This window comes from Phyllobates terribilis, unplaced genomic scaffold, assembly GCF_046119375.1.
Source record: "Phyllobates terribilis strain yellow unplaced genomic scaffold, ASM4611937v1 Scaffold_2__4_contigs__length_985480577, whole genome shotgun sequence".
Classification (NCBI taxonomy): Eukaryota; Metazoa; Chordata; class Amphibia; order Anura; family Dendrobatidae; genus Phyllobates; species Phyllobates terribilis.
The window spans coordinates 952291154-952435332 of record NW_027362762.1 but is presented as its reverse complement, the minus strand read 5'-3'; the positions used below and the strand labels follow the sequence as shown (position 1 = coordinate 952435332).

Genomic DNA, 144179 nt, shown 5'->3' with positions numbered 1-144179 from the left:
GAATAATGTGCTCCATGCTGCTTCTTTATTTATTTTACTTACTTTACATACTGCCATTAATTACACCGCACTTTACAGACATCATCATCACTGTCCCCATTGAGGCTCAAAATTCTAAGTTACCTATCAGTATGTCTTTGGAGTGTGGGAGGAAACAGGTGCAAACAACATAAAAAACTCCTTGCAGATGTTATCCTCAGTGAAATTTGAACTCAGGATCACAGCATTGCAAAACAACAGTAGTCACTACTAAACCACCATGCTCATTTCTAGTAAGTGTTTTATCTCACAGCATTGTTGTGGTCACACCTACTCTACCCAGGACTGCTACATAATGTCCTCTATACTTCATTTCTTTCAAGTAAATGTATTATCTCACCTCAGTGCTGGATTTGCAGTTACAATGTTCAGTAATTTTGTATAATGTCCTCTATGCTGCTTCTTTCTAGTAAAATTTTTTTCTCACCTCCGTGATGGATTCACAGTTAAAAAGCTGAGTACTTTTGCATAATGTCCTCAACATTGATTTTTTTTTTTTTACTAGTGTTTTATCTCATTCCACTGCTAGATTTACAGCTCTACAAAACCAAAGTGCGCACTCCTGAGTCACCATGCTTCTTTCTAGTAAGTGTTTTATCTCACCCCACTGTTGCATTCACAGCTACACTGCTCAATACTGCTGTATAATATCCTCTATGCTGCTTCTTTTAAGTAAATGTTTTATCTCGCACTAGTGCTGGATTCACAGTTAAAAAGCTGAGTACATCTGTATAATGTTCTCCATCCTGCTTCTTTCTAGTAAGTGTTTTATCTGACTCCACATCTAGATTCACAGATCTGCTAAACCACGGTGCTCACTACTGAGTCACTGTGCTTCTCTGTAGTAACTGTTTTAACACAGCCCAGTCTTGTATTCACAGGTACACCACTCAGTGCTGCTGTATAATGTCCTTTTATGTTGCTTCTTTCAAGTAAATGTTTTATCTCACCCCAGTGCCGGATGCACAGTTATACGGCTTGGTACTAATGTATAATGTCCTCCATGCTGCTTCTTTCTAGTAAGTGTTTTATCTCACGCAAGTGCTGGATTCACAGTTACACTGCTCGGTACTAATGTATAATGTACTCCATGCTGCTTCTTTCTAGTAAGTGTTTTATCTCACACAAATGCTGGATTCACAGTTACACTGCTCGGTACTAATGTATAATGTTCTCCATGCTGCTTCTTTCTAGTAAGTGTTTTATCTCACCCAAGTGCTGGATTCACAGTTACACTGCTCGGTACTAATGTATACTGCCCTCCATTCTGCTTCTTTCTACTAAGTGTTTTATCTCACTTTACAGCCTGATTCACAGTTACACTGCAAAATAGTGCAGTATAATGCAATCCTTTCTGTTGCTGCTACTTCTGAACCTGTGCTATATAAAGACATGAGAGCAGGGTTTCCTCATATCTGCGTGTGCTGTGTATGGGAGACAGAGCCATTAGTCTTCCCTCACTGGCAGAGATACAACAGAAAATTAGAGACAGCAGATGGTGAAAAATGGAGGATACTAGTCAAATAATAGTCAGAAATTGTGTTAATAATAACATTATAATTACTTTTTATGTCAGTTTTTATATAATAAAAGTTATAAAACAGAAAAACACTTTTCGGAGGTGCTCAAAAGTTTGCAGCTTCTTGAAGTGCAAAATGAGTCGTGTCTATAAAGGGTTAATGAATGGACTGAAACGCGGCACTGCTCAGTCACAAAGAATGCTGAATTGTGCAAAAGGCTAAATGCGTCTCATATCTCATAGAGAATCCGGCAATATAAATGTCTCCTATTCACAGATCCATGACAAATAATACAGCTCTAATCACTCGCTTAAAGGGGATGGCGATCTGACTCATACAACCATGTGAAGGTCGTACATAAAGGAGAGGTGGCTCCACAGCAAATCTGCACATCCTACTATGCTGTGGACAGGAGAGGCCACAGCACTTGGCATTGGTGGACCTTTGATTGAAGCAAATATTATGATTCTTTAGGGGCCAATGATGAGAAGTGACCCAGAAATGAACTGCTTCTCCTACTCCCCGCAGTTTCCGTTTGCATCCGATATAGGAACAGATCACTACACAGAGATTTTTACACCTCCCTTTAAGAGTAATATTAACTAGATAAATCCATAAAAGAGAGCTCCCCCTAGTGGTGGCTGCAGACAGAATCTTATCATGTATCTCTGTATATAGAGAGCTCCCCCTAGTGTTGGCTGCAGACAGAATCTTATCATGTATCTCTGTATACAGGGAGCTCCTCCTAGTGGTGGCTGCAGACAGAATCTTATCATATATCTCTGTATACAGGGAGCTCCTCCTAGTGGTGGCTGGAGACAGAATCTTATCATGTATCTCTGTATACAGGGAGCTCCCCCTAGTGGTGGCTGCAGACAGAATATTATCATGTATCTCTGTATACAGGGTTCTCCCCCTAGTGGTGGCTGCAGACAGAATCTCATCATGTATCTCTGTATACAGGGAGCTCCCCCTAGTGGTGGCTGGAGACAGAATCTTATCCTGTATCTCTCTATACAGGGAGCTCCCCCTAGCGGTGACTGCAGACAGAATCTTATCATGTATCTCTGTATACAGGGAGCTCCCCCTAGAGGTGGCTGTAGACAGAATCTTATCATGTATCTCTGTATACAGGGAGCTCCCCCTACAGGTGGCTGTAGACAGAATCTTATCATGTATCTCTGTATACAGGGAGCTCCCCCTAGTGGTGGCTGCAGACAGAATCTTATCATGTATCTCTGTATACAGGGAGCTCCCCCTAGTGGTGGCTGCAGACAGAATCTTATCATGTATCTCTGTATACAGGGAGCTCCCTCTAGTAGTGGCTGCAGACAGAATCTCATCATGTATCTCTGTATACAGGGAGCTCCCCCTAGTGGTGGCTGCAGACAGGATCTTATCATGTATCTCTGTATACAGGGATCTCCCCCTAGTGGTGGCTGCAGACAGGATCTTATCATGTATCTCTGTATACAGGGAGCTCCCCCTAGTGGTGGCTGCAGACAGAATCTTATCATGTATCTCTGTATACAGGGAGCTCCCCCTAGTGGTGGCTGCAGACAGAATCTTATCCTGTATCTCTGTATACAGGGAGCTCCCCTAGTGGTGGCTGCAGACATAATCTTATCATGTATCTCTGTATACAGGGAGCTCCCCTAGTGGTGGCTGCAGACAGAATCTTATCATGTATCTCTGTATACAGGGAGCTCCCCCTAGTGGTGGCTGCAGACAGAATCTTATCATGTATCGCTGTATACAGGGAGCTCCCCCTAGTGGTGGCTGGAGACAGAATATTATCATGTATCGCTGTATACAGGGAGCTCCCCCTAGTGGTGGCTGCAGACAGAATCTTATGTATCGCTGTATACAGGGAGCTCCCCCTAGTGGTGGCTGCAGACAGAATCTTATCATGTATCGCTGTATACAGGGAGCTCCCCCTAGTGGTGGCTGCAGACAGAATCTTATCGTGTATCTCTGGCGTTTTCACTGGGAGGAAGTTTTGGCAAGTGGTCATATGATTACTATATAAATCACTGGCAGGGATTAAATAGGGTTTTCCAGCAAAAACCTAATCCCTAGCCATAAAGACTCACCATTTCTATTCCATACAAAGTTTCATTTTTCTATTTACAGTAATGGGGGCAGTGATGCAGAAGCAACAATCTTCATACCTTATATATCTCAAGTATGTGATTTCACAATTTTGGATAGTTTTCTCTTCATACCAAGATGAGGCCAATGACACCAGCAATGATTATTACAACCAGAGATTAGAGACCAGATGTTTCTGATATCAACATAAAACCCACAAATCTTCACTAACTGATGAAAAAAAATGCATAAAACAGGAGTTTACAAAATGAAATGGGAGTCACTACATTTTTTATTTCGTAAATAGATAGAAGTCGTCTAAATATATTAGTCATCATTGACATTGCCCTACAATCACATGAGCATAGAGACTGGAATCTAACCACTAAAATACTGTCAGTGCTACGAGATATAAATAATACTACACGTAACTACTATAATACTGTCCATATATACAAGAATATAACTACTATAATACTGCCCCTATGTACAAGAATATAACTACTATAATACTGCCCCCTATGTACAAGAATATAACTACCATAATACTGCTCCTATGTACAAGAATATAACTACTATAATACTGTCCCTATATACAAGAATATAACTACTATAATACTGCCCCTATGTACAAGAATATAACTACTATAATACTGCTCCCTATGAACAAGAATATAACTACTATAATACTGCTCCTATGTACAAGAATATAACTACTATAATACTGCCCCCTATGTACAAGAATATAACTACTATAATACTGTCCCTATGTACAAGAATATAACAACTATAATACTGCCCCCTATATACAAGAATATAACTACTATAATACTGCCCCTATGTACAAGAATATAACTACTATAATACTGTCCATATATACAAGAATATAACTACTATAATACTGCCCCCTATGTACAAGAATATAACTACTACAATACTGCTCCCTATGAACAAGAATATAACTACTATAATACTGATCCTATGTACAAGAATATAACTGCCATAATACTGCCCCCTATGTACAATAATATAACTACTATAATACTGCTCCTATGTACAAGAATTATTATTATTTATTATTATAGCGCCATTTATTCCATGGTGCTTTACATGTGAAGGCAGGGCCGGCGTCAGCACCCGGCGCACCCGGGCAAGTGCCGGGGCCCTGAGCAGGCAGAGGGGCCCACTGGCGGTCACGCGCCCCGCTGGGCTATGGGCGGAGGAGAGCGGTGTCAGCGCCCGCCCTTCTCCGCCGCTTGCTCAGGGCCCCGGCAGCCGGATACTTACCTCTCCCCGTGCCTCCGCAGATCCGCTGTCTTCCTGGTGCGCGCTCCCTGTGACGTCTTTACACCGCGCCCTCCCCTGAGCCGTCACAGGGAGCGCTGAGCGGGAAGACGCCGACAACGCTGGAGTCCGGACCCGAGCAGCGGACAGCAGGTAGCAGGTGAGGAGGAGGGAGGTGAGTATTTGATTATATTTTTTTAATGTATGGAGGCATGGGGCATTATAAAGAGGGGGGGTGGCATCCTGCATGGGGCATTATAAAGAGGGGGGGTGACATCCTTCATGGGGCATTATAAAGAGGGGGGGTGGCATCCTGCATGGGGCATTATAAAGGGGGGGTGGCATCCTGCATGGGGCATTATAAAGAGGGGGGGTGGCATCCGGCATGGGGCAGTATAAAGAGAGGGGGTGACATCCTGCATGGGGCATTATAAGGTGGGGAACAGCCTGCATGGGGCATTATAAAGGGGGGGGGACAGCCTGCATAGTGCATTATGTGGGGGGAAAAGCCTGCATGGAGCATTATAAAGAGAGGGGTGTTGACATCCTGCATGGGGCATTATAAAGGGGGGGGGGTGACATCCTGCATGGGGCATTATAAAGGGGGGGGTGACATCCTGCATGGGGCATTATAAAGATAGGGGGTGACATCCTGCATGGGGCATTATAAGGGGGGGGGGACAGCCTGCATAGTGCATTATGTGGGGGGAACAGCCTGCATGGAGCATTATAAGGGGGGGGCAGCCTGTATGGGGCATTATGTGGGGGGTAACAGCCTGCATGGAGCATTAAAAGGGGGGGGACAGCCTGTATGGGGCATTATGTGGGGGGTAACAGCCTGCATGGAGCATTAAAAGGGGGGGGACAGCCTGTATGGGGCATTATGTGGGGGGTAACAGCCTGCATGGAGCATTATAAGGGGGGGACAGCCTGTATGGGGCATTATGTGGGGGGTAACAGCCTGCATGCAGCATTATATGGGGGCCAGTATCCTGTATAGAGCGTTATATGGGGGCCAGTATCCTGTATGGAGTTTTATAAGGGGACCAGTATCCTGTATGGAGCGTTATATGGGGGCCAGTATCCTGTATGGAGCTTTATAAGGGGACCAGTATCCTGTATGGAGCGTTATATGGGGGCCAGTATTCTGTATGGAGCCTTATATGGGGGCCAATATTCCGTATGGAGCCTTATATGGAGGTCAGTATTCCGTATGGAGCCTTATATGGAGGCCAGTATTCCGTATGGAGCCTTATATGGGGGCCAGTATTCTGTATGCAGCCTTATATGGGGACCAGTATTCCGTATGGAGCCTTATATGGGGGCCAGTATTCCGTATGGGGCATTATATTGGGGCCAGTATTCCGTATGGGGCCTTATATGGGGGCCAGTATTCCGTATGGAGCCTTATATGGGGGCCAGTATTCCGTATGGAGCCTTATATGGGGGCCAGTATTCCGTATGGAGCCTTATATGGGGACCAGTATTCCGTATGGAGCCTTATATGGGGGCCAGTATTCCGTATGGAGCCTTATATGGGGGCCAGTATTCCGTATGGAGCCTTATATGGGGGCCAGTATTCCGTATGGAGCCTTATATGGGGGCCAGTATTCCGTATGGAGCCTTATATGGGGGCCAGTATTCCGTATGGAGCCTTATATGGGGGCCTGTATTCCATATGGGGCCTTATATGGGGGCCAGTATTCCTTATGAGGCCTTATATGGGGGCCAGTATTCCGTATGAAGCATTATATGGGGGCCAGTATTCCGTATGAGGCCTTATATGGGGGCCAGTATTCCGTATGGAGCCTTATATGGGGGCCAGTATTCTGTGTGGAGCGATTCATCGGTTTCTGAGCTATTGTGGAATTTACAGTAGATATCACTCATGTAATGTAAGAAGTGAAATCTTTGCATTGTACTATATATATATTTATTTCTCCGCCGTATCTGTGCATCATGAATCCTGGTATGTGTTAAAGGGGCCGACTGAGACTCTTTTGCCCGGGGCCCAGAAAAACCTGGAGCCGGCCCTGTGTGAAGGGGTATACATATGAGAACAATTACAATAATCTTGAACACAATGTGATGGCGACTGGTATAGGAAGAGCGAGGACCCTGCCCGTGAGGGCTCACAGTCTACAAGGGATGGGTGAGTATACAATAGGTGAGGGTAGGGCTGGTCGTGGCGAGGTATGGTGGAGTGGTGGTTACTGCAGGTTGTAGGCTTGTCGGAAGAGGTGGGTCTTCAGGCTCTTTTTGAAGGTTTCCACGGTCGACGAGAGTCTGATATGTTGGGGTAGAGAGTTCCAGAGTAGGGGGGATGCACGGGTGAAATCTTGTATGCGATTGTGGGAAGAGGAGATAAGAGGGGAGTAGAGCAGGAGATCTTGTGAGGATCGGAGGTTGCGTGAAGGTATGTACCGGGAGACTAGGTCAGAGACATATGGAGGAGACAGGTTGTGAATGGCTTTGTATGCCATGGTTAGGGTTTTGAACTGGAGTCTCTGGGCAATGGGGAGCCAGTGAAGGGATTGACAGAGGGGAGAGGCCGGGGAATAGCGGGGGGACAGGTGGATTAGTTGGGCTGCAGAGTTTAGGATGGATTGAAGGGGTGCGAGAGTGTTGGAAGGGAGGCCACAAAGCAGGAGGTTGCAGTAGTCAAGGCGGGACATGTTGAGGGCGTGCACTAGGGTTTTTGCAGATTCATGGTTGAGGAATGTGCGGAATCGGGAGATATTTTTGAGTTGGAGTCAGCAGGAAGTGGAAAGGGCTTGGATATGTGGTTTGAAGGAGAGTTCAGAGTCCAGGGTTACCCCAAGGCAGCGAGCTTGAAGACTGGGGAGAGTGGACAGCCATTGACTATGATGGATAGGTCAGTTGGGGGGGGTTGAATGAGATGGCGGAAAGATGATGAATTCTGTTTTGGCCATGTTAAGTTTTAGAAATCTAGCAGATTTCTACAAGAATCTACAAGAATATAACTACTATAATACTGCCCCCTATGTACAAGAATATAACTACTATAATACTGCTCCTATGTACAAGAATATAACTACTATAATACTGGTACTATATACAAGAATATAGCTACTATAACACTGCCCCTATGTACAAGAATATAACTACTATAATACTGCTCCTATGTACAAGAATATAACTACTATAATAATGCCCCCTATAGACAAGAATATAACTACTATAATACTGCCTCCTATGTTCAAGAATATAACTACTGTAATAATGCCCCCTATGTACAGGACTATAACTACTATAATACTGCTCCTATGTACAAGAATATAACTACTATAATACTGGTACTATATACAGGAATATAGCTATTATAATACTGCCCCCTATGTACAAGAATATAACCACTATAATACTGCTCCTATGTACAAGAATACAACTACTATAATACAGCCCCTATGTACAAGAATACAACTACTATAATACTGCTCCTATGTACAAGAATATAACTACTATAATACTGCCCCCTATATACAAGAATATAACTGCTATAATACTGCCCCTATGTACAAGAATACAACTACTATAATACTGCCCCTATGTACAAGAATATAACTACTGTAATAATGCCCCCTATGTACAGGACTATAACTACTATAATACTGCTCCTATGTACAAGAATATAACTACTATAATACTGGTACTATATACAGGAATATAGCTATTATAATACTGCCCCCTATGTACAAGAATATAACCACTATAATACTGCTCCTATGTACAAGAATACAACTACTATAATACAGCCCCTATGTACAAGAATACAACTACTATAATACTGCTCCTATGTACAAGAATATAACTACTATAATACTGCCCCCTATATACAAGAATATAACTGCTATAATACTGCCCCTATGTACAAGAATACAACTACTATAATACTGCCCCTATGTACAAGAATACAACTACTATAATACTGCCCCTATGTACAAGAATATAACTACTATAATACTGCCCCCTATATACAAGAATATAACTGCTATAATACTGCCCTTATGTACGAGAATATAACTACTATAATACTGCTCCTATGTACAAGAATATAACTACTATAATACTGCCGCTATGTTCGAGAATATAACTACTATTATGCTGCTCTTATGTACAAGAATATAACTACTATAATACTGCTCCTATGTACAAGAATATAACTACTATAATACTGCCCCTATGTACAAGAATATAACTACTATAATACTGCTGCTATGTACGAGAATATAGCTTCTATAATACTGCTCCTATGTACGAGAATATAACTTCTATAATACTGCCCCCTATGTACAAGAATATAACTACTATAATACTGCCCCCTATGTACAAGAATATAACTACTATAATACTGCCGCTATGTTCGAGAATATAACTACTATTATGCTGCTCTTATGTACAAGAATATAACTACTATAATACTGCTCCTATGTACAAGAATATAACTACTATAATACTGCTCCTATATACAAGAATATAACTACTATAATACTGCCCCTATATACAAGGATTTACTATAATACTGCCTCTATATACAAGGATTTACAGTCGGTGTCAGTGCTCAGACCATACACACATACACATTGCTGCAGAGGTTACAGGGGTGGGGGATCTGCCTGTCAGTACTCAGACCATAAGCCGCACACTGCATCACATTGGTTGCATGGCTGTGATCCCAGAAGGAGCCTCTGCTAAAGATGATGCACAAGAAAGCCCACAAAGAGTTTGCCGAAAACAAGCAGATCAAGCACATGGATTACTGGAACCATGTCCTGTGGTCTGGTGACACCAAGATAAGCTTATTTGGTTCAGATGGTGTCAATTGTGTGTGGAGGAAACCAGGTGAGGAGTACAAAGACAAGTGTGTCCTGCCTACAGTCTGGCATGGTGGTGGGAGTGTCATGGTTTGGGGCTGCATGAGTGCTGCCGCCTGTGGGGAGCTACAGGTCATTGAGGGAACCATGAATGCCAACATGAACCGTGGCATACTGAAGCAGAGCACGATCCCCTCCCTCCGGAAACTGGGCCGCAGGACAGTATTCCAACATAACGACCCCAATATGCACCTCCAGGACGACCACTAGTACATGTCTCCAGACCTAAATCCTATTGCGTATCTGTGGGGCATCCTCAGTCGTTAGATGAATGAGTGCAAGATCTCTAACATCCACCAGCTCTGTGATGTCGTCATGGAGGAGAGAAGAGGATTCCAGTGGCCACGGGTGACGCTCTAGTGACCTCCATGCCCAAGAGAGTTCAGGCCGTGTTTGAAAACAATGGCGGCGCCGGCCACACAAAATATTAACACTTAGGGCACAATTTGATCATTTTCACTTAGGGGTGTACTGACTTATGTTGCCAGCAGTTTAGAATTTAATGGCTGTGTGTTGAGTTATTTAGAGGACACACCAACTTTACACTGTTACACAAGCTGTACACTGACTTACATTATATCAAAGTGTCATATCTCCAGTGTTGTCACATGGAAAGATAGAATAAAATATTTAAAAAATATTTACAATAAATGCAGAATCTATATACACTGCTCAAAAAAATAAAGGGAGCACTCAAATAACTTATCCTAGATCTGAATGAATGAAATCTTCTCATTGAATACTTTGTTCTGTATAAAGTTGAATGTGCTGACAACAAAATCACACAAAAATCATCAATGGAAATCACATTTATTAACCAATGGAGGCCTGGACTTGGAGTCACCCCCAAAATTAAAGTCGAAAAACACACTACAGGCTGATCCAACTTTGATGTAATGTCCTTAAAACAAGTCTAAGTGAGGCTCAGTATTGTGTGTGGCCTCCACGTGCCTCTATGACCTCCCTACAACGCCTGGGCATGCTCCTGATGAGGCTGAGTATTGTGTGTGGCCTCCACGTGCCTGTATGACCTCCCTACAACGCCTGGGCATGCTCCTGATGAGGCTGAGTATTGTGTGTGGCCTCCACGTGCCTGTATGACCTCCCTACAACGCCTGGGCATGCTCCTGATGAGGCTGAGTATTGTGTGTGGCCTCCACGTGCCTGTATGAACTCCCTACAATGCCTGGGCATGCTCCTGATGAGGTTGCGGATGGTCTCCTCTGGGATCTCCTCCCAGACCTGGACTAAAGCATCCGCCAACTCCTGGACAGTCTGTGGTGCAACGTGACGTTGGTGGATAGAGCGAGACATGATGTCCCAGATGTGCTCAATGGGATTCAGGTCTGGAGAACGGGCGGGCCAGTTCATAGCTTCAATGCCTTCATCTTGCAGGAACTGCTGACACACTCCAGCCACATGAGGTCTGGCATTGTCCTGCATTAGGAGGAACCCAGGGCCAACCGCACCAGCATATGGTCTCACAAGGGGTCTGAGGATCTCATCTCGGTACCTAATGGCAGTCAGGCTACCTCTGGCGAGCACATGGAGGGCTGTGCGGCCCTCCAAGGAAATGCCACCCCACACCATTACTGACCCACTGCCAAACCGGTCATGCTGAAGCATGTTGCAGGCAGCAGATCGCTCTCCACGGCGTCTCTAGACTCTGTCACGTCTGTCACATGTGCTCAGTATGAACCTGCTTTCATCTGTGAAGAGCACAGGGCGCCAGTGGCGACTTTGACAATCCTGGTGTTCTGTGGCAAATGCCAAGCGTCCTGCACGGTGTTGGGCTGTGAGCACAACCCCCATCTGTGGACGTCGGGCCCTCATATCACCCTCATGGAGTCGGTTTCTAACCATTTGTGCAGATACATGCACATTTGTGGCCTGCTGGAGGTCATTTTGCAGGGCTCTGGCAGTGCTCCTCCTGTTCCTCCTTGCACAAAGGCGGAGGTAGCGGTCCTGCTGCTAGGATGTGTTATTTGAGTGTTCCCTTTATTTTTTTGAGCAGTGTATAGTACAGACCAAATGTTTGGACACACCTTCTCATTTAAAGATTTTTCTGTATTTTCATGACTATGAAAATTGTACATTCACACTGAAGGCATCAAAACTATGAATTAACACATGTGGAATTATATACTTAACAAACAAGTGTGAAACAACTGAAAATATGTCTTATATTCTAGGTTCTTCAAAGTAGCCACCTTTTGCTTTGATGACTGCGTTGCACACTCTTGGCATTCTCTTGATGAGCTTCAAGAGGTAGTCACCGGAAATGGTCTTCCAACAATCTTGAAGGAGTTCCCAGAGATGCTTAGCACTTGTTGGCCCTTTTGCCTTCACTCTGCGGTCCAGCTCACCCCAAACCATCTCGATTGGGTTCAGGTCTGGTGACTGTGGAGGCCAGGTCATCTGGCGTAGCACCCCATCACTCTCCTTCTTGGTCAAATAGCCCTTACACAGCCTGCAGGTGTGTTTGGGGTCATTGTCCTGTTGAAAAATAAATGATGGTCCAACTAAACGCAAACCGGATGGAATAGCATGCCGCTGCAAGATGCTGTGGTAGCCATGCTGGTTCAGTATGCCTTCAATTTTGAATAAATCCCCAACAGTGTCACCAGCAAAGCACCCCCACACCATCACACCTCCTCCTCCATGCTTCACGGTGGGAACCAGGCATGTAGAGTCCATCCGTTCACCTTTTCTGCGTCGCACAAAGACACGGTGGTTGGAACCAAAGATCTCAAATTTGGACTCATCAGACCAAAGCACAGGTTTCCACTGGTCTAATGTCCATTCCTTGTGTTCTTTAGCCCAAACAAGTCTCTTCTGCTTGTTGCCTGCCCTTAGCAGTGGTTTCCTAGCAGCTATTTTACCATGAAGGCCTGCTGCACAAAGTCTCCTCTTAACAGTTGTTGTAGAGATGTGTCTGCTGCTAGAACTCTGTGTGGCATTGACCTGGTCTCTAATCTGAGCTGCTGTTAACCTGCGATTTCTGAGGCTGGTGACTCAGATAAACTTATCCTTAGAAGCAGAGGTGACTCTTGGTCTTCCTTTCCTGGGGCGGTCCTCGTGTGAGCCAGTTTCTTTGTAGCGCTTGATGGTTTTTGCAACTGCACTTGGGGACACTTTCAAAGTTTTCCCAATTTTTCGCACTGACTGACCTTCATTTCTTAAAGTAATGATGGCCACTCGTTTTTCTTTACTTAGCTGATTTTTTCTTGCCATAATACAAATTCTAACAGTCTATTCAATAGGACTATCGGCTGTGTATCCACCAGACTTCTGCACAACACAACTGATGGTCCCAACCCCATTTATAAGGCAAGAAATCCCACTTATTAAACCTGACAGGGCACACCTGTGAAGTGAAGACCATTTCCGGTGACTACCTCTTGAAGCTCATCAAGAGAATGCCAAGAGTGTGCAAAGCAGTCATCAAAGCAAAAGGTGGCTACTTTGAAGAACCTAGAATATAAGACATATTTTCAGTTGTTTCACACTTTTTTGTTAAGTATATAATTCCACATGTGTTAATTCATAGTTTTGATGCCTTCAGTGTGAATGCACAATTTTCATAGTCATGAAAATACAGAAAAATCTTTAAATGAGGTGTGTCCAAACTTTTGGTCTGTACTGTATATATCAGTCATTGTACAGAAGAAGGAGGAGGTGAGCTGTGACATCACCTATTGTGTGTGGTGAATGCTGTGTTATCTACTGTATATAGAGGTGTTATCAGTCATGGTACAGGAGGAGGAGGTGAGCTGTGACATCACCTATTGTGAATGGTGGATCCTGTGTTATCAACTGTATATAGAGGTGTTATCAGTCCTTGTACAGGAGGAGGAACTGAGCTGTTACATCACCTATGGTGGACTGATGCTGTCATCAGCTGTATACAGAGGTTGTTACCGGTCATTGGAATCCAGTCTCTAATGATAATGAGATTTCTGAAGAGTCTTCCAAACAGAACTGGAATCATTAAACTAATATTAGGACTAATATTACTTTTTTAGATAGTGATATAAAAAAACAAAAACAACATTTAAAATAAGAACATGCTGTAAACCGTCAGTCATGTTTTAATTACACATTTCGTTTTAGGCCAATTTTTCATCAAATTTCCTAAATGATATAAACTTTAGTGTGGGATGTCAGGAAGCTAAACTCTTCTTTTTACGCTTTTTACTGAACTGTAAACATTGGAGTTGGAGCTTCGCTCGTCCAGTCATGAGTTCTGCTGTTTGAAATGAAGGATGAACCACCTACATTTATGAATGGATCACCCATTATTCATGAAGCCTATAAATTACTGAACACTCCGGAACCCTCTGGAGATTGTTAGAAATCGCCTGCCTGTATGTTTCTTCTAGTCTCACCTTGAATCCTAGAAACTTCTAAGTTGGAGTGAGACCAGTCTACCAACCCATAAAAAGAGAGCAACTGGCAGTGACTACTAAGAAAAAAAGTATAAAAATGCTAATAACCTTTATTCAATAAGCGGGGCAGCAATCCACACACAACTCGTCATGTGAACAGCGTGCACTAATATCATGGTGCGATGTAGCAGTGGAATATCATGAATATTGAGAATGCATGGATGATGTGGATACAATATTCTCTGTTGGCCTCTTCCCATTTCCTCTTTTTCCTTTCTTCTTTCTTCAAATATAAGAAACACGTAGATTTTTTTAATTTTAGTCACTAAAGGGAAACAATTATCAGAAAATGACTTATGTTTACATCAGGTTTTTGTATTGTCTTTATTTTTATTTTTTTTTCTTTATGACAATATTTTTTTCCCCACATCCTTCCCAACATAAGACATAATAGTACGTCCTGTGTCAAGGCGCTGTGTATGGAGTTGGCCAGAATTTTGTTTTTTCTTTTTTTCTTAGCCGCCGCAATTCCACCAAAACATGCAATAAGAGGCAATCGAAACATTGTATCACTGAGCTGTGATATAATTTATTGTGAATGATGGATACTGTGTTATCTACAGTATATAGAGGTGTTATCAGTCATTGTACAAGAGGAGGAGGAGGAGGAGGAGGTGAGCTGTGACATCATCTATTGTGAATGTTGCATCCTGTGTTATCTACTGTATATAGAGGTGTTATCAGTCATTGTACATGAGGAGGAGGTGAGCTGTGATATCACCTATTGAGTGGTGGATCCTGTGTTATCTACTGTATAGAGGTGTTATCAGTCATTGAACAGGAGGGGGAGGAGGTGAGCTGTGACATCACCTATTGTAAATTGTGGATCCTGTGTTATCAGCTGTGTTTAGAGCAGTTATCGGCAGAGTTATAGGTAGGGGTTCAGCACAGAGAAGGGGGGAAACGCATATGAGTGCGCGCCTAACCTTGGTAACCAAGTTTACAACTACGGTAGCGCACCCTAATCATAGTGGGTATAGGGGAACCTCAGCAGATGATTGCGCTGTTATTAAAAAAAAAATCACAATGCAAACACCAACCCTGATATTATCACCATACAGTGACTTAGTGGCAGATACCAGTCCTGCCGAACACAGCAGACACTACAGTACAGTTATAAATGGTGACTTACATTTAAGGTTCTTTCTGATGGAGTCGTTTACTTTTCCCATATGTTCCATATGGCCAAGGCCGACATGATTAATTTTTCCAGCAACGGCTTGTCTGCAGAGATTACAACAAAGAAATATTTGACTTCTCACATTTCCAGCACCGTAAAGTGAATGGTGTCATTCACAACTACAACTCATTCTGCAAAAAAAAGCAAGTAATCGTACGTCCATCATCAGAAAAATAGAAAAAGTTATGGCCCCTGGGACCTTAGAAGAAGGGGGACGTTTCGCTGGATCTTTCCATTTAATAAGAATAACTCCTCAAATTGCAGCTATTCAACAGATTATGGATCAGTTTTAGTTTTTTCCAAAAATTTTTTCTGTGTCCACTGGTAATAAAGATGCTAATTTTCCCTTCAGCCAAGTGGGTATATACCCCACAACTTCTCTATAGGCTTTTTCCCTTCTATGACACTGATCAATCAAATCATGGCTGCATCATAAAGGAAAAAAAGCAAACGTCCACATGGAACGCCACAGGTACAGAGTGGCTCAGCATTTTTGCCAACGCTGCTGCTCTCCTATGCTCAGGCTCTCCAGTGCTCAGGCTCTTCAGCACTGCTGCTTTCCTGTGCTCACGATCTCCAGCACTGCTGTACTCCTGTGTTCAGGCTCTCCAGCGCGGCTGCTCTCCTGTGCTCCAGCTCTCCAGTGCTGCTGCTCTCCTGTGCTCAGGCTCTGCAGTGCTGCTGCTTTCCTGTGCCCAGGCTCTGCACTGCTGCTGCACTCCTGTGCTCAGGCTCTCCAGCACTGCTGCTCTCCTGTGCTCAGGCTCTCCAGCATTGCTGTTCTCTCGTGCTCAGGCTCTCCAGCGCTACTGCTCTCCTGTGCTCGGGCTCTCCAGCACTGCTGCTCTTCTGTGCTCAGGCTCTCCAGCACTGCTTCTCTCCTGTGCTCAGGCTCTCCAGCACTGCTTCTCTCCTGTGCTCAGGCTCTCCAGCACTGCTGCTCTCCTGTGCTCAGGCTCTCCAGCACTGCTGCTCTCCTGTGCTCAGGCTCTCCACTGCTGCTGCACCCCTGTGCTCAGGCTCCCCAGTGCTGCTGCTCTCCTGTGCTCAGGCTCTCCAGCATTTATGTTCTCCTGTGCTCAGGCTTTCCAGCATTGCTGTTCTCTCGTGCTCAGGCTCTCCAGCGCTACTGCTCTCCTGTGCTCGGGCTCTCCAGCATTACTGTTCTCTTGCGCTCAGGCTCTCCAGCACTGCTGCTCTCCCGTGCTCAGGTTCTCCAGCACTGCTGCTCTCCCGGGCTCAGGCTATCCAGCATTGCTGTTCTCCTGGGCTCAGGCTATCCAACATTGCTGCTCTCCCGTGCTCAGGCTCTCCAGCACTGCTGCTCTCCCGTGCTCAGGTTCTCCAGCACTGCTGCTCTCCCGGGCTCAGGCTATCCAGCATTGCTGTTCTCCTGTGCTCAGGCTATCCAGCACTGCTGCTCTCTTGTGCTCAGGCTCTCCAGCATTGCTGTTCTGTTGTGCTCAGACTCTCCAGCACTGTTGCTCTCCTGTGCTCAGGCTCTCCATCACTGCTGCTCTTCTGTGCTCAGGCTCTCCATCACTGCTGCTCTTACGGTGCTCAGGCTCTCCAGCACTGCTGTTCTCTCGTGCTTAGGCTCTCCAACGCTACTCCTCTCCTGTACTCTGTCTCTCCAGCACTGCTGCTCTTCTGTGCTCAGGCTCTCCAGCACTGCTGCTCTCCTGTGCTCAGGCTATCCAGCACTACAGCTCTCCTGTGTTCGGGCTCTCCAACGCTACTTCTCTCCTGTACTCTGTCTCTCCAGCACTGCTGTTCTTCTGTGCTCAGGCTCTCCAGCACTGCTGCTCTCCTGTGCTCAGGCTCTCCAGCGCTACAGCTCTCCTGTGTTCGGGCTCTCCAGCACTGCTGCTCTTCTGTGCTCAGACTCTCCAACACTGCTGCTCTCCTGTGCTCAGGCTATCCAGCACTGCTGCTCTCCTGTGCTCAGGCTCTCCAGCATTGCTGTTCTGTTGTGCTCAGACTCTCCAGCACTGCTGCTCTCCTGTGCTCAGGTTCTCCATCACTGCTGCTCTTCTGTGCTCAGGCTCTCCAGCACTGCTGTTCTCTCGTGCTCAGGCTCTCCAACGCTACTTCTCTCCTGTGCTCAGGCTATCCAGCACTGCTGCTCTCCTGTGCTCAGGCTCTCCAGCATTGCTGTTCTGTTGTGCTCTGACTCTCCAGCACTGCAGCTCTCCTGTGCTCAGGCTCTCCAGCACTACTGCTCTCCTGAGCTCAGGCTCTCCAGCATTGCTGTTCTCTCATGCTCAAGCTCTCCAGCAATGCTGCTCTCCTGTGCTCAGGCTATCCAGCGCTGCTGTTCTCCTGTGCACAGGCTCTCCAGCACTGCTGCTCTCCTGTGCTCGGGCTCTCCAGCACTGCTGCTCTTCTGTGCTCAGACTCTCCAGCACTGCTGCTCTCCTGTTTCAGGCTCTCCAGCACTGCTTCTCTCCTGTGCTCAGGCTCTCCAGCACTGCTGCACTCCTTTGCTCAGGCTCCCCAGTGCTGCTGCTCTCCTGTGCTTAGGCTCTCCAGCACTTCTGTTCTCCTGTGCTCAGGCTCTCCAGCACTGCTGTTCTCCTGTGCTCAGGCACTCCAGCACTGCTGCTCTCCTGTGCTCAGGCTCTCCAGCATTGATGTTCTCTCGTGCTCAGGCACTCCAGCACTGCTGCTCTCCTGTGCTCAGGCTCTCCAGCGCTACTGCTCTCCTGTACTCAGGCTCTCCAGCACTGCAGCTCTCCTGTGCTCAGGCTCTCCAGCACTACTGCTCTCCTGTGCTCAGGCTCTCCAGCATTGCTGTTCTCTCATGCTCAAGCTCTCCAGCAATGCTGCTCTCCTGTGCTCAGGCTATCCAGCGCTGCTGTTCTCCTGTGCTCAGGCTCTCCAGCACTGCTGCTCTCCTGTGCTCGGGCTCTCCAGCACTGCTGCTCTTCTGTGCTCAGGCTCTCCAGCACTGCTGCTCTCCTGTTTCAGGCTCTCCAGCACTGCTTCTCTCCTGTGCTCAGGCTCTCCAGCACTGCTGCACTCCTTTGCTCAGGCTCCCCAGTGCTGCTGCTCTCCTGTGCTTAGGCTCTCCAGCACTTCTGCTCTCCTGTGCTCAGGCTCTCCAGCACTGCTGCTCTTCTGTGCTCAGGCTCTCCAGCACTGCTGTTCTCCTGTGCTCAGTCACTCCAGCACTGCTGCTCTCCTGTGCTCAGGCTCTCCAGCATTGATGTTCTCTGGTGCTCAGGCTCTCCAGCACTGCTGCTCTCCTGTGCTCAGGCTCTCCAGCATTGATGTTCTCTCGTGCTCAGGCACTCCAGCACTGCTGCTCTCCTGTGCTCAGGCTCTCCAGCGCTACTGCTCTCCTGTGCTCCCATGACCACTCCATCCAGTCAGCAGCCACTGATTGCAAAGGTCATGTGACTTCCCGTTAGAAGACAAAAAAGTGAGGATACCGACGGGGAACAGTGTACAGATATAGTCGGATAGATGAATATGGTTTATTTTATTTGTACTATTGTCTCCTTTTCAAAATAAAAAGAATGGACGACTCTTTAATGTTTTTTTTTCTCTTTTGGAACAGAATTTTTACTCCCTTTTGGACACGAGATTATCTGGAAGACAAGAGACTCATCCTTAGAGACCAACAAAGCTATCAAATGCTGGCAAGTCTGCCCAGAAAAACTCGCCCTTCTCCACGACCCGCAGCTTTATCTGCTTGGGGGTATTGAGAATATCTGGGGGATTCATGACGGCGCAGCTGTAGGTGCTGTTGTCCTTGAAGGTAATCTTATCGATCTTGATAGACACGTCCTTATTATTGATGTCTCCAGCCCAGGTCACCCGATCTTTAAAACGTGGCGGAACACCGGGGAACTCCTTCCCGCCGATGAAGTAGAAAATGTAAAGAAGAAAAAAAGAACAGGTGATCAAAGGGACAGAAATATCTAAATCAAAGTCGACAGGTTTTTTTGTCCATTTTCATCCCAAACCAAATAGCTTCAATGGGTCTTCTAGAAGAATTTTGCTGCTTTCCAGTTGACTCTCAGATTCTAACCTGAGACTTAAGCCCCCGTCTCACATAGTGAGATCGCTGCTGTGTCACGGTTTTGGTGACGCAACAGCGACCTCACCAGCGATGTCGCTATGTGTGACACTTTGCAAAGATCAGGCCCCTGTGAGGTCGCTGATCGCTGCAAAGTGTCCTGGACCATTTTTTGGTCGTTGCCCTCCCGCTGGTCAGCACACATCGCTGTGTGTGACCAGCAGGAGCAGCGATCAGGCTGGTAACCATGATAAACATCGGGTTACTAGGGGCACACGCGCACCTAGTAACCCGTTGTTTATCATGGTTACGAGCCTCCTAAAGTGAGCGGTAACCTCCCGCTCACTGTAGCAGAGTGGTAACCATGATAAACAACGGGTTACTAGGTGCGCGTGTGCCCCTAGTAACCCAATGTTTACTATGGTTACCAGCCTGCTCCTGCTTCAGCAGGCTGGTAACCAGGAGCAGGACATCGTGGAAAGATTCTTTCCACGATGTCGCTGCTCCCCTGATCGTTGGTGAGCCTGCCTGTTTGACAGCTCACCAGCGACCACATAGCGACGCAGCAACGATCCCTGACAGGTCGTATCGTTGTCGGGATCGTTGCAGCGTCGCTAAGTGTGACGGGGCTCTTAAAAGAATGTGTACAGTCAAGCTGCAGTTTTGCCAGCGCATCTCCTCTTACTACGACGCCCCCTGAAGTGAAGCCTTCAGGGGGGAATCTTTATTGATCGCTATTGCCAGGGCTAATGATCAAGGCCGTGAGTGCTACTGGTTGTGGCATCAGAAGGTGTGGTGGTGTGATATGGTATGTGGGTATCATTTTGTGTATATTTATATTTTGCTGATTTTCATTGTGTTCTCTTGTTGCTCTGTGTCCCTCTAATGTTGACTTCGCTTGTAGGTTGAGTTGATATTGGTTAATTGATGAATAGCTGTTATTTATCATCTGATATCAGCTCCCACAGCTTATTGTACTGTTATCTTTACACAGGGTCAGTGAATAATACTGTTTGCTAATGACATATTGAACCAGGCCAGCTTGTTGATTTTGTAAAGGAATGGAAGGACCAACAATGCCACCTTCCCCCCTGATCTGTGAATGAGGAGAGGGACTTTTAGGCTGTGTGCCCACGATGCGTTTTTTAAGCGTTTCCGCAGCGGCAAAAATGCTGCAGAAACGCTTAAAAAACGCATTGTAGAAGGCCTGCGATGTCCCCCAATGATAATCCGCATGTGCTGTGCACATGCTGCAGAAATTTCCGCTGCGGATTATAATTGCGGGAAAGAACGCAGCACTACCAATTATTTTGCGGAAGCACTGCGTTTTCGCCGCCATTGACTTGCATTAGAACGCGCCAATTCCGCAAGACTGCATCTGTACTGGCGTAATTGGCGCGTTCTAATGTGCGGATGGTACCCGGGTGTGGAGGAGAGGAGTCTCCTCCACACCCAGGTACCATTAAAAAAGCTGTAAAAAAAGAATAAAATAAAAAATAAATGTATACTTACCTTCCGGCGGCCCACGCTGCGCTCCTCCTTTCTTCCCGGCACTTCGCGATGGAATGAAGGACCTGCGCTGACGTCAGAGTCATGTGACGGGTCACGCGACGCTGACGTCAGCAGGTCCTTCAGTGTACCGCTGCCGGCAGCCGGGACGGTGAAGCAAGCCAGCGCGGGCCATCGGAGGGTAAGTATACATTTTTATTTTTTCACATTCTCTCGGGTCACACTATGTAAATCCATGCCGGTTGCATGGATTTACATAGTGTGACCAAGTTGACAAGCACTTTCCAAGTGATGCTAAAATCGCCTGGAAAGCGCTTGTCAACCCGCATGTGGAAATGCAAGTGAAGAACGCTTCACATCCGCATGTCCCTGGCAGGAAAACGCATGTACAATCCGCATGCGTTTTTTTCTGCCAGGGAGATGCAGAAACGCTCAGGAAAAAATCCTGAGCATTTCTGCATCGTGGGCACATAGCCTTAAATATCACAGCCAGGAGAGACACTGGTTAGATCTTGTGTGGGATGAACACAGCACCTCAGAGGGAAAGAGAAGCATCTGGACTATTTTAGACTATTTTATCCTCTGTCTGCTGGATTGTTGGACTCTCATCTCCTGGGAAATTTATCCTGTTACTGAACTTCACTCGTGTTCTGGACTAATTTATCTTCTGTGTGGTGGATTGTTTATGGACCTTTCAGTTTTGCCTATAATAAAGGTCTTGGAATTGTTCAATCTTCTCGATCTCTGTTGATTGTGTGATGTTGGAAAAGGACCCCGTGACAACTGGTGGCAGCGGTGGGATCAACAGAGCGTAACCACATGGAGAGCCACCCACAGAGTGAGTACAGAAATTGGACTGTATCCAGTTTACAGGAGAGAGACAGAGACCTGGGCCTGAACTACCAGGGACTGACTACAGAAGCCTTAATTGATCTAGCCAGGCCACCTCCTCCCAGATGTCTGAAGGAGATGGGGATCCCCAGCCCAAAAAGCCAGTGGTTGGTTTGGTACGAAGAAGAGATGGCGATTCTGGGCCCAGGAGTCTCTCAGGAGTATAAGGAGGAAGCTGCTCGCCGAGCACAGCAGAGACAAGAAGCAATGGAGTTCGAAAGAGGGAGTAATGCAATGTGGAGTGTAAACCCAACGATCCGGGAGCCTGTACGGATCACCCGGACGGACTTTAAGCCATTTGATGACGCTTCCGGAGATGTGGAGGAGTTCTTCAAGGACTTTGAGCAGCAGTGTGCTGTGATGGAGATGCCCCACTCTGGCTGGATGCACATTGTTAGTGGGACTCCTGAATGGAAGCATGGCGGAGGCTTACCGAACCATTGACTTACAGCAGAATCAGGATTATAACATTGTAAAGCGGACTATTCTTGATTACCATGCTATCACCCCAGACTCATATAGGACTCAGTTCCGAGACCTCCCATGCACCACGGGGGGATCGTTTAGGATGTATGCACTTAAGATGTCCCAGGCATGTCGGAGATGGCTGAAAACAGAAAACACCTTCACTGTGGAAGACGTTAAACAGGTGTTCTTTATAGAACAATTTCTTGCCAAGTGCCCCTCAGAAATACGGGAATGGGTCCGGGAGCGCATGCCGTGCACCTTTGATAGAGCTGCAGCCCTGTCTGATGAGGCTCTTACTATCCGACCGCAATGGAGGAGGCTTCTGGACAATACACAGCCTGCTCCCGTGCTCAGGCCCCCTCTGGTTATATTTGCCTCTCCACCCAGCTGCAGGCCGATGACAACCATGTCTCACAATCCCGGGCCTCAACAGTTCCGACCACGACCTGGGGGAATCAGAGAGAGGAGATGGTATGAGTGCGGGCAACCTGGGCACCTGCAATCCAGCTGTCCCTCAAGGATACGGAGGGAGCCCCATGGACCTCCACCTCATCCGGTGCATCTTGTGCACTCCATCCCACCTGAGGAAAAGTTATCACCATCCCCACTGGAGAGGATCCCACTAACCCGACCGGAAGACGAAGAGGCATGTGTGGTACAAGGACAAGAGTCCCAGACTATACGGGACCCCTCAGCGACCATGAACCAGCATCTGCAGTCGGTCTGGGTAGAGGCTGTGGAGGCTGCAGGGTTCCATGACTCCGGAGCCTCAGTCACATTGATCAAAGAACATTTAGTACCCGACCAATGTATTGTTCCTGGCAGCCGTATGTTAGTGAACATAGCCGGAGGAGAATCCCTGAACATTCGGAGGGCCCGATTACATTTAGACTGGGGTCGCAGTCGTGGACTTGTGGATGTAGTAGTGCGGCACCTACCAGTAGATGTGTTGCTGGGAAACAACCTAGGAGCAGGGTTGTTATGCCACTGGGCCAATGTCGTAACCCACAGCCCAGGACCGGTTCACCCTGCATCAACCAAGAGGGAACGGAGCATTCTTAACCTGCAGACTGACCCCCCATCTGTGGTGAGTAATGCACAAAATGCAATGACTGGTACCATGAAGGAATGTGAACGGGATGTAAATGGCATCAGGGAGGAGGCCCAGGGACTTTGAGACACTGGGTCTATATTCACCATGGTCAGCCCAGATATTGTCTCCCCAGAACACTATTTACCGGGCCACCAAGTGACCATCCCTCCAACTGGGGGTCAGCACTCGGGGATTGGACACAATGGATACAAGTTTGGCTCTCGCCGGGTACGTGTGGAGCTTCCCAGGACAAATCGGGAATCAGAGAAAGGATATCGGGGACCCCGAGGGAGATATAGACCCCTGTCCCAGTGAAATAAATACAGAGTCCTTGTCTCAGGGCTTCTGCCATCGGCAGGATCTGAAAGATCATATGAGGGAAGCTGGAGATGTCTACTATGTTGGTGTGCACCAGGGTGGAATGAGGGCTGTGGAGTTTATTCATAAGGATGACATGGAATATGCTTTGAGGCAACTGGATGATACAAAGTTTCGTTCTAATAAAGGTGAGACCTCCTACATTCATGTCAGTGCTGAAAAAGGAGGAGGAGTGTGAGGAGATGGCCTTAGTGGAGTTTGGCTTTACAACCCTACAGCTTCTCCAACCAATACAAACGGGGGAAGCCAACACCAGAACGTCGATGGACTGTCCCGACAAGAAGAACCATAAACTCCCTCAGGCTGACCTACCCCTGCCACTGGACAAGGAACTATCAACAATTGAGCCATGTGGACTAAAGTGAGCAGGCCAGAGGTCTGTGGAGACCTCATGGCACGCTCACTTATTATGAGGAAGGAGAGGTTGTGATGGTTGTGGCATCAGAAGGTGTGGTGGTGTGATATGGTATGTGGGTATCATTTTGTGTATATTTATATTTTACTGATTTTCATAGTGTTCTCTTGTTGCTCTGTGTCCCTCTAATGTTGACTTCTCTTGTAGGTTGAGTTGATATTTGTTAATTGATGAATAGCTGTTATTTATCATCTGATATCAGCTCCCACAGCTTATTGTACTGTTATCTTTGCACAGGGTCAGTGAATAATACTGTTTGCTAATATGCTAATGACATATTGAACCAGGCCAGCTTGTTGATTTTGTAAAGCAATGGAAGGACCAACAATGCCACCTTCCCCCCTGACCTGTGAATGAGGAGAGGGACTTTTAAATATCACAGCCAGGAGAGACCCTGGTGAGATCTTGTGTGAACACAGCACCTCAGAGAGAAAGAGAACCATCTGGACTATTTTATCCTCTGTCTGCTGGATTGTTGGACTCTCATCTCCCGGTACATTTATCCCGTTACTGAACTTCACTCGTGTTCTGGATTATTTTATCTTCTGTGTAGTGGATTGTATATGGATTTTCATTTTTGCCTATAATAAAGATCTTGGAATTGTTCAATCTTCTCTTGCTCTGTTGATTGTGTGATGTTGGAGAAGGACCCCGTAAGGGTTAAAGGATTTTTTATCCCCTACCAAATCCATTTACCCCCTAGTCATATCATGGGTAATAAATATATTATTGCAAGTGCCCCTGTGTCGATTTAGCAATGACTTCCTCCCCAGTTTTCAGGTTTGGTGGGGGTCTCAACGGTCGACTCCCCCAGTAGTCACACACTTGTCACCTATTCTGTGGATAGGTGATAAATGTCTTTAGTGGGACTTCTCCTTTAAACAGTCGGGATCAGAATATTCTCCGATCAGGGATCTGCAAGGAAACCATCTGACAGAATGTCCATGGTTCAATTCTAGAATAAGAAAAAAGGTTATTTATATCTTAATAAAAAAATAGTCAAATAACTATATTTTTATATAAATGAATAAAATAAAAGTGAATAAAAATAGAAAAAAAAATTAAAGGCAAAATTGATATTAAGGTTTAAACTTTGTCAACTGTGCAAAAGGCTAAAACAAAGTGAATATTTCTGAAAGTGAATGAGAATCACCGATACAGAGAACCGCAGCCATCGGCCCGAACATCCGCACCAGAACCGCAGCCATCAGCCCGAACATCCGCACCAGAACCGCAGCCATCAGCCCGAGCATCCGCACCAGAACCGCAGCCATCAGCCCAAACATCCGCACCAGAACCGAAGCCATCAGCCCGAACATCCGCACCAGAACCGCAGCTATCAGCCCGAACATCCGCACCAGAACCGCAGCCATCAGCCCGAACATCCGCACCAGAACCGCAGCCATCAGCCCGAACATCCGCACCAGAACCGCAGCCATCAGCCCGAACATCCGCACCAGAACCGCAGCCATCAGCTCGAGCATCCGCACCAGAACCGCAGCCATCAGCCCGAACATCCGCACCAGAACCGCAGCCATCGGTCCGAGCATCCGCACCAGAACCGCAGCCATCAGCCCGAACATCCACACCAGAACCGCAGCCATCGGCCCGAACATCCGCACCAGAACCGCAGCCATCGGCCCGAGCATCCGCACCAGAACCGCAGCCATCAGCCCCAACATCCGCACCAGAACCGCAGCCATCGGCCCGAGCATCCGCACCAGAACCGCAGCCATCGGCCCGAACATCCGCACCAGAACCGCAGCCATCGGCCCGAGCATCCGCACCAGAACCGCAGCCATCGGCCCGAGCATCCGCACCAGAACTGCAGCCATCGGCCCGAACATCCGCACCAGAACCGCAGCCATCGGCCCGAACATCCGCACCAGAACCGCAGCCATCAGCCCGAACATCCGCACCAAAACCGCAGCCATCAGCCCGAACATCCGCACCAGAACCGCAGCCATCAGCCAGAACATCCGCACCAGAACCGCAGCCATCAGCCCGAACATCCGCACCAAAACCGCAGCCATCAGCCCGAACATCCGCACCAGAACCGCAGCCATCACCTCCAGAGCGCAACTTCACTATGAGACCATGACGAGTCCGTGAACTGCTAAGGATGAATATTCACTCACGATTGGTCGGAACGCCTCGCTTCTACTTTGCACACACGAATCTTATTGGCTGACAGCGATGTCCATCGCAAACCAGAAACCAAGAGCTCAATCTGATTGGTTCATACGAGAAGATCATGATAATCGGATGTTTTTTAGGGTTTGGCACAGAGGAAAGATTGTGGAGCCTCCGGGAGATTTGTCCTGAACAGCAGCAATGAGGAAAAGAAGAGGAGAAAGAGGAGGAAATACGTGTGACACTGCTGGGAGCGACACAGGGCGAGCAGCTGCACTGAGTCAGCACCTTGGCTCGTTGGTCTAGGGGTATGATTCTCGCTTAGGGTGCGAGAGGTCCCGGGTTCAAATCCCGGACGAGCCCAGTTTTTGTTTTGTTTTTTATTAATAAATATGAAAACATTTAAAATGGAAATGAGAAATATAAAATGAAGCAAATATAAAAAGCATGTGTTACTTCTATTGAGAAATAGAAAAACTTTTTAAATATATATATACATTTTGTACTTATTGTTTCCTTTATTTTACTTTTTATTATTATTATTATTACATTTATATTTTTAGTTTTTATTAATGTCATATTTATTATTATTTTTGTTCTTGTTATTATTCCTACTGTTATTACTATTATTAGTGTTATTTTTATGATTTATTATTATTACTACTACTGTTATTGTTACTATTATTATAGTCATTATTATTACTGTTATTATTACTATTAGTTATTTTTATTATTAAATATTATTACTGTTATTACTACTGTTGTTATTACTAGTTATTACTACCATTATTAGTGTTTTTATTATTAATTATTATTATTACTACTCTTATTATCACTATTATTATTACTGCTACTGATATTACTACTATTATTAGTGTTATTTTTATTATTAATTATTACTACTACTGTTATTGTTATTTTGTTTATTAATTATTATTACTACTATTACTATTGTTATTTTGTTTATTAATTATTACTGTTATTACTACTAATATTATTATTATTTCTTAGTGTTAATGTTATTACTATTATTTTTATGATTTATGACTACTGTCATTACTATTATTATTATTATTACTGTTATTGTTATTATTATTACCATTGTTCTCTCAAATATAAAAAAAAGTAAATAAATAGAAATAAATAGCATAATAATAATACTTATTCCATGTTTAGCAGGGCATGCCCATTCTACACAATTAATATGCCATAAATGTGTCGCTCCCCCCTCTATGAATCTCATATATTCAGATAACGGGAGCAATTTGATCATTAACGTAGGCAGCGCTCTCCATGGATTTCAATGGAGAGATGGACGTGCTTTTTCTGTAGCCTCCATAGACTGCAATGACTCCCTCACCATTGTAGTCTATGGGAAGCACTGCCTCTATGAATCAATAAACCATGTCAGGAGACCCCCATTCTTGTGATTGATGAGGGTCCGACTCCTACCAAGGGTTGCCAGCTCCTGGGACAAGGCCAGCAATTTGCAGCCCTAACCCACGGACCGTTCCCTGAGTCTCTTTCCCCAGTTCATTACTGAACCCCTGATCCCACAAGAACATATATTGTTTTTTTTTTTTTAAGAAAATATTCATCTAATTATAGTTTTCCCTTTAACCCTCAATTTTTTCTGCTTTTTTTTTTGCTGAAATCTGACATAAAATTATAAAAAAATAAAAAATTTTCCTTGTTATACAATTTTTTTTAATTACATTTTACATGTTATTATTGCATTACATTAGTTCTAACCCTAGTCCTAACCCTGGTTCTAGCTAGCTCCGATCACTGCTGATTGAGGCAGGTCCTGGCACCTTTGGGAGCGGGCTCAGCTCCTGAGCCCGTTCCGCACACATCGAGCCTCTCCATAATGGATAAAGTGTTAAAAAAGGTGTTTTTTTTTTTTTTTTTAAAAAAAGACAACCGCTTTAAGTATCCAGAGTGGCGGGTAGTTACAGACTGCACTTCTGTCTGGAGAACCCGGGATTCCATTGATTTTAATAAGAACAGTGTAATACCTTATTTCTTCTGTGGGGGGAGCTGCAGTGTAATTGAGGACTTGCATCTGATCTCCGCTGCCATTGCTGCAAGTTCTAGCACTTATTTTTATAGAAAAAAGGGACTTTCCAGGTACTACAAGCCTTTTAAAGAGGTTGTGCTACCAAAAAGTCAGACTCGCAGTGATCCCTTTAAGCATGATCCCCTTTAAAATAATGAAGGCAGCCATGTTGGGTGTCTCTATCGGTTTAGTTTCCCATGAATAATTGGCAGCAGGCTGGGACACGCTCCACAATAATGACTCGTTCTTCCCGCGTCCCAGTTGGATCTTACAGGAAGGATTATCGGATACAATGTTCCAATAAGAGAGGGAGACAGCAGAATCAACACAAGGGCCCGATACATTGTTTCTGCCATCTTTTGCCTAGTCTTTGGTGTTTTTACCATTTTTGATTTGAACCAATTCTTCTTTTATTTTGAGCCTTTTTGAACTCTATTTTATATGTATTCACTTGGTTTTTTTTTAGGCTCAACATAATGGGCGTGAGTTTTGTGCAAACTTTTTACTCAAATGTATACCAGTCCCCCCCCACCTCCTTCCTGGAGTTCTTTTACATACCCTTAAAAGTTTTGCGACATTTTTGCAGAACATCCGTGCAATCACGTGCTCTGCAGTCATTGCATCTGTCTCATTACATCCCATGCAATAACTTTCCAACATATTGTAGATACATATTGTATATACCCACGTATACAATCATCGGTCATCACGGGAACATATTAAAATTCTTCCTAAAAGACGAAAATAAGGAAATTGCGCCCTGGACAGAAACTGTGATGATTATTGCCATGAAATAATGTTACAATCAAACAAATATTTGACCTCTAAACGGCCTTGAAAACCCCTCCTGTTTCTCGTCATTTTTGTAATGTGCGGCCAACGACTGAAACTGCAGAGAAAACATCATTGTGATCAACACAACTGGCTCCACCGCCCCCAAATCTTCACTGTCCGCTTCAAAAATGCAGGAAACCGAGAGCCGGGACAAGAGAACGAGGGAGGTTTTCTTATACAGTGGTGGCCAAAAGTATTGGCACCCCTGCAATTCTGTCAGATAATACTCAGTTTCTTCCTGAAAATGATTGCAATCACAAATTCTTTGGTATTATTATCTTCATTTAATTTGTCTTCAATGAAAAAACACAAAAAGAATTGGCCTAAAGCCAAATTGGATACAATTCCACACCAAACCTAAAAACGGGGGTGGACAAAAGTATTGGCACTGTTTGAAAAATCATGTGATGCTTCTCTAATTCGTGTAATTAACAGCACCTGTAACTTACCTGTGGCACCTAACAGGTGTTGGCAATAACTAAATCACACTTGCAGCCAATTAACATGGATTAAAGTTGACTCAACCTCTGTCCTGTGTCCTTGTGTGACCACATTGAGCATGGAGAAAAGAAAGAAGACCAAAGAACTGTCTGAGGACTTGAGAAACCAAATTGTGAGGAAGCATGAGCAATCTCAAGGCTACAAGTCCATCTCCAAAGACCTGAATGTTCCTGTGTCTTCCGTGCGCAGTGTCATCAAGAAGTTTAACCCCTTTACCCCCGAGGGTGGTTTGCACGTTAATGACCAGGCCAATTTTTACAATTCTGACCACTGTCACTTTATGAGGTAATTACTCTGGAACGCTTCAACGGATTCCCCTGATTCTGAGATTGTTTTTTCGTGACATATTGTACTTCATGATTGTGGTAAAATTTCTTCGATATCACTTGCGTTTATTTGTGAAAAAAACGGAAATTTGGCAAAAATTTTGAAAATTTAGCAATTATCAAAATTTGAATTTTTATGCCCCTAAATCAGAGCGATATGTCACACAAAATACTTAATAAATAACATTTCCCACATGTCTACTTTACATCAGCACAATTTTGGAACCAAATCTTTTTTTGTTAAGGAGCTATAAGGGTTAAAAGTTGAGTTGACCAGCGATTTCTCATTTTTCCAACAAAATTTACAAAACCATTTTTTTTAGGGACCACATCACATTTGAAGTCACTTTGAGAGGTCTTTATGACAGAAAATACCCAAAAGTGACACCATTCTAAAAACTGCACCCCTCAAGGTGCTCAAAACCACATTCAAAAACTTTATTAACCCTTCAGGTGCTTCACAGGAATTTTTGGAATGTGGAAGAAAAAAATGAACATTTAACTTTTTTCACAAAAATGTTACTTTAGACCCAATTTTTTTTATTTTCACAGGGGTAACAAGAAAAAATGGACCCCAAAATTTGTTGTGCAATTTCCCATGGGCACGCATATACCCCATATGTGGGGAAAAAACACTGTTTGGGCGCACGGCAGGGCTCGGAAGGGAAGGAGCGCCATTTGACTTTTTGATTGTAAAATTTGCTTGAATAATTAGCGGACGCCATGTCGGGTTTGGAGAGCCCCTGATGTGCCTAAACAATGGAAACCCCCCACAAGTGACCCCATTTTGGAAACTAGACCCTCCAAGGCACCTATCTAGATGCATAGTGAGCACTTGGAACCCCCAGGTGCTTCACAAATTGATTCGTAAAAATTAAAAAGTGGAAAAAAAACACTTTCATTTTTATGAATCAATTTGTGAAGCACCTGGGGGGTTCCAAGTGCTCACTATGCATCTAGATAGGTGCCTTGGGTGGTCTAGTTTCCAAAATGGGGTCACTTGTGGGGGAGCTCCAGTGTTTAGACACACAGGGGCTCTCCAAACGCGACATGGTTCCAATTTGTTAGCGGACACCATGTTGCATTTGGAGAGCTCCTGTGTGCCTAAACATTGGAGCTCCCCCACAGGTGACCCCATTTTGGAAACTAGACCACCCAAGGCACCTATCTAGATGCCACCACTGTAGATATCTGAGAAAACTCTATTGGAGTGCAATATATTAGGCTGAGTGCACACGATGCGTTTTTTTCCACCACGGAAACGCATTAAAGCCGCTTGTTAATGCGTTTGCCGTATATAGCAATGGTAATCCGCATGTGCTGTGCACATGATGCAGAAATTTCCACTACGGATTACCATTGGTGCAAAAACCGCAGCAGGACCATTTCTAGCGCGATTCTGCCGCAAATTCGCACCCATTGACTTGAACTGAATCGCAGCAAACCCGCATGTATAATATCTATACAAGCGGATTTGCTGCATTTCAATGAGAATCAATAGGCACAAAATCGCGCCGGAATCACGCTGCGGGTGGTACCCGGGTCGGGAGAGAAGGCTGCTACTCCTCTCATCCAACTGCTGCTCTGGCTGATAACAGCGAGAGCAGCATGGATGGGAGGAGCAGCAGTCTGCACTTCTCAGCCCGCGTGACCGCAGTAGTAAAAAATAGAATAAAAAAGTAAAAATAAAAGAAAAAAACTTTATACTCACCTGTCCGGCGGCCCCCTGGTGTACTCCTGGTCCCCGGCGGCGATGCTCTGTCCTCGGCAGCTAGCGGTACACTGCAGGGCGCGGGCTTTCGCCTGGCAGTGTACTGCCAGGACCTGCTGTGACGTCACTGATCATCTGATCGTCACGCGACCATCAGCTGATCGGTGACGTCAGCAATCAGCTGATGGTCACGTGACCATCAGCTGATTGCTGACGCCGGTAATCAGCTGATCGGTCTCATGACCGATCAGCTGATGCTCGCCGTGGGAACATTCGCAAGAATGTTCCCACGGTGGTAAACTCACCGGGGCTCATCAGCTGATCTTCAGCTGATGAACCCCAGTGACCTCCTGCAGCCTGTATACTGACAGGGGGTGATTTTACACCCCTGTCAGTATACAGTGCTGTATTCTACAGCTGTGACATCAGTGATTTCTGATTTCACAGCTGTAGAAGTGACACAGATCGTCATGGGACACTCGGCGGTGATCGTGGACTGCGGCGTTGACGGCGGACAAGTGAGGATATGGTTGTTTGTTATTTTACGTTTTTTACAGGAGATCGATGGCTTCGCAGAGGGGTGCAATAAACATTTTTAAAAAACCGTGTGTTTTTTATTTCATTAAAATACTTTATTCTGCCTGTGTTTTTATTGAAAAAGCGCCGTTCACTGTACTACGCGGTTAGTAATGGGGGTGTCTTATAGTCTTATAGACGCCCTCCATTACTAACCTGGGCTTCACGTCAGCCGCCAATACAAGGCTGACGTGAAACCCAACCCCATTACCCCAATCGCCACCGCTACACGGCAGTGGGAAGAGCAAGGCTAAGCTCCAGATTTGGTGCATCTTATGGATGCGCCATTTCTGGGACTGCTGAGGGGTGATCGTAATAGCCAGGAGACGGCCAGGATCCATGGCCCCTTCTATGGCTATTAATATCAGCCTGCAGCTGTCTAGTTTAGCCTTTGCTGGTTAGATTTTATTGAGGGACCCCATGTCAATTTTTTTCTGGGGTCCCTCTGTAATCTAGCCAGTAAAGGCTAAACAAACAGCTGTGGGTTGATATTAATAGCCAGGGAACATTGTTGGCTAATGGCCCCTTCCGCGGCTACTAATATCAGCCCCCAGAGGTCGGCTTTCCCTCTGCTGGTTATAAAAATGACGCGGGAGCCCACACCATTTTGCTTTTTAATTTTAGGCGCTGTGCCCATAATTCAGACGTAGCACCACTTTGGACGCAAATTTTTGCTGCGTCCAAAACGTTGATTTCTATTGAATGCAGGTAAATCCACATGTGTTCACTGAACCATGCATATTTACCACATTATATACTTTCTAGTGGTCAAATTTCTGTTGCGGAGACTAGCGACTCTGCAAGAGAATTTGACATGCTGCAGTCCTGAAAGACGCGCTGCATGTCAGTGTCCATGGGTGATCCGCAGCCTCAGATGCACGCATAGTGGACATGGGATTTCTAGAGATCCCATCCACTATGCTGTAACAACTGGACGCTGCTGGTTTGACGCTGTATAAACACGCAGCTTCAAACCTGCAGCGGCTCCTGACCGTGGCCACGTACCCAAACTCACCGGCAGCATGTCAATTTCTGTAGTGGACACGCTAGTCTCCACTGCAGATTTTGACCGATTGAAATGTCATTATATGGGGTGGATTCACATGTACTGACAACAAAAGTGCGGCATTAGAACACAGCGTTTTGGACACAACATAAATACGTTGTGTCCAAAGCACTGCTGAGTGCTTATTAGGGGATGTAGCGGCTAACGAACCAGCTGTGAGATGTTATTTAATGGCCAGGGACCATGTTTGCCTAATGGCACCTTACCAGGCTAAAATTAGCAGCTCACAGCAGCCGCATAAATTACGTGAATATAAATGCTAATGAAGATTGGGTGAATGGGACTAGCTGACACTCAGCTCTTTTGTTTGGTGATGTCAAGGTGTCAATCGGACATTTTCATGCCCAAACTTTAATTAAAGTAAAGAAACACACAGACACAGCGTAAACACTTTATTTGAAAAACAACAGACTCATTCTTTAATCATTTAAATCAACCAATATACTCACCCCAGTTTTTATGGTAATCCAAGGGCTTAAGCAATGTCCCACCAACTTTATTTAGCTCCAAAAATCATTCATTGATATGCAAAAATGCTTCACAAAACGCAAAAAAAACGCATGTAAATCCGCATGCGTTTTTTTCTGCCAGGGAGAGGCAAAAAATGCTCAGGAAATTTCAGCTTCAAATCTTGAACGTGTGCACATACCCTTACTCCTGTGTCATGTAACAATGTAAAGTAAAGCTGAGCCTTAAAGAAGACTTGTCGTCCGGTCAAAAGTGGCCTGTATTTTGAATGTTCCGTTTTTATCTTTTTAAAATTTGCCATATGGTTCCTGAGATATTGACATTTTCATTTAGTGCATCTAATATGCTATTTTTTTTCAATATACTCATTTTTATTGTCTTTACAAGTGGGCGTTCCTTAATCTTGGTAATTATGCAGAGCAGCATAAAGACACATCCCCAGATAATCCACTTTATAAAGACCAGAAAAATTAGCATATTGGATACTCAGTTATATCCTGTATTATACCCCAGAGCTGCACTCACTATTCTGCTGGTGCAGTCACTGTGTACATACATTACATTACTGATCCTGAGTTATATCCTGAATTATATTCCAGAGCTGCACTCACTATTCTGCTGGTGCAGTCACTGTGTACATACATTACATTACTGATCCTGAGTTACCTCCTGTATTATACTCCAGTGCTGCACTCACTATTCTGCTGGTGCAGTCACTGTGTACATACATTACATTACTGATCCTGAGTTACATCCTGTATTATACTCCAGAACTGCGCTCACTATTCTGCTGGTGCAGTCACTCTGTACATACATTACATTACTGATCCTGAGTTACATCCTGTATTATACTCCAGAGCTGCACTCACTATTCTGCTGGTGCAGTCACTGTGTACATACATTACATTACTGATCCTGAGTTACATCCTGTATTATACTCCAGAGCTGCACTCACTATTCTGCTGGTGCAGTCACTGTGTACATACATTACATTACTGATCCTGTACTGATCCTGAGTTACATGCTGTATTATACCCCAGAGCTGCACTCAGTATTCTGCTGGTGGGGTCACTGTGTACATACATTACATTACTGATCCTGAGTTACCTCCTGTATTATACTCCAGAGCTGCACTCACTATTCTGCTGGTGCAGTCACTGTGTACATACATTACATTACTGATCCTGAGTTACCTCCTGTATTATACTCCAGAGCTGCACTCACTATTCTGCTGGTGCAGTCACTGTGTACATACATTACATTACTGATCCTGAGTTACATCCTGTATTATACTCCAGAGCTGCACTCAGTATTCTGCTTGTGGAGTCACTGTGTACATACATTACATTACTGATCCTGAGTTACCTCCTGTATTATACTCCAGAGCTGCACTCACTATTCTGCTGGTGCAGTCACTGTGTACATACATTACATTACTGATCCTGAGTTACATCCTGTATTATACTCCAGAGCTGCACTCACTATTCTGCTGGTTCAGTCACTGTGTACATACATTACATTACTGATCCTGAGTTACATCCTGTATTATACTCCAGAGCTGCACTCACTATTCTCCTGGTGCAGTCACTGTGTACATACATTACATTACTGATCCTGAGTTACATCCTGTATTATACTCCAGAGCTGCACTCACTATTCTGCTGGTGGAGTCACTGTGTACATACATTACATTACTGATCCTGAGTTACATCCTGTATTATACTCCAGAGCTGCACTCAGTATTCTGCTTGTGGAGTCACTGTGTACATACATTACATTACTGATCCTGAGTTACCTCCTGTATTATACTCCAGAGCTGCACTCACTATTCTGCTGGTGCAGTCACTGTGTACATACATTACATTACTGATCCTGAGTTACATCCTGTATTATACTCCAGAGCTGCACTCACTATTCTGCTGGTTCAGTCACTGTGTACATACATTACATTACTGATCCTGAGTTACATCCTGTATTATACTCCAGAGCTGCACTCACTATTCTCCTGGTGCAGTCACTGTGTACATACATTACATTACTGATCCTGAGTTACATCCTGTATTATACTCCAGAGCTGCACTCACTATTCTGCTGGTGCAGTCACTGTGTACATACATTACATTACTACCAAGGAATGATGGTAACAGGTATGTATATGCACATATGTATATGCACAAAGTTAGTTACATAGTTAATTACAATGCAATTTTGAAGGTCGGATCTATAGCAATGTAATGCACAAAATTAAATCAGTAGCAAAGAGATAAAGATGCATTATAGTCAGACATACCCAAAAATAAAAAGTGTCACCGCATCGACCTCCGCCTCAGACCCCGGTGCTTGCTGGAGGCCTGTGTTCCTGCCATCCTGGTCCTCCTCCAAAGGTCAGGTACAGGCCAAGCTTCATAGGATACCGCGGTTTACACTTTATAGTGTAAGTAGAACAAGCGGTCGGACAATCATAGATTCAAGGCCATAAGGGAACTACAAAGTAAAAATTCAAACCATCTTTTTTTTTCTCCAATGAATTATCCTGTATGGTAAAATGCTATAACGAAAAAAAAATTATAGACTCCATAATTGTGATTTTTCAGTCACAGCAACTCCTTAAAAAATGCAATAAAAATGTAAGAAAACATTGTATGCAGTCCAAATCGGCATCAATAAAACCATCATCTCAGGGCTCAGAACACAAACCCTCACACAGCTCTATTGACGGAAAAATAAAAATGTTACGAGTCTCGGACACAAATCCTCATTTTTGTTTTTTATTTATTTTCTTTATAAACTTTTGAATTTTTTTTTCACCATCTTAAAAATAAATAAAAAAAATGATACAAGTTTGGTATCGCCGTAATCGTAGTGACCTGGAAACTCAGGTTACAGGGTCAGTTTTACTCCCACAATGAACACCGTAAAAAACAAAACCCAAAAAATTAATGGCGTTATTGCATTTCTCTTTTACCTTTTCATCTCGCCTCAAATATTTTTCTTGTTTTTCATTGGTGTCGTTCAAAACTACAACTTGTCCTGTGAAAACAAAGCTCTCATTAGTCTATGTTGACGGACAAATGGCTTTTTGAAGAAGGGAAGGAAAAAAATGCAAATGTAAAACCAAAATTTCACTTCTTAAAGGGTTAAAATCCAATAAAATAAAACACCTGACCGGTGACCACTCCACAGCCCCTCACATGCTGTATGGCAGTGCTGGAGACAATGCACACCCAGGAGTCCAGGGACAGCCGACAGAACCACGGACAGAACCACAGCCGTGGTAGGAACGACCGATATCATTGCCCCTGAGCTCGGGCTCTCCTGTTCACCACCTATGATTGTAGCTATGAAAAGAGCAGTGTTTGATTATTTCAGGTTGCAAGAAGAATGGGGAGGTATTTTACTGCAGGATGTTCGTAGTGAAACATACTATATATTGCTGGAGATCATGTCGTAATCAGTATGGCAGTGTATCATTATGGCAGTGTGATGCATCATTATGCCAGTGTGATGTATCAGTATGGCAGTGTGATGTATCAGTATGGCAGTGTATCATTATAGCTGTGTGATGTATCAGTATGGCAGTATGATGTATCATTATGGCAGTGTGATGTATCAGTATGGCAGTGTATCATTATGGCAGTGTGATGTATCAGTATGGCAGTGTATCATTATGGCAGTGTGATGTATCAGTATGGCAGTGTATCATTATAGCAGTGTGATGTATCAGTATGGCAGTGTATCATTATGGCAGTGTGATGTATCAGTATGGCAGTGTGATGTATCATTATGGCAGTATGATGTATCTGTATGGCAGTGTATCGGTATGGCAGTGTGATGTATCAGTATGGCAGTGTGATGTATCAGTATGGCAGTGTATCAGTATGGCAGTGTGATGTATCAGTATGGCAGTGTGATGTATCAGTGTGGCAGTGTGATGTATCAGTATGGCAGTGTATCAGTATGGCAGTGTGATGTATCAGTATGGCAGTGTGATGTATCAGTATGGCAGTGTATCATTATAGCAGTGTGATGTATCAGTATGGCAGTATGATGTATCATTATGGCAGTGTGATGTATCAGTATGGCAGTGTATCATTATAGCAGTGTGATGTATCAGTATGGCAGTGTATCATTATGGCAGTGTGATGTATCAGTATGGCAGTGTGATGTATCATTATGGCAGTATGATGTATCTGTATGGCAGTATGTATCGGTATGGCAGTGTGATGTATCAGTATGGCAGTGTGATGTATCAGTATGGCAGTGTATCAGTATGGCAGTGTGATGTATCAGTATGGCAGTGTGATGTATCAGTGTGGCAGTGTATCAGTATGGCAGTGTGATGTATCAGTATGGCAGTGTATCAGTATGGCAGTGTGACGTATCAGTATGGCAGTATGATGTATCTGTATGGCAGTGTGATGTATCAGTATGGCAGTGTATCAGTATGGCAGTGTGATGTATCAGTATGGCAGTGTATCAGTATGGCAGTGTGACGTATCAGTATGGCAGTATGATGTATCTGTATGGCAGTGTGATGTATCAGTATGGCAGTGTATCAGTATGGCAGTGTGATGTATCAGTATGGCAGTGTATCAGTATGGCAGTGTGATGTATCAGTGTGGCAGTGTATCAGTATGGCAGTGTGATGTATCAGTATGGCAGTGTGATGTATCAGTATGGCAGTGTATCAGTATGGCAGTGTGACGTATCAGTATGGCAGTATGATGTATCAGTATGGCAGTATGTATCGGTATGGCAGTATGTATCGGTATGGCAGTGTGTATCAGTATGGCAGTGTGTATCAGTATGATAGTATGATGTATCTGTATGGCAGTGTGATGTATCAGTATGGGAGAATGTATCAGTATGGCAGTATGATGTATCAGTAAGGGAGAATGTATCAGTATGGCAGTGTGATGTATCAGAATGGCAGTGTGATGTATCAGTATGGCAGTGTGATGTATCAGTATGGCAGTGTGATGTATCTGTATGGCAGAGTGTATCAGTATGGCAGTGTGATGTATCTGTATGGCAGTGTGTATCAGTATCAGAGAATGTATCAATATGGCAGTGTGATGTATCAACATGGCAATGTGTATCAGTATCAGAGAATGTATCAATATGGCAGTGTGATGTATCAATATGGCAGTGTGATGTATCAGTATGAGAGAATGTATCAGTATGGCAGTGTGTATCAGTATCAGAGAATGTATCAATATGGCAGTGTGATGTATCAGTATGGCAGTGTGATGTATCAACATGGCAGTGTGTATCAGTATGAGAGAATGTATCAGTATGGCAGTGTGATGTATCAGTATGGCAGTGTGTATCAGTATCAGAGAATGTATCAATATGGCAGTGTGATGTATCAACATGGCAGTGTGTATCAGTATGAGAGAATGTATCAGTATGGCAGTGTGATGTATCAGTATGGCAGTGTGTATCAGTATCAGAGAATGTATCAATATGGCAGTGTGATGTATCAATATGGCAGTGTGATGTATCAGTATGGCAGTGTGATTTATCAGTATGGCAGTGTGATGTATCAGTATGGCAGTATGATGTATCAGTATGGCAGTATGATGTATCAGTATGGCAGTATGATGTATCAGTATGGCAGTGTGATGTATCAGTATGGCAGTATGATGTATCAGTATGGCAGTGTGATGTATCAGTATGGCAGTGTGATCTATCAGTATGGCAGTGTGATGTATCAGTATGGCAGTATGATGTATCAGTATGGCAGTGTGATGTATCAGTATGGCAGTATGATGTATCAGTATGGCAGTGTGATGTATCAGTATGGCAGTGTGATGTATCAGTATGGCAGTGTGATGTATCAACATGGCAGTGTGATGTATCAGTATGGCAGTGTGATGTATCAATATGGCAGTGTGATGTATCAGTATGGCAGTGTGATGTATCAATATGGCAGTGTGATGTATCAGTATGGCAGTATGTATCAGTATCAGAGAATGTATCCATCTGGCAGTGTGATGTATCAATATGGCAGTGTGTATCAGTATGAGAGAATGTATCAGTATGGCAGTGTGATGTATCAGTATCAGAGAATGTATCAGTATGGCAGTGTGATGTATCAGTATGGCAGTGTGATGTATCATTATGGCAGTGTGATGTATCAGTATGGCAGTGTATCAGTATGGCAGTGTGATGTATCAGTATGGCAGTGTGATGTATCAGTATGACAATACAAGATGGAAGAGCAGTTCCGTTCACTTGGTATTAGTAAAATGATTACGTCAATCATGCATTGTATGCCGGCTCGTTGGTCTAGGGGTATGATTCTCGCTTAGGGTGCGAGAGGTCCCGGGTTCAAATCCCGGACGAGCCCAGTTTTAGCTAAATTATTTATGATTGTTGGAATTAAAGATTTTCAGACAATAGGAAAAGTGTCTAAAATGAATGAATATAATTCATGACTTGATTTGTATAAAGTAAACGCCCCATTACCGAGTAACTGATCACCAGGATAGTTACCCTTTAATTTTTGGGCAGCATAGTGACTGCAAAACAAAAATGTGACTATTAGAGGACGCTGTGCTTGTTATGGGGACGCTTGGCTTGTATTGGGGGCGCACTGTGCTTTTTGAGGCACTTGGCTAATACTGGGGGCTTTATACTGGTTATGGGATACTTGCCTATATTGGGGGGCATTGTACTGGTTATGGAGCACTTGGCTAATATTGGGGGCACTGTACTTGTTATGGGGCACTTGGCTGATATTGGGGGCACTGTACTTATTATGGGGCACTTGGCTAATATTGGGGTACAGTACTTGTTATGGGTTACTCGGCTGATATTGGGGGCACTATACTGGTTATGGGGTACTTCGCTAATATTGGGGGTACTGTGCTTGTTATGGGGCAGTTGGCTGATATTGGGGTATGGTACTTATTATAGGGCACTTGGCTGAAATTGGGGGTACTGTGCTTGTCATGGGGCACTTGGCTGTTATTGGTGGCACGGTGCTTGTTATGGGGCACTTGGCTGATATTGGGGGTACTGTACTTATGGGGCACTTGGCTGATATTGGCGAACAGTACTTATTATGGGGCAGTTGGATGATATTAAAGGAATGGTACTTATTATGGGACAGTTGGCTGATATTTGGGGGCACGGTACTTGTTATGGGCCACCCTCTTTTTCACCATCTACCCAGCATGCACTGCTGTATACTTCATTCTCCAGCTGAATGTATATATATATTGGCTCGTTGGTCTAGGGGTATGATTCTCGCTTAGGGTGCGAGAGGTCCCGGGTTCAAATCCCGGACGAGCCCAGTTTTTTATGAACGTTCTTAATTTTATTACCGTTTTCTCCACTTTAGAGAAAAAAAAAAAAACAGCAAATCTGGTGAATTGAGCAGTAATGTAAATTAGCATCTCATCGCCCCCCCCTGTCGTCTGCTCGCCCATAGTGTCGCAGTGTGTGAGGCTGAGCAGAGCTGGGCGGTTTCCTCTATTTCTCCTTTAATCCTGACTACACAGCAAAAAAAAAAAAAAAAAGTAAAGTAATTAAAAAATAAAAACTGGGCTCGTCCGGGATTTGAACCCGGGACCTCTCGCACCCGAAGCGAGAATCATACCCCTAGACCAACGAGCCACTCGCTATGTCTGATCTGCGTCTTCAGCGCTTTAACTCGTCACATCCCGACCGCTCACTTCCTCCCCGACCGCCATGTTGCTCTCCCTGCGGCCGCCGTGGATGTCGCCGCGACGTCGGTCTTTTTATTTTCAGTGACCGGATGCGGATTTATGCCAAGTCAATCTCCCGGCCGACAAGACGGACAGGCTATACATCTGTGGGAGAACGGAGACGCGCCGCCGGTGAACGTCAGAGTCCTGCAGCGGACGCGGCGGCGGGTGTAGGAAGATGGAGGGAAGGAGACCAAAGCCAGTGACCGAGCGCAGATGACTCCCCCAGAAAGATGCGCGTGTAGGGGGTCTCCCGGCCAGGCTGCAGGGGCTCTGATTAATTCATTTACAGTAGTGACTGTATGTTACATGGAGGGAAGAAGAAATCACGGGGAAGCGCTCCCCCTCGTGGGGGTGAAGGGGAACTGCACGAGAACTGATACTGTGCCGCTCACAATGACCCAGTATCGGCTACAGCGCCCCCTATACCAGCTGCAGCGCCCCCTATTATACCAGCTACAGTGTCCCCTATTATACCAGCTACAGTGCCCCAGTATCAGCTACAGCGCCCCTTATACCAGCTACAGTGCCTCCAGTATCAGCTACAGCACCCCCTATACCAGCTGCAGCGCCCCAAGTATCAGCTACAGCACCCCCTATACCAGCCACAGCGCCCCCTATACCAGCTACAATGCCCCCAGTATCAGTTACAGAACCCCCTATACCAGCTACAGTGTCCCCAGTATCAGCTACAGTGCCCCCTATACCAGCTACAGTGTCCCCAGTATCAGCTACAACGCCCCCTATACCAGCTGCAGCGCCCCCAGTATCAGCTACATACAGCGCCCTCTAGACCAGCCACAGCGCCCCCTATACCAGCTACAGTGCCCCCAGTATCAGTTACAGCACCCCCTATACCAGCTACAGTGTCCCCAGTATCAGCTACAGCGCCCCCTATACCAGCTACACACCTACAGCGCCCCCAGTATCAGCTACATACAGTGCCCCCTAGACCAGCCACAGCGCCCCCTATACCAGCTACAGTGCCCCCAGTATCAGCTACAGTGCCCCCTATACCAGCTACAGCGCCCCCTATACCAGCTGCAGCGCCCCCAGTATCAGCTGCAGCGCCCCCAGTATCAGCTACAGCGCCCCCTATACCAGCTACAATGCCCCCAGTATCAGCTACAGCACCCCCTATACCAGCTACAATGCCCCCAGTTATCAGTTACAGCACCCCCTATACCAGCTACAGTGTCCCCAGTATCAGCTACAGTGCCCCCTATACCAGCTACAACGCCCCCTATACCAGCTGCAGCGCCCCCAGTATCAGCTACATACAGCGCCCTCTAGACCAGCCACAGCGCCCCCTATACCAGCTACAGTGCCCCCAGTATCAGTTACAGCACCCCCTATACCAGCTACAGTGTCCCCAGTATCAGCTACAGCGCCCCCTATACCAGCTACACACCTACAGCGCCCCCAGTATCAGCTACATACAGTGCCCCCTAGACCAGCCACAGCGCCCCCTATACCAGCTACAGTGCCCCCAGTATCAGCTACAGTGCCCCCTATACCAGCTACAGCGCCCCCAGTATCAGCTGCAGCGCCCCCAGTATCAGCTACAGCACCCCCTATACCAGCTACAATGCCCCCAGTATCAGCTACAGCACCCCCTATACCAGCTACAATGCCCCCAGTTATCAGTTACAGCACCCCCTATACCAGCTACAGTGTCCCCAGTATCAGCTACAGTGCCCCCTATACCAGCTACAACGCCCCCTATACCAGCTGCAGCGCCCCCAGTATCAGCTACATACAGCGCCCTCTAGACCAGCCACAGCGCCCCCTATACCAGCTACAGTGCCCCCAGTATCAGTTACAGCACCCCCTATACCAGCTACAGTGTCCCCAGTATCAGCTACAGCGCCCCCTATACCAGCTACACACCTACAGCGCCCCCAGTATCAGCTACATACAGTGCCCCCTAGACCAGCCACAGCGCCCCCTATACCAGCTACAGTGCCCCCAGTATCAGCTACAGTGCCCCCTATACCAGCTACAGCGCCCCCTATACCAGCTGCAGCGCCCCCAGTATCAGCTACAGTGCCCCCTATACCAGCTGCAGCGCCCCCAGTATCAGCTGCAGCGCCCCCAGTATCAGCTACAGCACCCCCTATACCAGCTACAATGCCCCCAGTATCAGTTACAGCACCCCCTATACCAGCTACAGTGTCCCCAGTATCAGCTACAGTGCCCCCTATACCAGCTACAACGCCCCCTATACCAGCTGCAGCGCCCCCAGTATCAGCTACATACAGCGCCCTCTAGACCAGCCACAGCGCCCCCTATACCAGCTACAGTGCCCCCAGTATCAGTTACAGCACCCCCTATACCAGCTACAGTGTCCCCAGTATCAGCTACAGCGCCCCCTATACCAGCTACACACCTACAGCGCCCCCAGTATCAGCTACATACAGTGCCCCCTAGACCAGCCACAGCGCCCCCTATACCAGCTACAGTGCCCCCAGTATCAGCTACAGTGCCCCCTATACCAGCTACAGCGCCCCCAGTATCAGCTGCAGCGCCCCCAGTATCAGCTACAGCACCCCCTATACCAGCTACAATGCCCCCAGTATCAGCTACAGCACCCCCTATACCAGCTACAATGCCCCCAGTTATCAGTTACAGCACCCCCTATACCAGCTACAGTGTCCCCAGTATCAGCTACAGTGCCCCCTATACCAGCTACAACGCCCCCTATACCAGCTGCAGCGCCCCCAGTATCAGCTACATACAGCGCCCTCTAGACCAGCCACAGCGCCCCCTATACCAGCTACAGTGCCCCCAGTATCAGTTACAGCACCCCCTATACCAGCTACAGTGTCCCCAGTATCAGCTACAGCGCCCCCTATACCAGCTACACACCTACAGCGCCCCCAGTATCAGCTACATACAGTGCCCCCTAGACCAGCCACAGCGCCCCCTATACCAGCTACAGTGCCCCCAGTATCAGCTACAGTGCCCCCTATACCAGCTACAGCGCCCCCTATACCAGCTGCAGCACCCCCAGTATCAGCTACAGTGCCCCCTATACCAGCTGCAGCGCCCCCAGTATCAGCTGCAGCGCCCCCAGTATCAGCTACAGCACCCCCTATACCAGCTACAATGCCCCCAGTATCAGTTACAGCACCCCCTATACCAGCTACAGTGTCCCCAGTATCAGCTACAGTGCCCCCTATACCAGCTACAACGCCCCCTATACCAGCTGCAGCGCCCCCAGTATCAGCTACATACAGCGCCCTCTAGACCAGCCACAGCGCCCCCTATACCAGCTACAGTGCCCCCAGTATCAGTTACAGCACCCCCTATACCAGCTACAGTGTCCCCAGTATCAGCTACAGCGCCCCCTATACCAGCTACACACCTACAGCGCCCCCAGTATCAGCTACATACAGTGCCCCCTAGACCAGCCACAGCGCCCCCTATACCAGCTACAGTGCCCCCAGTATCAGCTACAGCACCCCCTATAATAATAATAATAATAATAATTTTTTTATAGCGCCAACATATTCCGCAGCACTTTACAAATTTTAGGGGGGACTTATACAAACAATACAGAATAAACATAACTCATATAGAAAGGAGTGAGGGCCCTGCTCGCAAGCTTACAGTCTATACCAGCTACAGTGTCCACAGTATCAGCTACAGCACCCCCTATACCAGCTACAGCGCCCCCTATACCAGCTACAGCGCCCCCAGTATCAGCCACAGCGCCCCCAGTATCAGCTACAGTGTCCACAGTATCAGCTACAGCACCCCCTATACCAGCTACAGCGCCCCCAGTATCAGCTACAGCGCCCCCTATACCAGCTACAGCGCCCCCTATACCAGCCACAGCGCCCCCAGTATCAGCTACAGCGCCCCCTATACCAGCTACAGCACCCCCTATACCAGCTAGTGGCCCCAGTATCAGCTACAGCACCCCCTATACCAGCCACAATGCCCGCAGTATGAGCTGCAGTGCCCCCTATACCAGCTACAGTGCCCCCTATACCAGCTACAGCGCCCCCAGTATCAGCTACAGCGCCCCCAGTATCAGCTACAGCACCCCTTATACCAGCTACAGCGCCCCCTATACCAGCTACAGCACCCCCTATACCAGCTACAGCACCCCCTATACCAGCTACAGCACCCCCAATACCAGCTAGTGTCCCCAGTATCAGCTACAGTGCCCCCTATACCAGCTACAGCGCCCCCAGTATCAGCTACAGCACCCCCTATACCAGCCACAATGCCCGCAGTATGAGCTGCAGTGCCCCCTATACCATCTACAGCGCCCCCAGTATCATCTACAGCGCCCCCAGTATCAGCTACAGTGTCCCTATACCAGCTAAAGTGCCCCCTATACCATCTACAGCGCCCCCAGTATCATCTACAGCGCCCCCAGTATCGGCTACAGCGCCCCCTATACCATCTACAGCGCCCCCAGTATCATCTACAGCGCCCCCAGTATCGGCTACAGCGCCCCCTATACCATCTACAGCGCCCCCAGTATCGGCTATAGCGCCCCCTATACCAGCTACAGTGTCCCCAGTATCAGCTACAGCGCCCCCTATACCAGCTAGTGTCCCCTATACCAGCTACAGCGCCCCCAGTATCAGCTACAGCACCCCCTATACCAGCCACAATGCCCGCAGTATGAGCTGCAGTGCCCCCTATACCAGCTGCAGCGCCCCCAGTATCAGCTACATACAGCGCCCTCTAGACCAGCCACAGCGCCCCCTATACCAGCTACAGTGCCCCCAGTATCAGTTACAGCACCCCCTATACCAGCTACAGTGTCCCCAGTATCAGCTACAGCGCCCCCCTATACCAGCTACACACCTACAGCGCCCCCAGTATCAGCTATACAGTGCCCCCTAGACCAGCCACAGCGCCCCCTATACCAGCTACAGTGCCCCCAGTATCAGCTACAGCACCCCCTATAATAATAATAATAATAATAATTTTTTTATAGCGCCAACATATTCCGCAGCACTTTACAAATTTTAGGGGGGACTTATACAAACAATACAGAATAAACATAACTCATATAGAAAGGAGTGAGGGCCCTGCTCGCAAGCTTACAGTCTATACCAGCTACAGTGTCCACAGTATCAGCTACAGCACCCCCTATACCAGCTACAGAGCCCCCTATACCAGCTACAGCGCCCCCAGTATCAGCTACAGCACCCCCTATACCAGTTACAGCGCCCCCTATACCAGCTACAGCGCCCCCTATACCAGCTACAGCACCCCCTATACCAGCTACAGTGCCCCCAGTATCAGCTACAGCACCCCTTATACCAGCTACAGCGCCCCCTATACCAGCTACAGCACCCTCTATACCAGCTACAGCACCCCCTATACCAGCTACAGCGCCCACAGTATCAGCTACAGCACCCCCAGTATCAGCTAGTGTCCCCAGTATCAGCAACAGCACCCCCTATACCAGCCACAATGCCCGCAGTATGAGCTGCAGTGCCCCCTATACCAGCTACAGTGCCCCCTATACCACCTACAGCGCCCCCAGTATCAGCTACAGCACCCCTTATACCAGCTACAGCGCCCCCTATACCAGCTACAGCACCCCCTATACCAGCTGCAGCACCCCCAGTATCAGCTACAGCACCCCCAGTATCAGCTACAGTGCCCCCTATACCAGCTACAGCGCCCCCTATACCAGCTGCAGTGCCCCCAGTATCAGCTACAGTGCCCCTATACCAGCTAAAGTGCCCCCTATACCATCTACAGCGCCCCCAGTATCATCTACAGCGCCCCCAGTATCATCTACAGCGCCCCCTATACCATCTACAGCGCCCCAGTATCATCTACAGCGCCCCCAGTATCGGCTACAGCGCCCCCTATACCATCTACAGCGCCCCCAGTATCGGCTACAGCGCCCCCTATACCAGCTACAGTGTCCCCAGTATCAGCTACAGCGCCCCCTATACCAGCTACAGCGCCCCCAGTATCAGCTACAGCGCCCCCTATACCAGCTACAGTGCCCCCTATTCCAGCTACAGTGCTCCCAGTATCAGCTACAGCACCCCCTATACCAGCCACAATGCCCGCAGTATGAGCTGCAGTGCCCCCTATATCAGCTACAGTGCCCCCTATACCATCTACAGCGGCCCCAGTATCATCTACAGCGCCCCCAGTATTGGCTACAGCGCCCCCTATACCATCTACAGCGCCCCCTATACCACCTACAATGCTCCCTATACCACCTACAGCACACCTAGTATCAGCTACAGCGCCCCCTATACCAGCCACAATGCCCCCAGTATCAGCTGCAGCGCCGCCTATACCACCCACAGTGCCCCCTATACCAGCCACAATGCCTTCAGTATCAGCTATAGCGCCCCCTATACCAGCTACAGTGCCCCATATCCAGCCACAATGCCCCCAGAATCATCTACAGCGCCCCCTATACCAGCTACAGCGGCTCACTATACCAGCCACAATGCCCCCTTGTATTAGCCACAGTGCCTCCAGCATTAGCCACAATACTCTTTGTACCAACCACAATGCAACAAGTATTAGACACAGTGCCCCCTGTACCAGCCACAATACCTCCAGTATTAGCCACAATGCTCACTGTACCAACCAAAGTGCCCACAGTATCAGCTACAGGACCCCAAATACCAGTCACAGTGCCCCCAGTATTATCCACACTGCCCTCTGTATCAGCTACAGTGCCTCCAGTATTAGCCACAATGCCACCAATGTCACTGACTAAATAGCCCTCAGTGGCACACACAATGCCCCCTGTACCAGTCAGCCACAGATCCATCTACAGTACAGACCAAAAGTTTGGACACACCTCATTTAAAGATTTTTCTGTATTTTCATGACTTTGAAAATCGTATATTCACACTGAAGGCATCAAAACTATGAATTACCACATGTGGAATTATATACTTAACAAAAAAGTGTGAAACAACTGAAAATATGTCTTATATTCTAGGTTCTTCAAAGTAGCCACCTTTTGCTTTGATGACTGCTTTGCACACTCTTGGCATTCTCTTGATGAGCTTCAGGAGGTAGTCACCGGAAATGGTCTTCCAACAATCTTGAAGGAGTTCCCAGAGATGCTTAGCACTTGTTGGCCCTTTTGCCTTCACTCTGCGGTCCAGCTCACCCCAAACCATCTCGATTGGGTTCAGGTCTGGTGACTGTGGAGGCCAGGTCATCTGGCGTAGCACCCCATCACTCTCCTTCTTGGTCAAATAGCCCTTATACAGCCTGGAGGTGTGTTTGGGGTCATTGTCCTGTTGAAAAATAAATGATGGTCCAACTAAACGCAAACCGGATGGAATAGCATGCCGCTGCAAGATACTGTGGTAGCCATGCTGGTTCAGTATGCCTTCAATTTTGAATAAATCCCCAACAGTGTCACCAGCAAAGCACCCCCACACCATCACGCCTCCTCCTCCATGCTTCACGGTGGGAACCAGGCATGTAGAGTCCATCCGTTCACCTTTTCTGCGTCGCACAAAGACACGATGGTTGGAACCAAAGATCTCAAATTTGGACTCATCAGACCAAAGCACAGATTTCCACTGGTCTAATGTCCATTCCTTGTGTTCTTTAGCCCAAACAAGTCTCTTCTGCTTGTTCCTGTCCTTAGCAGTGGTTTCCTAGCAGCTATTTTACCATGAAGGCCTACTGCACAAAGTCTCCTCTTAATAGTTGTTGTAGGTCAGTATTCCGGGTTTTCTAGGTAACCTTGTGAATGATTTTGCCCTTTGTTAAGATGGAGTTTGCTGTTCTTGTTTCCCCTACTTCCTGTTCGTTTGTTTAAAACCCGGCTCAGGTGCTGGCTTCCTTGCTGGAGTATTCTGCTTCCGGTTCCCTTCAACCCAGCTGCCTTGTCCTACTATTATCTCCCAGATCTCTTGTGTATTTACCAGGTTAATCTTCAGGTGTTTCTCAGCAGCAGTGAGCTTCTACCAGTGGCTCTGGACATTCTCTGCATATGTAAGCTACACTCACTGTGTTATCATTAACCTGTTGACTTTGGAATTTTAACCCTTGGCTCACTCTACCTGGTAAGAACTGTGTTTATGAACTGTGTGTTGCTGTTTAACCCTTTGTTCACTCCCTCCGGTGAGGGCTGCTGGAACTATTTACTGGAATATTACTTAAATGTGACCTTGTTTCTGGACTTCCCTGTGGCTACTGCATACCTGGATCTGACTCTTACTACACCAGCAGTGTTTGAATCAAGCCACGTCACCAGTGTGTCAGACTTTCCTTTTGATCACATTTGTGTGAGGACTCCGTCGTAAGAACCTTGATGACTTTGCTATATAGGTTCCAAAGACTTAATATCGCTGGACTTATTTCATTGTATGTCACTACAGGTTATCTGCATATTGTTTTTGGGTGTTATTGCTGTTGCACAAATACACTATTTGCATTAAAGAAACCCGTCTGTGATTATTAATTGCCCCACGCCACCAGAATCCTTGAGTTCCTACAATAGTATTACATTGTAGAGATGTGTCTGCTGCTAGAACTCTGTGTGGCATTGACCTGGTCTCTAATCTGAGCTGTTGTTAACCTGCGATTTCTGAGGCTGGTGACTCGGATAAACTTATCCGCAGAAGCAGAGGTGACTCTTGGTCTTCCTTTCCTAGGGCGGTCCTCATGTGAGCCAGTTTCTTTGTAGCGCTTAATGGTTTTTGCAATTGCACTTGGACACTTTCAAAGTTTTCGCACTGACTGACCTTCATTTCTTAAAGTAATGATGGCCACTCGTTTTTCTTTACTTAGCTGCTTTTTTCTTGCCATAATACAAATTCTAACAGTCTATTCAGTAGGACTATCAGCGGTGTATCCACCAGACTTCTGCACAACACAACTGATGGTCCCAACCCCATTTATAAGACAAGAAATCCCTCTTATTAAACCTGACAGGGCACACCTGTGAAGTGAAAGCCATTTCCAGTGACTACCTCTTGAAGCTCATCAAGAGAATGCCAAGAGTGTGCAAAGCAGTCATCAAAGCAAAAGGTGGCTACTTTGAAGAACCTAGAATATAAGACATATTTTCAGTTGTTTCACACTTTTTTGTTAAGTATATAATTCCACATGTGTTAATTCATAGTTTTGATGCCTTCAGTGTGAATGTACAATTTTCATAGTCACGAAAATACAGAAAAATCTTTAAATGAAAAGGTGTGTCCAAACTTTTGGTCTGTACTGTACATTACATTGTGCTCAGACAGACTAAACACCCCAGCAGACCTAGTGCCCTCATTACCAGTTACAAAGCCTCCTTTACCAGCCTTAGTGCCATCATCTGCAGCCTCAGGACTCTCATTAAGTCATTGTGCCCACATCGACAGTCACAGCCACCCACAGTACCCCTAGGGCTGTGCACAGTGCTTCTAGCCCAAATCCCCCAGTTGCCAGCCACAGTGCCCTCAGTTCCACATTGTGGGCCCTGAATTGCCCCCCAGCTATCCACAACACCAATCCACCTGTCAGCCATAGCGCCAACCCATTGCTATTCAAGGGCCAGTCATGGCGCACCCAGTAACACCCATGGTCCAGTGTTAGCTAACGTGCCCACAGCCACAATCACTCAAGTGCCAGCTACCCTGCACCATTATTACCAGCCATGGTTTCTCCAGTGCCAGCGTTCTTAGTAACCCTCGTAGAGAACCATTAAATAGGGTTGCACCGCACTCTCAACCCCCTTCATAACAGCACCCGTTTCCAAACCTCCTCTGCCATTAACATCAGGACAGAAACTGTGCCCTCAGCCAGGAGGCTTCATAGTATGGGATTGCGAGCCTTACATCACCAAGCACAAGTCCAAGTGTTGGATGTAGTGATGTAAGGCACGCAACAAGTGGGACATTACGAAGTGTCCAACATCAATGTCTGACCTCATTAATGCTCTTCTGGATAAAGGGGCAACCATTCCCACAGACACCCCCAAAATCTTGTAGAAGCTGTTATAGCTGCAACAGGACCGTCTCCATATTAATGGAATGAGGGGTCAGAAGGGCTCCATGCAGTGTAATATGGAAGGGGCACAAACTTTTGTCTATGTAGTGTAGGAGGTACTGAAATTGCAGCACATATACGTTTAGAAATGGACGACGCACATTATAACCCCTTACCGAGGGCTCGTCATCATGGAAGCCCCCCGGTAGTAAGGAATGACACAGGAGGCCGAGTCTTATAAAGAATATGCATTTAATTATAATTTACAGTGGCGGACACGTTGTCCACAGATGCAGACATGGACGCCGTCTTCCCGTTATTTATTTTATTTCATGATATTAACAGCTAAAATAGAAATCTATAAGGCAACAACAGAGAAAATAATCATAAAACAGGCAAAAAAAAAGATAAGCATCTTCTAGACGACCTGATGACCAAAAAAAAAATAACCTATGGCGGTTTTCAGGCCCATTTATGAGGTAATAAAATGAAGACTAAAAGGTCAGGGCCCAGATAAAGGGTGAAACAAATGAAGACAACAATGATCTACGGAGGTGACGGCCATTTTGAGGCATCAAAAGTCTGAGAGATATCGCAGGCCAAGATGGCGTATGGAGTCATAACATAACTCCCAATATCATGGGATATTTTAAAGCTCTGATACCCCCCACAAAATATCCCATAAATGTGCAATTTTTAGTCACATTTACAAACCCCACAGGAAAACAGGTAATTTTGGGTTTGTTTGCTATGGATGCTTAACAACCACAGCCTTCGATATGGGTTGTCATGTAGGAAGTCCCTAGCAACCAGTCTGTCACAAACGTGACATCACGCACGTTGTTTTTTTTTTTTTGTTTTTTTTTTTTTTAATATGTGCATCTGAACACCTCAAAATGTGTAACCATAGTCAACCTGTTGTGATATACAGTATCACAAAATGGCGGCTTTCCCTGTGAGAAAATGGCGGCTTTCGCTTGTCATGAGTGTGTGGCAATAATAAGATTATAACATTTCCAGCACCAGGCATACCTGGCTATTACATACAATATTTGCTTTTCAAAGCCCCTGGTCACATGACCGCAATTTTTTAGCGTCACAATGAATGGCGGTATAGATTATCCGGTCACATGACACATGACACAAACGTCAACAGGAGCAGCACTGGCGGTCATAAACTTCTACCACTGGTCAAAGAGGGCAGAAGCGGACCGTGCGTCATTACATACAGAACTACAGGGCCCCACTGGAATAGGGACCCTCTATATCACACTATTATAGGGGAAGATTTATATACAGTAAAGCAGCTGGGTCACCCCAGTAATATATATTCTTCTAAAAAAAAATAAAAATAAATGACGTATGTTGATTTCACCTGAGACGTAACTGGACAGTGCAGAAGAACGAGAACATGGCGACTGTCCCCCCCCACAAAAAAAATTTTGCATCAGATTTTATTGCGAAGCGTCACACCAGCTCTACGTATAATCTTTGTAATAAATCTTTATTTCTTTTTCCACTATGAAAACAAAATCTGCAAACCATCAGCAAGTAAAAAAGTAACTGCTGTTGACGGATCCGTTGCTCATATTATGCGCTGTAAAAAAAAATCTGGAAACCATAAGCAAGTAAAGAAGTAACTGCTGTTGACGGCCCCGTTGCTCATATTAGCGCTTTAAAAAAAAAAATCTGTAAGCCATCAGCAAGTAAAGAAGTAACTGCTGTTGACGGATCTGTTGCTCATATTATGCGCTTTAAAAAAAATCTGCAAACCACCAGCAAGTAAAGAAGTAACTGCTGTTGAGAGATCCATTGCTCATATTATACGCTGTAAAAAAAAATCTGCAAACCATCAGCAAGTAAAGAAGTAACTGCTGTTGACAGATCCGTTGCTCACATTATGCGATTCGATTTGCTACTTTTATATCAGATGGTTGTGTCCTAATATGATAACGCTTCAGTTCTGGCTTGTTAGACCCCTGACAGGGGCGCACTTTTTTGGAGTTTGCCAGTGCCTGGAACCCCCCATTGGAGACATTTGTGAGAAGTTAGGGGATAATTTGGATAGGAAATTAATGGAGAAGGAAGATGAATCAACAGCAGTTTGTTGATGGTTTCCAATGAGCACCGGTATAAATGAGAACTTAAATCATGAAATGTAACAGCAATATATCATGGAGAAGTTTGATTATACTGGGTTTGCCGTCTTTTGAACCATAGGTGGAGCGTCCCTTTAAGAACACTGATTTTCATACAGTATATTAATATAAAGGTCATTATAAATGTAGATTACAAGTCACTGGTTAAAGGGGTTGTCCAGGATTAGAAAAAACATGGCTGCTTTCTTTCAGAAAAAGCGCCACTCGTTGACCATGGGTTGTATCTGATATTATAACTCAGCTCCATTGAAGTGATTGGAGCTGAGCCACAATAATACACATAACCCATGGCAGGGCAGTGACGCTGTTTCTGAAAGAAAGCAGCCATGTTTTTCTAATCCTGGACAACCCCTTTAATAACACAGTAAGGTCTCGCCATAAAAGATGGTTCTGACCCCAGAGTGGCAGTGGGTGCGTAAATATGTGACAGAGGCTAATTTTTTCCCCCTAGGCCTCAGTCTCTATGGAAATTGCCCCTAGCAACCAATCAGAGGCCACGTTTCATTTTTTATGCAGGGTATACGAAATGGAAGCTCAGTTCTGATTGGTCGCTATGGACAACAAGGCCATTTTCTGTCTTAATCACAGTTTTGATACCCTTAAACGTGGGCCTTGTGTATTTCCATTGTTACGTCCGTTTATCGGAAAATTAAACAGATTTATAGACCCTCTTTCACAGCATGTAGACATATTTTATTTTTTTGTCTGTAGAGTCTTTAAGGCTAGGTTTTACATCGCGCAGTAGTGTGCAGTACTGGTTTTGCCATAATCACTATAATTATCAAAACAAGTATCACATAAAAGTCAGGGAAAGCTGAGTGACAACTATTGAGGTTTAATGGAGGCCATATTGGTTGTCACCCAGCTTCTCGCCAAGTCTGCTAGCCTAGTAATAGGATGAAGGGACATACAGTATATACCTTTTAATTCTGGAAAAAAAACAAGTGGAATCCGTAATGGCAGCCATATTTGTTGTCACCCAGGTAGCAGCCATATCGGTTGTCACCCAGGTGGCGATAATATTGGTTATTACCCAGGTGGCAGCCATATTGGTTGTTACCCAGGTGGCGGCCATATTGGTTGTCACCAAGAGAGCAGCCATATTAGTTGTCACTCAGATGGTGGCCATATTGGTTGTCACCCAGGTGGCGACCATATTGGTTGTTACCCAGGTGGTGGCCATATTGTTTGTTACCCATGTGATGGCCATTTTGGTTGTCACCAAGATGACGGCCATATTGGTTTCCACCAAGACGGCTACCATATTGGTTTCCACCAAGAAGGCGGCCATATTGCTTGTCACCCAGTCACAGAATGACTTTTTTTTTTTTTTTTTAACGGAGGCTCTAAATGAGCACGAGGCACAAGATGTAATTAATACATAAAATATCTATAAACCTCAGGGACGCCATAAATATATCAAAATCGATTCTAACACGGCTCAAAGAGAGAGAACTACAACTCCCATCCTTCTGAACAGGTGTCGAGCCGCCCGTCCTATAAATGTATATAGCATATATACATGGCGCGTTGACCGTTAACCCCGTGCATCACAGTTCTTATATATCTGTAAGGAATTCTCCAGTTGGCGCTGATGCCGGCTGTGCTGCTGTGACGACAGACACCATCCATTATCAGGTCTTTGCTCAAACATGGCGGGTGCCCAAGTTCGCCGGGTCAAGGCCTGTGATTTTACTGTTGGCCATTTTCGCTTCATTTTTCAGGTTTATCCTATAAGAGGGAAACGTTTAAAGGGTTATTGCCAATGTCATAGATGGGTATTGTCGGAAAGTGCTTGTCAATACTAGCAATATTGAAATTTACCGCTTATTAAAAATTTTCAGCCGTTCTGGAGATATTAACAGTTTTCTTTCCATTATATCTGGTTGCCATGGAGACCGACCACCACTGCTAGACAGCAGATTATGCGCAGTGCTTAAAAGCTCTTTTCTATTGAGCTTGCAAGCACTGTTTTGAACCTGGCCGGGATTGATGGAACGGGTTCAGGTCATATGGAAAAAAAAATGTAAATGCATTTTTTTGGGGGGCTCCCACCCCCAACTCCCCCCAAAAAACAGCATTTACATTTTTGGAAACTTTTTTTTTACAGGGATCATTATTTGGTAAAAAACAATTACCTGCTAATATCGTGCAGGTCTGTACCATCTCCAGATACCAAACTTGTATAGTTTATTTTACAATTTTATTGACTTAAAAAAAAAATGTTGTTTATGCCGCCATTTTCTGACATCCTCAATTTTTTTTTAAAGTCAATGGAGCTGTGTCAGGGCTTGTTTTTTTACATGCCGAGCTATAATTTTTACTTGCCTCATTTTTGGAACAAACTACATTTTGATTGCTTTTTCAGGCTATGTGCCCACGTTGCATAAATGAAGCAGAAAATTTCTGCTTCATTTCTGCAAGTCCTCTCCCGGAAAAACGCATGCGGAATTCCGCACGCGTTTATCGCGCATTTTTCGCGCGTTTATCACGCGTTTTCCACATGCGGAATTGCCTTGCGTTTTTTATGCATTGGACAAAGGCAATTCTGCTTGCGGAAACGCAAAATTAATTGACATGCTGCGGATTTTTGAACGCAGCATAAACGCTGTGGAAAAATCCGCAGCATGTGCATAGAACTTGCGGAATCCCATTGGGGACCATGGGGTGCGGGTTACCAAGCGTTTTACAAGCGTTTCCGCTGCGGAAATTCCGCATCAAAAACGCTTGAAAAACGCTACGTGGGCACACAGCCTTAGAGCATTTACTGGGAAAAGTATGGCAGACAAAAAATAGCAACTTTTGATTTTCTGATTTTTTTTAAATATTTTTTCTATTTTAATGGTAAAAAAAAAAAATTGTCGCAATTTTCTGAGACCCATGACTCATTTTGTATTTCTTTCGATGGAGCTGTTCGAAGGCTTGTTTTTTGTGTGCCGATCTGTAGTTTTTATTGGCCTCATTTTGGGAAACAGCTGTTGTTTTTGGACACTTTTTAGAGCATTTATTGCAAACTTTCTAAAAAAAAAAAAAATTTAGCTTCGTGTCACCATTTTCTACAATCCGTAACTTTTTTACTCTTTCATTGATATACACGTATAAGAGTCTGACATTTTTAATGATACCATCTTTGGGGTACAAAGGAAGTTTTGATAGCTTTTATTTAAATGTTTTTGGGGTGGAGAAATGCTGTGGCTGTACATAGCGATTCTTTTTTTTCTTTTTGTCATTTAACATCTGGTGTAAATAATTTCATTTCATATTTTGATCAGACTTTTTCAGTCGCTTTAATACTGAATATGTTTATTTTTTTTAATTTCTTTATTTTTGAACTGGGAAAAAGAGAAGTGATTTAAACTTTTATATTTGTAAAATATTTTTTAAACATTTTAGGAGCGCCAGGATGGTAGCTGTGGCCGTCAGTACATTTTAATCTCCGCTAAGAGGTCTTTAATATATTTTTGGGGGCTGATATGTGTTTTGTCTCCACCAGGGGGCAGAGTACACAGCGTTCGTTAACCACTTACATCCCCATCGGACTTTTGCTCGTTGCTTTCCTCCTTGTCCTCTAGTCCGGTCTGGTCTCCTGGATCTTCGCTCTTCTCTTCTATGTTCAGCATCTCCTGTTCTACATCTGGCGTCACCGTCTCGCTTGTGCACGATTTTTCCTCTTCTCTATCTGACTTTTCCTCCGTCTCTGTCTGTTTTTCCTCCACTGCCTCCTCCTGTTTGGCAGAGTCTTCCTGGTTACTTTTTGGGTTCTCTGACGTCTTGTCCGCAGACTCAGATGGTGATTTCTCCGTCACTGGGGATGCTTCTCCATCTTCCTTGTCCTTCACAAAAATGTCACCCTCGTCCGATTTATCTCCATTCTCTTTGGCGGTTTCATTGCTCGTTTCGTTGCTCGTTTCAATATCAAAGTCCATATCAGATTGGGATTTTCTGAACCTCCGGCTGGGAGGTCTCCGCTTTAAGGAGCCTCTTGTGCGGACCTAGAGATAAGACAATAAGATTATTACATTGCAGACTGACCTCACTGTATTATTGCCTGCTCAGCTTGTGGTGGGCTTGTGCTTATCTCAATAGTCAATCAGAACAAGCAGAGCTGTAGTGTAAAAAAAATGGGGGAGTGACAGAGCAGGTGAATTAGTATTTACCCTTCAACAATCAGCAGATCAAGAAGTGTAGGAAAGTCCCATCTGCAAACCTCAGAATGACAGAAATGGAGTAAAAAAAAAGTTGTCACGTAATTTGCAGTCCTGGTACAGCAAAGATGTGCTCTCTGTAACCCCAGCCATGTACCAGGGGTAGCTCCTGACTATGGCTGTGAGATCCCAGCCAGCAATAGTGTCACATGATTTAAAGGCTGCAAAAAAAAAAATTCTTTGGGTAAAAAGGTAAAAGAAAATGTTTAGGGATTCTCTGTTTTGCACTAAGAAGTTTTTATCTACGTTAATATGGGCACTGTGCACATAACTATTTCCATACACACACACACACATATATATATATATATATATATATATATATATATATATATATATATATATATATTACAGTACAGACCAAAAGTTTGGACACACCTTCTCATTTAAAGATTTTTCTGTATTTTCATGACTTTGAAAATTGTACATTCACACTGAAGGCATCAAAACTATGAATTACCACATGTGGAATTATATACTTAACAAAAAAGTGTGAAACAACTGAAAATATGTCTTATATTCTAGGTTCTTCAAAGTAGCCACCTTTTGCTTTGATGACTGGTTTGCACACTCTTGGCATTCTCTTGATGAGCTTCAAGAGGTAGTCACCGAAAATGGTCTTCACTTCACAGGTGTGCCCTGTCAGGTTTAATAAGTGGGATTTCTTGCCTTATAAATGGGGTTGGGACCATCAGTTGTGTTGTGCAGAAGTCTGGTGGATACACAGCTGATAGTCCTCCTGAATAGACTGTTAGCTGCTTTTTTCTTGCCATAATACAAATTCTAAGTAAAGAAAAACGAGTGGCCATCATTACTTTAAGAGATGAAGGTCAGTCAGTCCGAAAAATTGGGCAAACTTTGAAAGTGTCCCAAAGTGCAGTTGCAAAAAACATCAAGCGCTACAAAGAAACTGGCTCACAGGAGGACCGCCCCAGGAAAGGAAGACCAAGAGTCACCTCTGCTTCTGATTATAAATTTATCCGAGTCACCAGCCTCAGAAATCGCAGGTTAACCACTTCGCGCCAGAGCCTGTTTTTGCCTTCGTGACCGAGCCAATTTTTTCAATTCTGACCACTGTCACTTTATGAGGTAATTACTCTGGAACGCTTCAACGGATCTCCCTGATTCTGAGACTGTTTTTTTGTGACATATTGTACTTCATGATAGTGGTAAAATTTCTTTGATATCACTTGCGTTTGATTGTGAAAAAATCGGAAATTTGGCGAAAATTTTGAAAATTTTGAAATTTTCAAACTTTGAATTTTCATGCCCTTTAATCAGAGAGATATATCACACAAAATAGTTAATGAATAACATTTCCCACATGTCTACTTCACATCAGCACAATTTTGGAACCAAAATTTTTTTCTGTTAGGAAGCTATAAGGGTTAAAAGTTGACCAGCGATTTCTCATTTTTACAACAAAATTTACAAAAACATTTTTTTAGGGACCACATCTTATTTGAAGTGACTTTGAGGAGCCTTTATGACAGAAAATACCCAAAAGTGATACCATTCTAAAAACTGCACCCCTCAAGGTGCTCAAAACCACATTCAAGAAGTTTATTAACCCTTCAGGTGCTTCACAGGAATTTTTGGAATGTGGAAGAAAACAATGAACATTTAACTTTTTTTCACAAAACTGCTACTTTAGCCTCAAATTTTTAATTTTCACAAGGGCAGCCAGAAAAAATGGACCCCAAAATGTGTTGTGCAATTTCTCCTGAGCACGCTGATACCCCATATGTGGTGCAAAGCCACTGTTTGGGCGCACGGCATGGCTCGGAAGGTAAGGAGCGCCATTTGACTTTTGGAATGGAAATTTGACTGGAATGGATAGCGGACGCCATGTTGCATTTGGAGAGCCCCTGAGGTGCCTAAACAGAGGAAACCCACAACAAGTGACCGAATTTTACAATCTACTCCTCTGTATAAATTAATCTAGTGGTGGGAAAATAAGTAGGTAAATGGTCACTAAACCCATAGATGAATTCCCACAGAGGTGTCATTTCCATAATGGGGTCACTTCAGGGGGGATTATGCTGTTCTGGCACTTTTCAGAGTACCAGAGCTAAAGAATCCCCCCTGAAGTGACCCCATTTTGGAAATGAAACCCCTCTGGGAATTCATCTATGGGTTTAGTGACCATTTTAACTCGATGGATGATTTCCAGAAACAAGCACGCAATGGAAGGTTTAGATTCTGGAGAACCCCCCCTGGAAATTAAGTGAGCTCTACTCGAATATGTCATTCACTAAATGAACCAAATGTTTGAATGACAAATTGGGATACATTTTTACAGTTTAAAAACGTGGTTCTGTGTGGTAGATTTTAAAGCAGTCAGTGACGCATAAGGCTGGCAATGATGGGCATTGTGGGCAATAGTAGCGGGTATCACGCCTCATTCCTCTCTTAGTACATACACGACATCTTTTCTGGGGGTTCCTTCTTGTTTCCGTTGCTGGAATAAGTGCAATAAAATGTCGCTCAGTGAGTATTTTCACATCCTCAGATTCTAATGGATGAGCGGGGCTAACACTTTGAAAGACAAGATTTTCAATTACCTTTTCTTGATAATCAAGAAAAGGATCTGAATTTCCTGCTTTTTTGTACAACACAAAAGAATTGTATGTGGCCACCTGAAACAAATAGATAACCAACTTTTTATACCAGGTATAGGACTTTCTTGATACCTGGTATGGCTGTAGAACCTGGTCTGCAAGGTCCACACCCCCCATGTGTTTGTTGTAGTCAATGACTGACACAGGTTTTTGCTTCGGAGTGGTGGATCCTAGTTCTACAGTGGCCCTTGTGGCATCTGTGTGGATCGAGCTGAGGACAAAAATATCCCTCTTATCCCTATATTTCAGGGCAAGCAGCTCTCCGTTGCGTACAGCCCCTGACTGCCCCTTTTGAAACTTTTGGTTGACCAATGGTTGTGGAAACCCCTGACGGTTTTTACGGATGGTCCCACAAGCCCCGATGTTGTGTTCAACCAGACTTTTAAATAGGGGTATGCTGGTGTAATAATTGTCCACATATAGATTGTAGCCTTTTTGAAAAAATGGACTTATCAGCTCCCAAACAATTTTTGCAGATGTCCCCAGATAAGTAGGGCATCCTGGTGGGTTTAGTTGGCTATCTTTCCCCTCATATATGCGGAAAGCGGATGTGTATCCGGTTGAACTTTCGCACATTTTATAGAGCTTTATTCCAAACCTTGCCCTTTTAGATGGGATAAATTGCTTGAGGTGCAGTCTTCCTTTGAATTTTACAAGGGACTCATCTATAGAAATATTTTGTGTTGGGGTGTAGAGGCTTAAGAATTTTTCTGACAAATTTTCAATGATGGGTCTAATTTTATATAACCTGTCATGTTCTGGGGCATTTCTGGGCAGGCATTGACTATTGTCGTTAAAATGCCAAAACCGCATGAGCATTTCATAACGGGTCCTAGGCAGAACGACTGAAAACATAGGGGTGGCTTGAACAGGGTGGTTGGACCAGTAGGATCGAATGCTCGGTTTTTTAACAAGCCCCATGGCAAATGTAAGTCCTAAAAATTTTTTTATTTCCGGGACATTAGTTGGTGTCCATAAATTTGCCCTAGCATAGTAAGATCGGGGATTCTGGCTTATGAATTGGGATGCATATAAATTTGTTTGCACGACAATATGCTCTAGCAAGCTGCCTGTAAAAAACAAATTAAAAAAATGAATTGGTCCAAAATCTTCCACCTCCACATTTATACCAGGAGTGGCGTTGAAATCAGGGCTGAATGGAGCAGCCGAATCCGAAGCCTCCCATCTGGGAAATGCTAGATCATGTGGCAACGCCCCTTGTACACTGGCGTGCGCCAATTCACTAGTAGCAGGGACAGCGCTTGTACTGGGCAGTGTTCCCTGATTTGGAGACGTTTCTCCAGTAGCGCTATTTGCCCCTATTGCTGTACTGGTCCTTGGGCTTGAGGATGGACCAGAATCACTGCTCATTTCTGAGCTCTCAGTGTCGCCGCTACTAAAGCCCTCAAAATCCATATCTCCATCTGAGATTGCGCTGTCATCAGTGTCAGAACATAGCAGGGCATACACCTCCTCTGCGGTATAAGTCTGACGGGCCATTTTATTTTTAGATTTTTTGACTGGACTGAACGGACCGGACTGAACTGATCTGACAGGACTGACTGACCTGACAGGACTGACTGACTGATCTGACAGGACTGACTGACTGACAGATCTGACAGGACTGACTGACTGGACTGATCTGACAGGACTGACTGACTGGACTGATCTGACAGGACTGACTGACTGACAGATCTGACAGGACTGACTGACTGGACTGATCTGACAGGACTGACTGACTGGACTGATCTGACAGGACTGACTGACTGGACTGATCTGACAGGACTGACAGATCTGACAGGACTGACTGACAGGACTGACTGACCTGACAGGACTGACTGACTGATCTGACAGGACTGACTGACTGACAGATCTGACAGGACTGACTGACTGACAGATCTGACAGGACTGACTGACTGACAGATCTGACAAGACTGACTGACTGACAGGACTGACTGACTGACAGATCTGACAGGACTGACTGATCTGACAGGACTGACTGACTGATCTGACAGGACTGACTGACTGACAGATCTGACAGGACTGACTGATCTGACAGGACTGACTGATAGATCTGACAGGACTGACTGACTGACAGATCTGACAGGACTGACTGATCTGACAGGACTGACTGATAGATCTGACAGGACTGACTGACTGACAGATCTGACAGGACTGACTGATCTGACAGACTCACTAACCCTAACTCTTACTTTCTTTTTTATTTTATTTTTTTTACTTTCACAGTGGCAAGGCTGACAGCTCTTGTCACACTGTTTCTCCTCTGCTCTCTCACTGAGATCGGAGGAGAAACAGTGTATTTATCGGGCTCTGCCCGGGAAAGTTTGTTGCTAAAACAAACTTCCCTGGTGATCTCTCTGATTGGCTGGTGTGACGCTGACATCATCAAGACCTGAGCCAATCAGGTCTCAATGATGTCAGAGGTCACAGCACCGGGATCCCCGCCGCTCCTGAGGTATGTGGGGGGTCCCAATCGCCGACCACCAGCTGTTACTATCTTTTAAATGCCGCGATCGCTATGGATCGCGGCATCTAGAAGATAGGAACAGGTTAACATCATGGGGACCTGATCCATTCAGGTCCCCATGATGCCACATGTCAGAGCTATCGCTCTGAACCGGTACCGCAGCGCTAGAAGGACCCTGGGGGTCCTGAGCGCTGCGGGACCACCCACCGTTTCTAAACGTCGGCGCTGCACAGAGCCCGGGCAGCGCCGACGTTTATGTACAGTGGGCGATCCTGAACCGGTTAACAGCAGCTCAGATTACAGACCAGGTCAATGCCACACAGAGTTCTAGCAGCAGACACATCTCTTCAACAACTGTTAAGAGGAGACTTTGTGCAGCAGGCCTTCATGGTAAAATAGCTGCTAGGAAACCACTGCTAAGGACAGGCAACAAGCAGAAGAGACTTGTTTGGGCTAAAGAACACAAGGAATGGACATTAGACCAGTGGAAATCTGTGCTTTGGTCTGATGAATCCAAATTTGAGATCTTTGGTTCCAACCACCGTGTCTTTGTGCGACGCAGAAAAGGTGAACGGATGGACTCTACATGCCTGGTTCCCACCGTGAAGCATGGAGGAGGAGGTGTGATGGTGTGGGGGGGGCTTTGCTGGTGACACTGTTGGGGATTTATTCAAAATTGAAGGCATCCTGAACCAGCATGGCTACCACAGCATCTTGCAGCGGCATGCTATTCCATCCGGTTTGCGTTTAGTTGGACCATCATTTATTTTACAACAGGACAATGACCCCAAACACACCTCCAGGCTGTGTAAGGGCTATTTGACCAAGAAGGAGAGTGATTGGGTGCTACGCCAGATGACTTGGCCTCCACAGTCACCAGACCTAAACCCAATCGAGATGGTTTGGGGTGAGCTGGACCGCAGAGTGAAGGCAAAAGGGCCAACAAGTGCTAAGCATCTCTGGGAACTCCTTCAAGATTGTTTGAAGACCATTTCCGGTGACTACCTCTGGAAGCTCATCAAGAGAATGCCAAGAGTGTGCAAAGCAGTCATCAAAGCAAAAGGTGGCTACTTTGAAGAACCTAGAATATAAGACATATTTTCAGTTGTTTCACACTTTTTTGTTAAGTATATAATTCCACATGTGTTAATTCATAGTTTTGATGCCTTCAGTGTGAATGTACAATTTTCATGGTCATGAAAATACAGGAAAATCTTTAAATGAGAAGGTGTGTCCAAACTTTTGGTCTGTACTGTACATAATGCAGCCATACTGGTCACATAGCTATTTCCTCCATACACTATATTTAAATAATGTTGCTATACTGTGCACATAACCATTTCCCGTATACTATATATAATGCTGCCATACTGAGCACATAACTATTTCCTTTCCTTGTCAGTGAAGGAAAATATGATGGTAATCCTTTCTGACCCTGTCCTGCTCACACAGTTGCTGGTGTTGTTACAATGTATCAGAGCCATCAGACTGGAGTCCAGGACATGACTGCTGTGACCCATGTTTCTTGTGTTGCACAATCAGGAATAATGGGAGCGGGGAGGGTAAATATTTGAATCCTCAGCTTCCAAGTTACACACTCCACATTGTGAGAAACCTGGCGTCTGCATTGTCTGAATATTGAGCAATCATAGTCGTATTATTTATGCCGCTCACCATGTGAGTGCTCCATACTGTCCTCCAGTGCACAGACGTTACTTTTTTGTATATCACCAAACAGAGACAATAGGTGTTTTTTTACGCCAACAAAGAATATTCGTTTGTTAAATAAAGATTACAAAAGAACAATCCTACAGAGTATAGCAATGGAAGACCACGTAACACGACACATGAATATCATATTTGTAAAGATATAGTAGTTAAGGTATATATAGGTTTATAAAACGCGAAAGTCAGAAAATCCTAATTATTAATATTGCACAATCTAAATATAAATCTATGTGGTTAATATTAACTAAGGGGAAATGTAAATGTCTATAGAAGCTATTAAAGGATAACTTCATGAATTCAAGAGCCCAAGTAGGTGCGCATATATGGTATCCAAGCCCTATAAGAGATCCCCTGTATGTAAAGAAACATCCAAAATGGAAGAGGAATAGTGACAAGGCGACTGACATGTCCAAATGAGTAGATATGGGATGTGGTCCTGTGCCCCAACGCACGTTTCGCCCTCGCTATTGTCACTGTTTGGCGGTATCCATGTATTGGTGTTGCCTTTTGAGACAAAAATTATTTTCTGTCTATTCATTACCTTATTGTAGCTCTGGAGATGGGTGCCCTCTGGTGGTTGTTCAAAACTGACTGGTGATTCCTCTGTGCTGCTGGAATGTGGCTGGACACCAGGGCTGCTGGGTGTCGATGGAGGAGTGCCCCATGGGGAGGCCATGGTTTTTAATCCAGGGCTCTTTGGGGATGGTCCTGGGAGAAGCGATGCAGGAGCGAAGGCCAAATTAGCCTGGAAACAGAGAAGAATTATACACAGAAGGTGCCCAGGTTATACCACCTGTACATATATAATTATACACAGAAGATGCCCAGGTTATACCACCTGTACATATATAATTATACACAGAAGATGCCCAGGTTATACCACCTGTACATATATAATTATACACAGAAGATGCCCAGGTTATACCACCTGTGCATATATAATTATACACAGAAGATGCCCAGGTTATAACAGCAGAACATATATAATTATATACAGAAGATTCCCGGGTTATACCAGCTGTACATACATATAGTTGAAACCAGAAGTTTACATACAGTGGGTACGGAAAGTATTCAGACCCCTTTAAATTTTTCACTCTTTGTTTCATTGCAGCCATTTGGTAAATTCTAAAAAGTTCATTTTTTTCTCATTAAAGTACACTCTGCACCCCATCTTGACTGAAAAAAACAGAAATGTAGAAATTTTTGCAAATTTATTAAGAAAGAAAAACTGAAATATCACACGTCATAAGTATTCAGACCCTTTGCTCAGACACTCATATTTAAGTCACATGCTGTCCATTTCCTTGTGATCCTCCTTGAGATGGTTCTACTCTTTCATTGGAGTCCAGCTGTGTTTAATTAAAGTGATAGGACTTGATTTGGAAAGGCACACACCTGTCTATATAAGACCTCACAGCTCACAGTGCAAGTCAGACCTACTGAGAATCATGAGCTCAAAGGAACTGCCCAAGGAGCTCAGAGACAGAATTGTGGCAAGGCATAGATCTGGCCAAGGTTACAAAAGAATTTCTGCAGTACTCAAGGTTCCTAAGAGCACAGTGGCCTCCATAATTCTTAAAGGGAAGAAGTTTGGGACCACCAGAAGTCTTCCTAGACTTGGCTGTCCAGCCAAACTGAGCAGTCGTGGGAGAAGAGCCTTGGTGAGAGAGGTAAAGAAGAACCCCAAGATCACTGTGGCTGTGCTCCAGAGATGCAGTAGAGAGATGGGAGAAAGTTCCACAAAGTCAACTATCACTGCAGCCCTCCACCAGTTGCGCCTTTATGGCAGAGTGGCCCAACGGAAGCCTCTCCTCAGTGCAAGACATATGAAAGACTGCATAGAGTCTGCTCAAAAATACATGAAGGACTACCAGACTATGGAAAAAAAGTTTCTCTGGTCTGATGAGACGAAGATAGAGCTTTTTGGTGATAATTCTAAGTGGTATGTGTGGAGAAAACCAGGCACTGCTCATCACCTGCCCAATACAATCCCAACAGTGAAACATGGTGGTGGCAGCATCATGCTATGGGGGTGTTTTTCAGCTGCAGGGACAGGAAGACTGGTTGCAATTGAAGGAAACATGAATGCGGCCAAGTACAGAGATATCCTGGATGAAAACCTCTTCCAGAGTGCTCTGGACCTCAGACTTGGCAGAAGGTTCACCTTCCAACAAGACAAAGACCTTAAGCACACAGCTAAAATAACTAAGGAGTGGCTTCAGAACAACTCTGTGACCATTCTTGACTGGCCCAGCCAGAGCCCTGACCTAAACCCAATTGAGCATCTCTGGAGAGACCTAAAAATGGCTGTGCACCAACGTTCACCATCCAACCTGACGGAACTGGAGAGGATCTGCAAGGAAGAATGGCAGAGGATTCCCAAATCCAGGTGTGAAAAACTTGTTGCATCATTCCCCAGAAGATTCATGGCTGTACTAGCTCAAAAGGGGGCTTCTACTCAATACTGAGCAAAGGGTCTGAATACTTATGACCATGTGATATTTCAGTTTTTTCTTTTTTAATAAATTTGCAAAAATTTCTACATTTCAGTTTTTTTTCAGTCAAGATGGGGTGCAGAGTGTACATTAACGAGAAAAAAAAATGAACTTCTAGAATTTACCAAATGGCTGCAATGAAACAAAGAGTGAAAAATTTAAAGGGGTCTGAATAATTTCCATACCCACTGTACACTATAAAAAAAGACACATTTGCATGTTTTTCTCAATATCTGACATGAAATCAGAATAAATCTTTCCCGTTTTAGGACAATCAGGATTACCATAATGTTTAATATTTGCCAAATGCCAGAATAATGAGAGAGAGAGAGAATGTTTTAAGGCATTTTTATTACTTACAGCAAAGTCAAAAGTTTACATACACTAAGATTACTATGCCTTTAAACAATTCTGGACTGCCCATATGATGATGTCAAGTGTTTGGAAGCTTTGGATTTTTGGCAACATCTGAGTTAATTAGAGACACACCTGTGGATGTATTTTAATGTACACCTGAAACACAATGCTTCTTTGTGTAGCATCAAGGGAAAGACTAAAGAAATCAGCCAAGATATCAGGAAGAGAATTGTGGACTTGCACAAGTCTGGCTCATCCTTGGGTACAATTTCAAGATCCCTGAAGGTGCTCATTCATCTGTACAAACAATTATATGCAAGTACAAACAAGATGGGAATGTCCAGCCATCGTACCGCTCAGGAAGGAGACGGGTTCTGTGTCCCAGAGATGAGCGTGCTTTGGTCCGACATGTGCATATCAACCCAAGGACAAAAGCAAAATACCTTGTGAAGATGACGGTGGAAGCTGGTAAGATTGTGTCAATAACCACAGTGAAATGAGTACAGTATCAACATGGGCTGAAAGGCCACTCTGCCAGGAAGAAGCCATTACTCCAAAAGAAACATAAAAAAAGCCAGATTAATGTTTGCAAATGCACACAGGAACAAAGACCTTAATTTTCGGAGACATGTCCTGTGGTCTGATGAAACTAAAATTGAACTTTTTGCGTATAATGACCATCGTTATGTTTGGAGGAAAAAGGGAGAAGCTCGGAAGCCTAAAAACACCATCCCAACTGTGAAACACGGGGGTGGCAGTATCATGTTGTGGGGTTGTTTTGCTGCAGGAGGGACTGGTGCACTTCACAAAATAGATGGTGTCATGAGAAAAGAATATTATGTGGCAATACTGAAGCAACATCTCAAGACATCAGCCAGGAAGTTAAAGCTTGAGCAGAAATGGGTCTTCCAAATGGACAATGACCTGAAGCATACTGCCAAAATGGTAACAAAGTGGCTTAAGGATAATAAAGTCCATGTTTTGGAGTGGCCATCACAAAGCCCAGATCTCAATCCTATTGAAAATTTATGGGCAAAGCTGAAAAGGCTGCGAGCGCCAAGCATGGCGACCTACAAACCTGGATCAGTTACACGAGTCTTGTCAGGAGGAATCGGCCCAAATTCCCACCAACTATTGTGAGAAGCTTGTGGAAGAAGATCCCAAACGTGTGACCCAAGTCATTCAGTTTATGGGCAATGGCACCAAATACTAATGAAATGTCTGTAAACTTTTGACTTTGCAGTAAGTAATAAAAATGCCTTAAAACATTCTCTCTCTCTCATTATTCTGGCATTTGGCAAATATTAAAAATGATGGTAATCCTAATTGACCTAAAACGGGAAAGGTTTATTCTGATTTCATGTCAGATATTGAGAAAAACATGAAAGTGTCTTTTTATATAGTGTATGGAAACTTCTGGTTTCAACTGTAATTATATACAGGAGATACCCAGGTTATACCAGCATTGTATACAGTATGTAACTTATTTGCTATATATAATTAACCACTGCATATTTTCGGCTATAATCTTACCTGGAGTTTCTCAATTAGGGGGGAGCTCTTCACTTTGATCTTAGGCACTTGTGACTGTGGGGGAGATAGTTTCTACAAGACATCAGGACCAGAAGAAAACCAAAAAATTAATCATTGCAAAGCAATAATTGAATTGTGCTGAGGCCTGATGACACTGACACTTGGGGTACAGGATAATGACGCTGACACTCGGGGTACAGGATAATGACGCTGACACTCGGGGTACAGGATAATGACACTGACACTTGGGGTACAGGATAATGACACTGACACTCGGGGTACAGGATAATGACGCTGACACTCAGGGTACAGGATAATGACGCTGACACTTGGGGTACAGGATAATGACGCTGACACTCAGGGTACAGGATAATGGCACTGACACTCGGGGTACAGGATAATGACACTGACACTCAGGGTGCAGGATAATGACGCTGACACTTGGGGTACAGGATAATGACGCTGACACTCGGGGTACAGGATAATGACACTGACACTCAGGGTGCAGGATAATGACGCTGACACTCGGGGTACAGGATAATGACGCTGACACTCGGGGTACAGGATAATGACGCTGACACTTGGGTTAGAGGATAATGATGCTGACACTTTGGGTACAGGATAATGACACTGACACTCGGGGTACAGGATAATGACATTGACACTCGGGGTACAGGATAATGACACTCGGGTGCAGGATAATGACGCTGACACTCGGGTGCAGGATAATGACACTGATACTCGGGGTACAGGATAATGGCGCTGACACTCGGGGTACAGGATAATGACACTGACACTCGGGGTACAGAATAATGACACTGACACTCGGGGTACAGGATAATGGCGCTGACACTCGGGGTACAGGATAATGACACTGACACTCGGGGTACAGAATAATGACACTGACACTCGGGGTACAGGATAATGACGCTGACACTCGGGGTACAGGATAATGACGCTGACACTCGGGGTACAGGATAATGACACTGACACTTGGGGTACAGGATAATGACACTGACACTCGGGGTACAGGATAATGACGCTGACACTCAGGGTACAGGATAATGACGCTGACACTTGGGGTACAGGATAATGACGCTGACACTCAGGGTACAGGATAATGGCACTGACACTCGGGGTACAGGATAATGACACTGACACTCGGGGTGCAGGATAATGACGCTGACACTTGGGGTACAGGATAATGACGCTGACACTCGGGGTACAGGATAATGACACTGACACTCAGGGTGCAGGATAATGACGCTGACACTCGGGGTACAGGATAATGACGCTGACACTCGGGGTACAGGATAATGACGCTGACACTTGGGTTAGAGGATAATGACGCTGACACTTTGGGTACAGGATAATGACACTGACACTCGGGGTACAGGATAATGACATTGACACTCGGGGTACAGGATAATGACACTCGGGTGCAGGATAATGACGCTGACACTCGGGTGCAGGATAATGACACTGATACTCGGGGTACAGGATAATGGCGCTGACACTCGGGGTACAGGATAATGACACTGACACTCGGGGTACAGAATAATGACACTGACACTCGGGGTACAGGATAATGACACTGACACTCGGGGTAAACCTACCTCATCCCCATTATTGGTAATCTCGGGCTTCGGCAGCGGCAGAGAACATGGTGGTTTCCTTCTGGTCGGCTTGTGTGGTGGAACCTAAGAAAAGACACAACATTATTGAACCCATGAGCGACGTCGGACGCAGTCTGACCGCTCGGACCGGACACTGCGATCTCTGACAATAACCGGTTAATGCCGGCTCCACTTTCCACTGAATCGCATAGACGGTAAGGACACTCATGAGGCTCTTGTTATAGCATCGAGTCAGACACAGCACCTACATTGTCATCATTATCGTTGTCCCGCGTGTCACACAGTGACATAGTATAGGGAAAGGCAACATGGGCAGTTGCCCAGGGCACCAAATTATATGCGGGTGCAAACATTTCCATCTTCCTCATCCGCCCCCATTGTCAAATGATCCAGGAGGACATCCAATGTACTGAGCGCCACTCTTGGAGTGGTCCAAGAAGTGGTGCTCCCCTCGTCCCTCGCCCTGTAATCACCTCCTTTCTTGGACTGTTAAAGGTGTCACCGAATAAGCCGGCGAGCTTAGCGACAGACGGTGGCGCTGACTCTTCGGTTGCGCTGCTCTCGACTGATTTCCCCTGGAAAATAAAAAGAAAATGAACATTAACAATTCCCATATTTGTTGTATCTAAGTTTCCAACCTTTTTCAAGATCTCTGCTTACTGACAATGAATAGAAATGCTCAAGCTGATCCTTGCATAAATCATTCTTACAGCAGAGGGTTTGTTACAATTGTAACCAGCCTAGATAATCCTCTGTAAGGATCCAGGAGGCCATACTAGGGTGTACTTAGTATCCCATGAGATGCGCCATTATGGCAGACCGTCACCTAATGTGCATGGCTGTGTGCATAAGATGACAGTGTGCCTTTATTAACCCTTGTCCTCATCAGCCTCCTAAGTGCAGCATGAATGTTAAGAGGCATCAAACATTTCTTATTGGCGCTATTAGATATGTTCTGACTTTATGCCAACAAGGAAACAGACGCTGCGAGAGGAGCTATCTCCTGCTACTTTGTATTTAATGGAAGTCAAAGCAGCTTCTCATGGGAAACTTTCCAGGTGCTTATTATTTGTGATGACGACTAAAGTTCTGGCGCAGTAAAATTTACAGCGCAAAAAGTTCTCAGACATAAAACATCATCACGTGAAAGAGCCGTGAGACTACACAGATACATGTCACATCAATGATACAGTAAAATTACATCATACCGCCTCTATGTACAAGAATATAACTACTATAATACTGGAAAACATTTTATACTGTTTGAAGCTATGAAATACATGAAGAATAGATTTTTTATGGACTTATAGCGCTGGACTTATTCCGTTTTAAATACTATAATACTACTCCTACTGTATGTACAAGAATATAACTACTATAATACTGCTCCTATGTACAAGAATATACCTACTATAATACTGCCCCTATATACAAGAATATAACTACTATAATACTGCTCCTATGTACAAGAATATACCTACTATAATACTGCCCCTATATACAAGAATATAACTACTATAATACTGCCCCCTATGTACAAGAATATAACTACTATAATACTGCCTCTATGTACAAGAATATAGCTACTATAATACTGCCCCCTATGTACAAGAATATAACTACTATAATACTGCTCCTATGTACAAGAATATAACTACTATAATACTGCTCCTATATACAAGAATATAACTACTATAATACTGCTATGTAATAAAATATAACTACTATAATACTGCCTCTATGTACAAGAATATAACTACTATAATACTGCTCCTATGTACAAGAATATAACTACTATAATACTGCTCCTATGTACAAGAATATAACTACTATAATACTGCTCCTATGTACAAGAATATATCTACTATAATACTGCCCCTATGTACAAGAATATAACTACTATAATACTGCCCCTATGTACAAGAATATAACTACTATAATACTGCCCCCTATGTACAAGAATATAACTACTATAATACTGCTCCTATGTACAAGAATATAACTACTATAATACTGCCCCTATGTACAAGAATATAACTACTATAATACTGCCCCCTATGTACAAGAATATAACTACTATAATACTGCTCCTATGTACAAGAATATAACTACTATAATACTGCCCCTATGTACAAGAATATAACTACTATAATACTGCCCCCTATGCACAAGAATATAACTACTATAATACTGCCCCTATATACAAGAATATAACTACTATAATACTGCCCCTACGTACAAGAATAAAACTACTATAATACTGCCCCTATATACAAGAATATAAGTACTATAATACTGCTCCTATGTACAAGAATATAACTACTATAATACTGCTCCTATCTACAAGAATATAACTACTATAATCCTGCTCCTATGTATAAGAATATATCTACTATAATACTGCCTCCTATGTACAAGAATATAACTACTATAATACTGCCCCCTATGTACAAGAATATAACTACTATAATACTGCCCCTATGTACAAGAATATAACTACTATAATACTGCTCCCTATGTGCAAGAATATAACTACTATAATACTGCTCCTATGTACAAGAATATAACTACTATAATCCTGCTCCTATGTACAAGAATATAACTACTATAATACTGCCTCCTATGTACAAGAATATAACTACTATAATACTGCCCCCTATGTACAAGAATATAACTACTATAATACTGCCCCTATGTACAAGAATATAACTACTATAATACTGCTCCCTATGTACAAGAATATAACTACTATAATACTGACCCTATGTACAAGAATATAACTACTATAATACTGCTCCTATGTACAAGAATATATCTACTATAATACTGCCCCTATGTACAAGAATATAACTACTATAATACTGCCCCTATGTACAAGAATATAACTACTATAATACTGCCCCCTATGTACAAGAATATAACTACTATAATACTGCTCCTATGTACAAGAATATAACTACTATAATACTGCCCCTATGTACAAGAATATAACTACTATAATACTGCCCCCTATGTACAAGAATATAACTACTATAATACTGCTCCTATGTACAAGAATATAACTACTATAATACTGCCCCTATGTACAAGAATATAACTACTATAATACTGCCCCCTATGCACAAGAATATAACTACTATAATACTGCCCCTATATACAAGAATATAACTACTATAATACTGCCCCTACGTACAAGAATAAAACTACTATAATACTGCCCCTATATACAAGAATATAACTACTATAATACTGCTCCCTATGTACAAGAATATAACTACTATAATACTGCTCCTATCTACAAGAATATAACTACTATAATCCTGCTCCTATGTATAAGAATATATCTACTATAATACTGCCTCCTATGTACAAGAGTATAACTACTATAATACTGCCCCCTATGTACAAGAATATAACTACTATAATACTGCCCCTATGTACAAGAATATAACTACTATAATACTGCTCCCTATGTACAAGAATATAACTACTATAATCCTGCTCCTATGTACAAGAATATAACTACTATAATCCTGCTCCTATGTACAAGAATATAACTACTATAATACTGCCTCCTATGTACAAGAATATAACTACTATAATACTGCCCCCTATGTACAAGAATATAACTACTATAATACTGCCCCTATGCACAAGAATATAACTACTATAATACTGCTCCCTATGTACAAGAATATAACTACTATAATACTGACCCTATGTACAAGAATATAACTACTATAATACTGCTCCTATGTACAAGAATATATCTACTATAATACTGCCCCTATGTACAAGAATATAACTACTATAATACTGCCCCTATGTACAAGAATATAACTACTATAATACTGCCCCCTATGTACAAGAATATAACTACTATAATACTGCTCCTATGTACAAGAATATAACTACTATAATACTGCCCCTATGTACAAGAATATAACTACTATAATACTGCCCCCTATGTACAAGAATATAACTACTATAATACTGCCCCCTATGTACAAGAATATAACTACTATAATACTGCTCCTATGTACAAGAATATAACTACTATAATACTGCCCCTATGTACAAGAATATAACTACTATAATACTGCCCCCTATGCACAAGAATATAACTACTATAATACTGCCCCTATATACAAGAATATAACTACTATAATACTGCCCCTACGTACAAGAATAAAACTACTATAATACTGCCCCTACATACAAGAATATAACTACTATAATACTGCCCCCTATGTACAAGAATATAACTACTATAATACTGCTCCTATGTACAAGAATATAACTACTATAATACTGCCCCTATGTACAAGAATATAACTACTATAATACTGCCCCCTATGCACAAGAATATAACTACTATAATACTGCCCCTACGTACAAGAATAAAACTACTATAATACTGCCCCTACATACAAGAATATAACTACTATAATACTGCTCCTATGTACAAGAATATAACTACTATAATACTGCTCCTATCTACAAGAATATAACTACTATAATCCTGCTCCTATGTATAAGAATATATCTACTATAATACTGCCTCCTATGTACAAGAATATAACTACTATAATACTGCCCCCTATGTACAAGAATATAACTACTATAATACTGCCCCTATGTACAAGAATATAACTACTATAATACTGCTCCCTATGTACAAGAATATAACTACTATAATACTGCTCCTATGTACAAGAATATAACTACTATAATCCTGCTCCTATGTACAAGAATATAACTACTATAATACTGCCTCCTATGTACAAGAATATAACTACTATAATACTGCCCCCTATGTACAAGAATATAACTACTATAATACTGCCCCTATGTACAAGAATATAACTACTATAATACTGCTCCCTATGTACAAGAATATAACTACTATAATACTGCCCCCTATGTACAAGAATATAACTACTATAATACTGCTCCTATGTACAAGAATATAACTACTATAATACTGACCCTATGTACAAGAATATAACTACTATAATACTGCTTCTATGTACAAGAATATAACTACTATAATACTGCTCCTATGTACAAGAATATAACTACTATAATACTGCTCCTATGTACAAGAATATAACTACTATAATACTGCTCCCTATGTATAAGAATATAACTACTATAATACTGCCCCTATGTACAAGAATATAACTACTATAATACTGCCCCCTATGTACAAGAATATAACTACTATAATACTGCTCCTATGTACAAGAATATAACTACTATAATACTGCCCCTATGTACAAGAATATAACTACTATAATACTGCCCCCTATGTACAAGAATATAACTACTATAATACTGCTCCTATGTACAAGAATATAACTACTATAATACTGCCCCTATCTACAAGTATATAACTACTATATAATTTATAACCCTGTTCTTTATGAACACGATGCAATATTTCTTGGTCTGTTCCTATTACACAGATGACGTATTTGGGCAGTACTCACACCGTATACATTATGCATTTTATCTCCCTCCCTGTTCTCTCTGGATCTGAGCTTGTGCCAGACTCACTTTCCTCCCTTTGCTTTGAAACTTATCACGCTGCGTCAGATACAGGAATAATCTCTGGGTTATGGAACACTCAGACGTTTGATGATCTGACAGAAGTCATTACGTAACAGGAATTACACAATCCTCCTTGGTTTATCTGTACATGGATGCTTAGGGCTCTGCACACAGAGGCTCTGTCTCCGGGCTGACATTGTAATGTTGGAGTCTCTACAAAATATTAGTAAGGTGACAAATCTGCCCCGGTAAATCAGCCCTTAATCCTCAGTGGAGTCACTGTTTGAACCTGGGCCCGAATCGTTGGTCCAGCGCGGACTCCTATGGGCAGAACGAATGCTATAATAGTATCTGCTATACGATTAGCCACTTTTGCTTCTATAGCCAAGCGGTGTGGCAATAGAAGTAGAACAGGGAATTGCTAAAAAGACAGTTCCATGATTTTTAAATGAAATATTAACGTAAGGCTTTAGATAAACCTGAAAAAAATAACAATAGCTTGGCTACTTAATCTCCCTTTATTTAGTCAAGAAACCTCCTTATCCAAAGAACTGAAATATTTTGAATGGAGTTTCCCTTTAAATATTATATTACATAATAGAGCAGCTGCATGATTGCGTCAGACACAGCCAGACTCCTCATACAGAAGGCAGAAATGATTTATTACTGTCTCTACCATCTCAATTGCTGTATACACAGCACTGAACAAACCTTTGTGTATAGGAAGAGCTAAGAGTATGTGCCCACGATCCGTAGCCGCCTGACGCAGCGTCAAACCCGCAGCAGCTCCTGATCATGGGAACGCACCCTAACAGCGCTTCCTCATCCATACCCTGCAGTCATGTGATGGCTCTGTATAAGGAGGGATCAGGAGCTGCTAAGTCCTAGGAGACCCAGTCAGCTGTGCTATGCAGCCAGGAGTTTGAATTTCCCTCCCCTGTAACTGGATATAATATACCAGCCCCGGTTACAGGGGAAATTATGTAAAAAAATAAAAAATTTAAATTTTGAAATTCTACCCCAACAGGTCTTTTATGACTTTATAAGAGGTACAATATGTGAAAAAAAATGAAAAATAAATCAATAATAAGCAGGAAAAAAAAAAAATAAATGAATGAAAAGCTGCTGCCGATCCAAATCACTGTTACTTGCCGCACCCTCATTAAAACATAAACAAACCATGTTCAATATATAAAAATAATTGTTACAGAAAGTAGATTCAATTTTTGCAATGAAAAAAAAAATAACAAAATACATTTTTCTAAAAAGTGGAAAACAGACACATATTCTCTTTAATTTTCCGCCAATATCGTCTGACATCGACAAAAAAAAATGAAAACAATATAAAAATTACTCCCCACGTATAATGAAGAAAAAAAAAAAGATTAAGAAATTATTTGAATAACCGAACAAACATTTTTTTATAGCTCTTAAATTTGCAGGTACGAAAATATACCTCGTCCGGAAAAGAGTAAACGACCGAATCTTTAACAGGTTATGGTTCCCAAAAACCCTTTAAACAAGATCATGTGACACTAGTAATAAGTGCTGTCTGTCCATAACTTTTTAGAAACCTTATGTCAGAATGGACCATGAATTGAAAAATGAATAAACCACGGAAAATAATAAATTCTTTAAGAGTTGGAGCTACCCTTACAAGGAGTTGACTCATCTAAAAAAAAACTTCAGTTTTTAAATTACACCAACTTTATTAATGTGATTGCAGTGAGGTCCCTAAAGAAGCCTCTAACAAACAGCCGATATTGGGGGAATTTTCATTGTGTTGCGGCCACTACAGGAGAAATGTTGTATTGCGCTCTGTACATTTAAACGAATGGCTGACCATGGAATACATGGTGTGCAAGTTCCATTACAGAAAACATCACTTTTTGTTTGTAGCTTTCTGCTCAGGATCATGAAGAAGGATTCCGAAGGTTGAACAACCATGATGTCCCTTAGTCCTAGTAAGATATACAGTAAGGAGCTGCCGTTATTTCACGACCTCTTTAAAAAGTAATCCTATCTATGAATAACTTTTAATGAGCAGGAGGAGCTGAGCAGATAGATATACATATTTGTGGGAAAAGTACTCGAGAGAATTAGTAAATCATTCATATAATCCGCTATTTATTTTAGGCTTAGGAGTCAAGTGGGCGGTTCTTTTTTTTTTTTTTTTTTTTTTTCAGAATGCCAGAAGGCCCGCCCATTGGACTCCTAAGTCCAGAATAAGCATATTTGTCTCCAGTTTTGTAGCAAGTCTGGCCACATCCTATCATAAGTTTCTAATGACAGTGATCGGAGATTTAAGGGTTTACTCATTAAGCTCTCACGTGGCTGATCACTCATTAATCGTCTAGTGTCAGCCAAGGACTCAGACTCCCGCAGACAGTGTGAATAAGCTGTTTAGGAACTGGTTGCATTACATGTCCCCAATTCTGTCTTGTATCTTTATGATTATACCTGGCTTATCCAGCGTAGGAGGAAGAAATGCCATTTAAAGAGACACCACAGATAGAAATGATGGTGAAAGCTTGTCCTCACTGTTTGCCATGTTGCTTCAATTATGGCAAAAAATAAAGGAGGTAACCTTTCCTTTTGGGCTGGAAGGTTTTAAAGAGTGTCTCTTGTTCTGGAGGACCTCTCTTGCCCTGCATTACACTGATAACCCATTGGTAAGAATGGATATCTTGTAATACTTAATTTCTCCAGCGGGAGTGCTGCAGGGAAACGGAACAGCTACTGCCAGATAGACCACTGCTGATCGCTGGCGATTTCTGGTTTTGCTCCCTTAAGATGGCCAAATATGGGTTAATCTGTATAGAATTTTCTATAGGATTTTTTTTGCCAGTCTTCATAGCAAAAAACAAAACATTTCAATCGTTATCAACACAGTTCTTATGGAAATGGGTGATGGGTCTTGCGGTGGCGGAGTATTGCGTAATTCCCTCTGCGGTCATTGCTTCAGGCTGCCAAATGTTTCTTTGTAAGACTTGTGAAACAACATAATCAGGAAGTTTTGAGGATCAGACGCCGTCTGTGTGCCAGAGGTCTCACTTAATGCGAGGACAGTCCCGCCATGCCGCAGAGATAGGACTCTGTCAGTGAGCGGAGGCAACGTGCAACCAGCGTAAGAACGTGCGCGTGTAATACAAAGACTTACCAGAGGAAATGTACACACTTCCGCTAGTTCTGCTGAACCGTACATTGTACCAACAGCAAAAAACAATAAAAAAAGAGACTACATGTCATATCTGGTGGCAGGGGAACAGACCAGGCTTCACCATCCACGAGATGAGCCACCAACGACAAAGGCCAGACAGGCTCTATGATCAGCCAGCCACTCTCAACCACTAGTTTTTACAGCCAATTTCTTCAAGCCAGAGTCAGATAGATCCCCTGGGGCCACAGGACCTGAAGTGGTCCTAAAATCCCTAAGCGGGTACCCCTAGTGGGTCATCTTATCAATTGTGGCCACTGTAGTCTAGTCTGGAACAGCAGAGATATACAACTTACCCCACTATGGAGCCCTCAGTGCTGGCCCTTGACTCCATCTGAGCCATTACATTCAATGTCTTTTATTCCCTGAGGTCCTCCTCAAACTCATCACAAGGTAGAAGGTTTTGTACATTTATTTTATTTAGTGGCACTGAGAATATTTTAGTAGATTTGTTGGTTATGTCAATAGATGGAGAAACCCTATGTCAGCCAGAGAGAAGAAGAAAAGGCTTCCCTAATGGCTGATCATGGGAAGTACCAGGAGCTGGTGACCACTCATGAATAACTTATCCCTACAGACTAAGCATGGGAGGTACCAGGAGCTGGTGATCCCCATGATTAGCTTATCATCCTTATAGGCTGAGCATGGTAGGTACAAGGAGATGGTAGCCACCCATGACAAACTTCTCATCCCTATAGGATGAGTGTGTGAGGTATCAGGAGTTGGTGGTCACCCATGAATAACTTATCCCTATAGGCTGAACTTGAGAGGTACGAGGAGCCGGGAACCACCCATGAGCAACTTATCATTCCTATAGGGTGAGTATGTGAGGTATCAGGAGTTGATGATCACCCACAAGTAACATCATTCCTATAGGTTGAGCATGAGGTGTACAAGGAGATGGTGACCACCCATGAGTAACTTATCACCCCTGCTAGTAAAGCATGGGAGGTATCAGGAGCTAGGAATCACCCACAGGTAACTTATCCCTACAAGGCTGAACATCTGAGGTACCAGGAGCTAGAGGCCACCGAGAACTAAGGGCCTAATTCATCAAGGTGTTTACTCCACTTTTCTGCTGTAAAACACCTTGCAATATTGCAACTTTTGTCATTTTTACATCAGTCCTGGCCAGCTTCGTCAAAGTGGGCAGAGCTGGGACGGTATGGGGTGGAGCAAAACTCACCCAACTAGTTTATCAAAATTGACACCACTTTACTGCATGAGAGGATTGTGGCCCACCCATAAGTAACTTATTACCCCTATAGGCTGAGCATGAGAGGTACCAGGAGCTCGAGCCCAATCATGAATTAACTTATCAACCCTTTAAGCTAAACATAGGAGCTACCAGGAACTGAGGGCCACCCATGAGGAACTTATCGTTATAAGCCGAGCATGGGATGTACCAGCAGCTGGTGATGACCAATGAAGACTTAGGGTCCTATTCACCAAGGTGTATTCTGGTTGTAAACCGCTTTGAAATGTTGCAATGTCGAAGTTGTGGAAACTTTTTGGGACATTTGGAGTTTTTAAGTCAGTCCCTGCCAGCTTCACCAAAATTGGCTGTGCTGGGACGGGTCGTGGCAAAGTCCACTTGTCTAATTCATCAACATTTATGCCACTTGAGTGCTGGGGACATGAGTAACTAATCAATCCTATTAGCTGAGCATGGGAGCTTCCAGGAGTTGGGGAGCACCCATGAGTAATCTATCATCCCAATAGGCTGAGCATTGGAAGTACCTGGAGCTGGATACCACCGAAACTTATTCCTATATGCTGAGCATGGGAAGTACCTGGAGCTGGATATCACCCATGAGAAACGTATTCCTATATGTTGTGCTGAGCATGGGAGGTACCTGGAGCTGGGGAACACCCATGAGTAACTTATCATCCATGGATTATTTCAACAAAGGATGGAGGGGAGTCCCACATCAAAATAGGGTAATCCTATCTTGGCAGAGGTTAGCAATTTGGTGACTGAACGCCTTACAAGGGCATCAGCATCAGAGGACCATATATATAGATATATATATCTATATATATATATAAACATACACATGGCGATTACTCCTGCACTGCATGAGACACTAAGAACGTTGGTTTGATATCAGAGGAGGAACGACAGTTACATGGTTATGAAACACTGTGAAGTCACCCATTTTGCAATGCATCCTGGGATGTTGCAACAACAACGCAAAATTGACTAAAATCCTCCAGTTATATAATTCTGTATTATATTATAAAATAAGTGACTGGGGTTATTTAAGAGAGACCAAAACAGAGCCAAATTCAGAAAACACATACAGTACAGACCAAAAGTTTGGACACATCTTCTCATTTAAAGATTTTTCTGTATTTTCATGACTATGAAAATTGTACATTCACACTGAAGGCATCAAAACTATGAATTACCACATGTGGAATTATATACTTAACAAAAAAGTGTGAAACAACTGAAAATATGTCTTATATTCTAGGTTCTTCAAAGTAGCCACCTTTTGCTTTGATGACTGCTTTGCACACTCTTGGCATTCTCTTGATGAGCTTCAAGAGGTAGTCACTGGAAATGGTTTTCACTTCACAGGTGTGCCCTGTCAGGTTTAATAAGTGGGATTTCTTGCCTTATAAATGGGGCTGGGACCATCAGTTGTGTTGTGCAGAAGTCAGGTGGATACACAGCTGATAGTCCTACTGAATAGACTGTTAGAATTTGTATTATGGCAAGAAAAAAGCAGCTAAGTAAAGAAAAACAAGTGGCGATCATTACTTTAAGAATTGAAGGTCAGTCAGTCTGAAAAATTGGGAAAACTTTGAAAGTGTCCCCAAATGTAGTTGCAAAAACCATCAAGCGCTACAAAGAAACTGGCTCACATGAGAACCACCCCAGGAAAGGAAGACCAAGAGTCACCTCTGCTTCTGAGGATAAGTTTATCCGAGTCACCAGCCTCAGAAATCGCAGGTTAACAGCAGCTCAGATTAGAGACCAGGTCAATGCCACACAGAGTTCTAGCAGCAGACACATCTCTACAACAACTGTTAAGAGGAGACTTTGTGCAGCAGGCCTTCATGGTAAAATAGCTGCTAGGAAACCACTGCTAAGGACAGGCAACAAGCAGAAGAGACTTGTTTGGGCTAAAGAACACAAGGAATGGACATTAGACCAGTGGAAATCTGTGCTTTGGTCTGATGAGTCCAAATTTGAGATCTTTGGTTCCAGCCACCGTGTTTGTGCGACGCAGAAAAGGTGAACGGGTGGACTCTACATGCCTGGTTCCCACCGTGAAGCATGGAGGAGGAGGTGTGATGGTGTGGGGGTGCTTTGCTGGTGACACTGTTGGGGATTTATTCAAAATTGAAGGCATACTGAACCAGCATGGCTACCACAGCATCTTGCAGCGGCATGCTATTCCATCCGGTTTGCGTTTAGTTGGACCATCATTTATTTTTCAACAGGACAATGACCCCAAACACACCTCCAGGCTGTGTTAGGGCTATTTGACCAAGAAGGAGAGTGATGGGGTGCTACGCCAGATGACCTGGCCTCCACAGTCACCAGACCGGAACCCAATCGAGATGGTTTGGGGTCAGCTGGACCGCAGAGTGAAGGCAAGAGGGCCAACAAGTGCTAAGCATCTCTGGGAACTCCTTCAAGATTGTTGGAAGACCATTTCCGGTGACTACCTCTTGAAGCTCATCAAGAGAATGCCAAGAGTGTGCAAAGCAGTCATCAAAGCTAAAGGTGGCTACTTTGAAGTACCTAGAATATAAGACATATTTTCAGTTTGTTTCACACTTTTTTGTTAAGTATATAATTCCACATGTGTTAATTCATAGTTTTGATGCCTTCAGTGTGAATGTACAATTTTCATAGTCATGAAAATACAGAAAAATCTTTAAATGAGAAGGTGTGTCCAAACTTTTGGTCTGTACTGTAGATCGTATGACCACCCCCCCAAAAAAAAAATAAAATTAGCCCCCCCCCTCACCCCATCCTCTTACCACCACTCTGGAGGCCGCCATTAAAGAACCCCTTAAAAGGTGTATACCATTACATTTCAGGAATCAGGTGATACATGCAGGGCTGTAATCAGTGTCGGACTGGATTGGTAAAGGCCCACCAGTAACAGTGATTCTTGGGGTCCACTGTTCAGCTACATGCAAAAATAAATTGACCCTTGTAAACAAATTAACTTTTGCTTCTTTGTAATACTAATTTGGCTAGCTTGCTTAATGAATGATACGATGATACTTTTCCCTGCACTATTCTTTAGCTCTTCTTCACAGGGGCCTACCGGAGGATTCTCCTGTCCGCCTGTGGGCCAGTCCGTGCCTGCTTATAATAGAATGTGACAATGTAGCATCAGAAATTCTACAAATTTGCTACATGTATCCACCCAATATAAGAAAGGAAAGCTTCCATTACCATGCACACATCTCCTTCTTCCAGTTCTGTCCAACTACTGGCAAATTGCAAAGTCAGAGGCAAAACTAGAAGCTCCTGGGCCCCGATGCAGAATCCATAACAGCTTCCTCTGTACCTTGCACAAAATAATCATCATTATCTCATTAGCACATATGAAAAGCAAATGTAGCAGAGCCGAGATTGTTATTTCTGGTGATATCACTATAGATGATAAACGATTAAAACTTGAGTCCATCCAATGACAAATTCAGCTCTGTTTCATCCGAAATACCGGGCAGCCTCATCCACTCCACATCATCTACATCCGATCGCGGACCCACCCGTCTAGACACAGCTCACCCATGAACCAGCGACTCACGGAATAGTCAGGATGCCCAGGGAGTCCGATGTCGTGTGACGCAAGGGACGAACGTCTGCAGCTCCCCTGAAGATTACTGCGAAGGACGTCATGTGACGAACAGCTGGTCAATACAGGTCATCTGTCAGAGTCTCTACAATGGGAGGCGGGGGATCCCGGCTAGGTGTCACCATCACACGGAGCATCGCACAACGTCCTGAGACCCTCCAGCCGGGTGGACGGAGAGAGGCTGGTCCTCATCGCTGGCAGGTGGACGCAAGACATTGACCCTTGCAAACTGAGCCCCTTATTATAAGTGACCGCTGCGAGTGGCATCAGCACGGAGGATCTGTCTAATAAGATGTCACATGGGGTCTTATAGGGAATGACATTCCCAGAGTTCTTCACTCAATCCCCCCCCTGCTGTTTTCAATGTCTGGCGCGCTTAAAGGGACAGTAGCAGATGTCAGGTGGAGGGGAGGGGGGCATTCTAGAAGGGGAATGAAGTGAATGTGGGCGACCGGCGGGAACAGCTTCCCACTAATACATGGTACTGGGAATGAGTACAAATCCTATGGCAGATGATGAACGTTCTGATCTGATCGCTTAGTTAGCGATTCCCTTAATTACAGCTTCAGGGCTCAAAGTTTCAGTTATACCGAGGCTCTGATACATGAAAAGGGTCCATCTATGAAGGCACCTGCATCATAAAATTATAAATGGCCTGTTATGGTTGGAGCTTTATATTACGCCTCTGCAGATGTAGCGTTTCTGGTTATGGGTGGATGAAAATGTTCTAGTGGTCCCCTGAAGAGGAGCTGAGCACATTATGGTGAGATCTCTAGTCACTTCCAGGGCAGTAAATGGGGGTATATAAAAAAAAATATATATATATAGTGAGGAAAATAAGTATTTGATACACTGCCGATTTTGGAAGTTTTCCCACCTACAAAGAATGGAGAGGTCTGTAATTTTTATCGTAGGTACACTTCACCTGTGAGACACAGAATCTAAAAAAAAAAAAACCCAGAATATCACATTGTATGATTTTTACATAATTAAATTGCATTTTATTGCATGAAATAAGTATTTGTGCACCTACCAACCAGCAAGAATTCTGGCTCTCACAGACCTGTTAGTTTTTCTTTAAGAAGCCCTCCTACTCTGCACTCATTACCTGTATTAATTGCACCTGTTTGAACTTGTTACTTGTATAAAAGACACTATACAATCAATCACACTCCAACCTCTCCACCATGGTCAAGACCAAAGAGCTGTCTAAGGACACCAGGGACAAAATTGTAGACCTAGAAAATGGAAGAAACACAAGATGACTGTCAATCTTCCTCGGCCTGGGGCTTCATGCAAAAGGTCACCTCGTAGGGTAAGGATAATTTTGAGAAAGGTCAGGAATCAGCCCAGAACTACACAGGAGGACCTGGTCAATGACCTGAAGAGAGCTGGGACCACAGTCTCAAACATTACCATTAGTAACACTATGCCATCATGGATTAAATCCTGCAGGACACACAAGGTCTCCCTGCTCATGCCGCACATGTCCAGGCCTGTTTGAAGTTCGCCAATGACCATTTGTATGATCAAAAGGAGGCATGGGAGAAGGTCATGTGGTCAGATGAGACCAAAATAGAACTTTTTTCTATCAACTCCACTCGCCGTGTTTGGAGGAGGAAGAAGGATGAGTACAACCTCAAGAACACCGTCCCAACCATGAAACATGGTGGGGGAAACATCATACTTTGAGGGTGCTTTTCTACAAAGAGGACAGGACGACTGCACTGTATTGAAGGGAGGATGGATTGGGTCATGTACCGCGAGATTTTGGCCAACAACCTCCTTCCCTGAGTAAGATCATTGAAGATAGGTCGTGGCTGGGTCTTCCAGCATGACGATAGCCTGAAACACACAGCCAGGGCAACAAATGAGTGGCTCTGTAAGAAGCATTTCAAGGCCCTGGAGTGCCCTAGCCAGTCTCCAGACCTGAACCCAATAGAAAATCTTTGGAGGGAGCTGAAACTCAATGTTGCCCAGCGACAGCCCCAAAACTTGAAAGATATGGAGAAGATCTGTATGGAGGAGTGGGCCAAAATCCCTGCCGCAGTGTGTGCAAACTTGTTCAAGAACTACAGGAAACGTCTGACCTCTGTAATTGTAACAGAGGTTTCTGTACCAAATATTAAGCTCTGTTTTTCTATTGTATCAAATACTTATTTCATGCAATAAATTCAAATTAATTATGTAAAAATCATACAATGTGATTTTCTGTTTTTTTTATTTTTAGATTCTGTCTCTCACAGTTGAAGTGTAACTACGATAAAAATTACAGACCTCTCCATTCTTTGTAGGTGGCAAAATTTGCAAAATCGGCAGTGTATCAAATACTTATTTTCCCCACTGTGCGTGTATAAATATATATATATAAATTTTCACTGCACGTCTCTTCACAGTTGGAAATTCATTGCTCACATATCATATAACTCAAGCAGTGGGAGATCTGCTGTATACCTCATATAGGATACACCGAGACTGCTGTATATACATCACATCGGAGACACTGAGACTGTTGTATATACATCACATAGGAGACACTGAGACTGCTGTATATACACATCACATAGGGGGCATCGAGACTGCTGTATACATCACATGGGAGACACCAAGACTTCTGTATACATCACATAGGATACACTGAGACTGCAATATATACATCATATAGGAGACACTGATGCTGCAGATACATCACTTAGGAGACACTGAGACTGCTGTATACATCCCATGGAAGACACCGAGACTGCTGTATACATCACATAGGAGACACAGAGACTGCTGTGTACATCAGAGAGGAGACACTGAGGCTGCTGTCTATACATAACATAGGAGACACTGAGTCTGCTGTATTTACATCAATTAGGAGACACTGACACTGCTGTATACATTCCATGGAAGACACCGAGACTGCTGGGTACATCACATAGGAGACACTGAGGCTGCTGTGTACATCAGAAAGGAGACACTGAGGCTGTTGTCTATACATAACATAGGAGACACTGAGTCTGCTGTATTTACATCACATAGGAGACACTGAGACTCTGCTGTATATACATCACATGGGAGACACTGAGACAGCTGTATATACATAACATAGGAGACACAGACTCTGTGACTCTGCTATATATACATCACATAAGGAAACACTGAGACTGCTGTATATACATCACATAGGAGACACTGAGACTGCTGTATATACATCACATAAGAGACACTGAGACTCTGGTGTATATATATCACATAGGAGACACCAAGATTGCTGTGTATACATCACAAAGGAGACACTGGGACTGTTTTATATACATCATATAGGATACGTCGAGACTCTACTGCATATACCTCACATAGGAGACACAAGACTGCTATATATACATCACATAGAAGACACCAGGACTGCTGTATATGTAGCACCCTGAGGATTCGGCTGCTACAGGGGTATTGCACCTCAACCCAGAGGTGTGATATTCCACTCCCGGGTAAGGATGGAGTGTGGAGCTGAGCTCAGTTAGCTGCATGCACTACACACATCCCATTTCCGAGGAACAGACCGACGGTACTCCCACCAGTTTATGTGCAGGTACGACAGTGTCTGTTCCTGGCTGGAGTGGGAGGGGGGTGGAACATCCCAGTAGTGTAGGGGCAGATAGGGGGAGCAGCCTGGGTAAAGCTAGGAGCTCATTGGGTGCTGGTCACCTGAGCTCACACATAGAGGGAGTATATAAGGTGGGAACCATCTTAGATCAGGGTCAGTCTGTCAGAGTTGAGTCAGAGAAGCAGAGCAGCTCAGCCAGCTCCAAGGCCAAGAGAGAGAGAGAGGAGAAAGAAGGACCCAGAGGGGGAGAAGAGGGAACTCCAAGAACCCAAAATTAGATCAGAGGGTGAAGAGTTGGCACAAGGGTACCGGATCCCAAGCTGGTGGAGGGCCCTAATCCTTAGCCAGAGACCGGAGGTCGTGGGCAGGATCTGCCACGACCACCCACTAAATCCACCCGGAAGGCAAACCAAGAATAGGGTCAGGGAACCCAGAGACAAGGGTTTACCAACAAGAGGCCCGAGGGAGCCGGACTTAGGTGGATCCCTGGTGGGGAAGGCCGGAGAGGAGGACAAGTCAGAAAGGGAGCTCAGGACCACACTCCGGAGTTGCCTGGGAGTTGACCGAGTCCAGGACCTGGTGGACGCAGCACGGCTTGGGTGGTCACTGCTGTACACAGTGACCCGAGCAACACCAGTAAGTAAAACCCTGGAACTGCATTTTATGCCTCTGAGTCTCCTTGCTGCACCTTCACAACCACCATCCTCCACGGCTGACCCCCTGAGGCTATACCCCTCCCGTTGGGGGTTATACTACCGCAGCTGCACACACACCACCAGCCTCAGCGGACCATCTTGCAGCGGCGGCCTTTTGACCGCAAATCAACGGGTGGCGTAGTCGACACTAATAACATCTATAAGGACTGCCGCACACTGAGTTTGACACCCTGGGCACGGACCGGGTCACAGCCACTCGGAGACTACAACCCCCATCTGATCCGGCTCCGGGTATCCCTAACAACATGGCCCAGGGGGCGCGTCATATACATCACAGGAAAGGGTAGGACCAGAGTGCAGAGCATGCTAACTGTGCTCACAAAGAATGTCCTGACTTTGGCACTGGCCAGCGTCAGTGAGTCAGCATTGCTTGAGACCAGTCATAACTTTTGTGTGCTCACACTTTAGGGATTTAAAGGGCCAGCAGGTGGAAAAATGGGGCTTGCGACCCAAGCACCGATGCGCACCGGGAATCTGCCCGAAGGGGAAACCATATTACATTGGCCGGTGGTTCCCCACATCTGCCTAAGGAGAAGACAATTCTTATAAGGGGTGAAATTCCCATTTAATTCTACATATTGTATTCGGTAACTTTGTAAATATTTTGCTCTTTTTACAAGGTACCAACATACATGCTCTCCTCCAGTCACATCCAGAGCTGCATTCAGAATTCAGCTAGACATTTGATTCCAGGAAAAGTGTATTGTGGGAGTTTGGAAAGAGCTGAAAACAAAGTTTAGATAGACTTCTGTCTGTTTTCAGGATCACTCAGCAGAAATCTGAATGCAGCCTCAGAAGTGACCGGAGAAGTGACTGAAAACATAACTTAAAATAACTGCAAAATAAGGATATTGGTTTAAAAATGACAAAAAAACAACAAACTGCTCTGTAAATCTCTCCTTCTGTCAAAGACAGCTAAAAGAGAAGTTATTTTTGTGCTGATGATGCAGGAGGAAGCAAACGGTTAACAGGCACCTGGGACCTGCACATTTATGGGGTACTGTGGCCGGCATTGTTATGGGGGAATTATGGTATGCTGCCACTGTTATGGGACACTTTTACTTTTCTCTGTTTGGGACTGTGACTTGCGCTGCTGCGTTGGCATTATGGTGGCAATGTGGCTCTCAATGTGTGGTCCACCATTATGTAGGTATCGTGGTTGTCTCTGTTATGGAGCACAGAAGATGAATGCCTTTGTCATGGGGGCACTGTGGGTGGCACAGTAAAAGGATAAACCGTGGCTAAGACTCATATGATGACAATGTGGACCTGTGTACTGTTATTGTGTTTGGCATTGATATGGGGACCATGTAGATGTCTGTATGTGTCTGGCACTGTTAAGGAGGCACTGGTTCTGGCACTTTTATGGGGTACTGTGTTTAGCACTGATATGGGGGCTCATCTGTGAACACGCATGGTGTGACTGACAGTGTTCTGAGGGCGGTGTGGCTGGCATAGTTGTGAGGGCAGAGTGGCTGGCACTGTTGTGAGGATATTGTGGCTTGCACTATTGTGAAGGCAGAGTGTCTGGCACTGCTCTGAGGGCAGTGTGATTGGCACTGTTATGTGGGCACTGTGGCTGGCACTGTTGTGAGGGCACTGTGGCTGGCACTGTTGTGAGGGCACTGGCTGGCAGTGTTTTGAGGACACTGTGGTTGGCAATGTTCAATGCTGTGAGGGCACTGTGGCTGGCACTGTTGTGAGGGCACTTTGGCTCGCACTGTTGTGATGGCACTGTGGCTGGCAGTGTTGTGAGGGCAGTGTGGCTGGCAGTGTTGTGAGGACAGTGTGGCTGGCAGTGTTGTGAGGGCAGTGTGGCTGGCAGTGTTGTGAGGGCAGTGTGGCTGGCAGTGTTGTGAGGACACTGTGGTTGGCAATGTTTTGAGGACACTATGGCTGGCACTGTTGTGAGGGCACTGTGGCTGACATTGTTTTGATGGTACTGTGTCTGGCACTATTATGAGGGCACTGTGGCTGGAACTGTCGTCAGGGCACTGTGGCTGGCACTGTTGTGAGGGCACTATTACTGGCACTGTTGTGAGGGCACTAATGCTGGCACTATTGTGAGGACAGTGTGGCTGGCACTGTTGTGAGGGCACTGTGGCTGGCACTGTTGTGATGGCACTGTGGCTGGCACTGTTGTCAGGGCACTGTGGCTGGCACTGTTGTCAGGGCACTGTGGCTGGCACTGCTGTGAGGGCACGGAGGCTGGCACTGCTGTGAGGGCACTGTGGCTGGCACTGTTGTGAGGGCAGTGTTACTGGCACTGTTGTCAGGGCACTGTGGCTGGCACTGCTGTGAGGGAACTGTAGCTGGCTCTGTTGTCAGGGCACTGTGGCTGGCACTGTTGGCAGGGCACTGTGGCTGGCACTGTTGTGAGGGCACTATTGCTGGCACTGTTGTGAAGGCACTGTGGCTGGCACTGTTGTGAGGGCACTGTGGTTGGCACTGTTGTCAGGGCACTGTGGCTGACACTGTTGTCAGGGCACTGTGGCTGGCACTGTTGTCAGGGCACTATTGCTGGCACTGTTGTGAGGGCACTGTGGCTGGCACCGTTGTGAGGGCAGTGTGGCTGGCACTGTTGTGAGGGCACTGTGGCTGACACTATTGTGAGGGCACTGTGGCTAGCACTGTTGTGAAGGCACTGTGGCTGGCACTGTTGTGAGGGCACTGTGGTTGGCACTGTTGTCAGGGCACTGTGGCTGGCACTGTTGTCAGGGCACTGTGGCTGGCACTGTTGTCAGGGCACTATTGCTGGCAGTGTTGTGAGGGCACTGTGGCTGGCACTGTTGTGAGGACAGTGTGGCTGGCACTGTTGTGAGGGCACTGTGGCTGACACTATTGTGAGGGCACTGTGGCTGGCACTGTTGTGAGGGCACTGTGGCTGGCACTGTTGTGAGGGTACTGTGGCTGACACTGTTGTGAGGCACTGTGGCTGGCACTGCTGTGAGGGCATTGTGGCTGGCACTGTTGTGAGGGCACTGTGGCTGGCACTGTTGTGAGGGCAATGTGACTGGCACTGCTGTGATGGCATTGTGGCTGGCACTGCTGTGACGGCACTGTGGCTGGCACTGTTGTCAGGGCACTATGGCTGGCACTGTTGTTAGGGCACTGTGGGTGGCACTGTTGTGAAAGCACTGTAGCTGGCACTGTTGTGAGGGCACTGTGGCTGGCACTGTTGTCAGGGCACTGTGGCTGGCACTGTTGTCAGGGCACTGTGGCTGGCACTGTTGTCAGGGCACTGTGGCTGGCACTGTTCTCAGGGCACTGTGGCTGGCACTGTTCTCAGGGCACTGGGGCTGGCACTGTTGTGAGGGCACTGTGGCTGGCACTGTTGTCAGGGCACTGTGGCTGGCACTGTTGTGAGGGCACTATTGCTAACACTATTGTGATGGCACTGTGGCTGGCACTGTTGTGAGGGCACTGTGACTGGCATTGTTGTCAGGGCACTGTGACTGGCACTGTTGTGAGGGCACTATTGCTAACACTATTGTGATGGCACTGTGGCTGGCACTGTTGTGAGGGCACTGTGGCTGGCACTGTTATGAAGGCACTGTGGCTGGCACTGTTGTAATGTACCTGAGGCCTGGTTTGTCTTAATGGGCTTGGTAGGTCTCACTGTGCCACTGTGCCAGTTCCTTTCGGCCTGGACCTTTACAGGAAACATCTGGAGCAGAAGCGGGAAGTGAGGCCATTATCAACACAAGACATGAGTGCAGCCGCAGAGACAGTGGCGCTCGGGCATCAGTTTATGGGTTACTTTTGTTCACAAGATCTCAGATCTGATCTTGTGCCTTGTGAACAGTCTGCACGGTGCAGGTGCAGCCGCGAGAGCGGAAAAACCTCCGAAAAGGTCACAATCAGTCACTTTTGGTAATTAAGGAAAATGTTTCACAATCCAGTGACGTGTAATGGAAAAATTAAAGGGTTGTTTTTTATAGATTAGGTAGGGGTGGATAAATTACCCCAAACGCAAGATAAGATTCCAAAATCTGTGGGAATTTGAACACCGATCCCCTCTACTGCTCTTCTAGGACCTACATACTTCATAGTGGGCTTCAAAAAGTTGTCCATAGACCTGAGAGAACTGATGGTTCCTCCTCCGTTGCCCCAATAAAATCTACTACTTGCTATTATTTTCTTGAAAGAGGGGAGAACGGGTTACCGCTTGTTTCTAACGGGTGATTTATCAATTGCAACTTTTTAAAAAGTTGCAAAAAGTTTTGAGCAAATGTACCCCAGTCTAACCTCGTCCCTTCAGAGCGATTCTAAACACAAATGTTGCTACATTTTAGCAGAACATGGAGATTTTTGCACTAAAAAGTAGCAAAAAACATTAGAGGCAAAAGTTATGAACATTTTTGGTTTTGCGCAGAATTCGTGAACCGCCGGCAACTTGTTAAGAATTTGGTGCAAAAAACATCAATTAATACCACAAGCCCCAAAAAAAAACAAAGTGATAAATAAGGCACTTAATTTTGTCTACAGCCTTTTCTGCAACTTTCTTTGGCTCATAAGTTCACATGTTCGCATCAATGTAACAAAATAAGTGCAACACTTTCAGAAGTACCTAAAATCACTACTGGAAGAGACTAGAGTGCATTTTTCGACAAAATTTTGCAACTTTTTTAAAAAAAAATCGCAGCCAAAAACTTCTCAAAATCCAAAAACCTATCCACAATGTCAAAAATCTTTAAAAAAAAAATAAAATAAAATATGATAACAAATATGAAATAGAATTCACAAATTAAAAGGAGAATAAGGAGCAAAGGAAAAACAGACTAAAAACAAGACATATAAAAAGTGCAAATGCAATAAACAATCGGGTGGGTGTAGAGGTGGCGACTGTATTGGGTGTTTGGATCCTGATTTTATCTTGGTTTGTGGACCCTTATTGGGTATGCAGTATGTTCTTGTTGACATAGATCCTAAAAAGTTGGATTTAAAGATCAATTATGGTCAAAGAACGTACAAGGAAGGTCCGATACATTGGAAACATAGTTGCCCATTTTGGGAGCACCTGCAAAGCCCTAGTTCCTTCCACATCACATCCCATCCATCGCTCGCCCTTGTGCCTCCTCACAAGATGAGCAAGCGGGACGCTTTTTAGGTGGAGAGACCATGAATTTTCATAGTTTTTGGGGATCCAATTCGGCAAAGCAAATTAGAAAAGCTACATCTGGTCTATGGTTAGAAGCGCTAGAAACGCCTTCATACAACTGTATCGTCACACTGTGGCTCCTGCTGTTGGATTTACTCCAAAAGTGGACAACCTGTTTAACATATGGCCCGGAGGAAGCTGGATTTAGAATATAACAGGTGGTGTCCTGTAGTTAGATCGTCCCCATATATCAAGTTAATTGTGGCACTGTAGGATTTAAGTACCCGGATCTGAGCAATCTCTGAGTCGTGCTCGCACCGTCCCCTGGACATGATACCCCGGACTCTTGACGTACTATTACATTAGGTCGCAGGAAGGAGATATAGAATTATAATATTTTAACAGTCTGGATCCTGCAAGTAAACACAAAGCAAGAAATGTGTCTGTTATTTCCTATTAAAGAGGAGACGATGAGGCCCCGACTGTTCTGTGTCTGCAGCTGGAATATGTCAGAGGAGACAGGAAAAAAATCCAAATATTAAAACATTCCTTCATAACCCCTGCACAGACTGCCAAATATATCTACATAGCAGCAGTATTATAGGAGTTATATTCTTGTACATAGGGGCAGTATTATAGTAGTTATATTCTTGTACATAGGGAGCAGTATTATAGTAGTTATATTCTTGTACATAGGGGCAGTATTATAGTAGTTATATTCTTGTACATAGGGGGCAGTATTACACTAGTTATATTCTTGTACATAGGGAACAGTATTATAGTAGTTATATTCTTGTACATAGGAGCAGTATTATAGTAGTTATATTCTTGTACATAGGGACAGTATTATAGTAGTTATATTCTAGTACACAGGGGGCAGTATTGTAGTAGTTATATTCTTGCACATAGGAGCAGTATTATAGTAGTTATATTCTTGTACATAGAGGGCAGTATTATAGTAGTTATATTCTTGTATTTAGGAGGCAATATTATAGTAGTTATATTCTTATACATAGGGGCAATATTATAGTAGTTATATTCTTGTACATAGGGGCAATATTATAGTAGTTATATTCTTATACATAGGGGCAATATTATAGTAGTTATATTCTTGTACATAGGGAGCAGTGTTATAGTAGTTATATTCTTGTACATAGGAGCAGTATTATAGTAGTTATATTCTTGTACATAGGGGGCAGTATTATAGTAGTTATATTCTTGTACATAGGGGCAGTATTATAGTAGTTATATTCTTATACATAGGGGCAATATTATAGTAGTTATATTCTTGTACATAGGGGCAATATTATAGTAGTTATATTCTTATACATAGGGGCAATATTATAGTAGTTATATTCTTGTACATAGGGGCAGTATTATAGTAGTTATATTCTTGTACATAGGGGGCAGTATTATAGTACTTATATTCTTGTATGTAAGAGCAGTATTATAGAAGTTATATTGTTTTACATAGTGAGCATGTCGTAAAGAAAAATTGTAAAAAACCATAAAGACATCTCAGGAGAGGGGACATATCGCTCTCACATTGATAATTATTTGATTAATTATAACTGGGAAAGTGAGAAAGAGCTGACACTTTAGCCTCCATTGAAGTAGGGACCTCCTGCTGTGAACATGTAATTGCGACAAGGAATCTGTTGAGAGGCAGCCACCAAGTCTAGGGTTCATATACTCAGTGGCAGAGAAGTATAGGGGCTTCCTCTGTTCAAAGTAATTATCTATGGATTTCTAGAGTCAGTGGTCAGTGATGAATATTAGGGTTTGCATCGGTCTGATATTTATGGGAGATATATTTTCAGTGTCATAGTGAGGGGACGAACATAATGCATTCATTCGCATCACTGTAAGGCCGAACATTTTCAATTTAATATCGCTCAGATGGATGATGCTATCCATGCCATGTTTCCTCCCTATAGAAAGGTAAAATCGTGATTGGAAACATGACAACAATATCTCCCTACTGAGACCTCCAGGGATGAAGATATCCTGAAAGTTGCAAGTCTCTGACAGCAGCATTTAAGTGGAGATTCTGGAGGCACTCTGTTTTAATGATGTGGTCATAGGGTGCCAATAGATTGCTATGGAAGCTTGGGGACTGCTAAAGGCTACCATTTGGTACTCCTGTTGAGCTCTGCCTCAGGCAAAAGACCATCATTTTTACCATATCACGTAATTAATCCATAAGATAAACATTATAAAAATAAGAAATAAAAATGTCAGCATTGCCTTTTTTGTTGATATGCAATTACATCAAAAACTGAGATAAAAATCAGTCTTATGTACCAATGAAAATCACAGCTCGTCACGCGAATCAACGAGTCTTCAACCGAAAAATTAAAAAAATTAGGGATCTCAGAAAATGGCGACACAAACACAAAAATTCTATTTTTTACAAAATTGTGATTTTATCTTAGCCGTCAAAATATGACAACAATATACAAGTTTGCTAACACCACAATTGTACTGACTTGGAGAATGTTTCCAGGTAATTTTTACCGCAGAAAGAACACCATCAAAACGAAACCTAATAAAATCTATGGCGGAATTGCATTTTTTTCAATATTTCACCCCAACTTGGAATTTTTTGTTTCTCATTTTACAGTACATTATACAGTAAAATTAATGGTTCCATTCAAAACTAAAACCTGTCCCGCAAAAAAAACAAAAAAAAAAACATAAAACCACAAGCCCTCGTACGGCTATGGAAAAATAAAAAAAGTGATGGCTGTTGGAAGAAAAGGAGGGAAAAAGAAAAGAGCAAAAATAAAAAAATCGCCAAAAAGGGAAGCGGTAAAAAAAAAAAACACTTGTAATTTTGTCCCTTACGATAGAATTCAATACCCCATGTATCCGGCAATAGCTTGATTGCAAACCTCCACGTACCTCCTACATAGGTTAACCACAAAAAAACTGCTGCATAAAATTTATTATGTATCTGAAAACTCATACTATCACTCACAAAAATGATTCTGTGCAAAAAACAACTTTATAATCGAACTTTAACAATAATTATTTCAGCCATTCAGTTTGCAACAAAATAAGTTTGACTACAACAGTTCATGATATAAAACTATGTGCTACTTTCTACCCTGCAGCCCATGGTCCTTGTCTGAGAGCAGAGCCGCGTGTTCACACTGACGCTGCACGTACTAATGCCAGAAAGCTTCATATCACAACTCACCGACCACATGGCAGAGCTCAGACATCTACTGCATTGCAAGAAAAGGAAATGTGCAAACAGGAACAAAGTGCCGTATATCTCTTCCTAAACGTCACTGCAAAAATATGCATTCCAATTATGGTCCCTTTAAGAGCAATTCCCAACACAACTAATCACCACATCAATTATACAGTAATCTGTCATTTTACATAGTTTTACAACATACAAGAATCCTTTCTGCTGAAAATCTGCTTTGTACCAACTATAATACCAAACAGAGAGGCGGAAGGGTGAATGGAAAAGCGTTTTCGGCACTTTTCAAGCCCACACAACAAATGTACTGAAAATGCATTTGGAATATAGTTAAGGAATCTGAATAGACTGCTAATACTACCCCGTATGTCTAATAACATACAGTTGTGCACAAAAGTTTACATACCCCAGCAGAATTTTTTCTTTCTTGGCCTTGTTTCAGAGAATATGAATGATAACAAAAAAACTTTTTCTCCACTCATGGTTATTGGTTGGGTAAAGCCATTTATTGTCAAACTACTGTGTTTTCTCTTTTTAAATCTTAATGACAACCAAAAACATCCAAATGACCCTGATCAAAAGTTCACATACCCTGGTGATTTTGGCCTGATAACATGCACAGAATTTGAAACAAATGGGTTTGAATGGCTACTAAAGGTAACATCCTCACCTGTGACTTTTTTGCTTGTAATCAGTGTGTGTGCATAAAAGCTGAGTGAGTTTCTGGGATCCAGACAGACTCTTGCATCTTTCATTCAGCCACTGACGTTTCTGGATTGTGAGTCATGGGGAAAGCCAAAAAATTGCCAACGGATCTACGGGAAAAGGTAGTTGAACTGTATAACACAGGAAAGGGATACAAAAAAATATCCAAGGAATTGATAATGCCAGTCAGCAGCGTTCAAATTGTGATTAACAAATGGAAAATCAAGGCCTCTGTAAAAACCAAAACGGTCAGGTAGACCAACATAGATTTCGGCCACAACTGCCAGGAAAATTGTTCAGGGTGCTAAGAAAAACCCACAAATAACATCAGCTGAAATTCAGGACTCTCTGAAAACTAGCGGTGTGGCTGTTTCAAGATGCACAATAAGGAGGCACTTGAAGAAAAATGGGCTGCATGGTCGAGTCGCCAGAAGAAAGCCATTACTGCACAAATTCCACAAAGTATCTCGCCTACAATATGCCAAACAGCACAGAGACAAGCATCAAAACTTCTGGAACAAGGTAATTTGGAGTGATGAGACCAAAATGTTACTTTTTGGCCACAGCCATAAACATTACATTTGGAGAGAGTTCAACAAGGCCTATGATGAAAAGAACACCATTCCTACAGTAAAGCACAGAGGTGGATCGCTGATGTTTTGGGGATGTGTGAGCTACAAAGGCACAGGAAACTTGGTAAAAGTTGAAGGCAAGATGAATGCAGCACGTTATCAGCAAATACTGGAGGCAAATTTGCACTCATCAGCCCGGAAGCTGCGCATAGGACGTACTTGGAGGTTCCAACATGACAATGATCCAAACCACAAGGCCAAGTCGACCTGTCATTGGCTACAGCAGAACAAAGTGAAGGTTCTGGAGTGGCCATCTCAGTCTCCTGACCTCAATATCATTGAGCCACTCTGGGGAGATCTCAAGCCCGCAGTTCATGCTAGACAGCCCAGGAATTTACAGGAACTGGAGGCTTTTTGCCAAGAAGAATGGGCAGCTTTACCATCTGAGAAAATAAAGAACCTCATCCACAACTACCACAAAAGACTTCAAGTTGTCATTGATGTTAGAGAGGGCAATACACGGTATTAAGAACTGGGGTATGTGAACTCTTGATCAGGGTTATTTGGATGTTTTTGGTTGTCATTAAGATTTGAAAAGAGAAAACACAGTAGTTTGACAATAAATGGCTTCACCCAACCAATAACCATGAGTGGAGAAAATTTTTTTTTGTTATCATTCATATTCTCTGAAACAAGGTCAAGAAAGCAAAAATTCTGCCGGGGTATGTAAACTTTTGAGCACAACTGTAACTACTAAAATACTGCTGTATATGTACAAGAATATAACTTCTATAATACAGCCCCCTATGTACAAGAATATAACTACTATAATACTGCCCCTATGTACAAGAATATAACTACTATAATACTGCCCCCTATGTACAAGAATATAACTACTATAATACTGCTCCTATGTACAAGAAGATAATTACTGTAATACTGCGCCTATGTACAAGAATATAACTACTATAATACTGCTCCTATGTACAAGAATATAACTACTATAATACTGTTCCTATGTACAAGAATATAGCTACTATAATACTGCCCCTATGTACAAGAATATAACTACTATAATACTTCCCCATATGTATAAGAATATAACTACTATAAAACTGCCCATATGTACAAGAATATAACTACTATAATACTGCCCCCTATGTACAAGAATATAACTACTATAATACTGCCCCCTATGTACAAGAATATAACTACTATAATACTGCCCCTATGTACAAGAATATAACTACTATAATACTGCCCCCTATATATAAGAATATAACTACTATAATACTGCTCCTATGTACAAGAATATAACTACTATAATACTGCTCCTATGTACACGAATATAACTACTATAATACTGCTCCTATGTACAAGAATATAACTACTATAATACTGCCCCTATGTACAAGAATATAACTACTATAATACTTCCCCATATGTATAAGAATATAACTACTATAATACTGCCCATATGTACAAGAATATAACTACTATAATACTGCCCCCTATGTACAAGAATATAACTACTATAATACTGCCCACTATGTACAAGAATATAACTACTATAATACTGCCCCCTATGTACAAGAATATAACTACTATAATACTGCCCCCTATGTACAAGAATATAACTACTATAATACTGCCCCTAAGTACAAGAATATAACTACTATAATACTGCCTCAATGTACAAGAATAGAACTACTATAATACTGCCCCCTATGTACAAGACTATAACTACTATAATACTGCCCCCTATGTACAAGAATATAACTACTATAATACTGCCCCCTATGTACAAGAATATAACTACTATAATAGTGCCCGTATCTACAAGAATATAACTACTATAATACTGCCCCCTATGTACAAGAATATAACTAATATAATACTGCTCCTATGTACAAGAATACAACTACTATAATACTACCCCTATGTAGAAGAATATAACTACTATAATACTGCCCCCTATGTACAAGAATATAACTACTATAATACTGCCCCTATGTACAAGAATATAACTACTAAAATACTGCCCCTATGTACAAGAATATAACTACTATAATACTGCTCCTATGTACAAGAATACAACTACTATAATACTACCCCTATGTAGAAGAATATAGCTACTATAATACTGCCCCCTATGTACAAGAATATAACTACTATAATACTGCTCCTATGTACAAGAATACAACTACTATAATACTACCCCTATGAAGAAGAATATAACTACTATAATACTGCCCCTATGTACAAGAATATAACTACTATAATACTGCCCCCTATGTACAAGAATATAACTACTATAATACTGCCCCTAAGTACAAGAATATAACTACTATAATACTGCCTCAATGTACACGAATATAACTACTATAATACTGCCCCCTATGTACAAGACTATAACTAGTATAATACTGCCCCCTATGTACAAGAATATAACTACTATAATAGTGCCCGTATCTACAAGAATATAACTACTATAATACTGCCCCCTATGTACAAGAATATAACTACTATAATACTGCTCCTATGTACAAGAATACAACTACTATAATACTACCCCATATGTATAAGAATATAACTACTATAATACTGCCCATATGTACAAGAATATAACTACTATAATACTGCCCCCTATGTACAAGAATATAACTACTATAATACTGCCCACTATGTACAAGAATATAACTACTATAATACTGCCCCCTATGTACAAGAATATAACTACTATAATACTGCCCCCTATGTACAAGAATATAACTACTATAATACTGCCCCTATGTACAAGAATATAACTACTAAAATACTGCCCCTATGTACAAGAATATAACTACTATAATACTGCTCCTATGTACAAGAATACAACTACTATAATACTACCCCTATGTAGAAGAATATAGCTACTATAATACTGCCCCCTATGTACAAGAATATAACTACTATAATACTGCTCCTATGTACAAGAATACAACTACTATAATACTACCCCTATGAAGAAGAATATAACTACTATAATACTGCCCCTATGTACAAGAATATAACTACTATAATACTGCCCCCTATGTACAAGAATATAACTACTATAATACTGCCCCTAAGTACAAGAATATAACTACTATAATACTGCCTCAATGTACACGAATATAACTACTATAATACTGCCCCCTATGTACAAGACTATAACTAGTATAATACTGCCCCCTATGTACAAGAATATAACTACTATAATAGTGCCCGTATCTACAAGAATATAACTACTATAATACTGCCCCCTATGTACAAGAATATAACTACTATAATACTGCTCCTATGTACAAGAATACAACTACTATAATACTACCCCTATGTAGAAGAATATAACTACTATAATACTGCCCCCTATGTACAAGAATATAACTACTATAATACTGCCCCTATGTACAAGAATATAACTACTATAATACTTCCCCATATGTATAAGAATATAACTACTATAATACTGCCCATATGTACAAGAATTTAACTACTATAATACTGCCCCCTATGTACAAGAATATAACTACTATAATACTGCCCACTATGTACAAGAATATAACTACTATAATACTGCCCCCTATGTACAAGAATATAACTACTATAATAGTGCCCGTATCTACAAGAATATAACTACTATAATACTGCCCCCTATGTACAAGAATATAACGAATATAATACTGCTCCTATGTACAAGAATACAACTACTATAATACTACCCCTATGTAGAAGAATATAACTACTATAATACTGCCCCCTATGTACAAGAATATAACTACTATAATACTGCCCCTATGTACAAGAATATAACTACTAAAATACTGCCCCTATGTACAAGAATATAACTACTATAATACTGCTCCTATGTACAAGAATACAACTACTATAATACTACCCCTATGTAGAAGAATATAGCTACTATAATACTGCCCCCTATGTACAAGAATATAACTACTATAATACTGCTCCTATGTACAAGAATACAACTACTATAATACTACCCCTATGAAGAAGAATATAACTACTATAATACTGCCCCTATGTACAAGAATATAACTACTATAATACTGCCCCCTATGTACAAGAATATAACTACTATAATACTGCCCCTAAGTACAAGAATATAACTACTATAATACTGCCTCAATGTACACGAATATAACTACTATAATACTGCCCCCTATGTACAAGACTATAACTAGTATAATACTGCCCCCTATGTACAAGAATATAACTACTATAATAGTGCCCGTATCTACAAGAATATAACTACTATAATACTGCCCCCTATGTACAAGAATATAACTACTATAATACTGCTCCTATGTACAAGAATACAACTACTATAATACTACCCCTATGTAGAAGAATATAACTACTATAATACTGCCCCCTATGTACAAGAATATAACTACTATAATACTGCCCCTATGTACAAGAATATAACTACTATAATACTGCCCCCTATGTACAAGAATATAACTACTATAATACTGCTCCTATGTACGAGAATACAACTACTATAATACTACCCCTATGTAGAAGAATATAACTACTATAATACTCCCCCCTATGTACAAGAATATAACAACTATAATACTGCTCCTATGTACAAGAATATAACTACTATAATACTGCCCCTAAGTACAAGAATATAACTACTATAATACTGCCTCAATGTACAAGAATATAACTACTATGATACTGCTCCTATGTACAAGAATATAACTACTCTAATACTGCTCCTATATACAAGAATATAACTACTATAATATTGCTCCTATGTACAAGAATATGACTATTATAATACTGCTCCTATGTACAAGAATATAACTACTATAATACCGCTCCTATGTACAAGAATATAACTACTATAATACTGTTCCTATGTACAAGAATATAACTACTATAATACTGCCCCGAATATTACTACTATAATACTGCCCCTATGTACAAGAATATAACTACTACAATACTGTTCCTATGTACAAGAATATAACTACTATAATACTGCCACCTATGTACAAGAATATAACTACTATAATACTGCTCCATATATACACAAATATAACTACTATAATACTGCCCCCTATGTCCAAGAATATAACTACTATAATACTGCACCTATGTACAAGAATATAACTACTATAATACTGCTCCTATGTACAAGAATATACCTACTATAATACTGCTCCCTATATACAAGAATATAACTACTATAATACTGCCCCTATGTACAAGAATATAACTACTATAATACTGCCCCCTATGTACCAGAATATAACTACTATAATACTGCTCCCTATGTACAATAATATAACTACTATAATACTGCTCCTATGTACAAGAATATAACTACTATAATACTGCCCCCTATGTCCAAGAATATAACTACTATAATACTGCACCTATGTACAAGAATATAACTACTATAATACTGCTCCCTATGTACAAGAATATAACTACTATAATACTGCTCCCTATATACAAGAATATAACTACTATAATACTGCCCCATGTACAAGAATATAACTACTATAATACTGCTCCTCTGTACAAGAATATAACTACTATAATACTGCCCCCTATGTACAAGAATATAACTACTATAATACTGCCCCCTATGTACAAGAATATAACTACTATAATACTGCCTCCTATGTACAAGAATATAACTACTATAATACTGCCCCTATGTACAAGAATATAACTACTATAATGCTGCCCCTCTGTACAAGAATATAACTACAATAATACTGCCTCCTATGTACAAGAATATAACTACTATAATACTGCTCCTATGTACAAGAATATAACTACTATAATACTGCCCCTATGTACAGAATATAACTACTATAATACTGCCCCCTATATACAAGAATATAACTACTATAATACTGCCCCCTATGTACAAGAATATAACTACTATAATACTTCCCCCTATGTACAAGAATATAACTACTATAATACTGCCCCCTATGTACAAGAATATAACTACTATAATACTGCCTCCTATGTACAAGAATATAACTACTATAATACTGCCCCCTATGTACAAGAATGTAACTACTATAATACTGCCTCCTATGTACAAGAATATAACTACTATAATACTGCTCCTATGTACAAGAATATAACTACTACAATACTGCCCCTATCTACAGAATATAACTACTATAATACTGCCCCCTATATACAAGAATATAACTACTATAATACTGCCCCCTATGTACAAGAATATAACTACTATAATACTTCCCCCTATGTACAAGAATATAACTACTATAATACTGCACCTATGTACAAGAATATAACTACTATAATACTGCTCCCTATGTAGAAGAATATAACTACTATAATACTGCTCCCTATATAAAAGAATATAACTACTATAATACTGCCCCTATGTTCAAGAATATAACTACTATAATACTGCTCCTATGTACAAGAATATAACTAGTATAATACTGCCCCCTATGTACAAGAATATAACTACTATAATACTGCCCCTATGTACAAAAATATAACTACTATAATACTGCCCCCTATGTACAAGAGTATAACTACTATAATACTGCCTCAATGTACAAGAATATAACTACTATAATACTGCTCCTATGTACAAGAATATAACTACTATAATACTGCTCCTATGTACAAGAATATAACTACTATAATACTGCTCCTATGTACAAGAATATAACTACTATAATACTGCCCCTATGTACAAGAATATAACTACTATAATGCTGCCCCTCTGTACAAGAATATAACTACAATAATACTGCCTCCTATGTACAAGAATATAACTACTATAATACTGCTCCTATGTACAAGAATATAACTACTATAATACTGCCCCTATGTACAGAATATAACTACTATAATACTGCCCCCTATATACAAGAATATAACTACTATAATACTGCCCCCTATGTACAAGAATATAACTACTATAATACTTCCCCCTATGTACAAGAATATAACTACTATAATACTGCCCCCTATGTACAAGAATATAACTACTATAATACTGCCTCCTATGTACAAGAATATAACTACTATAATACTGCCCCCTATGTACAAGAATGTAACTACTATAATACTGCCTCCTATGTACAAGAATATAACTACTATAATACTGCTCCTATGTACAAGAATATAACTACTACAATACTGCCCCTATCTACAGAATATAACTACTATAATACTGCCCCCTATATACAAGAATATAACTACTATAATACTGCCCCCTATGTACAAGAATATAACTACTATAATACTTCCCCCTATGTACAAGAATATAACTACTATAATACTGCACCTATGTACAAGAATATAACTACTATAATACTGCTCCCTATGTAGAAGAATATAACTACTATAATACTGCTCCCTATATAAAAGAATATAACTACTATAATACTGCCCCTATGTTCAAGAATATAACTACTATAATACTGCTCCTATGTACAAGAATATAACTACTATAATACTGCCCCTATGTACAAAAATATAACTAGTATAATACTGCCCCCTATGTACAAGAGTATAACTACTATAATACTGCCTCAATGTACAAGAATATAACTACTATAATACTGCTCCTATGTACAAGAATATAACTACTATAATACTGCTCCTATGTACAAGAATATAACTACTATAATACTGCTCCTATATACAAGAATATAACTACTATAATACTGCTCCTATGCACAAGAATGTAACTACTATAATACTGCTCCTATGTACAAGAATATAACTACTATAATACTGCTCCAATGTACAAGAATATAACTACTATAATACTGCCCCGAATATTGCTACTATAATACTGCCCCTATGTACAAGAATATAACTACTACAATACTGTTCCTATGTACAAGAATATAACTACTATAATACTGCCACCTATGTACAAGAATATAACTACTATAATACTGCTCCATATATACACGAATATAACTACTATAATACTGCCCCCTATGTCCAAGAATATAACTACTATAATACTGCACCTATGTACAAGAATTTAACGACTATAATACTGCTCCTATGTACAAGAATATACCTACTATAATACTGCTCCCTATATACACGAATATAACTACTATAATACTGCCCCTATGTACAAGAATATAACTACTATAATACTGCCCACTATGTACCAGAATATAACTACTATAATACTGCTCCCTATGTACAATAATATAACTACTATAATACTGCTCCTATGTACAAGAATATAACTACTATAATACTGCCCCCTATGTCCAAGAATATAACTACTATAATACTGCACCTATGTACAAGAATATAACTACTATAATACTGCTCCCTATGTACAAGAATATAACTACTATAATACTGCTCCCTATATACAAGAATATAACTACTATAATACTGCCCCTATGCACAAGAATATAACTACTATAATACTGCTGCTATGTACAAGAATATAACTACTATAATACTGCCCCCTATGTACAAGAATATAACTACTATAATACTGCCCCCTATGTACAAGAATATAACTACTATAATACTGCCTCCTATGTACAAGAATATAACTACTATAATACTGCCCCCTATGTACAAGAATATAACTACTATAATACTGCCCCTCTGTACAAGAATATAACTACAACAATACTGCCTCCTATGTACAAGAATATAACTACTATAATACTGCTCCTATGTACAAGAATATAACTACTATAATACTGCCCCTATGTACAGAATATAACTACTATAATACTGCCCCCTATATACAAGAATATAACTACTATAATACTGCCCCCTATGTACAAGAATATAACTACTATAATACTTCCCCCTATGTACAAGAATATAACTACTATAATACTGCCCCCTATGCACAAGAATATAACTACTATAATACTGCTGCTATGTACAAGAATATAACTACTATAATACTGCCCCCTATGTACAAGAATATAACTACTATAATACTGCCCCCTATGTACAAGAATATAACTACTATAATACTGCCTCCTATGTACAAGAATATAACTACTATAATACTGCCCCCTATGTACAAGAATATAACTACTATAATACTGCCCCTCTGTACAAGAATATAACTACAACAATACTGCCTCCTATGTACAAGAATATAACTACTATAATACTGCTCCTATGTACAAGAATATAACTACTATAATACTGCCCCTATGTACAGAATATAACTATTATAATACTGCCCCCTATATACAAGAATATAACTACTATAATACTGCCCCCTATGTACAAGAATATAACTACTATAATACTTCCCCCTATGTACAAGAATATAACTACTATAATACTGCCCCCTATGTACAAGAATATAACTACTATAATACTGCCTCCTATGTACAAGAATATAACTACTATAATACTGCCCCCTATGTCCAAGAATATAACTACTATAATACTGCCCCTCTGTACAAGAATATAACTACAATAATACTGCCTCCTATGTACAAGAATATAACTACTATAATACTGCTCCTATGTGGAAGAATATAACTACTATAATACTGCCCCTATGTACAGAATATAACTACTATAATACTGCCCCCTATATACAAGAATATAACTACTATAATACTGCCCCCTATGTACAAGAATATAACTACTATAATACTTCCCCCTATGTACAAGAATATAACTATAATACTGCACCTATGTACAAGAATATAACTACTATAGTACTGCTCCCCATGTAGAAGAATATAACTACTATAATACTGCTCCCTATATACAAGAATATAACTACTATAATACTGCCCCTATGTACAAGAATATAACTACTATAATACTGCTCCTATGTACAAGAATATAACTACTATAATACTGCCCCCTATGTACAAGAATATAACTAGTATAATACTGCCCCCTATGTACAAGAATATAACTACTATAATACTGCCCCCTATGTACAAGAATATAACTACTATAATACTGCCTCCTATGTACAAGAATATAACTACTATAATACTACCCCCTATGTACAAGAATATAACTACTATAATACTGCCCCTCTGTACAAGAATATAATTACAATAATACTGCCTCCTATGTACAAGAATATAACTACTATAATACTGCTCCTATGTACAAGAATATAACTACTATAATACTGACCCTATGTACAGAATATAACTACTATAATACTGCCCCCTATATACAAGAATATAACTACTATAATACTGCCCCCTATGTACAAGAATATAACTACTATAATACTTCCCCCTATGTACAAGAATATAACTACTATAATACTGCACCTATGTACAAGAATATAACTACAATAATACTGCTCCCTATGTAGAAGAATATAACTACTATAATACTGCTCCCTATATACAAGAATATAACTACTATAATACTGCCCCTATGTACAAGAATATAACTACTATAATACTGCTCCTATGTACAAGAATATAACTACTATAATACTGCCCCCTATGTACAAGAATATAACTACTATAATACTGCCCCCTATGTACAAGAATATAACTACTATAATACTGCCCCCTATGTACAAGAGTATAACTACTATAATACTGCCTCCTATGTACAAGAATATAACTACTATAATACTGCCCCCTATGTACAAGAATATAACTACTATAACACTGCCCCTCTGTACAAGAATATAACTACTATAATACTGCCCCTCTGTACAAGAATATAACTACTATAATACTGCACCTATGTACAAGAATATAACTACTATAATACTGCTCCTATGTACAAGAATATAACTACTATAATACTGCTCCTATGTACAAGAATATAACTACTATAATACTGCCCCTATGTACAAGAATATAACTGCTATAATACTGCCCCCTATGTACAAGAATATAACTACTATAATACTGCTCCTATGTACAAGAATATAACTACTATAATACTGCCCCTATGTACAAGAATATATTTACTATAATACTGCCCCCTATGTACAAGAATATAACTACTATAATACTGCTCCTATGTACAAGAATATAACTACTATAATACTGCCCCTATGTACAAGACTATAACTACTATAATACAGCTCCTATGTACAAGAATATAACTACTATAATACTGCCCCCTATATATAAGAATATAACTACTATAATACTGCCACCTATATACAAGAATATAACTACTATAATACTGCTCCTATGTACAAGAATATAACTACTATAATACTGCCCCCTATGTACAAGAATATATCTACTATAATACTGCCCCTATGTACAAGAATATAACTACTACAACACTGCTCCTATGTACAAGAATATAACTACTATAATACTGCTCCTATGTACAAGAATATAACTACTATAATACTGCCCCTATGTACAAGAATATAACTACTATGATACTGCCCCTATGTACAAGAATATAACTCCTATAATACTGCCCGCTATATACAAGAATATAACTACTATAATACTGCACCCTATATACAAGAATATAACTACTATAATACTGCCCCCTATGTACAAGAATATAACTACTATAATACTGCCTCTATGTACAAGAATATAACTACTATAATACTGCACCCTATATACAAGAATATAACTACTATAATACTGCCCCCTATATACAAGAATATATCTACTATAATACTGCCCCTATGTACAAGAATATAACTACTACAACACTGCTCCTATGTACAAGAATATAACTACTATAATACTGCCCCTATGTACAAGAATATAACTACTATAATACTGCTCCTATGTACAAGAATATAACTACTATAATACTGCCCCTATGTACAAGAATATAACTACTATGATACTGCCCCTATGTACAAGAATATAACTCCTATAATACTGCCCGCTATATACAAGAATATAACTACTATAATACTGCACCCTATATACAAGAATATAACTACTATAATACTGCCCCCTATGTACAAGAATATAACTACTATAATACTGCCTCTATGTACAAGAATATAACTACTATAATACTGCACCCTATATACAAGAATATAACTACTATAATACTGCCCCCTATATACAAGAATATATCTACTATAATACTGTCCCCTGTCTTCCTGTGTAAACATAGCTGCATGTATTGGACTGGTGGTCAAACTAGAGATTACATGACTCAGCTTCCCATAATTAATTAACGGGAAAAATGTATAGATGAAACAGATGGGATGAAATAAATGAAAAAGCGAGAATCTTGGTGATGCAAAAAAAAAACAGCCACATTGCTTCTTTAAATTCTTAAAAATATTCTATAAAATTTGACTAAAAACATTAAAAAACATGAAATCCGTCGATATGTATCTGTCCAGGTATCTAGAAGTTGTCACAAAGTCTGTGCGCCCTCTCTCACCCACTTATCATGATACAGTGTTCCCGGAGTTTTAAAAAAAGGCATAAAAAACAACCAGCTTTTGGGCAGAACTATGGCGTTGTGCACTACTACTGGTGTTGTTTCTCCAGGGATGTAGCTCTATTGAGTGTGCTATAAAGACTTGTGCTATAAAGAAAAGTAATAAAAAACATATTTTGGGCAGAACTATCGCATCACTGGTATTGTAATGGCACATTGTAGCTGGTTGCTGCGGCATTGTCCGGGTTCCCATGGCTGTGCCTAAATTTGGATGGGACCGGACGACAACTTGTGTTTACACCTAGGTAAAAGTGAATTTTTGGGCCCCCGGTGGGTGCTTGTCCGGGGCCACCACGACGCCCGGCCGTGGACCACTGCTATCACACAGGCTCTGCTTGTAGAAGACGTTGCTGCGGGGTTACCCGATAATGCAGGAAATGAGAACGACACATGTATGACCCCTATACGCCGTATTGCTCGCCATATACGGTCATACTTAGTACTGCTCCACTATCTCTCTCTCGTTTTTTCCCACAGTTCCTCCCCCTCCCCCATTAATGCTGCAGGGGTATAATGATAATTGACCTCATTTGCCCCGGCCATAAACACCTCCCGGGATTAACTGGGATCCGTCCTTAATTCTTAGAAAACATGCCGGATTAGCTGCAGTAAAAGGTTTGGTCTGATGAAGATGTTTTATAAGTTATAAATAGGCCGGCAGATATCATAGAGGATAAGCGGTGGGATCACATCTCCGGGGTGTATTAATAACTGACCGTTGGCTGTTATACCGCCACATGGTGCCAAGTCATGGATTAGTCTTTGTGCAGTGGTGGAATGCAGCTAAGCCGGAGGCGTCTCATCAGATACACATCATGTCAATGGGCCGGGTGCACTAAATATAAATATTTGCATCCTCATTTTGACCCTTAGGGGGCTTTGCCCGTAGGTCAGGTCAACATATCGCCTGGGGCACGATAATAGGGGTAAGGAACAATATGTCTGCGTTTGTGCTTCTCATACTGATCTTCCCTCTGCCGTATTAATAGTGAGCTGTAAAAATGTTGTACTTATATATGACATTGTTATCTGGACACTAATAGATGCTCAGCATATGGCACTATATAGCAGTATTTATTATTTGGATACGGTATTATTCTACACTATTTTGTATCATCCTGCCTACATCAAGTAGATACGGTATCATGTTATTATTTAGGTACAGATATTTTTGCACTGTATAGTATTTTTATGTATTCACTATAACATCAATATGTGGGCACCATATGGTGGTATAATTTTGTAACTATATGGCACCATTATTTGAGCAGTGCTTCACTTTACGGCACTATCATGTAGGTTCTTGATGATGACTTTGGGAAGAACTGTATAGTATTGCCATGCATTCTTTATAACTTCAAGATGTGGGCGTCCTATGGTGGTATAATTTGGGTAGTATATGATACTTTTATTTGAGCAGTGTATAATCCTGCTGTGTGTGCACAATACAGCACTATCATTTAGGCACTGCATGGTGATATAATTTGGTACTTCTTGGCACTCTAATTATACCGCTATATAGCAGCATAATGATATTATTGATAGTGATATTATTTGGTACTCTAGGTATGTTATCTGAAGCACAGTACTAAAAGTACAGTACTATAATGTGTGCACTGTATGGTGATATTATTTCGTATTTCTTGGCACTCTAAGTATACAGGTGTAATGCAGTATAATCTATGCACGGTATGGTGATATTATCTAGGTACTCTAGGTATGTTATCTGAAGCAGAGTACAAAAAGTATGGTGATAATATTTGGATATTTTATGGTATTCTAAGCATTGTATAGCACTGTAGTGTAGCACTGTATGGAGGTATTATTTATGCACTGAGCAATACTAATACCTGGACATTCTTACTCTTCATTTTCTTCCTTCCGAAACTGCCTCAACATGCTTTGCCCAGAGGCATCCACAGACATTTCTCCAACCCTGCTTTCAATTCGAGGGGGTCGGACATTTGCCGAGATGCCCCCACAACGCTGTGTATATGAGTTCATCTGACTTGTAAGCAGTAATTGCAGCAGTCAGAACTCCAGAGCTGTCAGCGAAGTTTACACAGCGCAGGAGCGCAGCATTGCTCATTTGTGTGACTATTTAGTTGGGCGAGCCATGCGTCTGGTTACGGGCAGACACGATTTACATTAGCTGGAGGTCCTGTTTAGTAGCAGACGCAAGCAATTAGAGATTTCTAATAACATGGCAGACAACAGAGAATACTAGCGGTGCAGCTGATTAATGGATGCAAATAAATATGTTATCCATTTCTAAGAAAACTGTGACAGCAAATCTGTTCGGGAGAGAAACAGAGCGTGGGGACAGCTGCCTCTGGGCATCCGGTGCATGAGGGGCCCAAAAAGTCCCTCTTCCCCATAGGAGTCAATCAGTCCATTATTATAAGATGTCGGAATATTAAAGGGATCATTCCCGGAAAAAGGAAAGATCTCCTGGACTCTCAGAACGGTTGCCAAATGTCTTGGCCCCCGATGAATGGTCCCGAAATTTCTCGGAAAGAAGCGCATCTTTGGTGGAGACGGGGACGTAGAAGAGGGATAGCAAAGTGTGACCAGAAGACGTGGAAGCAATTATTGACAACGCACTTTGGTGTCCTCCAACAACAAGTTTGCTTTATCATCTGTGCGGCTCCAAGCTCTGGGACCACCATCGATCCTGAGAATGATGTTTCTGAAGGACTAATTTTGTCCTCTTCCCGTTGTTTTCCCTCTCCCTGTAGGTTTCCACCCTGACCGTGTGGGAGTACAGCTGTGCTGCAGTTCCCCTGCACAGCGGGTGGTTATGGTGCCCCTGTACATGGAAATACTGTAAAAGGGACCACAGTGCTAAATCGACACCAAGGCCCTTCCATTCTTCCAAAGGTCCCACCACCTCCTAAAGTGGTGGCTTATCCTTAAGGGGTTCTTCTCATGACTTATCTTCAGGAGCACACTGCTCCCTAGTCTGCCATCTTCCCTGGTGGTGCAGGGAGCGGTGTGCTCCTGATTCCTTGACAGTTAACGCCAGCAGCATCATTACGTTGCTGTCCACAGCTCTCGATGAAGCTTTGCATCTAGTCTACGCATCGGAAGCACAGCGGGTCTGAAGCTAACCAGGACAGAGAGCTAAGAGAGCGCTCCAGTGATCCCAAGCCTGCAACCTTAGTAGGATAGAGCTTGTAAGCACTGCGCATGTCCAGACAGATTTTACATTGGTGTCCAGGAGTTATCGTCTCAATACAACCAATAATATTGGTCATATCAGTAACTCAGTTTTTTAGGACTCATGACAGGCAGATCTTCAAGACGTCATCCGAGGATGAAGAAACAAGTAAGAAAGGTTGTCACCTTAATAGAAGTTGTAACAAGAACTGGACGACTCAATTCTACCATGGAGTCATGTATCGGTGTGAGAGTCCTGGTCCTCCACCCCAATGATTACATAATGCCGGAGGATGATCTCATGACTATACTGGAACTGTGATGAGGGTGGAAGACATGATCTCAGGCTGTGGAATCATGCACAGCAATGAAGCCCAATGGACCGTGAAGACGAAGCACCACTGTGGACCACCCATGTCATCATGGTGTCCACCCATTGCAATAAATGGTAAGAAGTCCAGAAAGCGACCAGTCCTCCTCCCATGACCACTAACCTATGTCACCAGCGCTTAGATCCTCATGCACAAAATATGTGGTTGGGGTCCCACTGGCTCCTCTGGGAGCCAGACTCCACCGGACTCCCTGAAGCAGCCACATTTGTGTCCAGCCCTCTCCATTGGAGTCAATGGGAGATATGGAGACTCCACCTCTGCTCACGTCTTCTCGACCGAATGGCTTCATCCATTAAGGAGGGCGGATGGTAAAAGACCACTTGTCGAGGAGGTTCTGCAGCAGCTGGGATTATTTCCCCAGAAGCAGACTCCATCATGTATTCAAAGTACTAAATATAAATAATAATGAGAAAGAGTCTGTCAACAGCTGCATGCTGATGGTTTCCAGGCCTTAATCCTCTAAAACGCTCACCACACAAAACAAATCCCACCATTGTGTCCATAATGCAGCCACAGGGTTCCTAATATGAGTACAGTGCCCTCATAAAAATACAACAACCATGTCCCCCACAACTATAGTGTCCCCACAACCACAGACATCGCCAGAGTTCCTACTGAACAAGCCCCATAACTACAAGTCACAGAGCCGCTATTAGAACAATGTGCATGGTGCCCCATAACAACATCAGCTGCATCCTGTAGTGATGGTCCTAATAATAAGAAAGTCCAGCCTGCCGCCTAAATGCAGTCACAGTGCCCCCATAATAACATCATGTACAGTGCCTCATAACTACAGACATAATGGCCTCATAATATCAACATCCACAGAGCAACAGACGTAACATCACAGTGCCCCCGTAATAACAGCATCTACCGTGCCCATAACTATTCAGTGCCCCATCATAATATCAACTTCCACAGTGCCCCATAACTAACATCACAGTTCCCCCATAATAACAGCATTCACAGATCCCCATAGCTATAACCAAGGTGCACCATAGTAATATCATCTATCGAGCCCCATAATAATAAGACCTACAGTGTCCCGTAACTAAATAGTGCCCCCATAATAACAGCATCCACAGGGCCCCATAACTAGTCACACTTCTATAATAACAGCAGTCATGGTGCCCCATAAGAAAATACATAGTGCCTGATAATGGCAGAGTGCCCCATAACTACCGTACAGTCATAATGGTCCTATAATAACATTCACAAAGCAACATAAGTAACATCACAGTGCCCCCATAATAACAGCATCAATCATGCCCCATAATTAGTCAGTGCCCCCATAATAATATATACAGTGCCCAATAACTACAGTCATAGTGCCCCCATAATAACAATCTACAGTGCTCATAACCTGTCTCAGTGCCCCCATAATAAGAGCATCTACAAAGCCCCATAACTACAGTCACAGTGCCCCCATAATAACATAATTTACTGTGCCCATAACTAGTTACAGTGCCCTAAGAATAATAATATCTACAGTGCCCATAACTAGTCACAGTGCCCCATAATAAGAGCATCTACCTTTACCTATAGCTACAGTCACAGTGCCCCCATAATAAGAGCATCTACAGTTACCTATAACTACAGTCACAGTGCTCCATAATAATATAATCTACAGTGCTCATAACTACAGCCAATGTTCCCCCATAATAATAACATATACGGCACCCCCAAACCTATAGTCACATTTTCTTTACAAAAACAAGCATGGTGCCCCATAACAGCATCCACACCCTCCACATAATATCAACATTCCCAGTGCCCCATAACTAGGGCTATGATGCCCCCATAATAACAACATCTACCCCCTTCCTATAATGGCATCCACAGTGCTTCCATTGTGAGAGCAATATTGCCCCATAATTTATTTATTTATTATTTATTATTATTATTATAGCGCCATTTATTCCATGGCGCTTTACATGTGATAGGGATATACATAACAAAAGCATTTACATAATCTTAACAAAACGAGTCAGCGACTGGTCCAGGAGGAGCGAGGACCCTGCCCGCGAGGGCTCACAGTCTACAAGGGATGGGTGAGGATACAGTAGGTGAGGGTAGAGCTGGTCGTGCAGTGGTGTTTACTGCAGGTTGTAGGCTTGTCGGAAGAGGTGGGTCTTCAGGTTCCTTTTGAAGGTTTCCACGGTCGGCGAGAGTCTGATATGTTGGGGTAGAGCGTTCCAGAGTAGGGGGGAAGCACGGGAGAAATCTTGTATACGAGTGTGGGAGGAGGAGATAAGAGGGGAGTAGAGCAGGAGATCTTGTGAGGATCGGAGGTTGCGTGCAGGTAAGTACCGGGAGACTAGGTCACAGATGTATGGAGGAGACAGGTTGTGGATGGCTTTGTATGCCATGGTTAGAGTTTTGAACTGAATTCTCTGGGCAATAGGGAGCCAGTGAAGGGATTGACAGAGAGGAGAGGCCGGGGAATAGCGGGGGGACAGGTGGATTAGTCGAGCAGCAGAGTTTAGGATAGATTGGAGAGGTGCAAGAGTGTTGGAAGGGATGCCACGGAGCAGGAGGTTGCAGTAGTCGAGGCGGGAGATGATGAGGGCATGCACTAGTGTTTTTGCAGAGTCTTTGCTGAGGAATGCACGGATCCGGGAGATGTTTTTGAGTTGGAGTCGGCAGGAGGTGGAAAGGGCTTGAATATGTGGCTTGAAGGAGAGATCAGAGTCCAGGGTTACCCCAAGGCAGCGAGCTTGTAGGACTGGGGAGAGTGAACAGCCATTGACGTTGATGGATAGGTCGGATGGGGGATGTGAATGAGAGGGTGGAAAGATGATGAACTCTGTTTTATCCATGTTGAGTTTTAGAAACCTGTCGGAGAAGAAGGATGAGATGGCGGACAGACATTGTGGGATTCTGGTTAGTAGGGAGGAGATATCGGGTCCAGAGAGGTAGATCTGTGTGTCGTCAGCATAGAGGTGATACTGAAAGCCGTGAGACTCTATGAGCTGTCTCAGGCCGAAGGTGTAGATGGAGAAGAGCAGGGGTCCTAGAACTGAACCTTGGGGGACACCGACAGATAGGGGGCGAGATGAGGAGGTGGTGCGTGAGTGGGAGACGCTGAATGTCCTGTCTGTTAAGTATGAGGAGAGCCAAGTCCGTGATGCCAAGAGATGAGAGAATCTGGAGTAAGAGGGGACAGATCAGTGTCCCCAGAACAGCGTCCATGGTGCCCCATAATGACCCCAACATCACTCAAAGAACTGCGACCAACATGGTGCCTCTGTGTCTCCGTATATGAGAAGACCAGGAGCTGCCACAGCCTCGCCCGGTCCCGTGTCCGGCCCGTGTGTAGTGTGACCCCTCCAGCTGGACCCCTATATAACCCTGCATGTATAGAGCAGCATGCCGGACCCCTATATACACCTAGATGTATACAGCAGCATGCCGGACTCCTCTATACCCCTGGGTGTATACAGCAGCATGCCGGACCCCTCTATACCCCTGGGTGTATACAGCAGCATTGTGGACCCCTCTATACCCCTGGGTGTATACAGCAGCATGCCGGACCCCTCTATACCCCTGGGTGTATACAGCAGCATGCTGGACCGCTATATACCCCTGGGTGTATGCACCAGCATGCCGGACCCCTCTATATCTCTGGATGTATACAGCAGCATGCCGGACCCCTCTATACCCCTGCGTGCATACAGCAGCTTGCCAGACCCCTCTATACCCCTGGGTGTATACAGCAGCATGCCGGACCCCTATATATCCCTGGATGTATACAGCAGCATGCCGGACCCCTCTATACTCCTGAGTGTATACAGCAGCATGCCGGACCCCTCTATACCCCTGGATGTATGCAACAGCATGCCAGACCCCTATATACCCCTGAGTGTATACAGCAGCATGCCGGACCCCTATATACCCCTGGATGTATACAGGTTGTGTACAATGGTTGCAGGTGTACAGAGACAGCTCAGTGCAGCCTCCTGTATCGCACACGTACGGACAGGTCCAGGCTCAGATCGCTGACAGACGCTTCTGTCCGGGGGCGAATATCCCGCTCTGGACTCATCGCTGACATTCTAGGAACGGTTCCAGGGCGTCCGTCCTGTTCTGTGCGGAAGGTTAATACTGGAGACCCCTATAAAGTGACCACCAGTGGTCAGCGCCAATAGTTCCAGCTGCCGGATCACAGCTCCCAACAGCGCCAGATCCTACGAGACTCTGCAAGTAAAAGCACAAAGGGCCCGATCCATTGTTGCATTTACGCAACTTTTTGTTCTTTATTTCGCCTGTTTTTAATTTGATCCTTTTTTTTTTATCTATTCATTTTTTTTTTTTCTACGTTCATCAGAATGGGCAGGCATTTTTTTTTTTTTTACAAAAAACACATAAATTATTTAATGCACGCCTGAAATTTTGGCGCAAATTTTGCAAAATTTAGTCAGAACACGTGACTTACATTAAAAAGTTGCAAAAAAAAATGTAAAATTCAAAAACATTTTTACGCGCCTTTATGAAGGAAACCCACAAATACAACAAGACAAAAACAAAACAAAACAAAAGAGACAAAAAAAAATCAGCAGATGAATTGGCCCATTATTTTTGTCTTTTAAGTCACGTGATCCATTAAAATGCCGCACAAAACTCTGACATTTGTGCAAAAACTTTGAATTTTTTTTTTAAAAAATGTATCAATTGATAATCTGGCAGCAAATATTTAGAAACCCCCAAACCTCATACACAATATATAAAGAAAAAGGTGAACACATAAAAAACGGACTAAAAAAGGTGAAAATTAAAAGGAGAATTTGCGCGAATGGAACAGAGACGAAAAACCCAGGAGATGTCAGAATGTGTCACACGCCGGGCGGCAGAGGAGCGAGTCAGGAGGGCATCACATGTTTCGGATTTACCTATATATAAAGTCATGTGACCTCCCATTATTAACTCGGAGAGAAAAGCAAAAAGGAGATTTTCTACTTAAGTTAGAATGTTTCTGATTTCTACCCGTTATTACATACAAATATCTATAAATCCACAAGTGTAAAGAAAATGACGAGACGGCACCGGAGATGAGCGGCCGGAATACAGGACAACAACAGACAAGAGCTGACCTGAGCCTGACACTGATCATCCACCCGTCACATGGTGGAGAACCACAAGTCACAGAAGACCCTGACTCACAAGTGGTGATTTATATGACAGTTCTGTACCCCCAATGTCAGTGTCATTATCCTGTACCCCGAGTGTCAGTGTCATTATCCTATACCCCCAGTGTCATTATCCTGTACCCCCAGAGTCATTATCCTGTAACCCGAGTGTCATTATCCTGTACCCCGAGTGTCAGTGTCATTATCCTATACCCCAAGTGTCAGCGTCATTATCCTGTACCCCCAGTGTCATTATCCTGTACGTCCAGTGTCAGCGTCATTATCCTGTACCCCGAGTGTCAGCGTCATTATCCTGTACCCCGAGTGTCATTATCCTGTACCTTGAGTGTCAGTGTCATTATCCTGTACCCTGAGTGTCAGTGTCATTATCCTGTACCCCAAGTATCAGTGTCATTATCCTGTACCCTGAGTGTCAGTGTCATTATCCCGTACCTCGAGTGTCAGCGTAATTATCCTGTACCTCAGTGTCAGTGTTATTATCCTGTACCCCGAGTGTCATTATCCTGTACCCCCAGTGTCATTATCCTGTACCCCGAGTGTCAGCGTCATTATCCTGTACCCCGAGTGTCATTATCCTGTACCCTGAGTGTCATTATCCTGTACCCCCAGTGTCATTATCCTGTACCCCGAGTGTCAATGTTATTATCCTGCTGTATCTCAAGTATCAGTGCCGTGATCCTGTACCCCGAGTGTCATTATCCTGTACCCCGAGTGTCAGCGTCATTATCCTGTACCCCCAGTGTCATTATCCTGTACCCCCAGTGTCAGTGTCATTATCCTGTACCCTGAGTGTCAGCGTCATTCTCCTGTACCCCGAGAGTCAGTGTCATTATCCTGTACCCCGAGTGTCAGTGTCATTATCCTGCACCTCGACTGTCATTATCCTGTACCCCGAGTGTCAGCGTCATTATCCTGTACCTCCAGTGTAATTATCCTGTACCCCCAATGTCATTATTCTGTACCCCCAGTGTCAGTGTCATTATCCTGTACCCCGAATGTCAGTGTCATTATCCTGTACCCCAAGTGTCATTATCCTGTAGCCCGAGTGTCATTATCCTGTACCTCCAGTGTCATTATCCGGTACCCCGAGTGTCATTATCCTGTACCCCCAGTGTCATTATCCTGTACCCCGAGTGTCATTATCCTGTACCCCGAGTGTCAGTGTCATTATCCTCTACCCCCAGTGTCATTATCCTGTACCCACAGAGTCATTATCCTGTAACCCGAGTGTCATTATCCTGTACCCCGAGTGTCAGTGTCATTATCCTATACCCCAAGTGTCAGCGTCATTATCCTGTACCCCCAGTGTCATTATCCTGTACCCCCAGTGTCAGCGTCATTATCCTGTACCCCGAGTGTCAGCGTCATTATCCTGTACCCCGAGTGTCATTGTCATTATCCTGTGCCCTGAGTGTCATTGTCATTATCCTGTACCCCGAGTGTCAGCGTCATTATCCTGTACCCCGAGAGTTATTATCCTGTACCCCCAGTGTCATTATCCTGTACCCCGAGTGTCAGTGTCATTATCCTCTACCCCCAGCGTCATTATTCTGTACCCCGAGTGTCAGCGTCATTATCCTGTACCCCGAGTGTCAGCGTCATTATCCTGTACCCCGTGTGTCATTATGCTGTACCCCCAGTGTCATTATCCTGTACCCCGAGTGTCAGTGTCATTATCCTCTACCCCCAGTGTCATTATCCTGTACCCCCAGTGTCATTATCCTGTAACCCGAGTGTCATTATCCTGTACCCCGAGTGTCATTATCCTGTACCCCCAGTGTCATTATCCTGTACCCCGAGTGTCAGTGTCATTATCCTCTACCCCCAGTGTCATTATCCTGTACCCCCAGTGTCATTATCCGGTACTCCGAGTGTCATCATCCTGTACCCCCAGTGTCATTATCCTGTACCCTGAGTGTCATTATCCTCTACCCCCAGTGTCATTATCCTGTACCCCCAGTGTCATTATCCTGTACCCCCAGTGTCATTATCCTGTAACCCGAGTGTCATTATCCTGTACCCCGAGTGTCAGTGTCATTATCCTATACCCCAAGTGTCAGCGTCATTATCCTGTACCCCCAGTGTCATTATCCTGTACCCCCAGTGTCAGCGTCATTATCCTGTACCCCGAGTGTCAGCGTCATTATCCTGTACCCCGAGTGTCAGTGCCATTATCCTGTACCCCGAGTGTCAGTGTCATTATCCTATACCCGAGTGTCAGTGTCATTATCCTGTACCCCGAGTGTCAGTGTCATTATTCTGTACCCCGAGTGTCAGTGTCATTATCCTCTACCCCCAGTGTCATTATCCTGTAACCCGAGTGTCATTATCCTGTAACCCGAGTGTCATTATCCTGTACCCCGAGTGTCAGTGTCATTATCCTCTACCCCCAGTGTCATTATCCTGTACCCCCAGTGTCATTATCCTGTACCCCCAGTGTCATTATCCGGTACCCCGAGTGTCATTATCCTGTACACCCAGTGTCATTATCCTGTACCCCGAGTGTCAGTGTCATTATCCTCTACCCCCAGTGTCATTATCCTGTACCCCCAGTGTCATTATCCTGTACCCCCAGCGTCATTATCCTGTACCCCGAGTGTCAGTGTCATTATCCTATACCCCAAGTGTCAGCGTCATTATCCTGTACCCCCAGTGTCAGCGTCATTATCCTGTACCCCGAGTGTCAGCGTCATTATCCTGTACCCTGAGTGTCGGCGTCATTATCCTGTACCCCGAGTGTCAGCGTCATTATCCTGTACCCCCAGTGTCATTATCCTGTACCCCCAGTGTCAGCGTCATTATCCTGTACCCCGAGTGTCATTGTCATTATCCTGTACCCTGAGTGTCAGTGTCATTATCCTGTACCCCGAGTGTCAGCGTCATTATCCTGTACCCCGAGTGTCATTATCCTGTACCCCCAGTGTCATTATCCTGTACCCCGAGTGTCATTATCCTGTACCCCGAGTGTCAGTGTCATTATCCTCTACCCTCAGTGTCATTATCCTGTACCCCCAGTGTCATTATCCTGTACCCCCAGTGTCATTATCCTCTACCCCCAGTGTCATTATCCTGTACCCCGAGTGTCATTATCCTGTACCCCGAGTGTCAGCGTCATTATCCTGTACCCCAAGTGTCATTGTCATTATCTTGTACCCTGAGTGTCAGCGTCATTATCCTTTACCCCGAGTGTCAGTGCCATTATCCTGTACCCCCAGTGTCAGCGTCATTATCCTGTACCCCGAGTGTCAGCGTCATTATCCTGTACCCCAAGTGTCATTGTCATTATCCTGTACCCTGAGTGTCAGCGTCATTATCCTTTACCCCGAGTGTCAGTGTCATTATCCTGTACCCCGAGTGTCAGTGTCACTATCCCGTACCCCGAGTGTCAGTGTCATTATCCTATACCCGAGTGTCAGTGTCATTATCCTGTACCCCGAGTGTCAGTGTCATTATCCTGTACCCCGAGTGTCATTGTGATTATCCTGTACCCCGAGTGTCAGCGTCATTATCCTGTACCCCGAGTGTCATTGTCATTATCCTGTACCCCGAGTGTCAGCGTCATTATTCTGTACCCCGAGTGTCAGCGTCACTATCCTGTACCCCGAGTGTCAGTGTCATTATCCTGTACCCCAAGTGTCATTATCCTGTACCCCGAGTGTCATTATCCTGTACCTCCAGTGTCATTATCCTGTACCCTGAGTGTCAGTGTCATTATCCGGTACCCCGAGTGTCATTATCCTGTACCCCGAGTGTCATTATCCTGTACCCCGAGTGTCAGTGTCATTATCCTATACCCCAAGTGTCAGCGTCATTATCCTTTACCCCCAGTGTCATTATCCTGTACACCCAGTGTCATTATCCTGTACCCCAAGTGTCAGTGTCATTATCCTGTACCCCCAGAGTCAGCGTCATTATCCTGTACCTCGAGTGTCAGCGTCATTATCCTCTACCCCCAGTGTCATTATCCTGTACCCCCAGTGTCATTATCCTGTAACCCGAGTGTCATTTTCCTGTACCCCGAGTGTCAGTGTCATTATCCTATACCCCAAGTGTCAGCGTCATTATCCTGTACCCCCAGTGTCATTATCCTGTACCCCCAGTGTCAGCGTCATTATCCTGTACCCCGAGTGTCAGCGTCATTATCCTGTACCCTGAGTGTCAGCGCCATTATCCTGTACCCCGAGTGTCAGTGTCATTATCCTGTACCTTGAGTGTCAGTGTCATTATCCTGTACTCCAAGTGTCAGCGTCATTATCCTGTACCTCCAGTGTCAGTGTCATTATCCTGTACCCCGAGTGTCAGTGTCATTATCCTGTACCCCGACTGTCAGTGTCATTATCCTGCACCCCGAGTGTCAGTGTCATTATCCTGTACCCCGAGTGTCAGTGTCATTATCCTGTACCCCGAGTGTCAGTGTCATTATCCTGTACCCCGAGTGTCAGTGTCATTATCCTGTACCCGAGTGTCAGTGTCATTATCCTGTACCCCGAGTGTCAGCGTCATTATCCTGCACCCCGAGTGTCAGCGCCATTATCCTGCACCCCGAGTGTCAGTGCCATTATCCTGTACCCGAGTGTCAGTGTCATTATCCTGTACCCCGATTGTCAGCGTCATTATCCTGCACCCCGAGTGTCAGCGCCATTATCCTGCACCCCGAGTGTCAGTGTCATTATCCTGTACCCCGAGTGTCAGTGTCATTATCCTGTACCCCGAGTGTCAGTGTCATTATCCTGTACCCCGGCTGTCAGTGTCATTATCCTGCACCCCGAGTGTCAGTGTCATTATCCTGTACCCCGAGTGTCAGTGTCATTATCCTGCACCCCGAGTGTCAGTGTCATTATCCTGCACCCCGAGTGTCAGTGTCATTATCCTGCACCCCGAGTGTCAGTGCCATTATCCTGCACCCCGAGTGTCAGTGTCATTATCCTGCACCCCGAGTGTCAGTGCCATTATCCTGTACCCCGAGTGTCAGTGCCATTATCCTGCACCCCGAGTGTCAGTGCCATTATCCTGTACCCCGAGTGTCAGCGTCATTATCCTGCACCCCGAGTGTCAGTGCCATTATCCTGCACCCCGAGTGTCAGTGCCATTATCCTGTACCCCGAGTGTCAGCGTCATTATCCTGTACCCCGAGTATCAGTGCCATTATCCTGTAGCCCCAGTGTCAGTGTCATTATCCTGTACCCTGAGTGTCAGTGTCATTATCCTGCACCCTGAGTGTCAGTGTCATTATCCTGTACCCCGAGTATCAGTGTCATTATCCTGTACCCCGAGTGTCAGCGCCATTATCCTGCACCCCGAGTATCAGTGCCATTATCCTGTACCCCGAGTGTCAGTGTCATTATCCTGTACCCCGAGTGTCAGTGTCATTATTCTGTACCCCGAGTGTCAGTGTCATTATCCTGTACCCCGAGTGTCAGTGTCATTATCCTGTACCCCGATTGTCAGTGTCTGATCAGTAAGACTTCTGAGATCCCCTTTACCAGGTGTCTGGAGACTGATAGACACTTGTAGATGGTAGATATGTAATTCACGCTGCGTTGGCCTCATACACACTAGCACATTACACACATGTAGCAGAACTCAGTTTGTCAGATGTAGTGCAGCAAATTTCGGAGCTTTTACGATATGTGACCTGTGATTCTATAAGAGGCTCGTGCCACAAGTATCATAACCCAAGAGAGGCTAGCTCTGCTACATCTGAGGATAACCAACCTAGTAAAATGCGACCCGTTAACCCCGAAATCACTGTCCTGCCCTCAACCGCCTTCGGGAAACCTGATGCGAGCGCAGCAACCAAACGCAGTGACAGCGAGGAACCCAGTGTAAACCCCGGAGCGTGCAGGACTCTACCTCCATATCCTCAGTCACAGGAGGGGACCGGACCCCGAAACCTCCAGGACCCTCGTGCGCTGCGTCGCCAACTTCACTTCTTGCAATTTCCGTCCTCGCCTCCTGTCACTTCGCTGCTGCGTCCCGAGACACCAGAGCGGGGACCCTGCCCAAAAGAGCAGTCCTGCGAAAACTGGAGCGAGAGGGGAGGAAGGAGGGGAGGGGAAGCAATCAGCGGTTATATATAGACACAAATCTAAACAGATACTGAGAGCAAAGCGGAGCCCGGAGGGGCGAGAGCAGAGCTGACCTGCCCATACATGGGGACAGCACGGGGGGCTCACAGCCGGCACGGGGGGACCACAACCGGCACGCGGGGCTCACAGCCGGCACGCAGGACGGGGTGCCGCTACTAATACCCCCATCATCCACATGCAGGTAGATCACACATGACCGTTCTATAAACTGCGGGATGATGACATCACCGAGGCCACCAAAAAAAAAAGCGTTAAAAAAATGGCGCAAATATGGCGCAAAATCCGAAGGAGAATATCTCATTCTTCTCAAAAATGTGAAAAACATAAATACTCCCAATATTTTAACTACTGAATGACCGCCATGTTTATACCTCACATGACCTGATGTTTTCTGGGTTTTTTTTTTTTTTTTGGGGGGGGGGGGTAAAATTTTGCACTTTTAATTTAATATTAAAAAGTGTTTATTTCAGTATTTCTTTCATTTTGTTGGGTTTTGTTTCTACGGCGTTTATTTTACGGTAAAAAAAGAACCCGGAAATGTGACTCTCCAGCGCAGTACGATTACACAGATACCAAAGTTTGTTTAGTGGTTTAAAAAATCTCAAATTTTTAAAAAAAAAAAAAAAAATGTCGGCATTTTATTGCATTTTTCTTGGGGAGGTGCAACAACTGCAAAAAACGGCAAGTCTGGCGCCTCCCCTTTTCTTTTCACGGTTTAAATAATGTGATATTTTGATAGGTCGGACTTTTATAAACACAACGATATTAAATACATCAAAATGTTTTTTTTAGATATTTTTTTTAAATATGAAAATGGGGGTGATTTAAACATTATTTTTTAACAATTTTTTCATTATTTTTATTTTACTTTATTGTTTTTATTTTTCATTCTACCTACAACTTCCAAAATCCATTACAAGCACTTATATTGTTCTCAGTAAGTCCCCAGTTAAATTCCTTCCCCCTCTGGAAGCCATACATATAGTCTTCACTGGCTTCCAAGTCAGTCTCCTTCTCCCATTGAAAGGTATAAGGAGAACATTGGAGGACATTATGCACCAGTACTGAGCAGTTTAGCTATGATTCCAGCTCTGGGTTTAAAAAAAATGTTAGAAGCAGCAGCATAGAGGGCATTATACAGAAGTACTGAGCTGTGTAGATGTGAATCCAGCTCTGGGTTGAGATAAAGTACATACTAGAAGCAGAATGGAGGACATTATACAGAAGTACTGAGCACTGTATCTATAAATCCAGCTCAGTGGTGACATAAAACATTTATTAGAAAGCAGCAGCATGGAGGACATTATACAGCATTACTAAAGAGTGCAGCTGTGAACCCGGCACAGGGGTGAGTTTAAACACTTACTAAAAGCAGAAGTCGCATATGGAACATGATACAGCAATGCTGTGCAGTGTGGCTGTGAATCCAGTTCAGCAGTGAGTTCAGTCATACTGAACAGTGTAGCTGTGAGAATCCAGCACAGGGGTGAGATAAGACACTCTCTATCTTTGCATTTACTTTCTAGAAGCAGCAGCATCATAGAGAACATGATACCGCAATACTATGAAGTGTGGCTGTGAATCAAGTTCAGTACCGAGATAAAACACTTACTAGAAAGCAGCAGCATGGAAGACATTATACAGCAGTACTGAACAGTGTAGCTGTGAATCCAGCACTGGGCTTAGATAAAGCACTTACTAGAAGCAGCCTAGTGAACATGAGACAGCAATACTGTGCAATGTGGCTGTGAATGAAGTTCAGTGGCAAGATAAAACACTTACTAGAAAGCAGCAGCATGGAGAACATTATACAGCAATACTGAACAGTGTAGCTGTGAATCTAGGACTGGGGTTAGCTAAAACACTTACTAGAAAGCAGCAGCATAGAGGACATTATATAGCAGTACTGAAAAGTGTAGTTTTAAATCGAGCTCAGGGGTGAGAAAAAAAACTTATTACAAGCAGCAGCAGCATAGAGAACATGATACAGCAATACTGTGAAGTGTGGCTGCGAATCAAGTTCAGTGGCAAGATAAAACACTTACTAGAAAGCAGCAGCATGGATGACATTATACAGCAGTACTGAATAGTGTAGCTGTGAATCCCGTGCTGAAGTTAGATAAAACACTTACCACAAAGCAGCAGTATGGAGGACAGTAAACAGCAGTACCGAACTAGTAATCTATCATTGGGGTGAGATAAAACACTTACTAGATAGCAACAGCACTGGTTCTGCTTGCCTTTGGTTCTCAATCTCCATAGACTTCACCTGACAGCTGTAATCTGATCCGTCAGTGAGATTGCAGTTGTGTCTTGAGAAAGATAGAATATAACTGTTTCAGAATGGATGATAAGTTCAGGAAATAAAGGAGAAGAAGAAGTGTCTCATAAGTGGAGAAAGAAGTAGATTTCTCTAATAAGATATGTTACAAAAGTTTCTTATTTTCACTTGTTCTTTTGATTTAGAGTTTTGAAACTACTATGACTACTAAACACATCAGAAGCTCACATTTTTCTCCTGTCCTGATATTTTGCTACAATGTATCAGTCTGCAGTCCAGGCTGTTTACCTCTCAGAGGATTGTTCATACTGGAAATGACTGTAACAAACCCTCAGCTGTTAGAAGTATCAGGTCTCCAGAGACTTCTACAATGTTCCTATTTAGAAGAATTGAAACCATTATTATCGCCCTATAGTACCGCAACTGGATTTAATCACGGCATTTAAAGGGTTGAAGGGGAGTTCTCCGCACATTTTTACGCATGTAAGTAGCAGTGTTGCTTTCTAGGCGCTTGTCCCCCCAATAAAAATTATACCATTTTTATTGAGATCAGATGTGCCAGTCAGGAGAAATCTGGCGTAGAAGTCATATGCTAATCAGGCTGGAAATGCACTGGGGGCGTGTCAATGCAGTTAGAAGACTCAGTCAGACACGCCCCCAATGCACTTCCAGCCTGATTTGACTTATATACCAGATATCTCGTGACTGGCACATCGGATTTCTACAAAAAAAAGGTATCATTTTTATTGAGGAACAAGCGCGTCTACTACGTCCATATTTAAAAACGCGTGGACATGTTCCCTTTGATTGCTGTAGGGTACAACTGTGTATAACATCTTGTCACAATCGTATGTTGAAGCGGTTAAAAAAAAAATAGCTGCTTTCTTCCCAAAACAGCGCCACCCCTGGCTACAGGTTGTGTCTGGTATTACAGTTGTATTGAAAGTAATGGGGAAGAGCAGCAATAGTGATCACAATCTCTAGGCAGGGGTGGCACTGATTGTGGAAGATCCTGGACTTCTCCTTTAAGGTGGCTCTGAGGGAAAGATGGCAGGTGTCCATGTAATGCATAGAGCAATGTGGTCCTCTATAGAGAGCTCCTCTATGGTTAGGCAGACAGGTAGAGCCCCCTCCCCTCAATTGCCCGAGGACCCCTTTAACCTGAGAAGCGCGGCTACATGTCACTCATGCAGACCCTCAATGTCACACATCCTCGGGTGACTCCTCTCCCTCTCCTCCTCCTCAGGTGTCTCCTCTCCCTCTCCTCCTCCTCCTCAGGTGTCTCCTCTCCCTCTCCTCCTCCTCAGGTGTCTCCTCTCCCTCTCCTCCTCCTCCTCCTCCTCAGGTGTCTCCTCTCCCTCTCCTCCTCCTCCTCAGGTGTCTCCTCTCCCTCTCCTCCTCCTCAGGTGTCTCCTCTCCCTCTCCTCCTCCTCCTCAGGTGTCTCCTCTCCCTCGGGTGTCTCCTCTCCCTCTCCTCCTCCTCAGGTGTCTTCTCTCCCTCTCCTCCTCCTCAGGTGTCTCCTCTCCCTCTCCTCCTCCTCCTCTTCCTCAGGTGTCTCCTCCTCCTCAGGTTTCTCCTCTCCCTCTCCTCCTCCTCAGGTTTCTCCTCTCCTCCTCCCTCCATCCTTCGCATGTTTTACTTAGGACAGGAAACACCGGGCCGAGCAAGATGTGACTCCTCACATGTGCGGAGGGCCGGGCGGGCACTGCGGACTCTGCAGCATCTTACTTAGGAAGTGACCTCACTGGAACAAGTGGTGAGATGTCTTCAGTGGTCTCATCTGGGTGGAACAGAAATTACCTAAACTTTACAAGCAAAAAAAACAACAAAACATGACAAATAGAAATCTGCAGGTTTTATGTTACTTTCTTATTAAAAAGAAAATTCAAATAGAAAGAAATAGAAAAGGTTATTCACACCTTTTCTTCCTAAATGCAAAGTTTTGCAACTTTCTAAGTATTCATTAACATTTTTCTACCATTTTGCTGCTGCAGAATATGTGTCAGTCTTTTATGTAACTCAGTGATCTGAAAAATGTTATAAATGTTCCTGGTCCTGGCTCTGATGGCTATAGCCCCCACTTCCTTCTCTCATTGTTAGGGCTCATCCTTAAAAAAAATCAGTCTGATGTTGTTCCTGGATACACGAACGCCGGATACAGTTACACTGGCGTAGCTCCGGGTGAGCCCCCTCAGAGCGCGGGGCCCAGGACCACCGCCCCCCTTTGCCCCCACCCCCCCCGGTAGCTACGCTACTGGAGTATTGTCAAGAGGAAGATGAGAGACACCAGATGCAACAATGCAGACGAGCTGAAGGCTGCTATCAAAGCCACCTGGGCTTCCATAACACCTCAGCAGGGCCACAGGCTGATCCCTCCATGCCACATTGCCGCATTGATGCAGTAATTGATGCAGAAGGAGCCCGACCAAGTATTGAGGACATTTACTGAACAGACATTTCAGGAGGACAACATTTCGGATTTTAAAAACATTTTTCAAGCTGTTGTTATAAAGTATTCTAATTTACTGAGATAATGACTTTTGTGTTTTCATTGGCTGTAAGCCACAATCATCAACATTAACAGAAATAAACACGAGAAATAGATCACTCTGTGTGTAATGACTCTATATAATAGATCACTCTGTGTGTAATGACTCTATATAATAGATCCCTCTGTGTGTAATGACTCTATATAATAGATCCCTCTGTGTGTAATGACTCTATATAATAGATTCCTCTGTGTGTAATGACTCTATATAATAGATCCCTCTGTGTGTAATGACTATATAATAGATCCCTCTGTGTGTAATGACTCTATATAATAGATCACTCTGTGTGTAATGACTCTATATAATAGATCCCTCTGTGTGTAATGACTCTATATAATAGATCCCTCTGTGTGTAATGACTCTATATAATAGATCCCTCTGCGTGTAATGACTCTATATAATAGATCCCTCTGTGTGTAATGACTCTATATAATAGATCCCTCTGCGTGTAATGACTCTATATAATAGATCACTCTGTGTGTAATGACTCTATATAATAGATCCCTCTGTGTGTAATGACTCTATATAATAGATCCCTCTGTGTGTAATGACTCTATATAATAGATCACTCTGTGTGTAATGACTCTATATAATAGATCCCTCTGTGTGTAATGACTCTATATAATAGATTCCTCTGTGTGTAATGACTCTATATAATAGATCCCTCTGTGTGTAATGACCCTATATAATAGATCCCTCTGTGTGTAATGACTCTATATAATAGATCCCTCTGTGTGTAATGACTCTATATAATAGATCACTCTGTGTGTAATGACTCTATATAATAGATCCCTCTGTGTGTAATGACTCTATATAATAGATCCCTCTGCGTGTAATGACTCTATATAATAGATCCCTCTGTGTGTAATGACTCTATATAATAGATCACTCTGTGTGTAATGACTCTATATAATAGATCCCTCTGTGTGTAATGACTCTATATAATAGATCCCTCTGTGTGTAATGACTCTATATAATAGATCCCTCTGTGTGTAATGACTCTATATAATAGATCCCTCTGTGTGTAATGACTCTATATAATAGATCCCTCTGTGTGTAATGACTCTATATAACAGATCCCTCTGTGTGTAATGAGGAGATAATTTGCATATTCCCACTGCATTTTGGGGTAAGTGAAGAGTCTCCGCGAGCTCAAAGAACACTGGATTTTGGCTGTTGGAGCTGAAAAGAGGACATCGGTAAACCAGGAGAGGAGTCCTGAGGAGATAATTTGCATATTCCCACTGCATTTTGGGGTAAGTGAAGAGTCTCCGCGAGCTCAAAGAACACTGGATTTTGGCTGTTGGAGCTGAAAAGAGGACATCGGTAAACCAGGGGAGGAGTCCTGAGGAGATAATTTGCATATTCCCACTGCATTTTGGGGTAAGTGAAGAGTCTCCGCGAGCTCAAAGAACACTGGATTTTGGCTGTTGGAGCTGAAAAGAGGACATCGGTAAACCAGGGGAGGAGTCCTGAGGAGATAATTTGCATATTCCCACTGCATTTTGGGGTAAGTGAAGAGTCTCCGCGAGCTCAAAGAACACTGGATTTTGGCTGTTGGAGCTGAAAAGAGGACATCGGCATTTTGAAGCTTTTTTTTTAAGCTTTTTTCACTGTTTCCAGAACATTAACAGTAAGGACATGGAAGAGTCCAGGAGCCATTTGGTGAGCTGCATATCCTGCTACATGTTCACAGACTTGCCAGTGGAAAAGCCAAACTTCACATGCCAGAAATGCAGCTTGTGTCCCTGTTGGAGGAAAAGTTGCGAAATCTAGAAGAGAGGTTAACTACCTTGAAAATCATTAAGGAAGGTGAAGAGTTCTTAGACAGAGCAGAATTATCTCTTCATGATTCAGAAAGAGAAGAAATTCGAACTGCACCTGACGAAACAGAGGAATGGAAGCCTGTGACCCACAGAAGCAGGAGGATCGAGAGGCAGTCAGCACCCATACTGCTCAGGAACCAGTACCAGGCTCTCACGCAGGAGAACCATGAAGAAATACAGCAAAATAAGACTTTGCCAGCAATGAATAACCTTGTAAGCCCTCAGAATCCTCCTGGATGGAGAAAGAAGAATGTTGTGAAGAAAAATCGGAGAGTGGTGGTTATGGGGGATTCCCTGTTAAGAGGAACAGAGGCCGCTATCTGCAGACCAGACATAACCTCAAGAGAAATGTGCTGTCTTCCAGGAGCAAAAATTAAAGATGTGTTTGACAGGATATCAAGACTCTTCAGACCTACAGATCACTACCCATTCCTGCTAATACATGTGGGGACAAATGACACCGCAAGAAAGGACCTGGAAACCATCTGCAGTGACTTTGAAGACTTAGGCAAGAAAGTGAAAGAATTGGGAGCGCAGGTGGTCTTCTCATCCATCCTCCCAGTGGATGGCCATGGAACAATGAGGTGGAATAAGATTCTACAGGTGAACAACTGGCTACGTCGATGGTGCTGTCAACAAGGATTTGGATTTCTGGATCACGGAATGAATTACCTATACGATGGACTACTTGCTAGAGATGGGGTGCACCTTACGAAGACTGGAAAACATGTATTTGGAAGTCGCCTTGCTACACTCATCAGAAGAGCTTTAAACTAGAACAATGTGGGAAGGGAAGCAAAAGGCCAGAAAAAGCCATACAGCTGACAAATACTATTGAGATCTCTGCTACTGGAAGTGGAAAGGAAGAACAAAGACAAAACAATTTAAATAATAAAAATATGGGAGGAAGAGAAACCAATCACAAACTAAAATGTTTTTATACAAATGCACAAAGCATGGGCAACAAACAAGGAGAATTGGAACTACTAATGCAGGAAAAGGAATATGATGTCATTGGAATCACTGAAACTTGGTGGGACGATACACATGATTGGAATAAAAGGCTAAAAGGATACAACTTATTTGCCAGAAACAGACTTGATAAAAGAGGAGGAGGTGTCGCATTGTATGTTAGAAAAGCGTATATCTGCACAGAGATTGAAGCTTCAGAGACTGGGAGTTCTGTGGAAACTGTTTGGGTAAGAATACAAGGAGAGAACAACGGAAAGGACACCATTGTAGGCATTTACTACAGGCCACCTGGGCAAGCTGAAGATATGGATGAGCTCTTTATGTATCAAATGACCAAGTTCTCCAAAAAATATGACGTAGTGGTCATGGGAGATTTCAACTATCCAGACATTTGTTGGGAATCTCTCTCAAGTAAAACTAACAGGTCAAGCAAATTCTTATCCTCTCTTGCTGACAACTTTATCTTCCAAAAGGTAGGGGAGAAAACAAGGGGATCTGCTACTTTGGATCTAATCCTTATAAACAGGGAGGAAATGGTTGAGGAGGTAAAGGTGGCTGGGACCCTAGGAGGCAGCGATCATGCTATTATAGAATTTTGGATAACTAGAGGAGGAAGACATGTGAAGACTCAAACTTCAAGGTTAGATTTTAGAAAGGCAGATTTTAAGAGACTCAGAAAGAGAATAGGAGGGATCCAATGGCTGGATGTCCTTAAGGACAAAAATGTCCAGGAAGGATGGGAAATTTTTAAAAATGAGATTCTCAAAGCACAATCGTTAACAATCCCGAAAAGTAGGAAGAATGGGAAGCATTTAAGGAAACCAGGATGGATGAACACAGAACTTAAACACATGCTAAAAAGAAAGAAAGAAATGTTTATTAAATGGAAAGAGGGAGGCATATCTAAAGAAGATTATAATGCAGTCTGCAGATCCTGCAGGGCACGTATCAGGTTAGCTAAAGCTGACAATGAATTAAGGCTTGCAAGAGATGTCAAAAGCAATAAAAAAGGATTTTGGGGGTATGTCAAAAGTAAAAGAAAAGTCAAAGATGCTATAGGATTTTTACAGGATGAAAATGGAGAAATAGTAAGAGAGGATGTTGAGAAGGCCGAACTTTTTAATTCCTATTTTGCATCTGTTTTCTCTCAGAAAGAAAATGTAACATCAACTGATCTTCACTGTCCTTTTAAAGGAATAGAGGAATCCAAGTTATCTGTAAACAGAAAGATTGTGAGGGAATATTTAGCTAACATAAATGAGTTCAAGTCTCCAGGTCCAGATGAATTACACCCCAGAGTACTGAAGGAGATTGTAGAAGAAATTTTAGAACCACTCTCCATAATCTTTGAAAATTCTTGGAGAACAGGAGAAGTCCCAGAAGACTGGAGAAGAGCAAATGTTGTTCCTATCTTCAAAAAGGGGAAGAAGGTGGACCCAGGGAACTATAGGCTGGTGAGTCTGACTTCTATACCAGGAAAGATCTTTGAACAAATTATTAAACAACATGTATGTAAGTACATGGATAAGAATGAAGTGATTAACCAGAGTCAGCATGGGTTTGTAACTAACAAGTCATGTCAGACTAACTTAATTTCCTTCTATGACAGAATCACTGACTGGGTGGATCAGGGAAATGCTGTAGATATAGTATATCTTGACTTCAGCAAAGCATTTGACAAAGTATCTCACACCATCCTTATTGAAAAAATGACCAAGTATGCAACGGACCAGGCAACTGTTAGGTGGATTCATAACTGGCTTAGTGATCGGACTCAAAGGGTGGTTGTAAATGGCTTCACATCCAGCTGTATGAATGTCTCAAGTGGGGTACCACAGGGCTCCGTCCTGGGACCTGTATTGTTCAACATCTTTATCAATGATTTAGATGAAGGAATTGAGGGTAAGCTGATTAAATTTGCTGATGACACAAAGCTAGGAGGGATAGCTAATACTAGAGAAGAGAGAGAGAGGATTCAAAAAGACCTAAATAAACTGGAGCAGTGGGCAGCAACCAACAGAATGGTTTTTAACAGGGAAAAATGCAAAGTACTACATCTGGGCAATAAAAATGAAAAAAGCATATACAGAATGGGAGGAATAGAGCTAAGCAACAGTACATGTGAAAAAGACTTAGGTATACTAATAGATCATAGACTGAACATGAGTCAACAGTGTGATGCAGCAGCAAAAAAGGCAAATACAATTCTGGGATGTATTAACAGAAGCATACAGTCTAGATCACGTGAAGTCATTATCGGTCTTTACTCCTCTTTGGTCAGACCTCATCTGGAATACTGTGTACAGTTTTGGGCACCACATTTTAAAAAAGACATAGACAAACTGGAGCAAGTTCAGAGAAGAGCGACCAGAATGGTGACTGGTCTGCAAACCATGTCCTATGAGGAACGGTTGCAGGATTTGGGAATGTTTAGCTTGCAAAAAAGAAGACTGAGAGGAGACTTAATAGCTGTCTACAAATATGTCAAGGGCTGTCACATTGTAGAAGGATCATCTTTATTCTCATTTGCACAAGGAAAGACTAGAAGCAATGGGATGAAACTAAATGGGAGGAGACACAGATTAGATATTAGAAAAAACTTTTTGACAGTTAGGGTGATTAATGAGTGGAACAGGCTGCCACGAGAGGTGGCGAGTTCCCCTTCAATGGACGTCTTCAAACAGAGGCTGGACAGACATCTAAGATGATTTAGTGAATCCTGCTTTGAGCAGGGGGTTGGACACGAGGACCCAGGATATCCCTTCCAACTCTACCATTCTATGATTCTATGATTCTATGACTCTATACAATAGATCCCTCTGTGTGTAATGACTCTATATAATAGATCCCTCTGTGTGTAATGACTCTATATAATAGATCACTCTGTGTGTAATGACTCTATATAATATAGGAGTTTCACTTTTTGTATTGAAGAACTGAAATAAATTAACTTTGTGATGATATTTTAATTTTGTGAGAAGCGCTTGTAGATAGATAGATAGTAATAGATTGAGAGAAATATGTGAGTTAGGTATATAATCATTGTTTTGTGTGTGTAGCTTACACTACATGTATTTAATTAATAAATAAATTAAAGGAAAAAATGGGGTGGGATCCCCCGAAATTTAAATAACCAGCTGAGGGAAAGCCGACAGCTGGGGCTGATGTTTATAACCTGGGAAGGGGAAAATAAACTTGGAGTTTCACAAGCTATTAATATCAGCTCACAGCTGTCTACTTAGCCTTTACTAGTTATTAAAATGGGGGATCCCCCCAAACAATGATGTGGGGTCCCCCCTATAATTAATAACCAGCAAAGACTATGCATACAGCTGCGGGGCTGTTATTAATAGGCTAGGAAGGGGCCATGGATATTGGCCCCCTCCCAGACTAAAAGAATCAGCTCCCAGCCACCCCAGAAAAGGCGCATCCATAAGATGCGCCAATTCTGGCACTTAGCCTCCGCTCTTCACACTTGTTCTGGTGCGGTGGCAAGTGAGGTTAATAGTATTGGGGTTGGTTGATGTCAGCTTTGTATTGTCAGCTGACATCAAGCCCAGGGGATAGTAATGGAGAGGCGTCTATAAGACACCCCCATTACTAGCCCCATAGTCATATTGTGAATAAAAAACACCCAGAATAAAGTCCTTTAGTTGAAATAAACACTCCCCGTCCCTCATTTACCCATTTATTATGGAAAAAGGAAAAATAATAAACCACCATATTCCGCACCTGTCAAATGAGAGGATAATCCATTTGTCCCGCAACGAGTCTAGCTTTGCTACATCTAGGTGCCTTGCTGAATGGTTGCATGATGTGACCATTCAGCCTGGTATCCAGCAGAGACACAGAGCTGCGCGTGCTAGTGCAGCATCAGTGACTCGCGGTGACGGGAATAAGGTGAGCGGAGTTCATAGCCGATTTCACCTCACTAATGTCAGCGTGATAACTTTCCCACGCCACTTGCGCTGACGTCAGTGAGATGAACGGAGTTCATCGGCTATGAACACCGCTCACCTTATTCCCGTCACCGTGAGTCAATACAATATGACTATGGGGTTAGTAATGGGGGGCAACTCATAGACGCCTCTCCATTACTAACCCCTGGGCTTGATGTCAGCTGCCAATACAAAGCTGACATCAACCCCTATACTATTACCCCACTTGCCACCACACCAGAGCAAGTGGGAAGAGCAGAGGCTAAGCGCCATCTTATGGATGGGCCTTTTCTGGGGTGGCTGAGAGCTGATATTTTTAGTCTGGAAGGGGGCCAATATCCATGGCCCCTTCCTAGCCTTTTAATATCAGCTCAGCCCACAGCTGTCTGCCTAGCCTTTGCTGGTTATTAATTATAGGGGGGACTGAACGTTATTTTTTTGGGGGGGTCCCCCATTTTAATAACCAGAAATAGCTAAGTAGACAGCTGTGAGCTGATATTAATAGCCTGGGAAGCTCCATCTTTATTAACCCCTTCCCAGGCTATAAACATCAGCCCCAGCTGTCTGCTTTACCTCAGCTGGTCAACAAAATTTCGGGGGAACCCACGCAATTTTTTTCTTTAATTTATATATTACTAAAATACATGTACAGTAAGCTACACACGCACTGCACTAATTATATATATGTCACTGACATCTTTCTATCTATTCTATGTATATATCTATTCTTTCTATTGTATTCTGATTGTCACACTGTGATTTTACTGTACTCAGCTGATAAATTGTCGGGTTTTTCTAGGAGATTTTTTCGGACGGCACTCGCTTGGTTCGTGTGCTGTGTGATTTTTTTCTCGCACCCATTGACTTGCATTGGCGAGTCTCGTCCGATATATGTGGCCACTCACAGCATGCTGCGATTTTCTTCTCAGTCTGATATGAGCTGAGAAAAAAATTGCAGATGAGCAGGGAATCATAGGATACCATTAGTCAGAGTGTAATCTGATTTTTTATTGGATTAAACTCCTCCGTTTTTCTCGCAGATGAGTATGAGACCTTAGAGACAGTGAAGGTATGTTCACACGTCACTTTTTTGCCGCGTTTTTTTCAATTGAAAAACACAACATTTTACTGTCCTGGCAAAGTGAATGAGATTCCTGAAGTCTCATACAAATGTTGCTTATTTTTTCCTTGCAGATTTGAAGCAGTTTCATAACTGCTGCATGTCAATTCTTTCAGTGTTTTTGCAGCATTTTTCACTCATTCTGATGAATGGAAAAAAAAAAGAGTATAAAAAAAATGCATCGAAAACGCACGTCTTTTACGCAGCATTTTTACTGCCAAGAGAAGTGTTTGCAACAAATACTTAATGTGTGCACCTCCCCGAGGGAGTTGTACACAGATCTGTAGTGTAGAGGGGAAAAAGTATCTCAGAGGACATCAAAAACTCGTTATAGACAAAGAGGAAAGATTATACAGTATTGCAACTGCAAAGATACATGAAAGCAAGTGAAGAAGAACTCTGCATACACACAGATCTCACATCCAGCCTGTATTACTGGGAGAGACACACTGACCTCACATCCAGCCTACATTACTAGGAGAGACACACAGACCTCACATCCAGCCTATATTACTGGGAGAGACACACAGACCTCACATCCAGCCTACATTACTAGGAGAGACACACAGACCTCACATTCAGCCTATATTACTGGGAGAGACACACAGACCTCACATCCAGCCTATATTACTGGGAGAGACACACAGACCTCACATCCTGCCTACATTACTAGGAGAGACACACAGACCTCACATCCAGCCTATATTACTGGGAGAGACACACTGACCTCACATCCAGCCTATATTACTGGGAGACACACACAGACCTCACATCCAGCCTACATTACTAGGAGAGACACACAGAGCTCACATCCAGCCTATATTACTGGGAGAGACACACAGAGCTCACATACAGCCTATATTACTGGGAGAGACACACAGACCTCACATCCAGCCTATATTACTAATTACCTATTCGGCTCAGTCGACTCCGTGAACCAGGGAGGGACCGAGCAGGGGGGCTCCCACGGGTCAGATGGCATGAACAGACCGGTACAGCGGATTAGCAGGCTGATTCGGCTGATAGCCAGATGGATGCCCCGGGTAGGCAGGCTGGCGGGCACAATGGGTAACTGGCAGGTGCTTCCAGGTAAGCAGGCTGGCGGACACGGCAGGTAACTGGCAGGTGCTTCCGGGTAATCAGGCGGGCAGAGCCCATAGACAGACTGGTGGACTGGACTGTAGACAGACTGTCGGGCTGGTTTGTAGTCAGACTGGCGTGCTGGACTGAAGAGCAGACTGGCGGACAGGACTGACTTACAGAGGGACCCGAGGGCTGAAGCAACAGTAAGAACACAGAGAAACAACCTTGCACGGGCACCTCCATATTGGAGGAGGTGCTTTAAGTAGGGAAAGTCCTCCGGCCATTGACCGGGGACTTTTAGGATGGCGGGCGCCCTAAGCACAGTGCCCGGGAAGCTGCGTGTACCAGCAGCTGCAGGGAGGCCGGGAGACGCCGGACCAGGACCGCGGCAGTAAGGGGAATGGCTCTCTGCCTGGCAGGGGGCAGAGACGCCGATGCTACAGTACCCCCCTCCTTTACGCCCCCTCTTTTTTAGACTCGCAAGAAATTCTTTAAGAAGAAGAGGGGCATGGATGTTCTCCCTGGGTTCCCAAGACCTCTCCTCTGGGCCAAACCCCTTCCCATCCACCAGAAAAAAGGTCTTTCCTCTTACCCTTTTGGTGGCCAAAATGTTCTTTACTTCATAGACGTCCTCAGTGGAGACCGGAGCTGGGGTGGTACCTGGATCGTCAGAAAAAGAATTAAGAACAACAGGTTTGAGGAGAGATATGTGGAAGGAGTTGGGAATCCGTAAAGTGGCCGGGAGTTTCAGCTTGTAGGCCACGGGATTGATTTGGTTCAGAACCTCGAACGGGCCGATGAACCGCAGACCCAACTTATATGATGATATTTTGAGACGAACATATTTGGAGGAAAGCCAGACCTTATCAGCATGTTTCTTCATCCGCTCGGAGGACTGAAGAAGTGCGGATCTAGTGTCTTTCCCAAATTGCAGAAAATTCGTTGACCAGAGACTCTGCGGCAGGATTGTCCACTGAAGAAGAGACGGGAAACGGAATCCGGGGATGTTGACCGAAGACCACAAAGAACGGGAATTTGGAAGAGGACTCGCTCTCATGGTTGCTATAGGAGAACTCGGCCCAGGGTAGGAGCTCAACCCAATCGTTATGGTGAGCGTTGACCAAGTGCCGGAGAAAGCTGGTAAGGATCTGGTTGATATGTTCCACTTGACCATTGGACTGAGGATGATAAGCAGAGGAGAAATCCAAGGAGACATCCAGCAGCTTACACGTAGCTCTCCAGAAGCGCGAAGTGAACTGGACCCCGCGATCAGACACTATGTGGAGGGGTAGGCCGTGGAGATAAAAGATGTGATGGATAAAGTCCTTAGCCAGCACAGATGCAAACGGGAGACCAGGCAGAGGGATGAAGTGAGCCATTTTAGAAAAGCGGTCAGCGACCACCCAAATGACCGTACAACCGGCAGAAACAGGGAGATCAGTAATAAAGTCCATAGCAATGTGTTGCCACGGGGCAGCCGGTACGGGAAGAGATAGATAACATAGAGGTGGGGGTAAAGAAGGAGACATATAAGATCTCTCATGGATCTGGCTCACAGCACAATATTCAAGGGCAGGATGCTCTGATGTTGTTCTGCTCCACTAATCATAAATGTAATAATATGGATGATTTGTGTAATTATATGTGTAATTATGAGATAAGTGTGATATATAAATATGTATAATGATATCGTTATGTGTGATGATGATGTGATAAGCATGATGATATAAATGTTGTGGGCCACTATGAGTGTCATGATATAGATTATATGGAAGATATGTGTGAAAGAATGCCAATCGTTTATGAGATGATACAGAACATATGTGTAATGGTGAGGGTCATATTTGTGATGATTAGATGACTTGCATGTATGATAATTATACAATGATTATGTATGATTATACAGATGCAATGAGTGGACATAAAGATGAAATGTGGATGATGTTAATGGCGATAAGAATCCTGCTTAATGAGTAGATGATATGTGTTACAATATGGATGGCATGTGTGCTGAGTGGATGATGTGTAATATTGATGGTGATATGTCTGGCTTAGATGATGTGTGATTGTTACATGATATGAGTGATTGTATGGCTGATGTGTGCGGTGATGTGGATGATCTGTGTGATGACTTGGATAATATGTATTAGATTGTATGATGGCATGGATGATGTGTGACTGATGATGTGAGTGATTGCATGGGTGAAATGTGATGATTAGATGATGTGTGTGATGATGTGGATGATACGTGATAATTAATAATCTGCAGTCTACGTAGCTTTATAGAGGACGTGTGAAGTGTGATTTCAGGCCTGACTTCCGATGAGAAAATTTCAGTCACGACCACAGCGTGTACTCAGGAAGCAACACAGGAGGCATCTATACTAAGAAAACCGTTGTGATTGATGGGTTCAGGGTGCGGCTGTAGGGGGAGCGGAGGTTCTAATCACACAGGGACCCTGCAGCCCAATACAGTCATAACGCCCCATGCAAACTAAGAAGACACTGGAATTATATACAGCACATTATATACTGCACATTATATACTGCACATGGTAGATGGGGGCAGGATACAGACAATTCATTGGGTCCAAAAACCAAAATCAAAATATGTCGAACATCTTTAATGCAGCAAAGAAACAATCCTCTGTGCTGCCGAGAACTCTGCTCCGGTCTTCATCTAACTCAAACATCATTACTTTATTCATCTCCATTTCCTTTCTCATATAATGAGGCTGCTCTGTAATATCCAGCCTCGTCCTTACTGATATCATTCAACCACCGTCTCCGAAGTGCACAAAAAAGCCACAATCATCTCCAATAAATGTCTTCTACATAGAGGGCAGTATTATAGTAGTTATATTCTTCTACATAGAGGGCAGTATTATAGTAGTTATATTCTTCTACATAGAGGACAGTATTATAGTAGTTATATTCTTCTACATAGAGGGCAGTATTATAGTAGTTATATTCTTGTACATAGGGGGCAGTATTATAGTAGTTATATTCTTCTACATAGAGGGCAGTATTATAGTAGTTATATTCTTCTACATAGAGGACAGTATTATAGTAGTTATATTCTTCTACATAGAGGGCAGTATTATAGTAGTTATATTCTTGTACATAGGGGGCAGTATTATAGTAGTTATATTCTTGTACATAGGGGGCAGTATTATAGTAGTTATATTCTTGTACATAGGAGCAGTATTATAGTAGTTATATTCTAGTACATAGGGGCAGTATTATAGTAGTTATATTCTTGTACATAGGAGCAGTATTATAGTAGTTATATTCTTATACATAGGGGCAGTATTATAGTAGTTATATTCTTGTACATAGGAGCAGTATTATAGTAGTTATATTCTTGTACATAGGGGGCAGTATTATAGTAGTTATATTCTTGTACATAGGTGGCAGTATTATAGTAGTTATATTCTTGCACATAGGGGCAGTATTATAGTAGTTATATTCTTGTACATAGGAGCAGTATTATAGTAATTATATTCTTATACATAGGGGCAGTATTATAGTAGTTATATTCTTGTACATAGGAGCAGTATTATAGTAGTTATATTCTTGTACATAGGGGGCAGTATTATAGTAGTTATATTCTTGTACATAGAGGACAGTATTATAGTAGTTATATTCTTCTACATAGAGGGCAGTATTATAGTAGTTATATTCTTGTACATAGGGGGCAGTATTATAGTAGTTATATTCTTGTACATAGGGGGCAGTATTATAGTAGTTATATTCTTGTACATAGGAGCAGTATTATAGTAGTTATATTCTAGTACATAGGGGCAGTATTATAGTAGTTATATTCTTGTACATAGGAGCAGTATTATAGTAGTTATATTCTTATACATAGGGGCAGTATTATAGTAGTTATATTCTTGTACATAGGAGCAGTATTATAGTAGTTATATTCTTGTACATAGGGGGCAGTATTATAGTAGTTATATTCTTGTACATAGGTGGCAGTATTATAGTAGTTATATTCTTGCACATAGGGGCAGTATTATAGTAGTTATATTCTTGTACATAGGAGCAGTATTATAGTAATTATATTCTTATACATAGGGGCAGTATTATAGTAGTTATATTCTTGTACATAGGAGCAGTATTATAGTAGTTATATTCTTGTACATAGGGGGCAGTATTATAGTAGTTATATTCTTGTACATAGGTGGCAGTATTATAGTAGTTATATTCTTGCACATAGGGGCAGTATTATAGTAGTTATATTCTTGTACATAGGAGCAGTATTATAGTAGTTATATTCTTGTACATAGAGGGCAGTATTATAGTAGTTATATTCTTGTACATAGGGGCAGTATTATAGTAGTTATATTCTTCTACATAGGAGCAGTAATATAGTAGTTATATTCTTGTACATAGGGGCAGTATTATAGTAGTTATATTCTTGTACATAGGGGGCAGTATTATAGTAGTTATATTCTTCTACATAGGAGCAGTATTATAGTAGTTATATTCTTGTACATAGGGGCAGTATTACAGTAGTTATATTCTTCTACATAGGAGCAGTATAATAGTAGTTACATTCTTGTACATAGGAGCAGTATTATAGTAGTTACATTCTTATACATAGGAGCAGTATTATAGTAGTTATATTCTTGTACATAGGGGACAGTATTAGAGTAGTTATATTCTTTTACATAGGAGCAGTATTATAGTAGTTATATTCTTGTATATAGGGGGCAGTATTATAGTAGTTACATTCTTGTACATAGGAGCAGTATTATAGTAGTTACATTATTGTACATAGGAGCAGTATTATAGTAGTTATATCCTTGTACAAAGAGAGCAGTATTATAGTAGTTATATTCTTGTACATAGGGGGCAGTATTATAGTAGTTA

The 144179-nt window shown here is 43.1% G+C and overlaps 1 protein-coding gene and 4 non-coding genes across 6 annotated transcripts; 3 read left to right on the top strand and 2 right to left on the bottom strand.

The window, feature by feature from the left end:
* The first annotated feature begins 26659 nt into the window (after nucleotides 1-26659).
* Nucleotides 26660-26731, top strand: TRNAP-AGG (transfer RNA proline (anticodon AGG)). Its single transcript has one exon. It is a non-coding gene; the product is annotated as a tRNA-Pro (tRNA).
* Nucleotides 26732-40189: 13458 nt separating this feature from the next.
* TRNAP-AGG (transfer RNA proline (anticodon AGG)) lies at nucleotides 40190-40261 on the top strand. Its single transcript has one exon. It is a non-coding gene; the product is annotated as a tRNA-Pro (tRNA).
* Nucleotides 40262-41137: 876 nt separating this feature from the next.
* Nucleotides 41138-41209, top strand: TRNAP-AGG (transfer RNA proline (anticodon AGG)). The gene has a single exon. It is a non-coding gene; the product is annotated as a tRNA-Pro (tRNA).
* Nucleotides 41210-41460: 251 nt separating this feature from the next.
* On the bottom strand, nucleotides 41461-41532 carry TRNAP-CGG (transfer RNA proline (anticodon CGG)). The gene has a single exon. It is a non-coding gene; the product is annotated as a tRNA-Pro (tRNA).
* A 10272-nt stretch (nucleotides 41533-51804) lies between these two features.
* On the bottom strand, nucleotides 51805-125516 carry RCSD1 (RCSD domain containing 1). Of its 2 annotated transcripts, none has more exons than XM_073668567.1 (7): nucleotides 125293-125516; nucleotides 71269-71370; nucleotides 70775-70858; nucleotides 69159-69230; nucleotides 65312-65515; nucleotides 57256-57720; nucleotides 51805-55459 (listed from the first exon to the last, which is right to left on the bottom strand). In XM_073668567.1, the coding sequence occupies exons 1-7, from the start codon at nucleotides 125296-125298 to the stop codon at nucleotides 55442-55444; spliced, it is 951 nt and encodes a 316-aa protein (XP_073524668.1). In that variant the 5' UTR covers nucleotides 125299-125516; the 3' UTR covers nucleotides 51805-55441. The 2 variants fall into 2 exon arrangements, with proteins under 2 accessions (XP_073524668.1, XP_073524667.1); XM_073668566.1 differs by lacking the exon at nucleotides 125293-125516 and adding an exon at nucleotides 97003-97086.
* Between the last annotated feature and the right edge of the window lie 18663 nt (nucleotides 125517-144179).

Bases quoted from the DNA above. Each gene is read 5' to 3' on its own strand.
- RCSD1 (XM_073668566.1), bottom strand. The intron at 69,231-70,774 runs GTAGGTTTACCC...GATGTCTTGTAG, and splicing joins TTACCAATAATGGGGATGAG to AAACTATCTCCCCCACAGTC. The intron at 65,516-69,158 runs GTAAGATTATAG...CTCTGTTTCCAG, and splicing joins CCCTAATTGAGAAACTCCAG to GCTAATTTGGCCTTCGCTCC.